At 40.0% G+C, this 107,562-nt stretch overlaps 5 protein-coding genes across 7 annotated transcripts in view; 1 reads left to right on the plus strand and 4 right to left on the minus strand.

Annotated features, from left to right (window-relative positions):
* Nucleotides 1-8,891, minus strand: part of LOC112054859 (putative Ras-related protein Rab-33) — an 18,159-nt gene extending 9,268 nt beyond the window's left edge. Inside the window, exons 1-3 of the mRNA XM_024094783.2 lie at nucleotides 8,560-8,891; nucleotides 7,271-7,390; nucleotides 6,320-6,469 (exon numbers count right to left, since the gene is read on the minus strand). Coding sequence (XP_023950551.1) covers nucleotides 6,320-6,469; nucleotides 7,271-7,390; nucleotides 8,560-8,757 — 468 coding nt within the window. The 5' untranslated portion in view covers nucleotides 8,758-8,891. The remainder of the gene's footprint in view (nucleotides 1-6,319; nucleotides 6,470-7,270; nucleotides 7,391-8,559) is intronic.
* Nucleotides 8,892-10,359: 1,468 nt separating this feature from the next.
* Nucleotides 10,360-106,575, plus strand: LOC112055881 (myotubularin-related protein 5). 3 transcript variants are annotated; one of them, XM_052888647.1, is made up of 40 exons: nucleotides 10,361-10,842; nucleotides 21,414-21,499; nucleotides 22,364-22,519; nucleotides 53,985-54,101; nucleotides 54,798-55,017; nucleotides 55,496-55,737; nucleotides 56,522-56,772; nucleotides 57,357-57,548; nucleotides 58,109-58,217; nucleotides 58,894-59,030; nucleotides 59,843-59,954; nucleotides 61,326-61,510; nucleotides 74,741-74,876; nucleotides 75,413-75,534; nucleotides 75,708-75,805; nucleotides 76,476-76,641; nucleotides 77,595-77,700; nucleotides 78,598-78,732; nucleotides 79,354-79,531; nucleotides 79,976-80,115; nucleotides 80,463-80,620; nucleotides 81,003-81,157; nucleotides 81,991-82,177; nucleotides 83,095-83,226; nucleotides 83,944-84,052; nucleotides 84,414-84,568; nucleotides 84,993-85,141; nucleotides 85,729-85,942; nucleotides 86,674-86,809; nucleotides 87,265-87,447; nucleotides 87,877-88,047; nucleotides 88,623-88,778; nucleotides 89,343-89,488; nucleotides 90,910-91,057; nucleotides 91,866-92,066; nucleotides 92,585-92,714; nucleotides 93,126-93,252; nucleotides 93,911-93,990; nucleotides 95,608-95,690; nucleotides 96,469-106,575. In XM_052888647.1, exons 1-40 carry the CDS (start codon nucleotides 10,788-10,790, stop codon nucleotides 96,559-96,561), a joined length of 5,856 nt encoding a protein of 1,951 aa, XP_052744607.1. In that variant the 5' UTR covers nucleotides 10,361-10,787; the 3' UTR covers nucleotides 96,562-106,575. The 3 variants fall into 3 exon arrangements, with proteins under 3 accessions (XP_052744605.1, XP_052744606.1, XP_052744607.1); XM_052888645.1 differs by lacking the exons at nucleotides 90,910-91,057; nucleotides 91,866-92,066; nucleotides 92,585-92,714; ... (2 more) ...; nucleotides 95,608-95,690; nucleotides 96,469-106,575 and having other exon boundaries at nucleotides 10,360-10,842; nucleotides 58,879-59,030; nucleotides 87,877-88,217; nucleotides 89,343-89,486; XM_052888646.1 differs by lacking the exons at nucleotides 90,910-91,057; nucleotides 91,866-92,066; nucleotides 92,585-92,714; ... (2 more) ...; nucleotides 95,608-95,690; nucleotides 96,469-106,575 and having other exon boundaries at nucleotides 10,360-10,842; nucleotides 87,877-88,217; nucleotides 89,343-89,486.
* LOC112054856 (uncharacterized) lies at nucleotides 61,517-65,005 on the minus strand. Its single transcript, XM_024094777.2, has 4 exons — nucleotides 64,784-65,005; nucleotides 64,273-64,431; nucleotides 62,998-63,156; nucleotides 61,517-62,342 (listed from the first exon to the last, which is right to left on the minus strand). The coding sequence occupies exons 1-4, from the start codon at nucleotides 64,844-64,846 to the stop codon at nucleotides 62,169-62,171; spliced, it is 555 nt and encodes a 184-aa protein (XP_023950545.2). The 5' UTR covers nucleotides 64,847-65,005; the 3' UTR covers nucleotides 61,517-62,168.
* LOC112055882 (uncharacterized) lies at nucleotides 70,889-72,833 on the minus strand. Its single transcript, XM_024096170.2, has 3 exons — nucleotides 72,556-72,833; nucleotides 72,113-72,274; nucleotides 70,889-71,122 (listed from the first exon to the last, which is right to left on the minus strand). The coding sequence occupies exons 1-3, from the start codon at nucleotides 72,703-72,705 to the stop codon at nucleotides 70,946-70,948; spliced, it is 489 nt and encodes a 162-aa protein (XP_023951938.2). The 5' UTR covers nucleotides 72,706-72,833; the 3' UTR covers nucleotides 70,889-70,945.
* LOC128199368 (nuclear pore complex-interacting protein family member B4-like) lies at nucleotides 98,162-99,324 on the minus strand. Its single transcript, XM_052888567.1, has 2 exons — nucleotides 99,255-99,324; nucleotides 98,162-99,111 (listed from the first exon to the last, which is right to left on the minus strand). The coding sequence occupies exons 1-2, from the start codon at nucleotides 99,322-99,324 to the stop codon at nucleotides 98,162-98,164; spliced, it is 1,020 nt and encodes a 339-aa protein (XP_052744527.1).
* Nucleotides 106,576-107,562: the final 987 nt, after the last annotated feature.

Genomic DNA, 107,562 nt, shown 5'->3' on the forward strand with positions numbered 1-107,562 from the left:
ACATCTTTCCCTTAAAGAAAAATAACAAAAATATTTAAATTAACATTAACACTATTTTTTCTTAAAATATAAAGCTAACTGCTCACGAGCCCTATTAGCAGCTGGCCTACGTTTCGCTTTCTCCGACGACTCACTATCAGTTTCTTGGTCAACCCCAAGCTCCTCTCTGGGATACTCTTCAGCATCAGCGAATACATTTAAATGATAAGCACTATCATCACTATCTTCCTTCTCCCCCAAAGAAGGAGGAGGATGTGAATTGCTAGCCACCGAACTAATCTCAGCGCGAAGGAGATGACGCCGATTCCGTCTGTATTTTCGACCGGACTCGTCAACAACAAAATAAGAGCGCGGCTGTGGTGCTGGCGCCTGTACGGTCATGCGACGCCGAGTGTCGCCGGCGTCCACCAGCACCCGCTCGCCTGCAGCCAACTCAGGCAGTGCACGCGATCGCCTATCATAATATTCCTTAGCACGTTCGCGATTATTACATATCTTTACAAAATCATAATCGTTGTTCCTCTCTGGCTGCAATTTTATTATGTTCATCGGAAGTTTTGTATTTAACCGTCTTCCCATCAATAATTGAGCCGGTGAGCTAACCCCATCACGCGGTGTCGCCCTAAAGTTAAGTAATCCAAGATAAAAATCAGACCCGGTCAATATTGATTTTTTTATAATATTTTTTACTGTCTGAACCGCCCTTTCACTGAGTCCATTAGACTGTGCGTAATTAGGAGACGAGGTTGTATGTTTGAAATACCAATCTAAACTAAATTGTCTAAATTCTTTGGACACATACGCTGGCCCATTATCAGTCACGAGCTCCTCAACTATTCCGTACCTCGCGAACTGATCTTTCATGGCCAATATTACCGCTCGTGAACCCGCGTTAGCTAAAGGACTAACTTCGATGAAATTAGAAAAGTAATCAACAAGTATTAGAAAATATTTTTTACGAAACACAAATATATCCGAGCCAACCTTTCTCCACGGTAGACTAGGAACATGATGAGGAACCATAGGTTCTCTCTGTGGGCGGGCAGCGTGCTCGGCGCACGCGGCGCACGCACGCACCGTCCGCTCCACGTCGCGCGACATGCCGCTCCAGAACATGGCGTCGCGCGCGCGCCGCTTGCAGCGGTCGATGCCGAGGTGCCCTTCGTGTACGCGCTCCAGCATTTCCCTACGCAGCTCACGCGGAATAAACACCAAGTTATCCTTAAACAGGACACCTCCTATATACTCGAATGACGTTCTATACGACCAGTGCACGCGGACCGAGGGATCTGTATCGACTCTATAACGCGGCCACCCATACAAAATATAATTTATTAAAATTTTACACTCGGGATCCATGTCCGTCGCTTCCCTGACGCGTTGTATTTTATTGTCACTGAAAGGTGCATTATTTATAACAAAACACGCTTGAGCATTAATTTCGTCCGTTAGCTTGTCGTGCATCGGCTCCGGGAGGGCCGCCCTAGACAACGTATCGGCCAGATACATGTACTTCCCGGGTTTGTAAACAACGTTAAAGTCGTAACACTGAATACGCAACATCATACGCTGTAAGCGTGCCGGTACTGCATCTAAAGATTTTTTAAAAATAGATTCGAGCGGCTTGTGATCCGTTTCGATCGTCACGTCCGCCCTCCCGTACACGTACTGATGAAATCTTTCTAATGCAAACACTATCGCTAGCATTTCTTTCTCGATTTGCGCGTAACGAGTCTGAGTGTCTGTAAGCGTAGCCGACGCGAACTCCACAGGGCGGCCGGCCTGTAGCAGGGCGGCGCCCAGAGCGCACGAGCTCGCGTCTACAGTCAGCAGCACGGGCTCGGCGCCGGAATACAGCGCCAGCACGGGCGCGCTGCACAGCGCAGCTTTCAGCGCCGATACCGCCGCCGAGTGATTGCTCTCCCAGCACCACTCACTACCCATGTAGTAAAAGACCATTGCGTGATATAAGACTGTTTATTTAATCCTTTGTTTTCTTCAATTCCATTTGACAGATGTCGAAATACAAACTAATAAAAAATAAACTTAGTATAGAAACTTATTCTATAACATCTAGTGTTAATGTTAATTTAAATATTTTTGTTATTTTTCTTTAAGGGAAAGATGTTATAGAATAAGTTTCTATACTAAGTTTATGTAGTGAGTGGTGCTGGGAGAGCAATCACTCGGCGGCGGTATCGGCGCTGAAAGCTGCGCTGTGCAGCGCGCCCGTGCTGGCGCTGTATTCCAGCGCCGAGCCCGTGCTGCTGCCACCATGTAGTAAAAGACCATTGCGTGATATAAGACTGTTTATTTAATCCTTTGTTTTCTTCAATTCCATTTGACAGATGTCGAAATACAAACTAATAAAAAATAAACTTAGTATAGAAACTTATTCTATAACATCTTTCCCTTAAAGAAAAATAACAAAAATATTTAAATTAACATTAACACTATTTTTTCTTAAAATATATAGCTAACTGCTCACGAGCCCTATTAGCAGCTGGCCTACGTTTCGCTTTCTCCGACGACTCACTATCAGTTTCTTGGTCAACCCCAAGCTCCTCTCTGGGATACTCTTCAGCATCAGCGAATACATTTAAATGATAAGCACTATCATCACTATCTTCCTTCTCCCCCAAAGAAGGAGGAGGATGTGAATTGCTAGCCACCGAACTAATCTCAGCGCGAAGGAGATGACGCCGATTCCGTCTGTATTTTCGACCGGACTCGTCAACAACAAAATAAGAGCGCGGCTGTGGTGCTGGCGCCTGTACGGTCATGCGACGCCGAGTGTCGCCGGCGTCCACCAGCACCCGCTCGCCTGCAGCCAACTCAGGCAGTGCACGCGATCGCCTATCATAATATTCCTTAGCACGTTCGCGATTATTACATATCTTTACAAAATCATAATCGTTGTTCCTCTCTGGCTGCAATTTTATTATGTTCATCGGAAGTTTTGTATTTAACCGTCTTCCCATCAATAATTGAGCCGGTGAGCTAACCCCATCACGCGGTGTCGCCCTAAAGTTAAGTAATCCAAGATAAAAATCAGACCCGGTCAATATTGATTTTTTTATAATATTTTTTACTGTCTGAACCGCCCTTTCACTGAGTCCATTAGACTGTGCGTAATTAGGAGACGAGGTTGTATGTTTGAAATACCAATCTAAACTAAATTGTCTAAATTCTTTGGACACATACGCTGGCCCATTATCAGTCACGAGCTCCTCAACTATTCCGTACCTCGCGAACTGATCTTTCATGGCCAATATTACCGCTCGTGAACCCGCGTTAGCTAAAGGACTAACTTCGATGAAATTAGAAAAGTAATCAACAAGTATTAGAAAATATTTTTTACGAAACACAAATATATCCGAGCCAACCTTTCTCCACGGTAGACTAGGAACATGATGAGGAACCATAGGTTCTCTCTGTGGGCGGGCAGCGTGCTCGGCGCACGCGGCGCACGCACGCACCGTCCGCTCCACGTCGCGCGACATGCCGCTCCAGAACATGGCGTCGCGCGCGCGCCGCTTGCAGCGGTCGATGCCGAGGTGCCCTTCGTGTACGCGCTCCAGCATTTCCCTACGCAGCTCACGCGGAATAAACACCAAGTTATCCTTAAACAGGACACCTCCTATATACTCGAATGACGTTCTATACGACCAGTGCACGCGGACCGAGGGATCTGTATCGACTCTATAACGCGGCCACCCATACAAAATATAATTTATTAAAATTTTACACTCGGGATCCATGTCCGTCGCTTCCCTGACGCGTTGTATTTTATTGTCACTGAAAGGTGCATTATTTATAACAAAACACGCTTGAGCATTAATTTCGTCCGTTAGCTTGTCGTGCATCGGCTCCGGGAGGGCCGCCCTAGACAACGTATCGGCCAGATACATGTACTTCCCGGGTTTGTAAACAACGTTAAAGTCGTAACACTGAATACGCAACATCATACGCTGTAAGCGTGCCGGTACTGCATCTAAAGATTTTTTAAAAATAGATTCGAGCGGCTTGTGATCCGTTTCGATCGTCACGTCCGCCCTCCCGTACACGTACTGATGAAATCTTTCTAATGCAAACACTATCGCTAGCATTTCTTTCTCGATTTGCGCGTAACGAGTCTGAGTGTCTGTAAGCGTAGCCGACGCGAACTCCACAGGGCGGCCGGCCTGTAGCAGGGCGGCGCCCAGAGCGCACGAGCTCGCGTCTACAGTCAGCAGCACGGGCTCGGCGCCGGAATAATGTAGTAAAAGACCATTGCGTGATATAAGACTGTTTATTTAATCCTTTGTTTTCTTACAATTCCATTTGACAGATGTCGAAATACAAACTAATAAAAAATAAACTTAGTATAGAAACTTATTCTATAACATCTTTCCCTTAAAGAAAAATAACAAAAATATTTAAATTAACATTAACACTATTTTTTCTTAAAATATAAAGCTAACTGCTCACGAGCCCTATTAGCAGCTGGCCTACGTTTCGCTTTCTCCGACGACTCACTATCAGTTTCTTGGTCAACCCCAAGCTCCTCTCTGGGATACTCTTCAGCATCAGCGAATACATTTAAATGATAAGCACTATCATCACTATCTTCCTTCTCCCCCAAAGAAGGAGGAGGATGTGAATTGCTAGCCACCGAACTAATCTCAGCGCGAAGGAGATGACGCCGATTCCGTCTGTATTTTCGACCGGACTCGTCAACAACAAAATAAATGGTTCATGCGGGATTTGTGAAAACTGAATTCCATGTGGACGAAGTCGCGGGCGTCCGCTAGTAAATAAATAAGCCCAACGTCGGACTCATCACCGAGAGTTTGTGGTTCGATCTCCGCCCCGTTGGTCTATTGTCGTACCCACTCTAAATACAGTCTTTCATATATTAATATATATTAGTCATATTTAAAAAAGATATGGCAAATATCCTTAAAAAAAAGTAAACACAAAATTGTACATGTGTGCGTTCAATGGAGTAGCTAAATTTGGAATCACTTTTTGTAGTGATAACATAATAGGCGATCTATTGAAATATTTATTGAATTACCCGCGAACCCGGTCAAGCTTTGCTTTGACTTATGCGGGCTTCTTCCGTACACTTACCCCTAACCCTACACTTCCCTATTCCCTCCCTACCCCTAAACTAAAAAAAAAAATCTCCGTTTAAACCATCGTCGTACTTCAAGGAATATTCTAAAAAAGAATTAGGCAAATCGGATCAGCTGTTCTCGAGTTTTGCGCTTAGCAACTTTAGCGATTCATTTTTATATTATAGATATTTTTTCATCTCAATAACTCAGACGATTTTTCGTTTTTTGACAATCAAAATTAGTAATCTTTTGAAAAATAAAACACCAAGGATCAACGTATTCTCTGTTGCACGGGCTTCTTGAGGAACAGACTAACATAATATGTGATTACTTTAGAGTTTAGGGAACTAATAAATTATCATGCTTGTAATATGTTCACATTTGTGAGTGTACAATCTAATCTTATCTGGTGGATTAAATTCGTAGCTGACTTTTTCATAAACAAATTTACCAACAAGTTTTGGTTTAAATTTATTTAAATATAAATTATTTATATTTTATTATATGTGGTCGGTTTCTATTGCAATGTTAACACAATATCTACAAGGTCATACAGAAAGAAGAAATAGCTTGTTACTTTGTGGGAAAGCAGGTGCAAGTCTACCCCACTACACCCTACTTTTGGCGCCCATAAAACGGTATGTGTCAACCAGCATGCCGATATCTAATGAGTTATAGTCAGGAATCACAGAAACAGAATCAAATATACGATAGAACAGCTAGAATAAATACAGACAGTCGAAATGTCCACATTGTGGTGAGGAAGAGAGCTATCACTTTATAGATGAGTCTCCCATGTTTGCACTGGTAAGATGGGAATTACTAAAGTGTTTTTCAGATAGCATAGGTACGGTGACAATCGCCTGTATGACGTTTATAATACGTACTATTATTGTGAATCGCGGCAAACTTTCAAGAGTAAAACAAACTGTCTCTTGCACCATCATACATAAAACTAACTGTAGGGATACATAAAATGAAGCAGACCTGACAAATCTCACCGTAGGATATATTGTTAGGTTTACAAAGGTATAGCCTTTGTAAACCTAACAATGAAATGGAATGGAAGCTTTGAGGAGGAAGGTCTCACTGTCGAGACACCAGTGAACCTGTCCTATACCACGGGAATTGCGTGGAATGGTAGTTAGGACTGAAGATCCCCTGTCTGGCCTCGTCAGACGTCCCCTCTATAAATATATCTGAGGTGGTATAGTCACCGGCATGCCGTATTTGTCAGCGAGGCGCTGCGCGTAGGAGGTGGCGAGGCGCGACTCGGGCGTGCCGCAGTCGCACTTGTTGCCGACCAGCACGCGTGGTGAGCCCAGCAGCCCGTGCGACTCCACCTCCTGCATCCAGCTCGCTATGGACTGAAACGTATGGCTAAATAAGAATATAAAGACATGTGTCAAAATAAGTATATATTGGACATAGCTGACGCCGCGCGATTTCACCCGCGTGGTTCCCGTTCCCGTAAGAATGCGGGGCTAATATATTTATTAGCCCCGCAGGGCTATTTAACACTAAAAGAATTTTTTAAATCAGACCAGTAGTTCCCGAGATTAGTGTGTTCAATCAAAACAAACCTTTTCAATCAAAAAAAAACAAACATCTCCTGAGGATAATAAAATCCTCAGGAGATGTTGACTCTACAACCTAGAGTGATTTTAGACGTTGTAGAGTCAACATCTCCTGAGGATGCTCCGGTTTCAGGGTGAAATGTACGTAAAGAGTATTTTGTTGGACCTGTGTGCCGTTGTCGCATGGGTTTGTCGGCTTTTCGCGGATGTTAGCAAAATAAATAAATCATTATATAAACTTTTGAAGGAGTTCATTGGTCAAGAACAACCAGCAGACAATGGAAAAGATAAATAAGGCCTTTGCCGAACAGTGGGATGAATTTTAAGCATTATTTACTTAATTTTTTATTTTGTTTGTGTAAGGTACTTTATGTATTTTAGTTGTACAAATAAATAAAGAAATTTAAATGTAATAGCTTCACTTACAATTCAAATCAATCATTTTATAAGCTATGTGGTTTAGCTTAATATGATTAATTTGTATTGAATTTGAATTGACTTGTCTATCAATAACTTTTTACATAATGGCTTTTCTTTGACCCTGATACATAGTAATACAAAACAGTAATCAATACTCCATGGAAGGCTTACATGGAATGTCTCAGGTTTGGTGACGTCATACACAATGACAACAGCATGCACGTTTCTGTAGTAGTGCTGCACCATGGACTTGCGGAACCTCTCCTGTCCCGCAGTGTCCCATAGTTGTAACTGAAATTACAATTATCATTGTCTTAAACAGGGCCATCCCTCCCTTACAGGAATATGGAGTTTAGACCCACAATGCTGCAATGGCTTAGGGTGATGTTTGACTCTTTAACACATTTGCTGCGGTACAAGGTCACTCCTAACATATTTATTTATAGTCTTAGGAATGACTGCAGATGGGACGTACAAGAAAAAAAAGACACGTGTAACAAAACATTGAGCATCTGCCGTTTTTTATTTGTCAAATTGAACAATGAGCCAAGCATACAGCCAAATATTGCTATAAACATGTTGAGATTTCTAGCAAATGCACTATTCGAAGATATTCTTCATGAAAATGTCAGATAGAAAAGCTCCAAGCATTGAAACAAGCAAGAATACAAATCTGCTCACTAGAATGCTTGCCAGATCACTCACTAAAATGTTCTCATATTTGTCTGTGATGTTACAGCTAGTTCTATATTAGAACGAGTATCCAAAGCTGCTCTAATAGGATCTTACCAAATTTGGCTAGACAGGGAGAACAACACGAGCAGAGACCGGGGAGTGTTGATCGATCTTCAAGGAATTCCTTAACCCTACATCCTGTAGTCACAAGTTCAGGACATTGCTCTGAGTTTTGTACCGCATGGTGAATCCATGGAATGCTAAGATATTCGTCTCAGTCAATAGTAGTATTCATTTATTTCAATTAGGCTTAGTTACATTTTCAGGAATGCTCATTACAAGTGAATGCTCAATGCTAATATCAGGTGACAGTGCAGTCAAGCATAAACATTGTCATCAATCAAGCATAAATGGAATAAAAGAATTTATAAACACTTACAATGTAGTTTTATTTGTTTTGTTATCTTCAATTGTACCTACAGGGATATTATAGTTGCTGCTGCCTGACAATAATTATGATATTTAATATTGTAATGGACAATGATACAGGAACAGATGGTGATACTAATGTTTAGCTGAGTTTATTATTTAAACTGATAACTTTTTATGGGAGGGTAAACTGCTTCGTAACGTTACGCATTACGGCGTCTCTCTGACTTCCCTTTCTCTCACTCGAATTATCTATCTCGAGAAATAGATTATTTTTGAACATTAGGTATTATTTATGTATCTACACTTTTAATATCATCTGTAAGGTTAGTGCCTTCAAATAATGAAATGTATACCTTGATATCTTCATTGCTTATCCTTATGGTCCGTTCTCTGAAGTCCACGCCGATAGTTGCTTCGGATTTATCAAGGAACTGTCCCTCGCAGAACCGAAAAGTGAGGCATGTTTTGCCAACTCCAGAATCACCCAAAACGATAATTTTAAACACTTTTCTCTGTTTTAAACCGGGAACAGGTTCACTGGGATCTGACATGTCTTTGATTTTTTGAACAATAAATAAGACAACACACTTTAAAAAATATCAGTATTTTGATTTTGTGTTGATTTTAAAGACGAAAACACAAAAACCATGAACATGAAAACGACTGTCCAAAAATGGAATGACATTGACGTCTGACATACGAACAAAATTGACAGTGACACTGACAATTTTGTGATCTATGCTTTTTGGTTTCTATAATTAGAGTTGCTATTATCAAAATTTATTTTACTTGGTAGAAAAACGAATTTGTTAGGTATTAATACAAATATTTCTAATTTATTTATATATATATGGGCGGTGTGGAGCAAACTATACGTCTTAATATTATAAAGCTGAAAAATTTGTTTGTTTGGTTGAAAGCGCTAATCTCAGGAACTACTGGTCCGATTTGAAAAATTCTTTCAGTGTTAGATAGCCCATCTAACGAGGAAGGCTATTTTATCGAGTCATAAATCCCAAATAAAATATATACATTGTATAGTTTAACTCCTAGTGAATATAAAAAATACAACACTTGATCGTGTTACGAAAGCCATTGAGATATGGGAAACAATTTCAAGAGTGCACGACGAGCCCTTCTAAGTACAGAAAACTCCGGGGGCACTTCAAGGGTGAGTACAACCGGTACAATATCTACACGCTATTTACCTATATAGAGCGGGGCATTTAGAAGTGTTTGTAAAATCGGTTGGGATAGTTGAGCGGGCAAAAACGAGAACCACGCTGGTAAAAAAACTCTCGATATACAGTTTACTTTGAAAAAAAATTTTATCAGTCCCATCTACGAGTACATTTTGTAAAATTAGCTGTGGATTGATTTGTGGGTTGTGTATTTAAACCATTTTTTAAATTATTTACTTTATGTTTTGAAAGTCATAATTGTACACAACTGTTTTCGATCCCAAATAAATGAAATGAAAATTAAAAAAAAAAGTGTGTGTCAGCTCCGTTGCGCGAATGGAGTTTACTCTTTCAGACCGACTGTTTAAATAGGTGTATGTTGCCCCGCAGCATACACTATGTACGTCTCAATACCTACGCCTCAAAAGTGAAACGTGCGCAACCGAGAAGCAGCAGGCCGCAGCGCGCGCCCGCCAATAGCGCGCACATGCGTGGAGATGCGCTAGGCGCCGTGAAGGGTGCGCAACCGAGTAGCAGCAGAACGCAAGCACGGTGAAACGTGCGCAGAATAGGTTGCGCACGAAACACGTAACGATATCATAGTTTTTATTTTAATTGATTTGGAAAAATGTCTATGTTAATAAATAAATGTGAGCAGGCAGGTGGTCTAACCAGTGCTGTTAGATCATTCATTAATAGACTACCTGATTTTACATTTTGCTTTTTTCTGACTCGTTATTAGTATTATTTTTAACAACGTCCAAAACACTCCTTAATCCATTCGTTTGTGTTTGTAACGCTTTGTAAGACTCGCAAGCATGTGAAACTTACAAAATTGTGGACGTGTGCGTGATCGTTGTGATCGCTTAGTGGAACGTAGTCTATAAAATTCATCTCAGTGGTTTGGTAGAAAATATAGATTTTAATGTGTTATCCCGTAACAACTTTTAGATTTTAGATATTTTGTCTATGGAACCAGTTTTTTGGTAATGTCGGATGACGAGAGACGGTCCCAATGATTTGTGGCGTTAATTAACTAAAATTTTTGCAAAACCTTGCAAAGTTTGTTTTATATTTAATATATTTTAGATTATTAGTCCCACAAGCTTTCGGGACAATACTTTTTACGCGGCGAAACGGTAAATTTTGCGAGTTTATAACCTATTTTTGTGGGTTATCGTAATTGCTGTAATTTGTGAAGAGGAATTATTCAGTTCTGTGTTAATGCGTGCGCTGTTTATATTTATTTAAAGTTCATGGTTTGTTACGCGTCGTGCGCGTGTTTTGTTGCGAAAGTGGCTGTTTAATATGTGATACATCGGAGAAAATGTATTTGGTTGTGGTCAGGCCAGATACTGTGTGTTTTTGTGGTGCTATTCGGATGCTCCCGTAGGATTGCGATGTCCAGGCTCGTGGACTACTTCGTCATAGTGGGCTTCGACCACGAGAAAGAAAGTAAGTTGGCTTAAACACCTTCAAACATTTTAACTAACTATTTCCAACAGTAAAAGAGTTCTCATAGAATAATCTATGATAATTGATAACTATCGCCCTGGACCCCTGGTTACATGAAGCTATGATTCAAAGTACTCTAGTTTAAATCACAGATTCATGTCATTATTCACTGTTGTTATTCTTGAGTTTTTCAGACATCTGTTCTATTTGTTGTATTTCTATTCCTGGTGTAAGTGTTTTTGGTGTTGGTGTAAATATTTTAATGACTTAAGCTGTACACTGCTCAATTACAGAGCTGTGCAGTGGACCTTAATTCTATAATCTCATGTATCACAGGAGTGATGTGACAAAAATAAATTTAACTTAATGCTACTGCTCTAAATGCTAAAATTAGTAATAGAGTAGCATGCTAATTAATTAGTCTCATTTCTCATAATTAATTGCTTTATTATGATTGTAAGAATATATAAATAAGTAATAGGTATATAATTTATTATTACTTAAGTAATGTAGGAACAGAAGTGTCTAGACCAATTCTATGTGATTTATGCATAGTGTATTGAGATCTGATATAATAAAAAAGGTTTATAAAAACCATGTATCACAGAGTCGTAAGCATGTACTATATTTTCTTCTATAAATACTTTGGACTGAACTTGCAACAAGTTCTATATTGGAACAGGTATCCAAAGCTGCTTTAGTAGGATCCTTTCAATGGCTGCCACCCAGCCATAAGCATAACTAGAGCAGTAAAGGTGTCTGACATGTCTTAAAGGGGGAACTTCACAAACCTCTGGAGTGTCTACCTGCTGCATGGTGGACTTGCTCCTGTCTGATCACGTGACCTGTCAACAGCAAATATCAATCTCATACATTTTTCTAGTTTTCCAAGCGATTGCGATCGTAGAAAGAGAATTGTCGTACCACTTGGCTACAGGGGCTGGCACCGATAAATCTGGTTAATCCATGTAATGCTAAAGTTAAAGCTTCCTAATAATCAAACATGTTTGACAAATTTTCTTTTAAAACTTTTCCAACTGTTCAAACAAAACCGTTGATGACCAAATTGTTTGACAAATTCATTTTTTTTTTATTCTTTACAAGTTAGCCTTTGACTACAATCTCACCTGATAGTAAGTGATGATGCAGTCTAAGATGAGAACGGGCTAACTTGTTAGGAGGAGGATGAAAATCCACACTCCTTTCGGTTTCTACACTGCATCATACCGGAATGCAAAATCGCTTGGCGGTATGTCTTTGCCAGTAGGGTGGTAACTTGCCACGGCTGAAGCCTCCCACCGGCCAGACCTGGACAAATTAAGAAAATCTCAATCTGTCCAGCCGGGGATCGAACCCTCCTCCTTCTTGTAAATCCACCACACATACCACTGCGCCACGGAGGCCGTCAAAAATTATTTAATTTGATGAAAAGTTTAAATGTTCAAGGGGTCCTTATCTTACAATTTATGACTATTAACTGTTATAACAGTGATATTCATATTTTATAGTTCATAAATTGATGTTTATTGCATACAAATTAATTCCAGAGAATCCAACAATATTAGTCAGTGTGTCTAAATTGGTTCCTAATTCATCCAGCCTTGAGTGTAGTACATTTAAATGTTAACAGGTTGTCAGGCATGATCCATTTCAATTAATTCTAGGAAATTTCTTATTCATTGGAGACATGTTGATAAAAAACAAATGGTTTTTAAGAAAAATTGCAGGGGAATAAGAATTAAAAAAAAAATAAAGAGATAAATATCTTAGCAATTCATGGATTCACTGTGCAGATTCCGGGTCCTTCGCGTAGCAGAGAACAAAGCTTCCAGCATTCCATTCCATTCCATTCCATGGATTTGTAACCAATGGGTGTAGGGTTAAGCAATTCCTTGAAAATTGATTAACACTCTCCTTCTGCGCTTGTGTATTTCTCCCTGTCTAGCCAAATTTGGTAAGATCCTATTAGAGCAGCTTTGGATATCCATTCTAATTTCTAAAGGACTTGCTGCAGTTCTAGAGGGGCCAAGGTCTTGAAGTAAGTTATGGAGAGATTTTGCTGGTAATCCTCTCGCACCTAATTTTACGGTGTACATACTAACCACATACAGAAGTACGCCTTTCACATACATATCCATTAATATAGTCCAATCAGGTACAGAACATAGGATTGTATAGGGCTTACTAGACTAGTTTGAAATTGAGCCAATTTGTCTTATATTAAATTATGTAGTCAATCCTTTTAGAGCTTTAGCTACTGTAAGACTTATAGCTTCACATATAATTTGAAGTACTCTATCGTGACAACGAATAAAGACCCCTATTAAAGAGCACCTTGCATCCCTATTGGCTCGCCACAAGCAAGATATTTCAGTGTCTTTCCCTCCCATGTATACTAACAGTGGAATTCATAGACGATGTAAGGGCACCCCCAGGCGATCATTCACCCGCTGAGTGTCAAATTGTCAAACAAATAGAGGTTAAATTCGACACTCAACGGCTGAATGATCGCCTGGGGGTGCCCCTACAAAGTCTATGAATTCCACTGTAAGTTACTCTGATCTGGGAGAGTCATTTGAAAGGCAAGTTTAAAAACCTATGAAAAGGGGTATAAGAAGGATGAAACAAGAAAATAATCGAAATATAATAATAGGCACAGTAGAGACATGATCACACCTACTTACATTTGTATTTATACTAATATTATAAAGCTGAAGAGTTTGTTTGTTTGTTTGATTGAACGCGCTAATCTCAGGAACTATTGGACCGATTTGAAAATTTCTTTCAGTGTTAGATAGCCCAATTATCAAGGAAGGCTATAGGCTATATTTTATCCCCGTATTCCTACGGGAACGGGAACCACGCGGGTGAAACCGCGCGGCGTCTGCTAGTTTATAATATTACATTTGACAGACATTCATATTCATAATATCAGTATATAATATAATATATAATAGGGGTCCTGAGCTGGTTTTATACATGTAATTGTAATGGGGTCCTAGATGGATCACGAAAATTCGAGTGGGCGATGCACTAGGCTGACGTTAGTGTATCCGTAATTAGGTATTGCGCCTGCACGTTTTTGCCTACCTACCTGAAATCACTCTATCATTTGTATTTTTAAGTAAATGACATCATGAATAGCAATTCATTACGTTACGTCAACGATCTTGCATACGCGCATTGTTCCTACAACACAGCATCACTCCCTCATGGTAATATCCTTACCTAGCGTCGCTTATTTCTTGACTCCGACGAATTAAGGTCCGTTTATAACTTAACTAGCGGACGCCCGCGACTTCGTCCGCGTGGAATTTAGTTACTCACAAATCCCTTAAGGAACCATGGATTTTTCCGGTATAAAAAGTAGCCTATGTGTTAATCCATGCTATAATATATCTCAATATCAAACTGCTAATTTAGTTCAGTTGTTCAGCGTGAAAGGGTAACAAAAATTAATATCATCAAAATCATAAGTTTTCGCATATCTCGGGAAACCATGGATTTTTTCGAGATAAAAACTATGTGTTGATCCAGAGTAAAATCTATTTCCATTCCAAATTTCAACCAAATAGCTATACTAGTAGCAGCACAGCGGCGTTAAAGAGTAACAAATATCCAAACAAACATCCATACAAACTTTCGCGTTTATAATATTAGTAGGATATCTACAGATATTTAGCGTGACAGACACGTGTCATGGCAGACACAAAATAGTATTCTTCTATACAGTGTTTATTGTTTATATCTACCGTAACGCGGCCCAGACGTTGACAGACTGTAGATATAAAAACGTTAATAAACAATGTATAGAAGAATATTTTGTCTGCCACGGCACGTGTCTGGCACGCTAAATGTCTGTTGATATAAACGGAACTTTAATAGTTACGCTCGCAACTTTCTCGTAAAGTTCAGTTTTTTACAAACCATGACAGATGACCATGGGTTCGAATCCGGCCCGGGGCATGCACATCCAACTTTTCATCAGTTGTGTAATGCACACAAGAATTAATTGTTAAGAAATTAAATATCACGTGTTTCAAACGGTTTAGGGAAAATCGTGAGGAAACCTGCTTACCAGAGAATTTTTCTTAATTCTGTGCGTGTGTGAAGTCCGCCAATCCGCATTGGGCCAGCGTGGTGGACTATTAGCCTAACCCCTCCCATTCTGCGAGACTCGAGCTCAGCAGTGAGCCGAATATGGGTTGATAATGATGAACAAATCCTACTGCCTACCAATATTATAAACGCGAAAGTTTGTATGGATGTTTGTTACTCGTTAACGCTGCAACTATTGAACCGATTTGGCTGAAATTTGGAATGGAAATAGATTTTCACTCTAGATTAACACATAGGCTACTTTTTATCTCGAAAACATCCACGGTTAACGAGAAATTTGTGAAAAACTCCACGCGTCCTTCAGTAACGTTTAAATTTAGTAAATGTTTGTTTAATAACTTTAAATAGTTAAAAAAACTAATAAACACGCTTCTAGCCCGCACTAAAAATTAAAAATATTGAATTTAAGTCACGTGACTATTTTTTTCGTATTCCTGACAACAAACTCTTTCATTTGATATCCATATCATGGGGGTGGATTTCAAACAGCCAGTCCGCGATCTTGGGGATGCCGCCATATTGTATTTGTAATGACGTTTCTTAGCTAGTCATGTATTGTCATCAGAACTCAGAGCGTGTGCAAAATTTCATCCTACACGAAGACCGGGAAGTGGGTCAAATTGAGATTCCAAGATTTGTCTTTCCTACATAGTTAAAGTATTTGGGGAAGCCACCATATTGGATTTGTAGTAACGCTAGTCATGTATTGTCATCAGAACTCAGAGCGTGTGCAAAATTTCATCCCAATCGAAGACCAGGAAGTGGGTCAAATTAAGTAAGATTCCAAGGTTTTCTTACATACATAGTTACAAGTGAAGCTAATATAAAGCATGTTAAGGGTTTGTAATTATAAAGAACCTTTTGAAGCTTCCGGGAATCGACCCCATGGCCACCCAGCTTAACACAAACGCGCAGGAATCATCAAAAACCGTTTACTTATTTGTTTACAAACAATACAGGTGGATAGATTTAGAAGTGTACCACAGTAACCTGTCGCTCGGCCTCTAGCTCGATTTCGATAGTTCACTTGCTGGCCTTCCTTTTTAGAAGGGTGTGCCACAATATTGGCGTTTATTGGTTCACTACCAACCTCCCGCGACTTTGTCTGCGTTAGATTGAATTTCAAAAACAGAATAGTTTGCTTGTACGTCTGTTAATGGTAATCTCTGGAACTACCAGCTTACTTTTGGCTGGTGGGAAACTTTGGCCGTGGCTAGTTACCACCTGACCGTTCCGTCAACCGATTTAGCGTTCCGGTACGATGTCGTGTAGAAACCGAAAGTGGTGTGGATTTTCATCCTCCCCAATGATAATTTTATTCTATAGACTAGCGGACGCCCGCGACTTCGTCCGCGTGGAATTTAGTTTTTCACAAATCCCTCGGGAACCATGGATTTTTCCGGGATAAATAGTAGCCTATGTGTTGATCCATGCTATAATATATCTCAATACCAAATTTCAGCTAATTCGGTTAAGTAGTCGAGGCGTGAAAGAGTAACAAACCTTCATATCATTAAAATCATCAGTTTTCGCAAATCTCGGGAAACCATGGATTTTTTCGGGATAAAAAGTAGCGTATGTGTTAATCCAGAGTAAAATCCATTTCCATTCTAAGTTTTAGCCAAATCGCTTCAGTACTACGGCGTTAAAGAGTAACAAACATCCAAACACGCGTTTATAATATTAGTAGGATTGGTTACGTATATACAAAATCACAGTAGCTACACCACTAAACGCACACAAGGACAATTTTTTCTTTAATTCCATTAAATATTTATGTATATATAGATTTTACACTTCCTGAACACACAACTCGACATTGTAGACGATATTTAGGCATTGTTTTTTTTTTTTTTTTTTCTCTTTTTCTTTTTTTTTTCTTTTTTTTTTAAAGAATATTTGCCATATATTTTATAATATGGTTAATATTCCCATTCCCCTCCAACTAGTCGGGAAAGACTGCTGGGAGTGGGTACGACAATAGACCAACGGGGCGAGGATCGAACCACCATTCTTCGGTGATAAGTCCGACCGCTCTTACCGTTGAGCTATTGAGGCTATTATATTATTTGTTTAAATAACGTTCGTTGTTCTACGACTAAATGAAATGAAGTCAATTTTCCACATTTGTTCGCTTCAGTTTTGATGCGCTAGTACCACATCTATAGTATAAAATATCATTGGTCCTCCCAACATGTTAGCCAGCTTCCATTTTAGATTGCTTCACTTGCCATCAGGTGAGATTTTAGACAAGACTAACTTGTAAAGAATAAAAAAATACCAGTTAGATTTTAAAAATTATGGAGTGGAGAACTTTGTATGAACTAAGTATGTTTGTTGTTCTTTAAAATTCGACGGGTAAGCTAAGGGTTTGCGGAGAAAGTTGCGGTCTAGACTAGCTTGTTCTGCTAGTATGTGGAAATATAAATATAGGAAAAGCTAGTAGAATTTCAGTAAGGAGATAGCACTATAGCTTGGCAACTACGTTCGTAACACTCCCGATGCTGCGCGCGGGCCGGGGGGCGTGTAGCGATGAATGAAAAACCCACGACTGATGCACGTCGCTTCCTTTCTTCCCCGCACGCCTGAATTCACACCCGCGCAGTCTTTTCCCCTGTCACGGGAGTGTTATGAACTACTCGTTCTACTAGACTATAATTCGAAATTCAAAATGTCTGCCCTTTTTGTTGTTGATTGATGCCCTCTATATCAACAAATTAACAAGATTTTGTCAACTATCTACATTCCACACATAATGTTTGACTCGTTAACTAATTAGCGGTTGATAACGATGTTAACCGCGTGTTAACCGCATGCGTTTATTATGCTAATTTACTCCTTTTAAATAATGACGTATAATTATGACTTATACGGGTGTCCTGCAGGTCAATCCACTGACGTATTTATTCATTTGTTTATTATTATTTATGATGGCAGTTTTAAATAATAAATTAAAAGTGTGCTAATTGTAAATCAATTTTGTAGAAGAAACAGGATATCTGCGATCATTACTTTCGGAGCTACATCTATTCAAATAAAGGGTCATATTTGCGGTATTGCCACGGATCCCTGAAAAACGCCCCATACAAAATGGCACAAATTAGTGACGTCGTTGATCATAATGATTTTTAAATGACGTACGCTGGGAATCTAACCACGGCACTACCAAAGCTGCGCTAAAAAGTAATTACTTTTTAAGCGAGTAATTACTTAATAACAATTTCTAATCATAAAGTAGAGTAAGCGAAAGTAGTTAGGTGTGGAAAGTTTGAAGCCAACATATTCGTGTCAGGTCAAGGCCGCGCCCGGGAATAAGGTCACCTCTGTCGCTAGCAAGGAATAAAGCGTTCTACACACTGGTGCCTAATTTACCAGCAGGCTAAGTGGGTTGGAGCCTAGGGTGACACATTTAGGGGCGGCAAACTAAGCCCAAAAAGTTTCATTTTATATACTTACCCTAGTAGACGCCGCGCGGTTTCACTAGCATGGTTCCCGTTCCCGTAGGAATACGGGGACAAAATATAGCTATAGCCTTCCTCGATAAATGGTCGGTCTAACACTGAAATAATTTTTCAAATCGGACCAGTAGTTCCGGAGATTAGCGCGTTCAAACAAACAAACTCTTCAGCTTTATAATATTAGTATTAGTATAGGTAATGAATATTTATTTCACGAAATATTTAATATTTTAATTTTATTAAGTAAGCCCTCATTCGCACGAGAGTTTTTTTAACGGACGTTAAAAAAATACAACAAATGCAATGATGCAATTTTATTAACCCAAAATATTGTAAGTAATAATACGAACTAGGGTATTGAATTTCAGAGCTCAGGTTGCTCTAAGTGCGCCTTTTTAAGTCCGCCACTTTATACCTCGCTAAACTGTCTTGTTGGTCCATTGGCTAAGTTACTTTGTATCATGAGGTCCTGCTTTCGAATCATCGAGGTCATGAAAAACCGAATTTTCTTTATTCCGAGATTCTGCTTGGGAAGTTCTTGGTGTTGCGACTTCGGCGTGCCTAATGTGTATTTATGGTAAACCCATCTTCGTCCGCGTGGAACTCAGTTTTTTACAATTCCCGCGGGAACCATGGATATTTCCGGGATAAAAAATTGGTCTATGTGTTAATCTATTAAAATCTATTTTCATTCCAAATTATACAGTCATATCGCTTCAGTAGCCGCAATGTAATGGAGTAACAAACAAACAAAACACACACACAAACTTTCGCCTTTATAATATTAGTGTGCTTTCTAATACTAATAGTCTCTGAGCTAAACTGCGGACAGATGTACAGAGGGACTTGGCGAAACTACAAGGCTTCATTGTTGACTACGGAACCCTAAAATAAGAGGAAGTAAAAATCATTAACCGTTAAGATACTGGGGCTTACACACACACAAACTTTCGCCTTTATAATATTAGTGTGATTACAGCTTTCTAATATTAATAGTCTCTAAGCTAAACCGCGGACAGACGGACAGAGGGACATGGCGAAACTACAAGGGTTCATTGTTGACTACGGAACCCTAAAACGGCCTCCGTGGCGCAGTGGTATGCGCGGTGGATTTACAAGACTGAGGTCCTGGGTTCGATCCCCGGCTGGGCTGACTGAGATTTTCTTAATTGGTCCAGGTCTGGCTGGAGGCTTTGGCCGTGGCTAGTTACCACCCTACCGGCAAAGACGTACCGCCAAGCGATTTAGCGTTCCGGTACGATGCCGTGTAGAAACCGAAAGGAGTGTGGATTTTCATCCTCCTCCTAACAAGTTAGCCCGCTTCCATCTTAGATTGCATCATCACTTACCATCAGGTGAGATTGTACCTAGTCAAGGGCTAACTTGTAAAGAATAAAAAAAAATAAAAATAAGAGGCAGTAAAAATCATTAACCGTTAAGATACTGAGGCTTAATCGTTGCTAAAGAAACCTATTATACTCGTAAGTTAAATGCGTACTTTTTGCCAACAGTACAATAAATCATTGCTATAGCACATTCCGAGTTCCGACGTTGATGTTAAATACTGCTAAAAGCTATTAAAATTCACGACAGACGGACAAATTGTCGGAATTCACGTGCTCAACATGCGAATCACGTTTGTAACAAAATTTTCAACTTAGACACAAATTCAAATTATATGTATGTATAAAAACTAGCGGACGCCCGCGGCTTTGTATGCGTGGAAATCAATGTAAACTTTTTTAACACCTATTTACTTTAGGGGTTGAATTTTAAACATTCGTGAATTACATTGTATTTCGTATTTTTGTTTACGATTTGTGAACAAGTTTTTAAAACTGTACTTAACTCTAAAAATGTAGGACTTTCCATACAAATTTTCAAGCCCTATTTCACCCTAAAAAAGGTACCATATGTTTTGCTCCAAGGTTACATTTACCATTATACCAAAATTCATCTTGACCTGATCAGCCGTTTAGCCGTGTAAAGGTAACAGACAGACAGACTTACTTACTTTTGCATTTATAATATTAGTATAGATGTTTGTAAGTACCTACTTAAAGTAATCAGGATGAGGAATTTTATTAATTTAACTTACGAACGCCGGATTTGACACGTGAAATTCTTTTTTCACAAAGCCAGGATCCATGTATTTTTCTGGGATACAAAGTACTTTATATGTTGTTCTATAACCTCCTCTAACTACCAGTGAAAGTCTTGTTGAAATCGGTTCAGCCGTTCCAGACATTAGCCCAGACAAACAGGCCGACAAACACAAATGAAATAAAAAAACTAGATTGTTTTTTTAGTATCATGTAAATATGTAACAATAAGCACTTTAGAAAACACAGTTATCTTGAAGTAACAAACGCTTCTGTAAATGTGTACACTTCTGTAATTATGTACACTTCTGTTTATGTGTACAAGTATACTTCTGTGAATGTGTAGAAGTTAAGTGATTGATAAGCAAAACTGTTTTAAGTGATTAATTCGAATTTCTCGCAAGACTCTATTAAAAGTTTTGGTAAGGTTGCATTCGCCTTACTTAAAGCATTACGACATGACATGACTTAGGGGCGGCTGACGGAGAGAATGATGACGATGCACCGAGATGGGGCACTAACGCATCAAAACTGAGGCGGACTAATGTGGAAAATTTACTTCATTTTATTTAGTCGCTTATTAAACAACGAACGTTATTTAAACAAATAATACCTAAATATCATCTATAACGTCAAGTTGTGTGTTCAGGAAGTGTAAAAACTATATATACATAAATATATAATGGAATTAAAGACAAAATTGTGCATGTGTGCGCTCAGTGGTGTAGGTAAATACGGACCACTTTTTGCGGTGATTTTGTAGGGACCCTATCTTTATTATAAAATTATCATTGCGATGGACTATGTGATGTGAAGCCATAAATGAAACAAATAAAAAAAAATAAAGACATGCGCATGCTTTTACGTTTCATAGATGCTTCTTTTGTCACAGGAGGAGGACTGAGCAACGGCGTAATACTACAGAGGTTCCCGGAGACCAACTGGGAGGACACACCCTTTCACGACGGCATAGAATGGGTGAGACAAACTAATTTTCTTCGAGAAAAATCTCTTCAAGGCACGGGGTTTTACCAACACCGTCAACTCACCCAACTCCAGGCTGCTCTTAAGATTTTTGTTGTAAGAAAAATCCCAATAACTTATTATTTTTGTTAGCCGAACCCTGGACTTCATTGTCCATAGCTGAACCAGCTAACCACGAGATCAATCAGGCACTTATTGGCATGGGTTATAGCTTGGCAAGTTCGTTTAAGACACTCCCATGATAAGCGGTTTTGACGACCTCCGTGGCGCAGTGGTATGCGCAGTGGACTTACAAGACGGAGGTCCTGGGTTCGATCCCCGGCTGGGCTGATTGAGGTTTCTTAATTGGTCCAGGTCTGGCTGGTGGGAGGCTTCGACCGTGGCTAGTTACCACCCTACCGACAAAGACGTATCGCCAAGCGATTTAGCGTTCCGATATCATGTCGTGTAGAAACCGAAAGGAGGGGTGTGGATTTTCATCCTCCTCCTACCAAGTTAGCCCGCTTCCATCTTAGACTGCATCATCACTTACCATCAGGTGAGATTGTAGTCAAGGGCTAACTTGTAAAGAATAAATTAAAAAAAATCTGCCAAATTCCAAACTTTAGATTTTTCTTGTAAAAAAAAAAAATGTTGGCCAAACCTTGCACCTCATTGTCCATAGCTGAACCAGCTAACCACGGGATCAATCAGGCACTTGTTGGCATGGGTTGTTATAACTTAGCAAGTTCGTTGATAATAAGATGATAAGCGGGCGACAGGGGGAAAGGACTGTGCGGGTATGAAGTCAAGCGCGCGGGGCATCGCTACTCCCCAACCAAGTGTTACCAAGCTATAATGACGATGTTGTGGGCGCAGTTCTGCCAGCCGCAAGGATGGGCGCTGTCGACGGAGCGCTCGGAGCCGCGCTTCTACGTGTCGGTGCTGACGGACGTGGACGCCAACCGGCACTACTGCGCGTGCCTGTGCTTCAACGAGACCGTCGCCATCACGCCCACCAAGCCCGCCGACGAGGTGAGTGCTTACACTTAGAGCGAGAGACCTGGAGCGCCAGACCTTTGGTGTCCAAATATAGAAGCCACGACTCACCCTTGCGTCGTATTCCTCATTACTGGTCGTGACCCCTAACCTCAGAGCTCACGAACCTGAGACTAATTACATAAAGACTTGTATCGCACTCAAATTCTTGTCGTATTTTGAGGGAGACGAGGTAAACTTGAACATCAATATTTAACACCGATAAAGATCCTACACTACACACAACTATAATTTTTTAATCGTAATACCCACAAGTGTAATTTTAACACAATGAAACATCCAGGGTTTCTCAAAGTGAGCTACGCGAACCCCTAGGGGTTCGCCATTTGACAGCAGGGGGTTCGCGACAAGGTTTACGTAATGGTGGCTTAATAACTGATACCGAGTCAGAATTTTATTAAGGTTCAAATTGTTCAAAATTACTCCTAACATTGAATCCATTTGCGACAAGAAACAAACCCATCACATTAATATTACTAAGACATATCTTTTGGTACTTTATGTGTTGCCTTTTAATCAAATAAAAACCTTATTTTCATCAACAGTCACATTTATTAATTTTTTTTACGGGGGGGGGAGGTTATTAGTTAGTAAGGGGTTCGCTGTCACTTGGAAATTTTAACGGGGTTAGAAGGTAATTAGTCTGAGCAGACCACTCATATTCGAACTTCTTAAATAGGTAAACATTTCAGAATAAAGTATCATAAAAATGTACGATAATATTTTCGCTTGGCGTAACATAGAGCTAACGTGCGCACATATAGCAAAAAATTAACCCATTTATTCTCGTGCGTCTCAATAAATTATATGAATGTTCGCATACCGCTTCCGGCCAGCTCCCTGCAGTCGTGTGTAGTGAGTAGTGGAACCTTTACGTTCCACTCTGATAGATCGGCTCAATTTAACCGTAAAATTGATACCTTATAGTTATAACAGACAAGGTTACGAGCGGATTTTATTACCTATGTCGTAACTTATTTGCTATATCACCCACTTTAGTTTGATTAGTGGACGCGATCTAATTAGGTTTGTAATTTTTTTTATCACTATCACATCTTGAAGTATCTATTTATTTTATACTTATAATAAAACTAACAAGTCAAATTCTGTACATTGAAGATATTTTGAAAAGGAGAATGCCAGATCCTGACCCAGTCCTAACTCAGAATTTTGCGGAAAATGTCAATTGTTAAATAATTGTTTTTTAATAAATCATTTTTACTGTTAAACTCCGAAATAAAATTCTGCCAAAAAGTAGTTAAATCCATTACGTTATTTCCTAGTAGCAGACATTGTTTACTTATTTTTTTAAAACCTTATTCGACCTTGGGTTCGAGCCCTTTAAAGCGTTTTTAATCCATTCTGATCACTTTAGGATCAAAATTTCTAGAATCCAGAGCTGCGAATTCTGATCAAAATGTAAAAATAAACTGTCAAAATACTTAATAAACATAATCCTAAAACTTCATGATTTAAACGGCGTAAGTTAATGCATCACTGTGTTGGCAACTGCTTCAAAGTGATCAGAAGGTAGCACATGCTATGTTATGTTTTTTTTTGGATTTTGAAGTTTAACACAAAATTAAGTACTGAACCGATTTCCATAAAAATTAAATGGGATATAAATCTGGAAGTATACTCGTTCAAACAAAAAAAAAAAACAAACGCGTCGAATTGAGACCTCCTCCTTTTTTTGAAGTTGGTTAATAAATATTCCATCAGGCTTTAATTAGTAGTCATCTGGAGAAATGAAGTAATTCGACTACTCGTTTATAATTCAAGTATTTGTAATTGAGGGATGAGGGGTGTAACAGAGATGAACCACTCGGGAGATGGTAGTGTCTTTGCCCGCATCTAATTTTGTTTATAATTGGATATGAATTATAATTGGATATTAATTTAAATGTTATTTAACACCGTTTAATTATATTGCCTATTTGCTTTAATAACGTGATCTCTCGAAAAACACAATTTTACGTAAGGCTATTTTTTAACTTTTTTTTTCCTATTTAAACCTTTTTTTTCAGTGAGTATATCACGTTATTGAAGCAAAAATCATAAACTTCACGCACACGATGCTTGAATCCTAATTTATTCATTGATTACCCGACGTGGTTACCTGCATTCCCGTTCCCGTGAGAATACTTACGAGGAAAATTGACTCAGTAGATTCAGAAATTAGAAGAATATACTCGTACCTACCAGCGGCGAAAAGTCCATACAGGACGATTCCCGCCAGGTTACCTTTTAAAAATCCATGTATACATGATAGATGTATCCATACATGGGTATATGAGAAACCGGAGTTTGTATCAAACAATATGAATTTCCTTTTCTACCACCAAAGAACCAGTTTTTTTACCAGAGTGTTGACGAAAGTAAGCCTTGAGACAGATTAATTTCGTCAAAACCCCAACCTTCGGGTACCTATTATTCTTTATTTTCCCATTAAATTTTCACTTAAATCAGAAATTCTTTGCAAATAAGTCTCCATTACTACAAACAGTTATCAATGAAATGAAGGGCGTCTAAAATCTGTGTCGACATTGACAAGTTCCCGTTAATTTTTATCACAATACTCTGGCGCTCCGAATGTTTGACGCGTGGATAACAGTGTTTTGATTTGATGACTGGCACAGTAGAACTATCACTGCTTAATATGATTAGCGCTTATCAGTTGATAACGTGCCAATTAATATCAACCTAGACGAAGTTTCTTGGCGGATTTCATTGATAACGAAAAATCCCAGCGAATCGTACTATAATATACGAAATTTTGTATGAATTGTTGTCTGAAATTTGTCACCTTTCACACAAAAACTGCTGAAATAATTTGGCTGAATTTAGAGTGCACATAGATTGTATCCTGATTAACACATAAATGCTACTTTTATCCCAGACTAATAGACGTCTTCGCGGTTTCACCGGCGTGGTTCCAGTTCTCGTATGAATATGGGGTTAATATAGCCTATAGCCTTCCTCGATAAATGGGCTATCTAACACTGAAAGAATTTTTCAAATCGGACCAGTAGTTCATGAGATTAGCGCGTTCAATCAAACAAACAAACTCTTTAGCTTTATAATATTAGTACAGAAAACACAAGGTATTAAGTAAGTGTTCGATTCACCCGATCGAAAATCAGCCACACCGGTCATTCATGTTCAACTGGATATTTTAGCGTACTATAGTATGCGCATTATCATCTGAGTCGTCCGGTCATAAAAGTCAAAAAAGATAGGAATGTGCAGCGCGCCTACCTGCGCACCCTAATTATCGATAAACGGCTACCTGCGCACGTGCTAATGATGAGTCAATAATGATTTGGACGATTCTGATTGGTCGGTTTCTAATGTAATTGCATTGCGTATTTTTTTTGCTATAAATGTGTTTACTGCAATTAAATAAATACATTCATGTGTTACTCGTTGCGCACTATGGATACTAATATATAATAAATTTGGCAGAAGACGAAGATTCTGATGATGAAGACTCAGATGAAGATTAATTTTATTTAGTTAATAATTATATAATATGAAATATGTATTATATTAAATCAAATATTGTTAATTTTTTTAATTTTGTGAACAAGATACGATAATAAACTTTACTTATCGATAATATGTCTTTCATTGTTACACCCTTCACTAGACGGCTCCATAAGACCCATAAGTGCAAGCGAGATAGATATAGAGAAATGATTTATGGCCCTAAGACTCAGTTGTTAATGCTATTAGTATAGCAGACGCCTCGCCTTCACCATTGTAGTTCCCGTTCCTGTGGGAATACGTAAGTGTAAAACATAGCCTATTACACTTCCTAATAACGTGGCTTTCTATTGGTAAAAGAATTTTTAAAAAGTACTGTAGATGTAGACAAACTTTACCCTTTTTAATATTAGTATAGACAAGTGTGTACATAATATACTATATAGATCTCACTCTCGTCTTATAGAACGAAATATCGATACGATCAGTGTGAGATCAGGAGTGGGATTGACAGCTTTGTAAGATCGCTGAGGCGCGAAGGCGTATTAACACCGTCGATATGCCAACACCTGGCTTCTATTAAGGTGTTCCACAAAAGAAATATCCTTGTCCTAATATCTTATTTCATGTTGCCCCGGGTCTCAAAATCTGTACCTCAATATCTCGAAGCAGCTAACCACGGCACCTATGAGGCAGTTCAGTTCAACATAACGAAAAACTACGTAATACGTCAAATCAACCGTTATCGAAGCTTGTGTTGAACATACATAATCCTATCAGGATTACATATTTTACAAGATTACCTTCCTTAGACTTGTGGTGTGGACGAAAATGGCACGTTAGATCGTTATCATCACTAAGTATAGCACAGAATACTTAATAGTGGCCATAGAGTAAGCTTGTTATAAACTGACTCGTCGGACCATAAATGTAATTAAAGATGGAGATGTACAGCGCACTGAAACATCTTGATAAACGGCTAACTGCTTAAGTAAAAAAACCGATAGATGTGAATGTTTAATGAAAACAGCAAATATTTATTGTGCCTTAATGGACTGTTATTGGAACCTAGAAAGAAGCAAAAACCCGTATAGATTATTAGGGGGTCGACGAACACTGCGCTTTCTAGTGCAGGGTCGCCATTCCAGCACCTTGGTTGGTCCCCAACGTCCAACGTCTCTTCGAACCATGTGCCCCGCCCATTGCCACTTCAGCTTCGCGACTCGTTGAGCAGTAGCAGTAGATTCCCGCAAATGCGCGAGAATGCTCATTCATGTATATATACCATTGATTTGTAGTAGAAACTACAGGCCATGCGGGCGTATATGCGGGCAAAGTCTAGTATATTAAATAATATTATACAGAACAGATATCGAGCCAACAATAGTAATTCCAAACAATGCTTTTGTTTGACTTTGTGTGAAATGGTGCGACGGCTGCAAAAGCGATGGCTCACTATGCTCGCCGCGACGCTTCCGGCGCGACAAAAGGCTCTGTCAGACCATCTTTCTCAAGGCCAGTCGACATTATAGAAAGAGCCTGTGATAGCCTGATCTTCGTAATAGTTTCAATTCGATGTGGTTTCAAACATGACAGTGTGGTGTTTGATGCTTTTACTACTTAAGTTTTGGTCTTGCCTTCACAATTTTAAAATAAACGTTTTTTCCTTCTTTCTTTTCTAATAGCATAGCGTAGAGGTCTCTAACGTAACGCAGTTATCTATGACTAGCTGACACCCTGTCGTTTCACACGCGTAGTTCCCGTTGCCGTGAGAATTCGGGGATAAAATATAGTCTGTGACACTCCCAAGCATCGTGGCTTTCTAGTGGTAAAAGAAATTTCTAAAATCGCTTCAGTAAATCCTGAGATTACCGCCTACATAACGACAAACTTTACCTCTTTGTACTCGTAATATTTGCAACATTTCCGCAATGCATTGTCTATATTCTAAGTAATATTTTTACTGTAAAACCTCTTATTGTAATGACTGTTTTTTGCCAGAATAAAAAAAAAAAATAAAAAAATATTAGTATAGATGGCTAAGCTCTCATAGGAGGCCTACCGTGTAAATGAACCCTAAGCCTAATTGAAATAAATGAATTTTGAGTTTGACTCATACTCAAAATTCATTTATTTCAATTAGGCTTAGGGTTCATTTATACTAATATTTTACTCTGGATTTACATTAATATTCCAAATTTCGCGAGTAGTCGCGCGCGTTAAAAAGTATTAAATATTGATATAAACTTTCGCGATTATATATTAGTAGAATATTATCAGTGTTAGACTGGTTTAATTTCAGTTATTATTGACAGTTGCATGTAATGTGGATTAGCCTCTAAAATGGTTAGTCGGCAATACAAACAAACAACGGATGTTAGTTATATGTATGTATAATATAAACAGTGTACTTTGTAGCTAAACAAACAATCCACGCACTGAAATAGATAAACGGTTCCACTCACACCGAACAGATTGGTTTATGCCATGTTGCAAGAACAAGCTCATGATTAAGAAGTCTACGGATTCGAAAATAGTCAGGCGTAATTCGAGCGCTATATTCTCGTGACTGCCGTGACTTTTTTGGTTGGTTATTATTTTTCTTTACGATCGATAATAACGCCCTAAACTTAGCTAATCAATGTGTGAAAACCCGTTTTTAAACAGACAAATACAAATAGCAATAAAAATATGAGACACTTGTTTGTATCAAGCAGTATGAATTTCCTTTTCTTGGGGACGGCTTACCTTCGTCAAAATTCCATCCTTCGCCACTGGTGTGAACAGCATAATATAGCATCCTTATTTTATTATATAAGTAGATGTAATTTACGTGTCTGAGATGTTAAGGAGGGTTATTATTCGGTTAAATTTAACAAAAAGGGCCTACACTAGTCATAGATCTATTAGATTACAATCGCGATAGGCTAAAAAAAGCTGGAACCCAAAGCCGTAACGCTATACTAATAGCATTAACAACTGAGTCTTAGGGCCATAAATCATTTCTCTATATCTATCTCGCTTGCACTTATGGGTCTTATGGAGCCGTCTAGTGAAGGGTGTAACAATGAAAGACATATTATCGATAAGTAAAGTTTATTATCGTATCTTGTTCACAAAATTAAAAAAATTAACAATATTTGATTTAATATAATACATATTTCATATTATATAATTATTAACTAAATAAAATTAATCTTCATCTGAGTCTTCATCATCAGAATCTTCGTCTTCTGCCAAATTTATTATATATTAGTATCCATAGTGCGCAACGAGTAACACATGAATGTATTTATTTAATTGCAGTAAACACATTTATAGCAAAAAAAATACGCAATGCAATTACATTAGAAACCGACCAATCAGAATCGTCCAAATCATTATTGACTCATCATTAGCACGTGCGCAGGTAGCCGTTTATCGATAATTAGGGTGCGCAGGTAGGCGCGCTGCACATTCCTATCTTTTTTGACTTTTATGACCGGACGACTCAGATGATAATGCGCATACTTTAGTTAATAAAAAAAACTGGACAAGTGTCGTGTCGAGTCGGACTCGCCTATCTGGGGTTCCGTACGTGGGGTCAATAGGGTAGTTGACTCATATCAAATTTAATATAATATTAATTTCGTGTAGTACACGGAAATATATCGATATCATTTAATAAAAGTTAAGTATTTCTTATGAACGATAATGAACTATTTAAGACCATTTGAAAAAAGTGTCAACTAGCCTATTGCTCAATTTTTGCCGAGCTTTACCCCAATTTCAGACGCCTTGTTTTTCAAGATATATACAAATGATTTTAAGTTTCCTAAATTCATAGTTCTAGGTCAACGGAAAGTAACTTATGAGTTATCCTTGAAAGTGTCGAAATATTATTTTTTGCGGAATAAAATCAAACTGCCAAGTTTGATTTTATTTTTTCACAATTTTTTCACAACTTCATCGGACCGTAGACCTAAGTATTCGATTTAAATTTCAATTTGATACTTCTACGCATTTCCAAAATAAATGCTCCTGACAGACGGACAACAAAGTAATCTTATAAGGGTTCCATTTTTCGTTTTGAGCCACGGAACCATAAAAATAATAATGGTCGCGCGGTCGATCATCGCAACAATGTGACATCACTGCCCGTTTTGTTTCGAACTCGGAACGAGTATATAATCTTTGTTTACGTTTTTTTATGCCGCCCGGTGGGAACGCGCCACTTATGCGTAGCTTTTTGTTTATTGTACGAGAATCATGACTAAGTACAAGGTTACTCGTCTGTATAGCTTGACAACTTCGTTCGTAACACTCCCGGTGTTCCGCGCGGGCCGTGGGGGGGAAGGTAGCGATGAATGAAAAATCCATGACTTATGCACGTCACTTCCTGCGCAGTCTTTCCCCCTGTCGCCCGCATATTACGGGAGTGTTATTAACGAACTTACCAGACTGTAGTAGCGTACAAACTTGCTAGTGAAAGATCCGAATGAAAAGCGTATTTCACCTATCTGTTATCGCACGCTCTTGATCCAATATGCTGACTTGACGCTTTGAAGTTTACACTTAGTTATATTATCGTTTCAATAACAAAAAGTTACCCAACGGCGAGGTTCTATCGGAGTTCGGGGTACTGCGGTTGTAAATGTAAACAAATATTGTTAATTTATTACCTACCTTAATATCTCCTAAGATATTCATTCATGATGTAAATGGCAGTTTTGTATTAAATTAAATACTTGTGATTTATTTGTTTAAGGGTTAAAATGATGTTTATAAAAACACCTTCGCAAATAATGCATTATTTTAGAACAAACTTGGTTAGCATAAAAAAAGTTGAGAAAAAAAAAGGTATGAGCTAACCTTAAAAGATAGATATCTTCTAATCTTAATATATCTGAAATAAAGACAACCTTAATATACTGTCGCGAAATTTTGTGTGCGAAACTTTAACTAATCCTAATAATGAAAAAAATCCTTCTTTTGTATTAGCGTGATAATATATAGCCTTTAAATATAAAGCCTATAAATGGGCTATTAACACATATTTTTGTAAATTGGACCAGTAGTTCATCAGATTAGCGCGTTCAACCAAACAAACAAATTCTTCAGCTTTATATATTAGTATAGATTGAGCACGACCCGAAAATATCGCTGGCTAGGTCTAGTAGAACATGAAATCGGACCATTTAAATATTTATGCATGACATGCCATGCATGCAAGCGCGGGGCGGAAGGGACCGATGGCACCGACAGGTGCATGTTGTAAAACATCCCCTGGGTCACGAATTGTATGAAGTACCTACCAATTTTTTTTTATATTACAGAATAGGAGCCATTTATTTTAAACGCATCTCATATTACTTTATATCAGATAAGCAAAAAATCCTCTGTTTGGAGTGAGTGAATAGTCCAACGATAATAGATTAAAATAATAATATAGTTTATTTCAAATTTAAAGTATCTCCTTTATCAGAATAGACTCATAATGAATTAGCCGTAATTCGCACATGAGTAGTTTTAACGGACATCTAAAAAGCGTTCAAATATAGCATGAAAGAAAGAAAGAAAATAAATTTATTCATATCTAAAAGTTACAGACAGTCAATAAATACCCTATCCTTATGACAGCATGTTCGTCTGTAACCTTAAAAAGAAAGGGTGTACAGCTCAGCATCTGCCGTGCACTACATACACGGCGCTGATTTTCAACTGAGACCCGTGTGACGTCACAGCTAATATGAATTCATTCATATTAGCATTCTTAAAAAATGCAAAGCTGCATTTCTTAAGAATCTTGAACTGATTCACATACTGGATTTTATGGAATTCCGCTGAACAAATTATTAATTTTATGAAGCCTGATATTAGTTGTTACTAGTTTATTTCTACATCTAAATTTTAAAATGCTTAAAATGATCTATAAAAGGAGATGGTCTATTTCCAGTCCACTCTTGTACCCCGAATCATTAAAATTAAAAAAATATAAGGTATTTGTTAAAATCTAAATAAGTGAATAAAAAAAACAAAAAACATTTTTTGGGTTTTAATTTAACAAAAACAAGTTTTTGAGTTATATCAAGATGGTGCCCATATAGCAACAAAATAGTATGACATGACATTTGACAGCAAACATCAAAACGACTATTGCGTTGAAAACGTCATCAATCCGCCATTATTATCCATATTAGTGTGCATTTCTTGGAGAAGGAATATTGTTTCGAAAGAATTAAAGTAAATTTGTAGATTTGTTTAATCGAAAATAGTTAAAAATTTAATTTTCTTTTATTTATGCCAGGGTATTCTGATTCTGGGCTCTATACAATTTTGGACTGTCTCCTTTAGAAGTGCCGGAAGTCAAACACCTGATATCAAAAATAAAGTCTCAACACCTATAGGCTATCACCACTTTGCAATAGAGTAGATAAATTCCAATAGAATGTACTTATCAGCAGTACAAAGTCGTGGCTCACAGATGTACCGCAAGGGCGTAGATAAGGGCATGCCGTGACTGTGACTCATGAATAGGCAACGGGAACCATTAGGGAGGGCTGCCTTACAGATTGTATGCAGATTCGCTAACGGCCCTCGGAAAAGCATGTCTTGTATCGGTTCTTGTCATCAAACTATCTTTTTTTTTTGCTTTTTATTTATAGTCATATAGCAAGACACGATTCACTTGGGCTATTTATTATTATTTACTAGCGGACGCTAGAGGAGGAGGAGAGCCGTGATAGCCCAGTGGATATGACCTCTGCTTCCGATTCCGGAGGGTGTAGGTTCGAGTCCGGTCCGGGGCATGCACCTCCAACTTTAAATTTCTGTGCATTTTAAGAAATTAAATATCACGTGTCTCAAACGGTGAAGGAAAACATCGTGAGGAAACCTGCATATCAGAGAATTTTCTTAATGTGTAAAAAATGTAAAAAAATGTTCTGATAGTTATTTTGAAAATATATTTCATATACAGAATTGACCTTTCTACAGATTTATTATAACCACTTGAACGTCAAGGACCGTCCAGGGCTTAAAAGTAAACTGCTCCACAAAAATAGACGTTATAGTGGATAAGTATAGATTTATTCGTTCATTGCGCACATCCTTAAGCTTCCTGCAGAGTTTACGGTAAATTTGATCGTTTGTGGCTGGCGATAGGGAGGACTCCGATTGTAGGTATGCAGCTTCGCTAACGGCCCTGGTAAAAATATGAATTCTATCGTTTATTGTCATCGAATTATCACAATGCAGAGCATTTTATCTTAAGTCCTAAGGAACAATACAAGATTCATTCTGATTATAATCGTATCCAGATGATATAATGTTATTTATTATCTCTCTGAAATGACTATCTTGATTGATAATCACCATTTGATAAAGTGATTTATTAGAGGTTTAGATATTATAAGTCAAGGTTTTAAGTATATTCCGGTCTATGAAGATTATTAAACAGTATTTTAGTAAAACGAACGTTTTCTTTTGAAAAAATGCAACCATTCCATCAGTATTTTCTTATGACGTTGTCACGTTCAACTATCGTCAAACCGACTTTACAGACATCCGATTTTTTTTATTAAGGGGGAGGGGGGTTTGATAGTGGGAAAGAATGACCGAATGTCTAGCATCTAAAATGAAAGAGCACTGACAGAGAATATTGATGACTTGATCGAGAGTGTAGTTAATAATTTTATGACCTTCTCGGCGATTTTTCAAATATTTTAATTTTATGTTATTGATTTAGTTTCTAATCCATATCCGTGATAGCCCAGTGGATATGACCTCTGCCTCCGATTCCGGAGGGTGTGGGTTCGGGGCATGCACCTCCAACTTTTCAGTTGTGTGCATTTTACTAATATAATTAAATATCACGTGTCTTATACGGTGAAGGAAAACATCGTGAGGAAACCTGCATACCAGAGAATTTTCTTAATTCTCTGCGTAACTAACCTAACCCCTAACCTAACCCCTCTCATTCAGAGAGGAGACTCGAGCTCAGCAGTGAGCCGAATATAGGTTGATAATGACGATTTAGTTTCTAAATATGGATTTGAATGTACTAGTTTTATGGCCCGCCTCGTCGCGGATTATGTGGACGTCCGTGAAATATGTGGCCACGCGTTTGTGATTTATAAGCGGATATCTGTTTGTTCGTCCATTTATAAATAGATTTCATGATAGACCTAAATAGAGCAGTGTTTGGATTTTGTTCATAATCCTCTCTCTCTTATTCCACGCTAAGTGGTGTTGGCGGTGGCGTGCATAAGCGTCTATGAGGGTATGCACTTGGATCTAGTACATAACCTGAGAACCTTATGACTAAAAGACAGATTTACTATTTTCATTGTTGCTATATTTTGCAATAAAGTATATAAATAGTAATACTTAACCGAACTCGCAAAAATTATGAACATAATATTGTGTATATAAATGACAAAATCATTAATTATGAAAGGCAATATGCCTTTCATAATTAAATGCATTGTTTTGTTTTAGCTTTCATTACATACATAATCACAACATTACTTTCTTTATTATCAAACCGTTTAAATTAATAATTTTATTTACTCTTTATTTACAAGCTTTAGACACAGAGAGAAATAGAGATAGACAGAATATTAAAATCATTTCGACTAATTATTCAGATTATTTATTAATAATATTTTATAATTAATTGTACTAATTTTCATTTCATTATTATTTTTAACCAACTAACCCTCGATTTATTTTTATCGTTTTATTAATAACTAGCGGACGCCCGCGACTTCGCCCGCGTGGATTTCAGCTACAAATACAAATCCCGCGGGAACCATGGATGTTATTATACATATAAACATTCCGCTTCAATCACTCTATCTATTAAAAAACCGAATCAAAATCCGTTGCTTGGTTTTAAAGGTTTAAGCATACATAGAGTCAGCCATCGACGGTCAATTATTCTCACGTTTCTGCAGCGCAAACGAGCAAACGACAGCGAAGACGTTTTATAAGTCGAGCCGTCATGCACGCAGTGACCAATACAGGATTAGTTATAGTCGTGGGTGCTGCAGAAACGTGAGAATAATTGATCGTCAAAGGCGTGCATTAAGCATACATAGGGTCAGAGAAAGCGACTTTGTAGTGATATTGTAGATCCCTTATGGAGTAGGTATTGGTTATTTGAATTTGTAATAACTGCTCGTAGTAACACGATACCCAGTCGGTTTGACCGCAGGATGAGCGTGTGTGTAATGCAAAACCTGCGATAACGATGTGACATTTTTCTATTGCAAAGAGGAAATTGCATAGAATAATGTGATATCTAAACTAATATTATAAAGAGGCAAGATTTCTTTGTCTGTTTGTGTTCGCGTTGGGACGCTTGTATACAGGGTGTTCCGTAATTTATGGATAAAATGAAAATGGTAGAATATACTCCACCTAATTATCAATAACTAATTTGAATAGTTTTGAAAAAATCCTTAGGGTGACTAAGTTTCAAGTTAAGGTCCGTTTATATCTACAGACACAGTGCGTCACAGACAAGTAGCGTGGCAGACACCCACAGACACCGTCTATTCACACTCCCCAGCTGGTGGCTAAAGACACTTAAAGTCCTTTTCATGAAAGAAGTCCCCCAGACGCGGCGCTAATGTCTTAATGGCGCTCATTGTCATTTGGTAATGGCGGTCTTATTGTCATTTGTGTAAGGCGCTGTTAATTTTAGTCCGCACAGACAAAATGTTCTTTCCGCGAATACTGGCCGGGCGCGACCTTAACATCTGCGCAGCCGCGTTACTATAGATATAAATACGTTATGAGCGCGTAGCACGTCGGTACGATATGGATAAAATTCGAAGCGCAAGCGAGACGCCGAATTACGAGTTTCACGTGAGTGAAAAGCACGGAGCGATTGACGCGCGACGCAAATTTTATGACGTGAGCGCCAAAACCATTTTTACCTAATTGCAAGTAAATTAAACAACATAACGAAAAACAAAATGGCCATGTTCAAGATATATACCTAATTTTCTATACAAAACAAAAATTCAAGAAAATAAGTTAGCTTTTCCTGAGATTGAAAGCAAAATGTGAGCAAAACATGTATTTTTCAAAAAAATAAACTATCCAGAAAAGTTTTACAAATTGTGTATTTTGTATAGTCATAACGAAGCTAACACTTTGAAATATCATTTACCCAAATATCAGGCTCCTAACTTTTCCAGAATCTGAGATCCAGAACCATTTGTAACCACCAAATTACATATTGCACACTCTTAATAAACAATAACTAAATGTCTGTAGATATAAACGGACCTTTACGCTAGCCACAAACGGTCAATTATTCTCACGATTCTGTAGCACCCACGACTACAATTGATCGTGTGTTGGTCACTGCGTACTTGACTTCTACAGTATGCCGCGTGGGTGCTGCCGTTTGCTTATCAGAAACGTGAGAATAATTGACCATCAATGGCGACCTTTACACTTACGCCTATCATCTTTTACCTACCACATATTGAGTACAATAAATCCTTTTTGATTAAGTATTATTATTACAGAAGCCTGAGTAAGTAAAGCATCCCTAGTATAATATGACTCCTAATATCAACCCCAACCCCATGCATAATATCTATGTAAAGGTATGTTTATCGTTCTTATCAATTTATCATTTGCCAAAGTGAAATCCTACAAATAAAATTTCCGTATTGCGATGTCCCCGGAGGGACATTTTAAGCCGATTCGGCTTGTTACCAAAAAAATATAAATATAGCTATAGGAATAAAATACGGTACCGCGCCTTGGGGGATGAATTCACAACTGATAAAATGTAGTCTTTTTTTATAACATCTGATGGAATCCCTGTTGCCATGGTGTACCTACCCTTTAGACCCGGTTGGGTTTTCCGCTTCAGGGTATTTTTTTTTATTCTTTACAAGTTAGCCCTTGATTACAATCTCACCTGATGGAAAGTGATGATACAGTCTAAGATGGAAGCGGGCTAACTTGTTAGGAGGAGGATGAAAATCCACACCCGTTAGCGTTCCGGTACGTCTTTACCGGTAGGGTGGTAAAGACGTACTAGCCACGGCCGAAGCCTCGCACCAGCCAGACCTGGACCAATTAAGAAAATCTCAATCGACCAGTCGGGGATCGAACCCAGGATCTCCGTTTTGTAAATCCACCGCGCATACCACTGCGCTACGGAGGCCGTCAGAAGTTTAATTGAAATGATCTCAGTGGGGCCCTATTTATTCGGAGTAAGATGTGAGCAATCGTGATGTATAAGTAGCTCAGATCAATTACCAAAGAACCTGCCTCGTTAGCGTTCTGTCAAGCATATATGATCACGATCTAACGTGTCTATAGAACAATAAACACACAATACATACTTATTATAAATGCGAAAGTAAGTCTGTCTGTCTGTCCGTTACATTTTCACGGCTAAACGGCTGAACCGATCATAATGAATTGTGGTATTCTAATAAATGGGACTCACGAGCAGAGCATAGGCTGCTTTTTGCCCCTAAAATAAAAAGAAGAGGTTGAAAGATTGTATTAAAGGTTCTTAATTTTTAGAGTTATAATAAAAATCTTCTACTATATAAAAATAAGTCGGGTTTTCCTTCCTGACTCTTTAACTCCAGAACCCACCAACCGATTTCCACGGTTTTGCATTCGTTGGAAAGGTCTCGGGCTCCGTGAGGTACAGGTAGTTAAAGTTTAAATCGAGTTTCACGCGGTCGAAGTCGCAGGCGTCCGCTAGTTGTGTATAAATCATGAAAGAAATACGAAATGTTATGTGATTTTTAAATTTCACCCCATGAAAGGGGTTGATGAAATCTTACATTAATTCTTCGCAGACGAAGTCGCGGGCGTCCGCTAGTATACGATATAGTATAATAATCTGCGTGTATAGAATCGATGTTCCATTGCGTTAAAATTACACGTGTGTGTATTACGATTTTATTTTATAGTTGTGTGTAGTGTAAGGACACAGAATATATTTAATGGTGTTAAATATTTTCAATGTGTGAGTTTACCTCGTTCCCCTCAAAAAACGACCGACAATTTTGTTAGTGAATTTGAGTGCGATACTAGTCTTTTTTTTTTATTGTTTACAAGTTAGCCCTTGACTACAATCTCACCTGATGGTAAGTGATAATGTAGTCATAGATGGAAGCGGGCTAACTTGTAAGGAGGAGGATGAAAATCCACAACCCTTTCGGTTTCTACACGGCATCGAACCGGAACGCTAAATCGCTTGGCGATACGTCTCTGCCGGTAGCCGGACCAATTAAGGAAATCTCAATCTGCCCAGCCGGGTATCGAACCCAGGACCTCCGTTTTGTAAATCCACCGCGCATACCACTGCGCCACGGAGGCCGTCAAAACTAGTCCAGAGGTAATTGGTCCGAGATAAGTAGGTAGCTATGTAATATGTACTGTAGCCACTTTGTTAACGGGTTCCATAGCTCTATTTATAGAGTTATAGAGATGGATCTCATTAAAGACTCGCTCTTATAGTAGCGGTGTAGATAAAAAATGCTATTAATTCTTGAGATTTATTTAAAGCGAAGATTTTGATAGAGATTTTTATCTTAGCACCAGCTGACGCCGCGCGGTTTCACTCGCGTGGTTCCCGTTCCCGTAGGAATACGGAGCTAATATATAGCCTATAACCTTCATCGATAAATGGGCTTTCGAACACTGAAATAATTTTTCAAATCGGACCAGTAGTTCCTGAGATTAACGCGTTCAATCAAACAAACAAGCAAACTCTTCAGCTTTATTATATTAGAATAGATTCCATGGATTCAGCATGCGCATCTATCGTGTGGCAGAGAGATGAACTTTAAGCAGAACCCTAATTTGTGATTCGGGTATAGGGTTAAGGAATTCTTTAATGTAAACACTCACTATTCTCGCGTTATGCTGTCCCCGCCCCACCTAATTAATAGGTATTTAAGGGTCAAACTTTATGTTTACGTTCAAACTTTCTATGCTCTACTTTTCTTTCGTATGCTCGGCTGGGCCGATTGAGGTTTGATTGGTGGGAGGCTTCAGCCGTGGCTAGTTACCACCATACCTTAAGACGTACCGCCAAGCGATTTAGCGTTCCGGTACGATGTCGTGCACGATAGGATTGCCATCCTACTCCTAACAAGTTAGCCCGCTTCTATCTTAAATTGCATCATTACTTACCATCGGGTGAGATTGTAGTCAAGGGCTAACTTTTAAAAGAATAGGAATTAAATGAACTGATAATGATAATGTTCGAAAATCTTGCAATCGTGTATGAAGTTATTTTTGTAGAGAAATAGTATCTACTTATACTAAAATCCTCCAATATTTCGATACTTTTACGACTTACGAAATAGCATAGCTCGGTCGCCATTATACAAGAAATCCAAATTCTTTAGCGCAGTGCAAGTTCAATTCCGAGGGTGCGGGTATTCTCGTTAAGATAAAACGGCTCCCGAGTACCGTCGTAAACAGAAGCGGAAGTAGTCGTAAACGGATACATTGCACGTTTACGGCTGAGCTGAGCGGTACACTTGCGAACAAAAGTCGACCAAAATAGCAGTGTAGTGATTTATAATTTATATATTATGTAGTTAACAGTACTTTGCTTGTCTCTCTTTAAAACTCTTAATCCGTGGCTGGCTTGTTCGTTTTGGCTTTGAATTGTCAGTATTAGTTGTCAGCGCCGGTGCGGGGGTGATGCGGCGCCGGTGTGATTTTCGGCTGTGTTCACGAATTTGCGGTGCGAGCGGCGTCATGTACACGGAACCTTAGGCCTCATTCGCACGAGATTCGGAATGCATTTGTTGTATTTGAACGCTTTTTAATGCGCGTTAAAAAATCTCTTGTGCGAATGAAGGCTTATTGTGTGTGTGCGGAGAATCTAACAGACGTTTTGACGAACTTTTCCTAGCTTAGTCTTGGCTTAGAACAGTGTGACTCTGGGTTTGTTTCCAGTCGCAAATCAATATAGGGCTTTATATTTTTTTTAATTTTCTGTTTGTTGGTAGGCTTCGGCCGTGGCTTGTTACAATTACCGGCAAAGATGTTGCGCTATTTGACGTAGAGTTCCGGTACGCTGCCATGTATAATTAAATGTTTTTGTTTGTGTACATATATTCTTTTATCACTTTAGGATGCAACGACGCAGTTCTTACGCTATAACCCAAAGTTCCATAGTTCCCAGTAGCGAAGTTATTGGCCCATCAAAATCAGCATTTCCACATCCTACCCACATCAAACGCTGTATATTTATAGTACTCTGTACGGATGCGGTGTGCGTGCGAGTTTAAGTTATGTTCTTACATTGTTTGTTATTTGATGGAAGTTAGGTTAAAAATAAAATATTAAAAAATACCCTGTATGTAAAAGACAAACATCGCAGAAAAGTATATACAAACGGGAAGCTGAATAATGTTTTTAATTGAATGGTGTAAGCATTAGGGATACGGAAATATGAATGCCACGGACTTATTAGCACTTTCTAATAAAAATGTCTTAACTCTGAATATCCATACTAATACTAATATTATAAATGTGAAAGTGTGTGTGTCTATCTATCTGTTTGTTTGTCCGTCTTTCATGGCAAAACGGAGCGACGAAATGAAGTGATTTTTTTAAGTGGAGATAGTTCCAAGGATGAAGAGTGACACAGGCTAATTTTTGTCTATTTCTAAACCCCCATTTCCCTAAAATGGGGGGTAGAAGTTTGTATGGAACATTTGTAGGGTAGGAGTAGAGTAGGTAGGAAAGAAGCGCACATAAGTTAAAGCGAAGCTTGACCGGCACCGGTTCACTAGAAAGTCACGTTATTTGTGAGTGTAATAGGCTATATTTATCCCCGTATTCTCACGGGATCGGGAACTATTTGGGTGAAACTGCGGGGCGGATAGCTAGTTAATAAAGTTTCTATTTTTAATTAGTATCCCACCAATCCTATTGGTAAATAGCGTGCGTTATTTCTATCAAAGAATTAATAATATTTTTTTTTTTTACAAGTTAGCCCTTGACTACAACCTCACCTGATGGTAAGTGATGATGCAGTCTAAGATGGAAACGGGCTAACTTGTTAGGAGGAGGATGAAAATCCACACTCCTACAACAGACTTCAACTGATAATGTTTTTACTAAACTAAAAAGCGAAAAATAACATCGTATGTGTTAAGTACCTCTTCAGTTTGCTCAGTGCGATCAGTTTGAAGGCCAAGGTACCAAGGTAGGTAGTGCCGCGGATTCTGAAAGAACTGTCTGAAAATCCTAAATCTTTACCATTTAAACAGCTTGAATTATATATAAATACTTCACCAATCCTATAAAAATGCGCGACTTATTTCTATCAAAGAATTAATAAAAACAGATCATGTAATAGGTAGTAAGTGTCAGAGCATGGAAAACTTGTTTTATATGAGGGAATGATTTCAAAACTGCATCCACTAAGTACAGTACAGTCGACATTTTAAACCTGTTGCAACATACGAGTACTAACTGCCCGTATATCACTTTCTTTTACCACTTTGCTTGTAATGGTGTGCCTCGCAAGTGTCGATGATTAATTTAATTGAAATTCCTGGTCTATTTTCGGATCGACTGTTTATTACAGTTTGAACTGAGATACGAATTTGTAGTTAGAATATAACACTGGGCCAGTTTAGAAAATCATGAAAGCTTTTTACCCGACTTTTAAAAGCGAAGGGTTTTGTTTACAGTGGCGTGTGTAAGTCACGGCCTTTAACGTTAGTGGCACAATTATATGCGCGGTAGATATACAAAACGGAGGTCTTGAGTTCGATCCCCGGCTGGGCCGATTGAGGTTTTCTTAATTGGTCCTGGTCTGGTGGGAGACTTCGGCCGTGGCTAGTTACCCCCCTACCGGCAAAGACGTACCGTAAAGCGATTTATCGTTCTGGTATGATGGTGTGTAGAAACCAAAAGGAGTGTGGATTTCATCCTCCTCCTAACAAGTTAATTGTAGATTGTAGTCAAGAGCTAACATGTAAAAAAACAAAAAAAAAGTTTTTTGAATCCATTTTTGTAGATCTACAAAAGAGAATGAGTCCATGACTGAGATATTCGATCGTTAGTTACCTCTTGGCTATGCTATACTTTTGAACACCCCTCGTATAATATCAGTATAGATATGGATAGAAAGAACTAAAATGATGTAGAAAATATCAAAGATATAAATATAGGAAATGTATAATATTATCTGTGGATGAAAATTACATTTGAAAATCTCGATCCGCAAGTGTTAGCAAATGTGACACTAGATGTCTCGCCGAGATGGAGTTTCGACATTCAATTTGTGTGTTGATTGCCTTCCGGCGGCGGTTCTGCTCGATTTTCATATTCCTTGACAATTTGCGCCACTGGCTCCGGAAAATGAGAAAATAATCTGGATAATGGGAAAGGAAATATGAGTTTTTCAGCTTATTCATAGCACAGATATATGGCTTGAGCGCTTAGAACTTAAAATGTACATTAACGCTCAAGATTTCAATTGGTTAGTTTTTACCAGTAAATAAATTCCTTAAAACAGTACGTGCATTCAAAAACATCGGTTGTCTGTAAAGTCGGTTTACTGACGATAGTTGAACGTGACAACGTCATAAAAAAATACTGATGGAATGGTTGCATTTTTCAAAAGAAAATGTTCGTTTTTCTTACTGTTTAATAATCTTCATAAAATAAAATAAATAAATAAATAAATATACTTAAACAATACACATCACTATCTAGCCCCAAAGTAAGCATACTACAGAGTAGCTTGTGTTATGGGTGCTAAGATAGTTGATATTATAATATTAATATACAATTATATACTACATATAAATACTTATATAATGTATAAATACACACAGACACTGGAAAACACTCATGCTCATCACACAAATATTTTCCGGTTGTGGGAATCGAACCCACGGCCGTGGATGCAGAAAGCAGGGTCACTACCCACTGCGCCACGCGGCCGTCAAAGAGCGGCCGTCATAGAGCAGAATATATTTATTTCTTGCAAAAAAAGTTGGCAAATGGTAAACGCAACCGGCTCCATCGAATTATAAGACGTTGTCACGTCAAAAAGAATTTGAAAACGATATAATTATTAATAAAGTTACTTTTATGCAAAAATAATAAGCCAAGTCATATCTTGAACTTTAGTGTTCTAAGTTCTGTAATCTACTTGAATTTTGCACCCACTTAGATATCATTTCTTTTGTTGGCAAAATTGATCTGTGACTCACATCTGTGGTTTTAAATTTGGCTCCCATCTTCTTACTTATGTTTCGATAGGATTTCTTTTTAAGAGAGCAACTACTGAGTTTTTTTCCCTGCTCCTCTTAGCAGAACCTGCCTTCCGAACCGGTGGTAGTCTTTACAAATAATCAAACAGTGCTTGTAAACTAAGCCTACTTGCAATAAATGAGTTTAGATTTGATTTTTAACTACGCGCGTTTGAACTGAAGGTTCGTTTCGTTAAACAAAATATTAATATTTATGAATGGAAATTGTAGCTGGCTTTCGTTTCCTTAATAAATTCTATTGGCTAAGTTTTATAACACGTTTGTATTGCCAGCAATTACGCGTAACGCCTTATATAGATAGCGGTGCACCTGCTGTATTTACTTGAAATTCATTTTGCAATCTGTCAACTAAGAAAACGTATATGATTGACATTTATTTAGCGTATAAGACTGGCTGAAATAAACCAGGGTTTCTCAAACTTTCGGCTCCACGAACCCCTGTTAACAATTCCATGTGACAGCGAACCCCTTACTAAGTAATGGAGACACACCCCCCCCCCAAAAAAAAAAAATCAACTTTTGAAGAAAATAAGGTTTTTATTTGAATAAAAGTTAACACATAAAGTACCAAAAGAAATCTATACTAATATTATAAAGCTGAAGAGTTTGTTTGTTTGATTGAACGCGCTAATCTCAAGAACTACTGGTCCGATTTGAAAAAATATTTCTGTGTTTATCGAGGAAGGCTATAGGCTTTATATATGTACTGCATATATAAAGCCTATAGCCTCTACCCTAAGAGTTGTCTTCTTAGTGCTTATTAAATACAGATTTTTCCCGTTTGTTTAATTTTATTACTAGTGCACACCCTGATCGACAACCTTATTCACGCCACTGATGGTACCACAGACAGACAGACACGTTGTTTCTGTAATTGTACGTAGTTTCTGTACTTTAAACTCGCCAATAGCGTGCTAAGTTGGTACTGTTTTATCGATGCGAATACCATTCAATTGAGTTACAATAGGAATACATTACCAATTCAGAACATTTATGACGTTCAATTCAATGCTATGTGCGCTTATTCTTAACGCTTCACTTATGTTACGAACTGCGTAATGGTCGAGTGGTTAGTACAGCTGTTTGAGTCAAGAGGTCCTGGGTGCGAGTCCTGTGCTGGCGTGCAAAAGATTTTTAATTAGGGTAGGCACTAGTTATACTAATTATTAATTATTTATTATAGAAACCGAACCACACCGACCACATTTTCCTTTGAAATGGGCTTGACACGAGTTCGGAGAATAAGAACTGCATTTTTGCATATATAAAGTTTCTTTATTTTAAGAAATGTCCAGTAAAAATTCTCAGCTCGGAGTTGGGAAGTTGGTAGTTTGCAGTTAGTCGAACGCGTCAGATGAACATAAGGGAATATACCCTGCACGTTGTTGAGTACCTCCACCAAGTGTGAGCCCTTAATATTGGTGGGTACGTTTAAGGCAACCAAAAATAAACTAACTTCAGAAATACTCAACCAGCACATCAGATTTAGATAAGGTAGGTGAGTTGATAGCTAAAAGGTGTGCATTTCGAAAATCTAATGGACGTAATGGAATGGGAGGGTCCCAAAGTTATAAAATAATACCCTTATATTTCTGTTATCCATCACGAGCGCGGTAAACTTTTTACTATTTTTGAATGAAATAATCTCCTGAATAATCGCTCATGTCTTCTGATGATTTCAGTAAGCCAAAGTAATAAAAATTGTCTTTGAAGTCAGTAGTTTTTTTCCCCACCGCTGAGAGTGAAAATAGTATTTAACCAACTATGTAACTAGGTAACTAGCCACGGCCGAAGCCTCTGACCAGCAAGACCTGGACCAATTAAGAAAACCTCAATCGGCCCCATCGGGGATTGAACCCAGGACCTCCGTCTTGTAAATTCACCGCGCATACCACTGCGCTACGGAGTCCGTCAAAACTATGAAAACGGCTACTGAAAACTTTTCCCGATCCAGGCATTGAATCCAAGACCTCATGGTTAGAAATCACATAGGCTAACCATTGGAACAACGAAGCAGTTAAGTATTATAACATGTGGCAAGACGGTCATTAGAGTCATGAGACTTGTGGGAGTGGCATAGCGGATATCCCGGATTTTACATTACTTTTTACACAGTTGTAGAATATCCCATAAAACGTAATATCCCATAGAATATCCCATAGTAAAAGCACATGTAGGTAGGAAATATAAGCTACTTCCCTTCCGGGCAACTGAGAATTTATCGGCAAAAACCTTAACAACTTTTTTGTCCGTCCCTAAAAACTTAATATCTGCTATTCAATTAAAATAAGCTGGTGCGATATTTTGGCTTATATAAAAATTGTTTGTTATTATTCATATGATTATTTAAATAAAAATAACAAAATATAGTCCTATAAGGTAGATTTTTCTGTGCTATTAAAAAATACGTTCGTTCGTACGTTAGTTCTACGTTCTGAAACCTTCCTTTTAAGTGAATTTTATTAACAGAAGGCACCCAAATCTCGTCAGTAGGTTTTAGTCACAGAAAAAAAAACATAAATATATACTTAGATATAGGTCAAATAAATAAATACTACTTTTAGTGAAGTCAATTAAAAACTACTTTTGATTTTCGTAATTTAGATTCGTCAGTTTTTCGCGAAGATTAACAAAATAAAGCAATTATTCACTATTCATAATTAACTTTTACAAAATAACGCCTGTTTCTATAACTACAACACTACTTTTGATATTTTTGCAATGCACGAATCGAATCCACGTTATCTATAGCCAAATAATCTACGTTGACCAAGAAGGCAGTAAAGCTAGCCTCCCACGATCCGATATACCCACATGCCTGCAGTGCTGCCGGCATGACGTACGGTAAAACTCATCGTGTGTTGGTAGCCATTATTGCGTCTCACAACTCACGACTTCTTTATGATCCTGATGACATAACGACCGGAAAAGCTTTCCAGCCAACACAAACACGAAGACGGGGCGAAGACGAGGTCCCCGATGTCTGACGTAACCCGGACGTGGGTTTTTTAATCCACGATCTCCCGGACTGATACACTCAGGCCATAACACCCTTCCCGAACGGCCCTCTAAGCCGAGGTCAGAGTCTCAGGCGAGACGCCCTTAGAGAGTCGTTCCGCTTTTGCCTTCGGGACCCATCAGGCGATGCTTCTACGCTCGCCCAAAACCCCGGTGACGCCGCTGAGGTCCCATTGAGGATCCTACGGCGCTTACACAACCAAACAAAAAAACACGATGTGTTTTACCGGACGTCATGCCGAAAGAGTTGCAGGCATGTGGTTATAACGGACCGTGGGTGGCTAGCATTAATTGGTCGCAGTGCAAATACCTAATTGGGTTGCATTATACAGGATGTTTACAAACGCAGGTTAATGAACCGTTAAAGAATTCGTAATGGGTATATTGAAATAGGCCTCCATCCGCGAACAACCCGCAAATATATCTATCATCAAACATAATTATTTACTCGATTATCACCTGTATATGAAAAGTATAGAGTTGAAATTCGCATGTACGGAATGTGATAGTAGTTGTTTACGGGCGATCGATATTTTAATTGGGTGAGTTTATTTTTTGCATTATTCATTACAGACTGGTGAAGAGATTCTATAATAAGAGAACTTTGAGGGTAGAGTGGCTAATTTGTTTCAAATATCGAATTGGGTTACTTTGTTATTAGTGGACTGTGTTGAGATTATTTGCTTTTCAGCTAAAAAGTGTGCTTTCGAAATTTTATGCTAAAATGCAAAGGTTTAGGGGGCGCAGACTCCATACTGAAAGATCAAGGATTGAGTCTCGTCTGTTGGGTTATTGTCGAAAGGTCTAATCTTAACACGGTCTTTAGGTATGACTAGTTTGAGGAAAGAAGAAATCCTACTAATATTATAAATGCGAAAGTTTGTATGTTTGGATATTTGTTACTCTTCGCCGCCTTCGCCGTCTTGTTATAACGCCGCAACTACTGAAACGATTTGATTGAAATTTGGAATGGAAATAGATTTTACTCTGGATATACACATAGGCTACTTTTTTCTGGTGATTTTGATGGTATGAATGTTTGTTACTTTTCACGCCGCGACTACTGAACCGAATTAACTCAAATTTGAAATAGATATTCATAGTTCCCGCGGGATTTGTGAAAAACTGAATTCCACGCAGACGAAGTCGCGGGCGTTTGCTAGTTCATCATATGTAAACAAATAAGGCAAATACTTTCATTTTTGAAACAAAAAAAATATAACATACGCAATTATGCGGATCTTATACAGAATCCTCCTTTTATTTTCCCAGAGGTTGATAAAAAAAATAACTAAACATGTAGTGTAGTGTATTTTAAGAATTTTGTTTCTAGTCAGCTTAAAATATTTTTTAACATTCCGAAAGTTGGCTCGAGAGTGCTCCTCTTGATCCGCAACCCTTTAATGAACTTGTAAATGAAGGGCTTATTCAAATCAACTGGAACGTTGCGGCTAGACTGGCTCGTCGGGTTAGCCGTCTAGACTGCGATGATAAATCATTTTTAACCGGCCGACCTCGAAGCTTATTATGAAATCGACGTAATTTTATATTACTACTAGCTGACGCCACGCGGTTTCACCCGTGTGGTTCCCGTTCCCGTGGGAATACGGAGATAATATATAGCCTATAGCCTTCCTCGATAAATGGGCTATCTAACACTAAAAAGAATTATTCACATCGAACCAGTAGTTCCTGAGATTAGCGCGTTCAATCAAACTCTTCAGCTTTATAATATTAGTATAGATAACGGAACATTCTGTATAACTAGCTGACGCCGCGAGGTTTTACCTGCGTGGTTCCCGTTTCTGTAATAATACGAGGATATATAGAAGGTCTATAGCCTTCCTCGATAAATGGGCTATCTATACTACAGCCTTATACTGTTTACCAACAAAGAAATTGAAAATGAAGGTAGAAAATGCATGTAATTTCATAACTTATTTATTTTAAATTATGTATGGTTTGTTTATAAAATGTTATTCAAAAATTATTAACCATATCTAATTGTTCTAAGCTTATTAATCAAATTTATTTTCATTAATTTTAGAACAAGTTTTTTATAATTATTATTAGGTGTGAAATGACTAGTAATTTGTACCCTCATTTTTAACTTGTTTGTTGGTAAACAGTATTCCTCAAGAACGGCTGTAGTTTATTATGAAATCGACGTAATTTTATATTACTACTAGCTGACGCCGCGTGGTTTCCGTTCTCGTAAGAGTACGAAGATAATATATAGCCTATAGCCTTCCTCGATAAATAGTCTATCTAACACTGAAAGAATTTTCAAATCGGACCAGCAGTTCCAAATATAAGCGCGATCAAACAAACAAACTCTTCAGTTTTATAATATTAGTATAGATTACGGAACATCCTGTATATAAGATTGAATTTTACAGGTATTTTCAAAGATATAAACACGTAGCAGTATATTCATCGTGTTTTCTTTACACGTTTTAGTTATCAACGCTAAGCACACAGGAGCGTACTTCGCTGTACGGAGCTTGTTTGAGGGAGGTCCCATGGGAGCCTATCGCTCTGGTTGCTATTCAGACGTGGCAAAGCCCCATCCGGTTGCTAGCTCGCCTCTAATACCTACTGCTGACTCTGTAGTCCTTTTTTAAACAGTGGCGTGCATGAGGCTTTTAACTGGGGCAGGTATCCTACTAATATCATAAAAGCGAAAGTTTGTATGGATGTTTGTTTGGATTTTTTTTTTAATTTATTTTATTGATAACACTTAACAATTATTGAACATATCTATACTCTCGGCAAACTGTACAGGCAGTTTGTTGGCGACTTGACGCTCATTATTCTAATGATTATGTAAAAGTAATTGCTAAATCTAATTTTAATAAAATACTTAAAACTAAGGTAACCTAAGAATTTTATATTATGATGTTTCTTTGGATGTCTTTTTGGATGTTTGTTACTCCTCAACGCCGCAAGTATTCAACTGATTTGGCTGAAATTTACAACAACGATTGATAATACACTGGATTAACACATAGCCTACTTTTCATCCCGGAAAAATCCATGGTTCCCGAGGGATTTGTGAAAAACTGAATTCCACGCGGACGAAGTCGCGTTCGTCCGCTTGTTATTATGTATAAATTGTACAGAATGGAATAGTCCTTCTCTAATCCAGGTTCGTAATTAGTCCTCAGATTTACCAAAGTCTGTAGCCATTTGACACGTCTTCTCCTCCTACAATCGCAAACGCTTCGAGAATTAAAAAAATGTATGGGTATGACATGTGTCATCGACAGGTCACGTGATCGTGATCGATCGAATCTATCGTTCCCACACTTTTGTTTAATTTCGAAGCGTTAGCGTTTGTAGAAAGAGAATCGACGTGCCACGTGACTCCATGCTCTGGGCATTTTTGCTTCTACGAAGCATTAATTTTTGACCGACTTAAAAAAATCATCTGTTTTCGACCCGTCTTTATGTATGTTTGTGTGTCTGGTTTTCTTATTCATCATTAGCAATCCATTTTCGGCTCACCGTTGAGCACGAGTCTCCTCTCAGAATGAGAGGGGTTAGGCCAATAGTCCACCACGCTTGCCCAATGCTGATTGGCAGAATTCACACACATAGAGAATTACGAAAATTCTCAGGTTTCCTCACGATGTTCTTCCTTAACCGTTAGAGATGATATTTAATTTCTTAAAATGCACATAACTGATTGGTTAAAGATGCATGCCCCGGACTGGATTCGAACTTACGCCTTCCGAATCGAAGACAGAGGTCATATCCACTGGGCTATCACGGCTCACGGATATGTGACGGTATGCAGGTTTCTTTACGATGTTTCACCGTTTGAGACAGGTGATATTTAATTTCTTAAAATGCACAGAACTGATTAGTTGGAGATGCATGCCCCGGACTGGATTCGAACTTACGCCTTCCGAATGGAAGGTAGAGGTCATATCCACTGGGCTATCACGGCTCACGGATATGTGACGGCTCATGTTAGATGGGAAATAAAATATGTATGCAGGCACGGCTCGAGGGGTTATTACGTAAGGTCTCACGTAACAATAGATCTCACGGGGCGTACATAACACTGCCTGTATCAATGTCAACGTGTTACAAAATAGTTGCATCTCTTAGCTCTGATTCGCACGAGAGTTTTTTTAACGGACGTTAAAAAAGCACTCGAATACATCGCATTTCAAAGTTTTCTCACGAGAGCGTTTTTAAAACGCGACGCTTTTTTTCGAGCAGTGTTGCATTTTTAATTTTGGGCGTTGAAAATAATAATAATAAATGATCACCTCAAGGCCTACTGCATTTTGTAAAAGTTTTAATTTCGTCAAAACTATGAACGTAAATAAAGTCACCAGTGCAATTATCGAGGGATTAATAATATAAAGAGGTAAAGTTTGTGGGAATGTAGGGGATGTAATGTAATGCAATGTTTGTATGTATTAAACCGATTTAAAAAATTCTTTTACCAATAGAAAGCCACGTTATTTGTGAATATCATAGGCTTCTTATCGTAACTACGCGTGTGAAACCGCGAGGCGTCTGCTAGTAATAGACAAATGAATTGGTTTTATCTAGTGCATCGTACCTGTGGGCGAGGACCCCTGGGGGTCCGTGAGTACGTGTACGGGGGTCCGCGGTGTCATCTCTGGACCATACATAAATGCTAATGTCTCGTTTTTTTTTTTTTATATATTCTTTACAAATTAGCCCTTGACTACAATCTCACCTGATGGTAAGTGATAATGTAATCTAAGATGAAAGCGGGCTAACTTGTTAGGAGGAGGATGAAAATCCACACTCCTTTCGGTTTCTACACGACATCGTACCGGAACGCTAAATCGCTTGGCGGTACGTCTTTGTCGGTAGTTGCAAAATTATTATTATAGTATCGAGTTAGAATAAATTTTAAACTCCCACTTGCGATTTATACAGTTACAGAATAGCCCCACTAAATAGACTAGGTCATTTGCATGTCTCGCACTGCGCTCGCGGTAACTGATGTGCATCTTATTGCTTCTATTTACCATACACATTAGCCGATATTACTGTGAAACCAACATTTTATTTTAGTACTATAGCTTGGAAACTTTAGTAACACTCCCTATGGTCCGCGCGGGCCGGGGGCGTGTAGCGATGAATGATAACCCCACGACTGATGCACCTTATTTTCCCACATGCACAATTTTGCACTTTACTTTACCACACGCACGATTTTACATCCGCGCAGTCTTTCCCCCCGTCGCCCGCATGTGTCATCAACGAACTTGCCAGACTATAGCAAATACTTGCTATTTCACTAGCGTAGATCCCGTTCCTCTTATTATTATTTTTTTTTTATTCTTTAAAAGTAGCCTTTGAGTACAATTTCACCTGATGGTAAGTGATAATGCAATCTAAGATGGAAGCGGACTACCTTAGTAAGAGGAGGATGAAAATCCTCCTCCCCTTTCGGATTCTACACGACATAGGAACGCTAACCTCTTTGCCGGTATGGTGGTAACTAGCCACGGCCGAATCCTACCATCAGCTAGATCTGGACCAATTAAGAAAACCTCAATCGGCGCAGACGGGGATCGAACCCAGGACCTCTGTCTTGTAAATACACCGCGCATACCACTGCGTCACGGAGGTCCTGTGCGGATGGATACGCAGATAAAATATAGCCTACGACGCTCACAAAGAAAGTGGCTTTATATTGGTGTAAGAATTTTCAAAACCGGTTTAGTAGTTCCAGAGATAATCTCCTACAACCTCACAAACTCACTAAACTTTACCTCTTTATAATACCTACTAGTCGTCGCCCCGCGGTTTCACACGCGTAGATCCCATTTCCCGTGGGAATACGGGGATAAAATATAGCCTATGACACTTACAAATAACGTGGTTTTCTATTGGTAAAAAATAATTTAAACCCCCACAACCTGACACCAACGAGTCAGTTTCGTTCGTATTGTTATATAAAAAAAACATACATACAGCCGAACGTAGAACCTCCTCCTTTTTGGAAGTCGGTTAAAAACTTGTTAAGTAAAAATATTTTTATTTAATTTTGACTTATTATGTACTAGCAGTAACCCGCGACTTTGTTCGCGTGAAATTCTGTTTTGTTTTACAAATCCCGAGGGAACGTAGCCTCTGTTCTGCTCCAAGGTCCAATTTATCTCTATACCCCATCCAAATCGGTTTAGTGGTTAAGCCGTATAAAGGTAACAGACAGACAGACCAACTTTAGCATTTATAATATTAGTGTAACGTCCCTTGTCCTTACCGTAATAGCAGTATGTCACCGTCTCACCAATACACAATAATGGCCAGCTGCACATTGGCCAGCTGTCCGCCTCCTCTCGATGCCAGCGATAGACTGCCCGCTCTCTGCGACTACCGGTGTATATATACCCAAACACTACAATTAGCATAGATTCTATGCTTTGACTTCAAAGCTTTTGACTTTATGGAAGGAGAATTCTCGAAACTAATATCGAGTAATGCAAGGTACGCGACGGCTGCAAAACGCACGTCTGTCGACAATATCGGAATAACTTCCGTCCCGGGCCGACGGTCCTTTTAGGCGAACCTCCCCCCATTGTGTTCCGGTGAAAAGTTCCGAATTGTCGACGAGGTTATTTGAATTTTCTACCTAATATCGCTTTATTGATCCTTTGCAAAGGGCCTTTTAGATTGGCATGTAGTGAGGGAACTGAAGTATTTTGATACCTACTAAATAGTAGTTTCATGGGTTTCAAGTCATATTAGCAGAATAATTTTTAACTTGAACACTATTCTGGTTTTAGGTCCAATTAATCTTAAAAGATTATCTTAGTAGTAAGTACGACAATAGTCGTAAACGGGCATCGAACTAAGGACAGGTTTATTTTAGGATTTGAACAATTTTTATATTTTTTTTGAATATTTTAAGAGCCGTGATAACCCAGTGAACATATGACGATTCCGGAGGGTCGTTTTTTCAGTTGTGTGCTTTTAAGAAATTAAATTTCACATTTCTCAAACAGTGAAGGACAAACATTGTGGGGAAACCTGCATACTTGAGAATTTTATGGGTTGATAATGATGATGACGAGACATACTTAAAACTTTAAAATTGCTTGCATAGTGAAAGTCAATTTGAATGATAACAAAGTTGGAAATATAGTTTTGTGTTGCAGCTATTGTCTTTAAGTGTATTATATTTTATAACACAATTGTTCGTAAACTATCTCTTATTTTGACAACCATTATCAGAAACACAAAAATATTAATTTACTTTATGAATAACACTGGCTGTTTTTGGTGCATTTGTTAAAAAAAAACGCTAGTGTGCCAAATTTGCTATCTGTGCCAAAATGACAAGCGTATCAAAATGTCATCATATGGAAAACAGGTAAAGAAGCAAATTCATTTTCAGAAAGTGTGTTCAAAGTGTGTTTCCTCGCAAAGGGTTATAAAACGTCGTACGACATACTTTGATAATTACAGCCTCTGCTTTCTTACTAAAGCTCTCGCCTTTGGCTCGAGCTTGCAATATCGTAATCGGCTGTAATTTTCAACTTACCGCACTTATATCATAATGTACTATTAAAAATCTTATCAAAGATAACATTATGCCCAGTTGTGTAGCTGCTGATTGTAGTTAATCTAACGATAACCCTTCATGTTTTCAGGACGAAGAATCCCTGGACGGCAGCCGACCGGTTACCAACATCACGCACCACAGCATCATGTACGCACCAAAATGCCTCGTCATCGTCTCAAGACAAGACTACATCGACACATTCCGGGTGAGTGGTATCAACATTAACATGAAAAATGACAAACTATTAACCAGGATCTGCTCTGAATGCTCTGCGATATAACACCACCTTCTTCTGAATTTCGGGCTATCACTAAAAATTTTTGGCACGAAAGCAGTGGTGTAGCGTATCTCAATTAAGATTAATTGGGGTCCCAGAGTCAAGACTTTTAAATTAAATATGACAGTAACTTAACCATATGTAGGATGTTTGTTTTTTGGCTGCACGCTTAAGCCGGGAAAAAAGACTGCTATTAAATAAAGTGAAATATATTGCATAGCCCTGTCTTGGACTCGATGCTGGGTCCGCATGTGTGGTTGTTGCATAAATCCATCTAAATACTCAAACAGGCATTTGAAGCTATATTGCATGTATTCTGGGAGGTAGGGAGGTATTGGGAGCTCAGCAAATTGTCAGTGCAGAGTTGCGCAGTTAGGGGAGCGTGTAAGGAGTAAGGAACTGGTGGCAGGTGCATTCTTCATTCATTCATTGATAGATACGCCACGAGATATTTTGTTCATTTTGATATTTGCAACCTCTGAAATGTGCGACGCTCTGTGACCTTTCTCGTCCTTTGTTCCCTTTTGCAGCTTCTAGGCAAGTGTGCTCCAACCTAGAACTGATCATTACTTTTCACCAGGCATTTTAAATAGACTAATGAAGTTGACGATTGTGTCCTTGCAGAACTGCCTCGGCATAATCTACACGGTGTGGGTTGAGAACCTTGGCGTACCGCTGGAGACGTTGGTCGGCAACCTGCTGGGCTGCGTGCTGGTGCCGCCGGCGGGCGGGCCGCAGGTGCGGTTCAGCATCGGCGCGGGCGACCGGCAGGCGCTGCAGCCGCCCGCCGCGCCGCCCATGCCCGTCACGCACACCGCCGTGCACATGCTGTTGCGGTTACTGGGTAATGTTCTAGCTGGTGACCGAATCCCAGTGATGACCTATGATTCGGAGACTTTGTCGCTTACCAGGATTCGTGGAGGAGAGTCACGGACTATGCTCGGTGTATCTCTGTGTGATCGAAACAGAAATGAGGAATCCGCAGAAGAACCAAACTCCTGCGGGTTGCGGCTACTGAGTACGAGTATAAGCTAGCGAGCGTGTGCCAGTGATGACTTGTGGTTTCGAGACTTTGTCGATAACTATGGGCCTCATAAGAAGGCTCACTACACTAGAAAACGCAGTGTTGGTCGTCCCCTCGTTTATCGCGTCGCATCGTGAAACGGTTTGTTATTTTAAAGTTTTAAACTACCAGTAGATGGCGTTCTTAGAGAACTTTGAAACAATCCATTTTAATACACTTCAAAACCTGTTGAAACGCCTGAGAGATTTTTGAAAGAAGTTTTACTACTTTATAGCACACTATTTTTTAATGTGGGCAGGTATCCACAACGCGGTGACGCTGTGGTGCGCGGTGATGAGCGAGCACAAGGTGCTGCTTCTGTCACTAGCGGCGGCACGGTTAGCGGCGGCTTGTCGAGCTCTGGCCGCGCTCATGTTCCCGTTCCGCTACGCCCATGTCTACATCCCGCTTCTGCCCGCCGGGCTGGCCGAGGTCCTGGCCACGCCCACGCCCTTCCTCATCGGCGTGCACTCCAGCTTGAAGGAGGAAGTCTCCGAGTTGGTGAGTGGCGAAACATTGGTTGTTTATATCATTCAGATCAGAGCTGCTTTTAGAAGTACTTTTTACGAACGCTTGACTTGAGGAGTATGTTGGTGTAAGCGGTATGAAAAGTGTAATCGGGTGAGGCTTTTACTCGTAAGATGCGTGCTGCCATCTACAGGCATAGTAAAGCAGTGTTTCTTATTTTAAACTACCATTAGATGGCGTTCTTAGAGAATTTTGAAACAAACCTGCCTGCCTGAGGCTCATAGATGGCGCTTTTTTATTTTCGAAAGAAGTTTTACTTCTCTACAGTCACAGCACAGTCGTTTTCTTATAAAAACCAAGTTTTAATATACTGAGGAGCTACAACCGTTTACTGAGTTAGTTCACGCACGCTGGATATTATCCGGATACATCTACTGATTGAGTATTATGTTAAGTACTAAGATGGTAAAGGGGTCTGCATAAATCCACCTTGAAATTAATGATGTTTGACATAGTTTATGAGACACAAATTATAATTAAAAGAGTTTATGTCTATGTGTGATATCCCAGTGCCTCCACCAACTGGGGACTAAACAAAATCCTCTAGTTCACCAGGATATCTTGTGTGGCACAATCTACATTCTGAGATCTTTACCTAGCTTGTGCAAATGTGCATATTACTTTTATGTGTGAGCGCTAATTTTCACCTGGGACCCCAGTAATAGAGTTTCATATACAATGAGGTTTTACGTATAAATATAGCAATTTTTACATGAGAGTATATAAAAATACTTACAGATAAACACCTCATTTACAGCTAGACGTTATAGTAGCTGACTTGGACGTGGGCTCCCTCCACATACCGGCAGGCGTGAACATCCCCCAACCGGAGGGCAAGCTGCTGTCCTCCCTCCAAGAGGCCCTGGCGCTGGTGCTGCAGCCGGAGCTCAAGTCCGCGGATTCGGCCTTCGCCCCTCCCGCTCCTTCCTCTTCCCCACCTCATATGCTCGATAAGGAGATCCGAGCGGTTTTTATGAGGACTCTAGCCAAATTATTACAGGGTTATAGGTGAGTGTTCTGTTTTACAAGTTTTTATTTAACTCGCCTTGACTTTTTTAAAAGTTCAGTAGTCAACACGGAACCCTTATAATTTCGCTGTCCCTCTATCTTTCTGTCAGTCGCCGGTTTAGCTCACAGCTAAGTAGGGATTAAAATTGAAAGAGTTGTAGTCGACCAACCAAATAACTATTGGCGTTAGTGACCATGGAACCCTAATATTGCACGTGGGCTGACACGCATTTGGCGGGTTTTTTAATAAATAGTAGGGTGCAATTATGCATTATACATGATAAATGTTATAGTGAATGGATTTCAATGATAATAAGTAAATAAGTAACAACATTGTGGTGCCCAAGGGATGCAAAAAGAAAAAGAGGCAGACCGATTAGTAGATGGAAAGACAATCTGATTGCCTTTGAAGGTACATACTGGACCCGATCAGCTATGGAAAGGACACAATGGAAGAGGAAGGGGGAGGCCTTTGCCCAGTTGTGGGACGAAATTTAACTATGTAGCATGTAATAAATATTATGTAATTTAGATTGTAAAAGGCTTAAATAAATAAATAAATAAATGATGTATTAATGTTACAGGCACTGCCTGACGATAATCCGGATCCACCCCGCGCCGGTGCTCACGTTCCACAAGGCGGGGTTCCTGGGGGCGCGTGGGCTGGCGCAGTGCCCCTTCGCCGTGCGTCTGCTGGACTCCATGTTCTTCAACGGGCTGGTGGCGGAGCGCGGCCCGCCCTGGCGCCCCACCGACATATGGGACGAATTAGTACAGTAAGAGCTTGTTTGACTTTAATCTATTCTAATATTATAGAGAGGTGAGATTTGCTTGATTGTTTATTGTTAAAATTTAAATAAAAACTATTCGAACGCTATTAAAACTTCTTCCGCTGTTAGAAAGATTGGCACAGATTGGCATAGACTATATTCTATCCTCGGATTTCCTGTGTTTGCCAGTCTATACTAATTTATTAAAAATCATGGTTTGTAATAAAAAACTGAAAGGCTAAAACTAGTTCACAAAACTTGCTTGACTCAATGTCAAAGAAAGCATATAGACTATCATGGCAAACAGTTTTGGGATGTTTAATCAAAAGTTCAATTTAAAACCGAATCACCAAGGCCAAGGTCAAATTGGCCGCCTTTTTATGTCACTGTGTCTAAATCTAGTAACTTCTTCAAACGTAAACAATAGGAATATTCCAAAAACGACTACTAATAAGGAATTCTTAGAAATAATCGTAAACAAAACTTGGCCTACATGTTTTGTTACCTAGCTATTGTGAACTTTATTTGCCTAGTAATAAGGTTCATTGTGCTATTATATGTTACAGAAATCTCCCCGAACAACAAAGGCTAGAGTCCCTGAACCCAGAGCTAGAGCTGCAGCATTTGCAGGAGTTGGCCATGCAGTTGCACCTAAACGAGAACCCCAACCCACAGGTAGGCGTATTTTATGGTCATATTTTACGGAACAAACAAATTAAATGTCGAGTACATTATGAGGTCCTCTGGTGCAGTTGATAGTGCTATAGATCTCTACAGAAAAGTCTGTAGCCAAGTGGGAAGTCGATTTTCTTTCTACAAATGTGATGATGATAATTTTAGTGTTAGTAGTATCGGAAAAAGACAATTTCTTTTACTTCCTGTGTGAAGGTGGAAGCTGATCTAATAACGTCCAATCATATTTATCTGACGATATATTGTGAACTGAACATAACACGTTAAGTTGTAATCAGTATGTTTTGTTCACAATATATCGACAGATTACATCGCGAGTGAGATTATAAACCTTATATGTAATGTACTTTACAATTTAACGGTAACATTCAATAATTCTATTGGTTTAAATTGCATAAATATCTGTTCAGCACTCATAAACATGCAGTGAGTTTCAAACCGCGATTTTCTTTAAAGTAAAATGTACCTAATCACCACTGTTTAAAGTTCACTGTACTTTGAAGAAATTCGAATTTTACATCCTAATATTTTTTTATAAATAAGGTCGTTTGGGTATATCGCATACAGACAGACACTGCAGAGTATGTTTGTATTATAATACGCATACATGTACGCATAGTGACGTGAGCGAGTGTTGTGACAGGGCGTGTCTGCGCAGGCGTACTCGCAGCGCGTGCTGCGGCCGCCGGAGGGCGCGTCGGCGCGCATCCACCAGCCGCCGCTGCCGCGCCTCGACGCCGCGCGCGTGCACGACGTCATCGAGGAGGTCACCGCCAGGAACGCCAACAACCCCAAGTGAGTCGACCGACGAACGAATGAGTGACTGATTTAACTATATTTAACTCTTGCGCGTGCACAACATTGCGAGTATCGTGAACAGCCCCAAGTGCGTCAACGATCGAACGGACGAATGAGTGACTGATTGATTATACTTATTACTCTTGTGTGTGCACCATGACATAGACACAGCACAGATAAAGCACATGTAAGTCATGTTAAGGAACGAACAACGGAATGAGTGTTTGAATTACATATTACTCTTGCGAGTGCACCATGACGTAGAGATCACAACACATAATGCGAACAAACACAAGTGAGTGTCGTCAATGAGCGAACAAAGGCATGTGTATATATGTCACTCACTTGCACGAGTTTTCGTGTAGCAGAGCGTACACGCGTACGTCGCGAGCGCATGACGTCATGACGTGAGTGAATGAGTTACATATTACTCTTGCGTGTGCACGATGACGTCAAGGTCACATAACGCGTAGAAACACTAGTAAGTCAATTCAACGAACGAACGAATGAGTAAAGTGAATGAATGAAATACATTGATGTCTCCGAGGTGGTCCTGTTCAGTAACTTTTTATCCAATCATCATTTTATCATTAGTTAAAGATAAGATCCCGTGTGTACCTGCTTCTTTTTTTCTTTTTGCCATTTTAAGTAACCAATTAAAGTTAGAAATGTACACTTCATCATAATTCTTGCCGTTCTTGCCTTTTCATTATCCTAATGAAATGCAAAAATGTGTCATTCTCTTCTATTCGCTTCTATCATAAACCTCAAGTCTGCATTGCTAATTTATATGAAAATAATTGTTTTAGACTATCTGCAATACGGTTACCGGCGCCTAGGATCATCCCCCCAGGCGCGCCGCCCACAGGCGCGGCCGAACACACGCAGCTGTTGCTTACAAATTCGGCGAGGCGATTGGAGGTAAGAGAGATATATATATCTATAGTATGTTTAACAAGGCGATATAAAAACTAAGGTTCCGCTTCCCAGAATATACCTACGTGGTTTAGAGGTTGCAGCTGCTCATAATATTTAAATATTTAGGGCGATATGTTACTTCAGATTTGGAACACTTACAAGAAATAAAATGTAGAATCGGAGAAGGAAAAACTGCTTTTAGTAAAATGTCCAAAGTACTATGCGATCCCGAAATTTCATTTCCGACAAGATATCGCGTTTTAAAATGTTACGTTTGATCCACCCTTTTATATGGCTGTGAAACGTGGGTCCTGAAAAAGGACTGTTGTCGACGTTTGCAAGCATTTGAGATGTGGGGATTAAGGAAAATGATGAAAATCTCATGGAATCACTTTGTCTCAAATGCTATTGCTGGAGAGAGCAAACTGCAAACGCGAGCTTATGACAACTGTAATGAGGCGGAAGGTTGCATTTTTCGGACATCTGTAAGAAGGACCCCTCTACGAGTAACCTAGATTGATCCTAGAAGGCAAGATAGTCGGGAAAAGGGCACGAGGACGACAGCGACGTAAATGGGTGGACGATATTAAGGAGTGGACCAAGAGTAATTACAGCCAGCTGAAAAATATTTCAAGTGATCGGAAAAGCTTTTTCCATCTGACCTTCAAACTTCGGTTTGAAGAGGGCACCTGATGATGATGATGATATAAAATACGTAAACAATCCAATGAATAAAGTAGCTGATTGGAGATGGTGAAATTACCGGGCAAGGGCGCCGCAGCGACCGTTCGGGCATAGCATTCGTTAGTTACAATTAAACACACTTCAAATATTAGATTACCTGTGAAGCGAGCGACTATTATTTTTGTTATCAATCATGTTTTCAATTGAATGTAAACACATTCTATATCTCGGTTTGTTGAACGCGCTATAAATTATTTTTACCCAACATGTAGGATGTCTTGCAGCACCTTACTTATGGTCGATATTTTTGGATAGGTTGAATACTTGACCTGTACTGGAGACAGAACTGGAGATCTGACTGGGAAGTGGTGGAGGTAAAGCCACCCAGTATCTACAAAGTGAGGATTTCTAATCGCGCTAATCTCAAAAATTACTGGTTCGAAGTATTTTTTTTTTAAATATAATGTTGAATAGCGTGCACGCATTCACGCTACTCGCCGGTTAGTAATTTTGTGCGATAGTGTTTTGTTTTGCATTCTGAAAGGATCTTTTAAATCTACACTCCTGGTCACAAGTCCTGGGACCTGCTCCAGATGTTTCCTCTACCACAAGATGATGGTACAATCCTTATCACTACTAACCGCTGCATTATAGTATGGAATGCTAAGATATTCGTCGTATGTTTACCAGGTGCTCCGGTCGTGCATAGCCGCCATATTCGAGTGCCGGTACGCAGACGCGCGCAAGTCGTTCCCGGGCGTGCTGCGCGCGCTGCGGGCGCCGTCCGCGCGCTCGGCGCTCGTGCGCGACCTGGCCGCGCGCCTGCCCACCAACAAGCATCTGCTGCAGCACCACCAGTTCGAGCTCGTCGTGCGGTGAGCAGTGTTCACTAGTAGCAAGTCGTTCCCGGGCGTGCTGCGCGCGCTGCGGGCGCCGTCCGCGCGCTCGGCGCTCGTGCGCGACCTGGCCGCGCGCCTGCCCACCAACAAGCATCTGCTGCAGCACCACCAGTTCGTCGTGCGGTGAGCAGTGTTCACTAGTAGCAAGTATCATCTGCGAAAAGCCGTTCCCGGGCGTGCGGCGCCCGCAGCAGTCGAATTTTCTTTTTCAAAAAAGAAAATACGACTAAAATCGGTGTAGTGACTCATTGTTTGAATGGTACACTAAGATACATAATAAGGCCGCAGGTGATATCGCAGTCAAGGACTGAGTTTTCATTGAATTGAAATAAATAAAAGAAAAACATATCAGTTTATAGTTAAAGGTAGCAAGGTTTCCTGTTTTATAACCGTTTAAAACTTTGTCAAGAGTTGTGTTTTAAATTACATTTTCATACAGTACAACATAATTATAATAGGCAAAGTTGTGCTGTTGAATCCTTTGCTACTAACAAGATTCTATTTTAGAATTAAATTCAAAATCATCTTGTTGTAATTGTATTCTACTAAATACAATCTTTGCAAATAATAATCTTACATTATTTCTAAATAATATACATTTCTTTCGTATATTCTTTTGGGGATGTTAATGTTGTTATTCGCATATCCCCTCCTCCTCTGGCTGCTGATACTCGAGCACCACCTTCAGACAGCCGACTTTTTCTTCATCCTTCATAAAGAACGCCTCCGCCTCGTACTTCCCATAAATGCAGCCCATAGTAGGCAGCTCGCAATAGTCCATAACGAAGTTTTCGATTACTCGGTTTCCCTGAAAAATGTAAAGGACGAAATGTAGAGTTTCTTATGGCGCGCCATAGTGCTGCTGCCTTTTTTTTTAAATTCAAAATGTAGTTATTTCAAATGGGCTTAGTTTTCAAGCACTTAAGAAACGTCAAGGTTGACTATTTGTAAAGACTCTACCACCGGTTCTGAAGGCAGATTCTGCTCAGAAAAGCCATCAAGAAACTCAACAGTTGTTTGAAAAATCATACAGGTAGGAAATAGTAGCTTAAGACGGGTATGACGTCTCTGGATCTCGTGTTAGCTCATGCGGACGACTTGTTTCCGTAAATAGTAGGGATTTAGATAGGGGTACCGATCGGTTGGCGGGAACGACTTGCGATATAAAGCGCTCGTCGTACGGTCGGTTTCTGCTCGTGGCTTGTGGCGTTCGAGCCGTCCACATTTTCTTGTTGTGTAATTCTTTATGGGTACTTATATAATTCTTGGGATAGGCGGGGAGAGTAACTGGAGTGGAAAAGGAGAGTGTTAGTCAACTGTCAAGGGATCCCTAAACTTTTTTAAAATGCACTTTTGAAGTTTCTACTAAAAGAATTATGATTTAAAATTGACGTTTCGAAAGTACTAAAGCCAATTGAAATAAATGAATCTTGATTTTGACTTTGCCGATGACGTAAACTTACTTGAGGTACAGGGAATTCCGGAGGGTCGATGCCGGCGGACAACAGTAAGTTCCTCAAGTTTTTCTCTGTGAGCTTCTTGAGCAACTTCTCCATGCCGTCTTTGATGTCGACGTAATGCTTGCATCCGCCGTCCATGTGTTTGCACACAATTATCAACATCTGTATAGTGTACAGAAGACAGAGTTAAAGTGTGCATAGGAACTTTACTAGTCTATGGGGAAGGAGGAACTTCCTTCCCCATTCTATCACAGAACTGCGAGACGCCGTGAAAAATGGTATCCTTTTGTTATCGACGTCCAGTCGACCCGCACGAAACGTTTTTATCAATGTTTCTAATAAGAACTGCTAAGATTTAGAATGTCCTTCGAGCATCTGTTTTTCCTGACACAGTACAGTTTGAGCACCTTCAAGGCAAATGTGCGTCATCTAAGACCTCACCAATGCTTTCCATTGTGTCAAGCGCAAGTCTATAAAACTCTAAAAAATATATATTACGCATTATGGAGGATAGGTCGGTAAAGGGTACGTACGATCTCTATATTAGAGTCCATAAAAGGGCTCTAGTAATAAAAACACAACACTGTATGCTCTTTTTTAGATATAGTATATTGTTTTCTAGGTTATGCTACACATCGCAGGGCATTATTCTAGCGCTGAATAGATATTAAAGATGTGTTATTTATTTTTTCTTTCCGTCGAAATACGTTAAATTACTGGGTGTCAAAGGCAGTGAGGGGGTAAATTATAAACGAGTAACCTGTCTGTACGAGAGAGAAATGCAGACATACTGGATTATTACAATTATGCTAATATATTCTTTTTAAATTATCTAACATTTGTATTACTACCATTATGTCCTTATGCCACTTAAGTGGAGTCTACAAAATATGTCATTCTCTTTCTTTCACTTCTTCTTCTTTTACCATCACTTCTTCAGACTTACTTTTCACATGGACCACATACTTATAGTGATATGAGTTCCCCCAACCTATCTGTTGCTGGAGCCACTTTTAAACTTCCCAAATTATATATTCATTCTAAATTAGTTTTTTTCCTGGGAAGATTAAAAAAATATCCCCTATAGAGGTAATTACTCATACGTTTGATGTTGTGAATAGAGATTTCAAACAAACATATTTTGTACCAGACCCCCACCCCCAACCCCCCGGTGCTGCCCCTAGCGATTTTTTTAATCTTCCAAAATAAAGAACTCATTGTATTCTTGCACTATTTCAATCAATTTAAAAGATCTATGTCTATACATATACTACTAACCTCGAACGTGTCGTCAATGTCCATGGTGGCGTCTATCTCACCTCGGAAGCCGACGTGTGTGTAATTCACCTTATACATTTCCAATGGGACATCCAGAATGACATTGTCCACCACCGTGTCGCACTTGCTCACGTCGATCAGTGACCATATACCAGAGCCCTTGAACATAATTGTCTTATTTTACATAGTACTAGGAGACGTCCTGTTTCACATATGTCAACTGTATCGTAACACTCAATATTCGGCTCACTGTTGAGCACTGTCTCTTAGAATGAGACTAGCGGATGCCTCGCGGTATCTCCCGCACTGTGTCTACGTTACTGTCCACTGTTTGTTTGTGGTTTTCCATTGGTGAGAGTATTTATCTTTTTTTATCAATTGATACTTTTTAAAAAGTAAAGACTAGAATGGGAGAATTAAAACTATTCTAATGTTATGTTCAGATGAATATTAAATTTTAAGATTTATTTATATATTTCTACTAGAAAATAAAAATACGTTGCCGACTTACTATTAGGAAAGCTTGTATGGATATAAACAAATTTAAAAATGTACATATAATTAATATCAACATTATGAAACTACTCGTAGTTTATCATAAGTACAAATAAAAGCTTTTCCATCGCTACTCTTTATATAAACAGCTATAATTACACCTTTTGGAATGTACAATGTAAATACCGATTGTATCTTTACCTATACAAATGGACATTGGAATTTTATCGTCTAATAAAAGGTGTTTCTATTTTGAATGTATCATGGAATATGCACGATACACAATATGTGATTGGTTGCATGACTAAATACAATTATCTTAGTGGTGTTTTGTATAATTTACAACTGACTATACCCTCTGTTTAACCGGTCTGTAGATAGGTAGGTCATTTATTTATTTATTTACTAGCGGACGCCCGCGACTTCGTCCGCGTAACCTCGTGAAACTCGATGTAGAGTTTTAACCCCTATTTCACCCCTTCTGTTAATATTTTTGCATGTTTTATATACAGGGTATCCCAAAAATGAATGTCAAGCCGGAAACATGCAAAAGGACAAGTGTCATGACTTGTCCTTTTGCTATTAGAAAAATATGAAAAAAAGTCGTGTACTTTTGAAGTTATAAGGATTCAAAAATAAATCTTAAAAATAAACACCCTATGATGATCTTTCAAGTCCTGTAGCTGCAAATATTAACTTTTCTTCAGTTTTGTTTTCTGTAATATGACCGTGAATAACCATTCTGTAAATTTCAGTTAATAGTCAAAACATAACTGCCTCAGTTTAAGTAAGATTTGTGCCGAACCAACTGTACTGTAAAAAAAATGTTCTACACTCAAATTAAAAGATGGTGCATTTAGATGGATTCCAGATTCAAAAATGGTATGAAAAAACACCTCAAGCGAAAAGAGTCTTTGAATATGGTTTAGCATTAACGCAAAGACTGACGTTATTTTGACTAATGCAAGCCAGAAAAATGGTGACGCTATACTTACTAAGTGTGAGCGAGATAGCTAGTGACGCCACCTAAACCAAAGGGATTTAAAACACTACCGATTAAAAAAGTAATTTGAAATAAAATTCATTTGCTTAAAGTTATGATTTTTACTAAATCAATAAAAAAAAACAAATTCATTGAAAGCAATAACAAAACTATATAAATTGAACACCTAAAAAATACAAGTACTCTACTTTAACAACAATTTCTAATCTTAATATTAATTTTATGCTTCACAAAGCCCCTCCTCCTCCGGTTCCAAGTACTCGAGGACCACCATTAGACAGCCGACTTTCTCCTCATCCTTCACAAAGAACACCTCCGCTTCGTATTTGCCATAAGCGCAGCCAATCGTAGGCAGCTCGCAAAAGTCCAGAATGAAGTCCTCCACACTGTAGTAGCCCTAAAATTTTTTTTTGCTTGAAAACTGGTTGTAAAACATACATAAAGCTGAACGTTCCATCTAGGCTTACGTACTATAATATATAGTCATCATTGTCAACCCACGGCTAACTGTTGAGCTCGAAACCCCTCTCCAAACTCTCACAATGAGAGGGGTTAGGCCAATAGTCCACCACGCTGGCCCAATGCGGATTGGCAATATATAGTATTGTACTATATTTCGGGTCTGCGTACTATATACTGTTGAAAAGATATACACTTAAGTTAATAAGTTTTACTTTAGCAAAAACATTATATTTTCCACACTGATATGTAACAAACAAAATATTCGTTTTAAATCTTTATGAACTTTAGTTTTCTATAGACGCAATAGCGTCTAGCCTACCCGGACTTCTCGGTCTTACTGAGCTCCAAACATTAATAAAAAAATAGAAAAAAATAGCATTTGGTTTTCAAATTTTTAAAAATCAGATGTGAAAAAGCACATCACACTCATAATTCAGACAAACAAAATTTAAAAAAATGCAACAAGAGTAAATAAATATTGTTTTTAAAAATAAATGTAGATTGTTTGCTTATTCCATATGCACACGATTGCAATACCTTTAGCTCACCTCACAACGCCCGATTACCAGTACCGGATTAAGGCACCTTAAGGGGAAATTTGCTCTCTCTCTCTCTCACACACACTCCCCCCTCCCCCCCCTCTCCCCCCTCCCTCCCTCTCCCCCCTCTACCCCTCTCCCCCCTCTCCCCCCTCTTTCCCCCTCCCCTTGAGTAAACTGCATATCATAACTACTTAATTGTGGATTATTCCACAATTAGACTAGTTCGAGACGAGACGGGATTTCGTAAACCATTAATAATAGAATAAAATAAGCATAAATAGCATATAGGCTAATCCAGTAATGCCGATTACACTTTTCTTTATGCATTCAGCATTACTTACAGAGCGTGCGTATAGAAGTTTTGGCGATGTCTAATCACCACGTAATCTTACTTGAGGTACAGGGAATGCCGGAGGGTCGATACCAGCAGAGTTCAGTAACCTCTCAATGTTGTTCTTGGAGTGCTTGTAGAGCAGCTCCTCCATGCCGCCCACTATGGTCGCGTAGTGCTTGCATCCACCGTCTACGTGCTTGCACACGTTTATTAATAACTGTACAGAGAAATTTTTGAATTTAAACTATCGTGAGTATTATTTATATTCATATCAGTTTAGACCAGTGATTACCAAAGTGGTCTATATCGTTTCCTAGGGGTCTATCACAAATTGCAAGGGGTCTATGTCAGCGAAAAAAAATTTGGGGGTCCATTAAATGAAAATGGTTTCCACGATAGTGGATTATAACACATACGCTGATAGTACCTATTTTATAGATCATATTATTTTATAATATCAAAACATATACATTATTTTAAAAGTAACTATGAAGTAAACAAAATATTATATATGTTTATAAAATTGTGTAAGTTGTAGGATACAGAAAATCAGTATCAAATAAGTAGGGGGTCTACCCAACACGGAAAAACATGGCAAGGGGTCTACGACACAAAAAAGTTTGGGAAGCTCTGGCTTAGACTGTACCGCGTTGCAAGAACCGGATACATGGCCCCGTATGGGTTCGGAACTGAGGGCCTAGTGGCAGTTTGATACTGTAACGATCGCGTTGACGTAAACGCGAATTTCTAAGGAATTGAAACAGCACCATCTATTGGCACTACTGCACAAAAAATTACACAGTATAAAAAAATAACAGTATGAAAATATTGAAAACTCCCACTAGGCACACTAGGCCATACTATGACGTCGTATCACGTGAGTTTTAGCCGTGTTTCATAATAAATATATACACGGAGAATTACGTATAAAATTTTAATAAAAAAAATTCAACCGACTTCCGACTCAAAAATTAACCTAAACTAAAAAGGAAGAAATAACTTCTTACCTATGCGCTACCTTCTGATCAGTTTAAAGGCGGTGCCAAGCTAGTGATGTTTTAATTCAAGCCGTTTAAATTGAAATAAAATTGATATTCACTTCGGTGGTGGACTAAGGCCTAACCTCATTCTCAGAGGAGACTCGTGCTTAACAATGAGCCGAATATGGGTTGTTGATGACGATGGTGTTGCTCTAGTGCGGGTTAGCGAGTTCAGTGTATAACTAACCTCAAACGTGTCGTCGATGTCATTGGTCGCGTTGAACTGGCCCCGGTAGGCTATGTGTGTGTGATTCGCCTTGTACATTTCCACTCTGAGGCCCAAAATGACATTTTCCACCTCTGTGTCGCACTGGCCAACGTCGATCACTGACCACATACCAGAACCCTTAAACCAAAATTGAATTATTTTTACACATTATGAAACTGCCTTTGTATTTGTCTGTTAATCGCAAATGTAAGTCACAGACTCTTTCTGGACTAAATTGTTGAATTTGAAGTCTTTCATTTCATTTCATTAAAATTATTGTTTATGTAAATACAGACAATATTATGAAATTCCCGAAAAAATCAACTTCCTTAATCATAATTCCTAAAGATATATCAGCGGTGGGATATCTCTATTTCCAGATAAACGTAGAACCTTCATTTTCACGCCGTTTAAAAACATCGTACGATATTTACTACGTTACTTTCATTATAGGCCGAATCAGTATTAGTATCTAAATGAATCTAAACATGTTAGTAACCTTAAGTAACGTATATTAAATTTATAATTATATTATACTCTGTATATAAATATAAATTTTGTTTTCTTAACACATTAATTTCTAAGTTATCATTAAATAAACATATACTCATAACTATTATGGGTATGAAACATTGTCAAACGCTTATCTTAAATCTAATATAAAAAGTATTTTTAAACTCTTACTCGCGTTTGTAACGCTTGGCTCAACATAAGCAAGTTTAGAAAACTACATATTATTGACATCAGCATGATGGATATATTTTAACAGAAGTGCAAATGAAAGTTTTGCTCACGTTTCTATATATATAAACCATTAGCTTGTTTCAGGAAATGTAAAATATAAATAGCGATTTGTATCGTTCTGTTTCCCATAGAAATGGACATTGTAATTAATGGTTTGGTAAAAATCTAGGAAGTGTTGCTGTTTGTAGTGGGTATTTAGTAAATTATTCTCGATTCACGATAATATGTTGTTGTATTGCATGACACGAAATAATTGTCCTAGCATGTTGTTTAATTTTATTCGTTTAATGAGATGTACATGTGCGTACAATCAAAATTTAAAAGTTACGATTTAATTTTGTTGTTGTTATCAACCCATATACTGCTCACTGGTGAGCTCTCTCCTCTCAGAATGAGAGGGGTTAGGCCAATAGTCCACCATGCTGGCCCAATGCGGGTTAGCAGACTTCACACACGCAGAGAATTAAGAAATTCTCTGGCGTGTAGGTTTCCTCACGATGTTTTCCTTCACCGTTTGAGACACGTGATATTTAATTTCTTAAAATGCACACAAGTGAAAAGTTGGAGGTGCATGCCCCGGACCGGATTCGAACCGGAAACTCCGGAATTGGCGGCAGAGGTCATATCCACTGGGCTATCTCATCTCTCATCACGTCTCTCATTCTAATTTTATTCAGGAACTATGTAGGTGAAACTGCGAGGTGTCTTTTAGCGGCACTTTTGCGTCTTTTAGAAATTTTGTGTTATCTTCGAATGACTAATTAACATACTGTAAAAAGCAAAGCTTATCTCTATAATATCCTCTTGATTATTAAGTAATTCATTTGAATAAGGATTTAAGTTTAGTTGTGTAAATAATGACGTAAACCTTAGTATATGCTTTAAATAATTTATTAAAGTACAAAAGGTACTATATCTGCTAAAATATAGAAGATAGATATATGCTGTTGCGGCACTTTTTGTTGAAAATCATGTGTTTTTCAAAGTTGTAGTACATTATTTTATTCTAACGTCAATAGTTTTGCAGTGCACGCCGTGTAAACAATATTTTTTGGGTTAACAATAACCTTGGGTTATATTATTGGAGTTTCAGAAAGGATCCCCTATTTTTTTTGAAAATATAATATAGCCTATAGCCTTCCTCGATAAATAGGCTATCTATCACTGAAGGTATTTTTCAAATCGGACCAGTAGTTCCTGAGATTAGCGCGTTCAATCATGTCGGATAAATCGCCTGTGTTAAAGCGTTTAAAAATAGGGGAACCTTGATAAGCTTAACTTCAAGTCAGCAAAGATTTCCTATGTGCATTTTCCGCCATCTTGAAAAGATGTTGAATTCTAATTTTTTTATAATAACTGTTCACTGTTGACTTTTTTGTTACTCTTTATAAACTCTATAATTAAGGTTTATTTACCAACAAATAAATTAAAAATGAGGGTATAAATAAATAGTGATTTCACACCTAATAACAATTATAATTAACTTGTCGTTAAATTAATGAAAATAATTGATTAATAAGCTTAGGACAATTAGATATAGTTAATATATTTTATAAAACGTTTTATAAACAAATAAGTTATGAACATAATTTAAAATAAATAAGTTATGAAATGGCATGCGTTTTCTACCTTCATTTATATAATTTATTTGTAAACAGTACTCATCAAGAAAGGCTGTAGTTCAATTCCTGTCCGATGGACTTATATCGTACTCACTCCTATCACAGTATTTTCCGACTTGTTAAAGGGGAATAGGAATATTGGTCATATTAGAAAAGGTGTGGATAATTGGAAAATATTAAAAAAAAGATTCATTTTTTATTTTGAGGATTTTTTTAATAATGGCTACTCGCAAACGTTTTCGTCGTCCTCTGGCGCGTTGAACTCGATGACCACCTTCAGACAGGCGACCCTGACACTTTCACTGCTCACCAGGAACACTTGGGCTTCAAATTTACCGAACACACAGTTGGTCGGCAACTCGCAGTAGTCCATTATGAAGTCTTCTATGGCGTAGTTGCCCTGAAATGTTGTTAAGAACGTGACCGAATATGATAAATTGCGCCGCCGCGCGGTTTCACCCGCGTGGTTTCCGTTCTCGTAGGAATACGGGGATAATATATAGCCTATAGCCTTCCTCGATAAATGGGCTATCTAACACTGAAAGAATTTTTTTAATCGGACCAGTAGTTACTAAGATTATCGTGTTCAATCAAACAAACAAACTCTTCAGCTTTATAATATTAGTATAGATATTATCATCTAGGTATACATTTTTCAGACATTTAAGTACTTTTCAGTTGTGTTCATTTTAAGAATTTAAATATCACGTGTCTCAAACGGTGAAGGAACATCGTGAGGAAACCTGCATGCCAGAGAATTTTCTTAATAATCCTCTGCTTGTGTGAAGTTTGCCAATCCGCATTGGGCCAGCGTGGTGGACTATTGGCCTAGCCCCTCTCATTCTGAGAGGAAACTCGAGCTCATCAGTGAGCCGAATATGGGTTGATAATGATGATGATGATGACATTATGAACATGTAATAGAGCAGATAGTTCCCATTATGCACAATTTTTATTGATAGTGCACGCCTCGCTCACAGGAGACGCCCTTAAAAAGTCGTTCCACCCAAATCTTCCGTTGTTGCCTCCAATAGGCAACTGTACTCTGCTTCTGTGCTTCTGTGCTCGCCCAAAACTCCCGGTTACGCCACTGCGGGCCCATTGAAGAGTCTGCGGTAATTCATCATCATCGTCGATGGACTACTGGACGTACTTAGGCCTCTTGCATGGAATTTCAAACAACGGCCTCGAGCGGCCAGCATCCAGCAGCTCTGCAACCCTCTTGATGTCCTCAGTTCACGGCTCTTTTGCGGTGCAGGGTCGTCATTCCAGCACCTTGGGACCCAAACGTCCATCCGCTCTTCGTAATATGTGCCTGCCCATTACCACTTCAGCTTCGCGACTTGCTGAGCTATGTCAATTACTCAATAACAAAAGGAAATCTCCTTACTTCATATACAGGGAACTCCGGTGGGTCGATTTTGGCCAGTTCAAACGCTCTTATGACGTTTTCCTTTGCGTATTTGTCTATCAAATTTATGATACTGTCGTCGGATATGATCTGATACTGTTTACAACCACCGTCCACGAATTTGCATACATCTATGAGGATCTGCAAAGAAACACTTCATAAGTCTTGTGTACTCGCAAATAGGTACCACAAGATAATCTTTGATTGATTACGTGACCTAATCTATAGCAAATTCTCATACATTTTTTAATTTTCGAAGCGTTAACGTTTGTAGAGAGAGTATCGTCGTACCACATGGCTACAGACCCAGGTATCTATCATGAAATATCCAGAGAGTTTAAAGTTAGTAGACTTCCGTTAATAACAGATTTTATAACAGGGTCGGGCGTTCGCTAGTAATGAAAAAGTCTATAGGAGCTTACCCCGTAAGAATCGTCGATTATCAAGGAGACGTCTAATTTGGCGGTGATGCCGTCGTGGGTGCGGTTTATCCTGTTCCGGCTGATCTCCACCAGTATGGCCTCAGTCTCCAAGTCCAGGTCGCACTTCGCTATGTTGATCAGAGACCACATACCTTTGCCCTGGGGAATTTAATTAAAGATTAAGGGAAATATTCTCGAGCAATCTGTATAGCAATACAGGGTGCTCGGAGGTATTCCCATAACTTCAAGGTGTTGACGAGTCCTCTTATAAGAGCCGAACTGCTAAACTTATACTTTTAACTGTAAAATAAAAACATTTTATGTTTTCATACAAAGTAATTCAAATAATACCGACTATCCATGTAACCTTTATCAATCCTTGCATAAAAATAAACTTGGCTACGTCATAATTATAAAGATGCGTATACACATTTAAAGATCTATTTACAAAATAAATATTTTAACTCCGAAAATATTAATTTTAGAACACAACGTCCTTGAACATTTTTAATTAATTTTCGGTAAAAAATATAACCCTAGAGTTATGACAAAAAATACTCCCGAGGAACCTGTAGACATGATTATGAAGGGTAGAAATTTGCCAGGTTTGATATTTGTCCCAGAAATGCAATCTCTTAGCGACCGGACTTTAATGTTTAAGATTCTTCCCTTGGAAGATGGCTTTATCGAACTCACCATATTCGTAGATTGCGACATCACCGCAACAATAAGGCTCCCAAGAACACATAATGATTTCATAGTGACTTCGTACCAGCGAAAATTAAAATAAAGATCTCTATACACGCTCTCTTTATAAATATAGCACGAGATGTCATGTCAATGGTATATATTGATCATTATCGGGTCCTATTTATAGTGTAGTTTATGTGATATTTTAATCATTTAGTTAAGGGAGAGTTTTGTAATGATATATTTAGTTTGTTTAAGTAGTAAGGGGGCGTCCAATAGTTGTCAGCTGTTTAGGAGACTGGTGCTGAGGGTTATAACTTATAACAAACAACCCTGGGTTACTTTTTGTCCACTGTTTAACTATACGGCTCGTATTCAGAACGGACTCGTAAGTTTGGCGCGTACTTTTATTCACCTTGCCCAAATTATTAATATAACTTAATTTATATGTATAATATCTTTTATGAAACTTTGATATCATTCTTTTCTATGTGTTAAAATAATTATATTCTCGTATATATGTATTTTGGTATATTTGACTGATTAACATATTAACGCAGAACCAAAATTACGTTAGTCAGTTAGTAAGAGCTACGGACAGCAGTTACCTTTTCCTCGACACATAGATCCACTAAGAAATTATTTTGAAGAAAAAAATTTAGGTTTGGCATGGGTTAGGGAACTGTAATTATAAGTATTTTCCTTGAAATTAGACGCGTTATAAATAAGAACTGTGAATGTTTTTATGCTTTTTTTTACAAATAGAAAAAAAAATCTCTTACGTATGTTTATTTTAAATAGTATTTACCCAAGCAGAAATCTGCGAATATCTATCAGTAAAATTAATAGACATTGCGGCGGCGCCTCCAGGGGATCGTTCACCCACTGAGTGTCGAATTAATACTCTATGCGTTTGAGAATTCGACACTGATCGTGTGAACGATCCCCTGGGGGCGACCCCGCAACGTCTAGGAGTCCCACTGTATGACTCTTAACCATATACTTAGGTATTGCATGATACAATTTATTATCACGTATCTATCTGTAATAGTTGGTTGACAATGACCTTGATTACTTCTGCTTTACGCCCAGTTATTGTGGTTTTAATGTATAGTTTTATACAATTATGTTCTTGAGTTCTATATTATTTAGGGCTTGTTAATACAAAACCATGTATTCTGGAAAATACTGACTTTCCTAAGAATTTTATAATTACTATTGGAAAATTGTTTTACCAAAGATGTAAGCCACTTAGAAATTGTATGGTAAACGTACCCAATTCCTAAGTAGCTTAAGGTAAGAATCTTGGATTATGTATAGGCTCCTTCGAAGCAGTGCTATTCTGTAACTTATTTATAATTCAGAAGTATGCTCTTGAAAGGTGCCAGATCTGTCATTGGCGTCCTCTTGGCGTAAGATACCCTTAGATACTTTAAGATACATAAAGGACAGGTCCGGTTGAACTACGTCACTGAAAAGTTTTTTTTTGTTGTAGGTTGCTGAACTGCGCGTTGCAGTCAGCCAGCGCGCTGGACGAGCACTCGATAGCGGCGGCCATCTTGCCGCTGGCCACCGCCTACTGCCGCAAGCTGTGCACCGGCGTCATCCAGTACGCCTTCATGTGCATACAGGTGTGTTGTGGTGATGTATGTACGTATGGATATGGATACAAACACCACAACCTTAAGCCGTCATCATTAACAGCCGATGGACGTCCACTGCTGGACATAGACCTCTTGCATGGACTTCCACACACAACGGTCTCGAGCCGCCAGCATCCAGAAGTTCCCTGCAATCCGCTTGATATCCTCGGTCCACTTAGTGGGGGGTCAACCAACACTGTAATTATCGGTGCGGTCGATCGCCATTCTAGCGCCTTGGGATCCCATTGACCGTCGGCTGTTCGAACTATGTGTCCCGCCCATTGCCACTTCAGCTTTGTGACTAGCTGAATTATGTCACTAATTTTGGTTCTTCTGCGGATGTCCCCATTTCTGATTCGATCGCGCAAAGAAACTTCAAGCATTCGCCCGCTGAGTGACTTTGAGCCTTATTATGAGGTCCACAGTTAGCGACCAAGTCTCGGTAAGGTAATCCGTAAGTCATCACTGGCACCACAAAAGTGCATAAAAAAAATTTGACTTTTGACTTTGACTTGTGTCGGCAGGAGCACCAAGTGTGGACGTCGCAGCAGTTCTGGGAGGCGGCCTTCTACCAGGACGTGCAGCGCGATATCAAGGCGCTCTACATTCCCAGCCCCACGCACCACCATCGGATACCCAGTCCGAGGTAATCAATTTATCCTAAAGCCCTTGTCAAACACAGGGTGAACAATCTACAATTGTTAACATTATTTAAATTAATTTTATTTTTACTTACAGTGAGAAGGTAGAGAAGCTGATCCAATAGCCGTCATGAATTCTTGCTTTATTTTGTAATGTTTGTATGTAATTTTGTTTCAGGGAGGACGACGAATACATATCATTGTTGAAGGCACAAGAGCCGAGCGCGTTGGAAATAGCCGCCGAGCAGATGAGACTGTGGCCGACTTTACCTCAAGGTAACTTTTAGTGTGTTGACGTAGGTTCAAGGTGTACTTATAACTGTAAACATTGTTTTCTTCACGAGATATTTATAGACGCATGTCAGGCCTATATGTGGCTTGATCATCATCATCATCGTCATCATCATTATATCAGCCGATAGACGTCCACTGCAGGACATAGGCCTTTTGTAGGGACTTCCAAACATCACGATCCTGAGCTGCCTGCATCCAGCAAATCCCTGCGACTCGCTTGATGTCTTCAGTCCAGCTGGCAGGGAGTTGACCAAGACTGCGTTTTTTAGTGCGGGGTCGCCATTTCAGCACTTTGGGAGCCCAACGTCCATCGATTCTTCGAACTATGTGCCTCGCCATTTGTCACTTCAGCTTCGCGGCTCGTTGAGCTGTGTCGGTGACTTTGGTTCTTTTGCGGATCTCCTCATTTCTGATTCGATCACGCAGAGATACTCCGAGCATAGCTGGTTCCACCGCCCGCTGTGTGACTCTGAGCCTTCTTCTGAGGCCCATAGCTAGAGACCAAGTCTCGGAACCATATGTCACCACTGGCAACACGCACTGTTCGAAGACTTGTCTTCAGCTTCGCGGCTCGTTGAGCTGTTGGTGATTTTTTGGTTCTTCTGCGGATTTGAATGCTAAGTATAAAACGGAATAATTTCATCCCCCACAGAGAAACAACGCGAGCTAATAGCCAGCGAGGAGTCAACGCTGTACAGCCAGGCGATCCACTACGCGAACCGCATGGTGTACCTGCTGCTGCCGCTGGAGGGCGCGGGGCGGCGGGCGGACGCGCGGGGGGACGACGCCGACCGCGCCAGCAATAGTATTACCAACAGGTAAGGTAAAGGTATAGTACGCTCGTCATCAACTCAGCTCATCGGACCGTAAAGTATCCATCTCGCTTGCACACCGTATGTGTTCGCGCAAAGCTAACGCTTCCTATCTCTCTCCTGTACACCAACGCATCCTATAAGTACCTCTCCGTCTCGCATGAATTCCTGTTACTCCTTCACACCGCTGGACACTTAACTAATTACTAATTAGTCGCACGCACGCACTACATACGTTTTGCGTGCGCGCCGCAATCATTTGGTAATTAGTATATGAGTTACCAAAATCTCTAAAACTTGGCTGTGATGGTGAAAAGCGAAGATACGAAGCAGTTTACAGTAAGTCCCTTCACTCCTTTTCCTAGCCAAGCCAAACGCGAACAGTATGTGCGAGCGAGATATACATATGGAAATAGGCCTTATGGAATTAAGGCCTTAAGTGAAGGGAGTAGCAATAAAAAATGTATCGAAAAGTAACTTTTATAATAATCAGTCGCCAACGACGTTAGTAACTGGCACCTGTTTTGAATTGGTGCCACGTACTCGGACGTAAACTTCAACAACCATCACGCCTAGATTGATCTTTCTGTCGGGTCAAATTTTCTGATGGCCGGACAGCTGATAATGAGAAATCTATACTAATATTATAAAGCTGAAGAGTTTGTTTGTTTGTTTGATTTATTGAACGCGCTAATATCAGGAACTACTGGTCCGATTTGAAAAATTCTTTCAGTGTTCCATTTATCAAGGAAGGCTATAGAGATAAATATTATCCCTGTATTCTTACGGGAACGGAAACCACGCGGGTGAAACGGCGTGGCATCAGCTAGTGTTGAATATTTTGAGATATATGAATCACAAATATTCTGCGGTACACTTTTAACCGAGATAAGATGAAGATATATGTATGAATAAAGCTATTATTTTGAAAGTATAAGTATAAATTCTTTTGGTTCCAGCGTCGCAGAATCTGACAGCGCAGACGCGGAGTCGGGCTTCGAAGAAGCGGACCCTGGTGAAGCGGGCAACAACGTTATAAAGATGGTGTCTAGATTCGTTGACAAGGTACATTTTTATTACATTTTAGTCACCTAAAAGTTCTCGGCCCAAATAATTTTTAATGGGTGATTTTTACCAAAAGAGCCCGGTAGTGCACAAAGCTTAACTTAAAAACTGATAGAAATCTTGACATAGACAGCCTAGAAAGAGGAAGGTAAGATGCCTATAAAATGAAATTGTGGCCTGACCAGAAACCAAAAAAACCAGGTTGTGAAATGACTGAAATTTATGGATGATGATGATGATGACACCTGGTTTACATGATGGAGATAATTTAGAAAACTAATAAATTTAATAAAATCAATTATGAATGTACGGTATCACACCGCCAACTGATCATATGTTATGTAATGTAGGAATGTACGGTAACATACCCAACTACTCACTCGTATGTAGCGTTTATATATGCGGACCAGTACCGATAAGCGCTGGTTTAACGGCGCAGGCAACTTGCTTCCTACGTAAATACGCCCTAAGGCATTACGCACATAAAATGAACTAATATTATTTACTGTAAACAATAGCAGAGTAATTAAATTTAAATTAAAATTGCGCGCGTCGCAAAGTTAGTTCTAGTTTTGGGCACTGAGTCAGGAAAGTTAGTGGCACTATATGGTCTACAGAAGGTGTTAAATTCAATCCTGTCGGCTAGTGCTAACGTGCGATCAATGACATAATTTCGTTACGAAAATTGGGAAATTTTAACCAATGCCGGTGCAATTGTAAATATCGCTAACTCTTTAATTGCTTTGGGACGAAAGAGATGGTACTGGGTCACACCCACCGCCATTGGGCGTCATTTTGTCAATTTCTGCGCACTTCGTCGTATTCTAGCTTCCATTGACGCATGTCAGGTGTACAGAAGGTGGTGAGTCAGGTCCTCAGTGGTGTAACTGTCGGCAGGTGTGCACGGAGGGCGGGGTGACGGCGGAGCACGTGCGCTGCCTGCACCAGATGATCCCGGGCGTGGTGCATATGCACCTGGAGACGCTGGACGCGGTGGCGCGCGAGAGCAGGCGCCTGCCGCCCGTGCAGAAGGTAACGGGCTCAATACTCTTCGGCTGGATCGTAAAGGACTTTTAAGGTCATCTATCTTTGATCTCCGTGTCTCAAACGGTGAAGGAAAACATCGTGAGGAAACCTCCATACCTGAGAATTAAGATTTCTTTATTCTCTACGTGTATCCCCATTGGGCCAGCGTGGTGGAATTAAATAAAATTAGCCAAGTGCGTGTTGCCAGTGATGACCGAGACTTAGTCGTTCTTTATGGGCTTCATTAGAAGTCTAACACAGCGGGCGATGGAACGAACTATGCTCGAAGTATCTCTGCGTGATCGAATCAGAAATGAGGAGATCCGCAGAAGAACCAAAGTCACCGACATAACTCAACGAGTCGCGAAGCTGAAGTGGCAATGGCAACGCCAAATGGACGTTGGGTCTCAGGGTTATAGAATGGTGACCCCGCACACGCATAGTTGGTCGACCCCTTCACCAGGTGGATTGAAGACATCAAGCGAGTCACTCGAATCGCTGAATGCAGGCGGCTCAGGATCGTGATGTTTGGAAGTTCCTACAAAGGGCCTATCTACAGTATCGTCAATAGGCTGATATGCTGAACCATTTGATTGTTTTGTCAATATAAAGTGTATGTTTGCGCAGCCGCGGATAGCGTGGCCGGCGCTGGTGAGCGGCGAGGCGGGCGCGGGCACGGCTCTGCGCGCGCTGCTGCTGGCGGACGGGCGCGGCGCGGCGCTGTCGCAGCTGCTGCCGGCCGAGGGCGCGCTGTTCCTCACCAACTACCGCCTGCTGTTCAAAGGCGTGCCCCTGGACCCGTACGGTACGTGCGACCAACTCCATATTAAAAGTTGTTCTGAACGCGTATGGGGACTTCGACGGTAAGTGTTGCCGCGCGTCCTAAAAGGGGACCCTAAACCCTATATCCGGGCTACAAATCTCGAAATCTGCTTGGAGATTTTTTCTCTGCCACACAATGGACCCGGCAATAGCACGGTGAATCTATGGAATGCTTTGATATTGATCGTGTACTAACTGAACTTGGCGGGGCACATAGTTCGAAGAGCCGATGGACGTTGGGGTTCCAAAGTGCCTCACCCCCCCACCAGGAGGACTGACGACATCAAGCGAGTCGCAGGGGTTCGCTGGATGCAGGTGGCTCAGTATCGTGATGTTTGGAAGTCCCTACAAAAGGCCTATGTTCTGCAGTGGACGTTCATCGGCTGATATGATGATGATGATGGCTAACTGAGCGGTGTGATCCCAGCGTGCGAGGCGACGGTGGTGCGCAGCTTCCCGCTGAGCGCGCTGACGCGGGAGAAGGGCGTGCGGGCGGCGCACGCGCACCTCGAGCACGCACTGCACGACGGACTGCAACTGCGCGCCGCCACATTCCAGCTTATTAAGGTAAACAATCCGATTTACAAAATCATCCTCTTTAAATTTTTTCAAACTCATAATTTATTGAGATTTAAGATATGACTATTCTGTAATACACTACTGTATTGGTTATATTACTGTACTGTATTGTATAATACGATAGTATAGAAAGAAACTTCGCTTCTCCTCGCTCAAATTCTGATAATTTATGCGTACGAGCCAAAGACTCCGATCAGAGGTTCGGACACAACGAGCCTCGTTACAGAACTTTACTTACTTCAGGTCTTCATCGAAACGAGTAGTGTATTTGAGGCTCAATCATCATGATTCACCAATCCAAGCAGGAAAGTCATACTATGTGTGACGGTTCGCAGGTAGCACTAGACGAGGAGGTGAGCAGCGAGCAAGCGGAGGCGTTCCGCAAGGCGGTGGCGCGGCTGAGGCACCCGCCGCACCCGCTGCTGCACTTCGCGCTGGCGCCGCGCGCGCCGCCGCCCGCAGACCTCGCGCAGCCCAAGCACCACACCCTTAAGTGCGTACACGCTACTGGTAGCGCCATCTAGAGAACATGTTGAGTACGTGCACGCTACTAGTAGCGCCATCTAGCGAACAAGTCAAGTGCATACACGCTACTACTAACGAAGCACCACACCCTCAAGTGCGTACACGCTACTACTAACGCCATCTAGTAAACAAGTCAAGTGCGTACACGCTACTTCTAACGCCATCTAGTGAACTAGTCTTTAATTACGTGCACTGCAACTATTGCAAGGGGAGGCGTTTCGCCTATAAAATGAATTATTTGGCAGACCAGGCTAAAACTACATCAACCCGAGCAAGGATGCTAACTCCCGAGTTAACATTTCTAACTCGCTATCAAAATAACCCACATTGGGAAACTGTTTGTTTCATAGAGGCTTCGCCAAGAAGACGCTGCTGAAGACGGCGCGGCGCGCGGGGCTCAAGCCCAAGCCGTCCAAGCGCCAGAAGTACGTGCTGCCGTCCGCGGACGCGCGCTCGCTGACGTCACCGCCACTCATGTCCTCTCTATCCGCTGACACGTTGTCACGTGAGTGCATTTTAAGTGCTGTCTTATGGGACGGTAAACCGCTTCGTAACGTAACGCGATACGGCGCCACTCTGTCTTACGTTTATCTCACACATGCAGCAGTTTTAAGTTATCTCTTCTGTTGAGCGTCCTGTCATTTTTATAATTTTGCTAAATGGCTCTAAAAAGCACCAGTTTGCTGCATTGGGTGATTTTTTTTTGTAGAAATATCTATCACGCATAGGCGAATGCTACGTATTTTTTTAAATGGTCGCTAAAGTCATTGGTTCATATGACTATATGACATCCCCCAACGTAGAATAGCAATACAATTGCACTTCGCCCGGGTCACTCACTACACTGGATACACTACACGGATTAACTCTTAAACCAAAATGCCTCAACCCCAAAAAGTTTTGGGAAAACATAAACTGAGAGAGAAAGATACCTCGTCAAAGATGTCAAGTCAAAATTCATTTATTTCAATTAGGTTTACTTTACAAGCACTTTTGAAACGTCTGGTAAAATTACTACTCTGGCTGATGCCAATCTGTTTCACCCGCATGGTTCCTGTTCTCGTAGGAATATGGGGATAAAATATACCCTATAGCACTCTGGGATAGTGTAGCTTCCCAACAGTTTGGAAATAGGCTCTGAAACTACTGAACCAATTTTTCAAATTATTTTAGTAGTTTCAGAGCCTATTTAATGCAAACAACAATCAAATCTTTTCTTTAAGATATTTTATAATATTAGTATAATGGTGATAATATTAGTCGAAAACCAAAAATAAAATTTATGAGGGTATGCCCAGTCCTTCTGAGAGGAGATGACGTATTATTTGTTTACCGCAGTGGAGGAGCTAGAGTTAGCGGGCGCGTGCGGCGCGGGCGTGGGCGCGGCGGAGGGGCTGGACACGCACGCGCGCTCGCTGGAGCGGGTGCGCGAGCGCGTGTACGCGCGCGACTGGGCGCGCGTCGGGCTCGCGGCGCCGCCCTTCCGTCTCGCGCACGCCAACGCGCTCTACACCCTGTGTCGCAGGTGAGGATTACAAACTAACGGACATATAAACTCAGTTACCGCCTGTAAGGACCCTGGACCTTACTGTGATAGAAGCAAATCACTGGCTCATTAGGCTGTGATAGCCCTGTGGATATGACCTTGGTCTTTCAGTTGTGTGCATTTTAAAAAATTAAATATCACGTGTCTCAAACGGTGAGAGAAAACATCGTGAGGAAACCTGCATACCAGAAAATTTTCTTAATTCTCTGCGTGTGTGAAGTCTGCCAATCCGCATTGGGCCAGCGTGGTGTGCCCCTCTCATTCTTAGAGGAGACTCAAGCTTAGCAGTGAGCCGAATATGGGTTGAACTGGCTCATTACTGCATTTGTATGGCCGGCAGCGCACGTCCACCATCGCCCACGGACACTGACAGGCTGCCCCTTTTCTCCCACCACAAGTGTATATTATATTTAGTTGACACAAACACTACAGAGTCGCTTCTCGCGAGCTCCTGTAGTGTGTCAGTTCTACAGGAGCAAATCGGTGTACAATGCAACTAACGGATGTGACAGAGACTCAGCGCAGAACAGTGATATTAAGTCACCGATCTTTAGGATTGAGGATTCTTGTCTCCCTGTATTATGTTATTTACTCGTCGTCCTTGTCCCATTGAGTACTCTCTTTCCTTTCTGGGGCTAAATTGACCCATAAGCTTCAACGTGAAAAGGACTACATGCCAAGTTCCCCAAAACATGGATAACTCAACCTTCACCCGCGCCGTACAGAGCTGCAAGATAAATCAAAGAGGAAGCGAGATAAATGCGGACGGCAATTAATAAAAACTGTAATGCCCACTCTTCTCTCATTACCCTCTAGCTTCTCTCTCCGACAAATTCACGTGAGTTTTAGCTATTTCAATATTACTATGATTAATTTGTTATCTGTCGTCCATGTAGCTATCCTGCAGTGGTTGCCGTGCCGGAGAGCATATCGGACGAGTCTCTGCGCAGGGCCACGCGCTGCTACCGACAGAGCAGAGTGCCGCTGCTGACATGGCGACATCCGCGGACCGGGGCGCTGCTGGCGAGGTAATATACTTCTTTTACCATTTATTTTGCGTCAAAGAAGCTTCGAGATGCATCGAAGTCACGTCAACGAGGTGGTGGAATTCGCTTTAGGTCTTGCACATGCTTACAAGTTACCGACCGAAGACATTCATAACATCGCACCACCCACTGAACGAGCGTCTTCCACCTCGCAAACTTCTTTAGTCATCGGACTTTGGAGGCGCATCTTTACGCCGAGTGCAAAGGTTTAGGCGTCGCATCTACCAGATATGACACCGCCGTAGCTAAGGACAGTAATGTCACTTATGATGATATGACTCCCAGAAGTTAACCTTTAACTGTAAATCTCGTAAGAGCGTACACAAACCCAGAAAAGTAAAATTCCCCAAAAATCTTGCCTGGGTAAAGAGCAACTTATCGAGGCTGGTATCCCTACACAACCCAAAACGGGAAATATATCCCTTACATCACTTGTTTTATAAACCTAATCTTCTTCTGTTAACATGATTAATATTTCACTGCCTGTTGCTTTGATATTTTTCGTAAGATCTCGTGGTGGTTAAGACAAGTTCGATGGACGGAACAAACCAAACCGATAATTGTTTAAATGCGGCACTTGATAATTAACGCCTTTTTTCTGCTGACAAAAGGCTTACTACTAAAATTTGGCGGACAAGTCCAATGTATGTTTATCGGGTGGTTTGCTTTATCGTGGTATAAACAATCGCTATTGTCTAGATCAGCCGCGTCACATCACAAGGGCGTGATGGGCATGCTCAAGTCTTCCAGCCACCAGACGCCGGGCCCGGCGCAGGGCGGCACAGAGACCACCTCCAGTTTAGAACAAGTAAGTCTATACTAATGTTGTAAAGGGATAAAGTACCAATTGCTACGTAAGTTGTGTCATAGATTTTATCCCCGTATTCCTGAGGAATACCTCGGAATAAAAACTACGTGGGTGAAACCGGACGTCTGCTAGTTATTTATAATGCTGGAACACCAATTCTATATATAGTGTTTAACTTTGTTTACGTAGGTTTGTAATCATTAAAAGATTTTGTCTCAAATCAAAGGAATTTGCCGCAAGTGTTTGCGACGCGTTTAATAGTTTGTGCCTTTGCGCCGAAGGGACGTATTCTTGTGTAAAATAGAAAAAATCTTTGTTGGTTTATTTTATATTTTTTAAGAAATCAACGTGATTATTTCAGGAAAGATACCTCGCTACCCTGGTAGCCCTGACGCCGGCCTCGCGAGGCGAGCTAGAGGACTCTAGCCTCAGCCTGGACTCGTTACTGCTGTGCTGTGAGGATCAGCAACAGCACAATCACACGCCGCTGCTGAGTAAAGCTGCCGGCACTCTTGGGTGAGGATGAAGAGTCACATTGAATGGTTAAATTTAGCTTGCCCTATTTGTTGGGTAAAGTCATTAAATGAAGGTAAACCGTGCTCCTGACAATTAATTAAATTTTTGTTAGATATTTCAAGGTCCCAAACTATAAAAAAGCTTAAACCTCATACACCGTTTAGGTAAATGACAGTGTTGCTTACTGTTGCCTCGGGGAACGCGATAAGCTGTAGATCCTAGACATTATCATTTATATATTATAGTGAATTAGTGATAGTTACAGAGTCTTATATTATCACACTTAGCTCACCAATCTGAATTGGAACAATTGTTACAAATCTCCTATAAGAAAGGCCTGATCTCGCAACAACTGGCTACATTTAAATGTGGCGATTGATGGTGATGACCCTATTCCTGAGGTTGACATATCGGTTTGGTGCAGGGTGCTGGGTCGCGGCAGCGGCGGCAAGGGCGGCACGAGCGCGGCGCGGCACTTCGGGCGCTGGGGCTCGCTCAAGGACCGCCGCCAGCCCTCGCACCTCGACCTCTACGTGCCGCGCCAGCGACTGTCCACCGCTGATCTTGACTCTGGTAACTATCGCATTTGGTTGTCCCCATTGATTATTTACTTCAGGCTGCTTGTGCTATCAATTTGACTCTTACTTTCTTGTTTAATTTAGTTGTCCTTAAACTAGCAACCACGAAAGTTTCGCAGACTTTTCCGAAAAAATTGAGTGTAGGTATTGATGTGTTTCAATTCGTAATAAATATGGTACGTAGAGTGGTGGTAAAAAGCCTGTAGCCTTTCAAAAATGGGAGTCAAGTAGTAGTTGAAGTCAAGGAGGACATCGCGGGGCCCGGGAAACAAGTGCAGTAGCTGCAAGAAATCCGATGATTAGATGAAGAAAAGAGGGGTAAAAGATACTCGAATAGTTTATCCTGTGAGACTCTTACCTTGACGTAGAGAGATGTACCAATGGGGCTTGTGGACTGTAGTTATGTCTTAAAGTTTCACCACTGACCTAGACTGATAACATGCACATTTATTTACACAAGGAGTATTCACTCTTGTTTCTTTAAGAGGTCCGCAAGTTTTGGACCTACGCCACAGATCGGCTCTTTGCAGGATGTGTTCCTTGCATAACCCAATACCCTTAAGCCAGTAGCCATTTCCGCAGTGTCGGGCGACGGCGGCGGCGGCGGCAGCACGCGGCGCGCGGCGCTGTACGTGCTGTCGGAGAAGGGTGCGGGCGCGGGCTGCACGCTGGCGGGCGCGGAGCCGGTGCCCGTGGAGTACCCCGACGCGCGCGCCACCAAGCACTCGTTCAAGAAGCTGCTGCGAGCGGCCGCGCCGTCCGCGCCGCAGAGCCCCGACGAGCCCGGCTTTTATAGGTACACTCTTTATATTTGTCATCGTCACTGTAAACAGTTAACGTCGACTGAGGACTAAGTAGGTTATTGAGCGACATATTATAGACGACTTTTATCCCTAATATGTGCATGATTTGTTAAAACTGAATTTGCGGGCGTCCGCTAGTTATCGAATATACGTCGATGTATGTCGTGCGTCTGCTGACCATAGGCTTCTTGTAAGAACTTTAGAACGACACGGCCTTGAGGTGGTGCACCTCCAACTTTTCAGTTGTGTGCATTTTAAGAAATTAAATATCACGTGTCTCAAACGGTGAAGGAAAACATCGTGAGGAAACCTGCACACCAGAAAATTTCTTAATTCTCTGCGTGTGTGAAGTCTGCCAATCCGCATTGGGCCAGCGTGGTGGACTATTGGCCTAAACCCTCTCATTCTGAAAGGAGACTCGAGCTCAGCAGTGAGCTGTATATGGGTTGATAACGACGACGACGACGACTTGAGGTGATGTCGTCAGTACAGTGGGGAATACCAACGGTGCACTTTTCGGTACGGCGTTGCAATATGAGTAACTCTGCTTCTTATGCCGATCTCCTGATTTCTGATTACATCTTACTTACTCAGAGCTGAGCTGGGTGACTCTGAGCTTTTCTGGAGGCACATTCTTCTTGTCGCGATTATTTCTTGTTTATCGTCAACATAAATATATTAATGATATACTATTAAATTTTTTTTTATTTTTCGGCGATTTCAGACTAGTGGAAGAGTCCGGATGGCTGTGGCAGCTGCGCCAGCTGTTCCAGCTGTCGGGCGCGGTGGTGGACCTGCTGGACGTGCAGGGCTCCTCCGTGCTGCTGTCGCTCGAGGACGGCTGGGACGTCTCTGCGCAGGTACAGTTAGTGTCAGACTAGTGGAAGAGTCCGGGTGGCTGTGGCAGCTGCGCCAGCTGTTCCAGCTGTCAGGCGCGGTGGTGGACCTGCTGGACGTGCAGGGCTCCTCCATGCTGCTGTCGCTCGAGGACGGCTGGGACGTCTCTGCGCAGGTTCAGGCAGTTTCAGACTAGTGCAAGAATTGTACGGTTCTCTCTGACTCTTATAGTATAATGATACACAAATCAACACTACTAGTGGAAAAAGGCTCAGGAGCGACGGCTTTCGATGAGCTCATTGAGGTACAAGGTTGGTGGAGGAAAGACAAGAACCTAACAAGTAGATATCTAAGAATCAAGCGGTTATTATTAAAATGGTACGTTCAAAATATCAGCGAATTGAGTTCCTGAATAAGGAAAAACAATAACCTTATGGGAGTCGAGAGAAAATAGTTTAAACACTGAATTGTTTTACAGATATCATCCTTAGCACAAATCTGCCTCGACCCCTACTACCGAACGCTGGAAGGGTTCCGGATAATGGTGGAAAAGGAGTGGCTCGCTCTGGGCCACAAGTTCCAGCAGAGGTCGAACCTGGCCGCGACGCCGCAGCAGGGGTTCACGCCCACCTTCCTGATGTTCCTTGATGCCGTACATCAGGTACTATTTAAAGCTTTATTTCTCTAACTGATTAGGTATCACACAACGCAATCTTGTTCTTTAGGTTTGAAAAATGATGTAAACTGAAAAATGCTTTCATTTAAGTTGTCCCGAAGGGAAAACCAAACGCGTCACGAAAAAATACGACTAACAGCTCGAACATGCCAAAGATTTGCGTAATTTCGTTCGGGTGATTAATTTACTTTAAGAAAGAAGCACCCAGTTTAGCTGACATGCGGTTCACGACATCATCGACCAATAACGCCGGACCAGACATATAACTTTCGTTGCGATAGGACAAAGGACAAAGTGTGCCATAGTCCGGTTCGCCCGCTCTTTCGTCATTTTGTCTTCGCATATTTCGCATGTTAGACCTACCTTGACCAGCCTTACATTACGTCTAATAATACTAATTGTTTGTTGCTACAGCTGCAAAAGCAGTTCCCTCTGGCGTTCGAGTTCAACGACTACTACCTGCGCTTCGTGGCGTACCACAGCGTGTCGTGCCGCTTCCGCACCTTCCTGTTCGACAGCGAGGCGCAGAGGGCCGAGCTGGGGCTGGCTCCGGCCGACGAGCGCAGGGTGGACGCTTCCCGGCTGGTGAGTGCTCTCGGTCGAGTGACGTTCAGTTCGACGACTGCTGCCTGCGCTTCGTGGCGTACCACAGCGTGTCGTGCCGCTTCCGCACCTTCCTGTTCGACAGCGAGGCGCAGAGGGCCGAGCTGGGGCTGGCTCCGGCCGACGAGCGCAGGGTGGACGCTTCCCGGCTGGTGAGTGCTCTCGGTCGAGTGACGTTCAGTTCGACGACTGCTGCCTGCGCTTCGTGGCGTACCACAGCGTGTCGTGATATATTAGGTATAGGCTTGTTTTACTACAAACAAGCGTGATGGAAAGCAGTAATCAAGTCTAGATTGAAGCGCGCATGACCAGAAGATACTCTTACCTTGAAGAAGTTCAAATAAAACGCACCTCTTTTGCCATAGAGATTTTGTTGTAAAACTTAATTGAATGGGTTGTTAATGCTTTAATTTTTCTGTTTCATTTTGTTTTGAAGAAGTTCAAATAAAACGCTTCTCTTTTGCCTTAGAGATTTTGTTGTAAAACTTAACTGAATGGGTAACAGAAGTTTGTTAATGCTTTAATTGTTCTTTTTCATTTTGTTTTAATAATTTCAGGGTGTGGAAACGGGTGGTTCAGGCGGAGCGGGTGGTGCGGGTGGCGAGGGGGAGGACGGTCGAGCCTCCCTCGGACTGTTCGAATACATCGAGAGGTTACACCAGCGCTCTCCGCTGTTCTACAACCTTCTATACACGCCCGACCTTGACAATCCAGTACGTATTAGGGCACTTCTCATAATAATCATCATGTTCCTCAGTGGCTGATCCAGGGTTGTTCCAAATGACAACCCTTGTTCAGCAGGTTATATATTGTTTAACATTATACGAGTATATCGCTTTTTGCAAATGTCTCAATGTTTTTGGTAGGTTGAAGACAGGTTTCACATCGAAACTGGAGTATCCTCAAGTGTTTACAAATATTGTAGAACCAACATCTCCTGAGAACGTCCCGGTTTCGTAAAGAATCTTACTCGAAGGACTTTTATCGAATCTGAGTCCGTCCACGAATAATGGTGTCAATAAACAATTTTTTGTCATAACTGTAACTGCATCTATTCAGATACTTGCTGGAGTTTTTGCTTGCGTCAACCTTTAGTTTTTCACGAAAGAACTCTGATGTTTTATGGGGGGTTGAGGTTTGTGTTTGTTAATAAGCTATCCGCTTAGCTAACAATGCTTACGTTTAGACTGTCCGTCATTTATCAGATGGTTAGTGTAATCTGCCGTAAGCCTTTACTCGAGTATTGCTAAACGATGTTCAATGATCATGTATTGTAGGTGCTTCGGCCAGTGAGCGCTGTGAGCAGCCTGGAAGTGTGGGAGTACTACGTGAGCGAGGAGTTGTCGCACGGAGCGCCGTACGAGCCCGACCTGTGGCCGGACGAGCGCGCCGCGCCCGCGCAGCGGAGGCTCGTCGTGGCGGGGTAGCTCTTGCACTATTTTTTTTTTATTATTATTCTGTATAAGTTAGCCCTTGACTACAATCTCACCTGATGGTAAGTGATGATGCAGTCTAAGATGGAAGCGGGCTAACTTGTTAGGAGGAGGATGAAAATCCACACCCCTTTCGGTTTCTACACGGCATCGTACCGGAACGCTAAATCGCTTGGCGGTACGTCTTTGCCGGTAGGGTGGTAACTAGCCACGACCAAAGCCTCCCACCAGCCAGACCTGGACAAATTAAGAAAATCTCAACTTGCCCAGCCGGGGATCGAACCCAGGACCTCCGTCTTGTAAATCCACCGCGCATACCACTGCGCCACGGAGGCCGTCAAAACCTAACTATACCTTAAAACTATACCTTTACTCTATAGTCTATATCATAGGTTCTCAATGTGGGTATTAACGTCTTCTAATACTACGACTTTAAGGGGAAGGTTTGTAGGTTACATGAAATTCCATAAAATTATAAAAAAAAAGTACAAACGAAAGATATTTTGGCGCTGAGTTTGGATATGAGAAATGTTCTTAAAGGGTCGAAAGGTATAGGTCGAATAAGGTTCTATATTGTTTTAAACTAATATAAAAGGAGATTTAGTGACTAAAATCGTGAAAAGTATGCTTAGATGGTTGGGTCACGTAGACAGGATGGGTGAAAGGATATTAATAAAACCGATTTAAAAGATTTCCGTTCCAGACCAAGGACTTGGTGAGGAGAACCCTAAACCTAAACTTGTATGAAAAGTTGGGAAGGAGTTTTTCATTCTGTTTTATTTGTATGTTTATTTTAAGTATCTACCGTAGTTAAAAATCTTGTATGTGCCATACAAGTGATTAATAAGAGCGAAAGAGGCAAATAGATGTTTACAGATGTAGTCTTCTGTTCCTTTACGAATGAGTCGTACCAATTGTTACGTGCTTAGAGTTCGAGGATTTGGAATGAGAACACCTGACTCTTCGGTATAAGTTTTAAAATCATCATTGTGGATTTGACTGGTAGCGATGTGAATTCATAACTTCTAGTGCGTTGTTCGACGGACCCACTTTAAATACCTAGCCGTGGCAGTGGTTTGGTCAACAAAAATCCAAACGCTATATCGACACCATCAAATCCCCAAGGATTGGTATAATAAAACAAATATTTGAGATAACCACTGTTTATTTACAAAGTATGTACAAAGTAACTTAACATTTAGGAATCCTGTATCGTACCGGAACGCTAAATCGCTTGACGGTACGTCTTTGCCGGTAGGGTGGTAACTAGCCACGGCCGAAGCCTCCCACCAGCGGGACCTGGACAAATTAAGAAAATCTTAATCTGCCCAGCCGGGGATCGAACCCCATCGAACGCATACCACTGCGCCACGGAGGCTGTCAAATTAGTAACTAATGATGTATGTTGCAGGTATGACAGCATATCGCGGTGTATGCCGGACGCGTTCACCGGGCTGCTGGAGCGGCTGCGCCAGCTGGAGCTGGAGCTGGGCCACCTGCCGCAGAAGTGGCGCGTGCGCTGGGACCAGCTGGAGCTGCCTAACACCTTGGAGCTGCAGGTACTGTACCAGCACACCAGCTGCGGGGTATGACGACGGAGAGGAACTAGTGAGGAGTGGCCTGTGTTCTTTGTTCTATTGCCAGTGGACGTCTAAAACTGCGCAGGAAATTCTGTCTCTTCTGTCGCGGAAACCATTTTTCCAGGATTAAAAGGTATTAAGTATTCTATGGTTTAATCTATACTAATGTTATAAAGAGTTTGTTTGTTTGATTGAACGCGCTAATCTCAGGAACTACTGGTCCGATTTGAAAAATTCATTCAGTGTTGGATAGCCCATTTATCGAGGAAGGCTGTATGCTATATTTTATCCCCGTATTCCTATGGGAACAGGAATCACGCGGGTGGAAACGGCGCGGCGTCAGCCAGTATATGATACAATCCAAATTTCAGCCAAATCGGGTCAAGAAATAACAAACATACGCATCCAGCAACGAAAGAACGGGTATATTTACTCAATATACCCGTTCGACGTTTTTGATCGACCGTCTTTTCTCTTCACGAAATATGACATGACGCGCATATAAGGATTTAAAATGTTCGAAACGTTTGGTCTACAAATTTTGTTTCCAACATCGACCTTTGGGCCTCATCAAGCGATGCTACTGCGGCCGCCTAAAACTTCTGGTGACGTCACAGCGATCTTACTCAGGAGCTTCCGGCTTCTATGTATTCAGATTTTTTTTTTTTTTTTAATTTTTTTTATATTTTTTTTCATGTTTATTGGTCTACCGGAGATCAGTCTCTGGACCATAATCCGATCAAATGACTATTCAGAAAAATAAATAACAAAGTGTTGTGTTGTCCAGCGCAACGCATCAATGTGCAGCGGCGTGGTGCGGCGCGCGACGGCGGCGGCGCACCGGCGGAGCACCCTGGAGGTGCTGGCGCGCGCACGCCTGGCCGCCGCGCCCGCGCCGCCCGCGCCCGCGCACCGCTGGGCGCCCGCGCCCGCCGCCGCGCCCGCGCGCTGCGACCACTGCGCGGACCTGCTGTGGGGGCCGCTTGAGGTACAAAGCTCGACAGTACTAACGTAGTGATTACGATTGCACTCTTCACTATATGAAGAGTGCAATCGTAATGAGTAATCGCAAATCGTAAATATTCACGTTATCAGTTATAATAGTCTGGGATATTAACATTAAATAATATAGGATAAAAACAACTACATTAATTAATGTAGTTGTTTTTATCCTTAGCTATAGTTTTTGAGTGGTACTAGCTCTTTTTGGTCCTTCGAGCCGGATTCATAACTTATTCACTATCAATAAAGAGGACAACACACTGTCTTGTTATATTATGGACGTAATTACGTACATCAAGTTTAACAAAAAATGCAATATTCCATGGATGCCGTTTTTTTGCAATAGTGATTGTTTAGTATCGTATATAAAAAAATAAGGCGATTATAACACCTTACCAGAATTGGGCCAGCGTGGTGGACTATTAGCCTAACCCCTCTATTGTGTTATTGTGAGACTCAACAGTGAGCCGAATATGGGTTATTAATGATGACTCGATGTGGCAGACCGGCGTGCGGTGTGTGGACTGCGGCGCCGCGTGCCACGAGCGCTGCGCCGAAGCGCTGGCTTTGCCGTGTACGCGGTACAAGGCGCCCCCGCCCGCTGACCGCGACCGTGACCGAGCTGTTTCCTCAGGTATATCTATACTAATATTATAAAGAGATAGAGTTTGTAGCGTTGTAATGGGTAATTAGAAAGCCACGTTATTTGGCACTACGTGTTCGTTTGAGAACTACGCGAGTGAAACAAAAAAGGAACTAAGGTTGAACCCTGTGGGACACCCATTGAAGTAATTGATGATACTAATTTTACATTGTTTTGTGTACCTTTTAATGAAGGTAAGGCAATGCTATTAAGTGCAATGTCTTTTAAAACATGCAACAAGCAGTAGGGCTAACCTTAGATAGAAAAGTGTCGTGATTAACGCAATCAAATGCTTTAGATAGATCACAAAAATGACAATGGCATTCCGTGATCGTTTCCAAGCATCAGAGTGACTTCGGTGTTTAACACTATGTCATAATTGCGTTCTGTTCCATTTCGCAGGAGTGGCGACGCTGCAGTCGTCGTCGCAGCAGTACTACGAGCAGTTCTCGTCCAACGTGGCCGAGAACCGCACGCACGAGGGCCACCTGTACAAGCGGGGCGCGCTGCTCAAGGGCTGGAAACAGAGGTCAGTGCATATTGCAGGAAATTGAAATCAAAAGGGAAAGTGACGCTGCCTGACGTAGTGTGCCAGCTTGCTCCACTTTTTTGACGTTACTTTTAGTGGTTAAAAATTCATTGAAATATGAAATAAGCTAAAATAATTGTGTACACCTATCTAACGTTTCTGCTTACTGTTTTACTTTACTTTTCTTTTTTGTAATGTTTTTCTTTTTGTAATGTAGTCCTATTTATTGTAATTTTTGTAATTAGTCCTAGTCCAACGGAAAGCATTAGAAAATCCTACCTGGTCTCCACGATACAGATCAATCTAGTGTGGAGACCACAGGCAATGTTATGGTTTCTTGTATATATTTTTGGTCAATAAAGATTTTATTTATTTATTTATTTATTTATTTATTGATCAGAGTGCCTAGTGGCAGTTTTCAATGTTTTCATACTGTGACGATCGCTTAAACGTAAACGCGAATTTATATGGAATTGAAACAGTTGTGCAGTAGTATCAAAATGTCACTAGGCACCCTGCTATCGAGCTCACTGAATAAATCTCAACTGTTTTCTCCACGTGACCGAGATGCAAAAGAATAGTTGAGTCGAATTTTTTTAGGCAATGTAACTTTCTATGTCCTTTCTACTTCTTTCAGTATTCTTTTTTTCATTTTCAGGTGGTTCGTCCTCGACTCAATAAAGCATCAGCTGCGATATTACGACGCGATGGAAGATTCCCATTGTAAAGGATTCATTGGTGAGATGAATTACTATAGTATTAATTGTATTTTTTGCAAACTGCATTTTAAAATCCCTTGCTTCGTTTAGATTTTCGCTTTGAATGCGGTAAAAGACATTTTTCACAATCTCGCATTACAAATAAATGTCTCGTTGGTGGTCTATTTGGCGTTGGGGTTAGGTTGATAAATAAATAATTAAATATATTGAGCGTTTTTTTATTTCAAGACAAAAAAGCGGGGACACAAAATTCAAAACATTGAAGACAATACAGACAAAAAATTCAAAAACAAAAACAATTCTTCGTAAAAATAGTACTCTTAGCTTAGAGTTGCGAAATTGGCTTTTTAAGCCATCGCTCTCGGTTGTCAATCAAACATAAATAGTGAGCGTTACAAAATAAAACATCACGTTAAACGAAAGGGGTCCAGGTATAAAAATCCGTTTGGTACGCATCGCATCAAACGGATATTTAATTTTAAGGTAGATGAAGTCCGTACGATGCGGATCAGTAGACGCACTTGTATGACTTTCTGTACAAAGGATACTACAATCCACTTGATGCGATGCGTTCGATATGTACGATGCGGATCTGTGGACGCCTACCATAAATCCACCAAAGCGCGTTGCAACTTGACGTGCTCATTCTTCATCACAGTGTCATCACTATCAACATTTTTTTCCTTTTGTTTTGTATTTTGTTCACAAAACTGGTTACAATCATGTTACAATATTAAATAACGTACATAAAACGTATTAAGTACGATTGCAGCTTCTTGGTATACCACATATATGGCACCTCGGTATACGATACCACAGCATTGTTATAATAAATTATAATGAACAGTAACGACAACACTACACGAGACAACAACATAAATGCAAAAATCACTAAACTAATCCTTAATCATTAAATAAACTTGACGAGTTTTTAAAAGAGGTCAGAGAACTACAAGTAAAAACAGCATTGCTACTGTGAGCATTTACGAGTAAGAGCCGCATTATCAGCCGATAAAAGCACATTGCTGGACAGATGTTGTAAGGGTATTCAACATCATAGTCATATGGACCACAAGTATCCAAAGCCTTCCCTATTATCTGCTCAATGTAGTCGGACTTCCTAATGGAGGGTCGAGCAGCAATGTGCTTTGGCCTTCGGTGCGGGGTCGCCTTCCAACACTTTGTGACCTCAACATTCATCAGCATTCAACGATATGTCACTCATTGCCTTTTCTTGGCTCTCTAACTCTTTATTTTTGATTCGAACACGCGGAAATACTACAAACAAAAAAGAAACAAATAACTATATCAATCGACGTATGTGGATATGACTGCTGCCTTCGATACGGAGGGTATCGAATGGTCGAATGGTTCGAATGGTCAGGGGCAAACACCTCCAACTTTTCAGTTGTGTGCATTTTAAGAAAGTAAATATCACGTGTTTCAAACGGTGAAGGAAAAACATCGTGAGGAAACCTGCATACCTGATAATTTTCTTTATTCTCTACGTGTGTGAAGTCGCCCATCCGCATTGGACCAGCGTGGACCCACCCTCTCATTCTGAGAGGTGACTCGTGCTCATTAGTGAGCCGAATGTAGGTTGTTATTGATGATGATATCTATCGATGTCCCGCAGACCTAGCGGAAGTGCTGACGGTGACGCAGGCGGCGCCCGCGCCCGGCCCGCCTAAGAAATGCGACGAGCGCTCCTTCTTTGATGTGAGTTTCCACTTTTATTACCTTTATTATTTATTTATTTTTCTATAACAAAACGTTAAAATTAAGCCTAGTAATCATAGTGCAACGTAAACCACACTTGGTTTTCCTTTCTAAATTACGTCATTTACTGTTTTGATTTCATCTATCTGGTATACCCGCACCAAATTCACGTGCGCATCGCGCGCTAAGCCGTGAACACGCCACTAATGTAAGCGTGGAACAGTTTCACGTATGCTCGCGCCAGTTCGCGCTTCGTACCACGAATTTAATTTTTTTTTTTGGCGAGAATTCGCGTGTGAATTCACGGCACTAATGTGGAGCTGGCATTTAGCAGACGGAGCTGTTTTGTCGCCTTTCACGCCGGAATTCGAGGTGTGATTCGCTTCGTGAATTCGAATAGAAATGGAGCAGACAGGCGAAAGGTCCTCTCTGCGTACGAATAGCCTATGCCTTTCCAAGCAAAAGGCATGTGAAGGAAACCTCAATAACAATTTTGCTTTAATAGTACACTATGAAACGGTTTCTAATAGAGTTTATTAAACACGAGTGTATTTTGCGGCACAGTTTTAGGCTGGTTTTAAAGTCATGCTGACTGGATGCTGACCGTCTGCGATGACAGACGAAATGTATGAACTCCTAGAGAGCGTTTCAGAAACTCTGCAAACGTTTCATAATCTTCCATAATGTATCGATTGGATCCAAACATAATTGTGTTATACAATCTGTTTGGATTTAAACCTTTGACAATTTTAAAATTATAAATCTCATTTTCCTACAGTTACGAACGAGCAGACGAACGTACAACTTCTGCGCGAGCGACGCGAACGCTGCGCAGGAGTGGACGGAGAAGTTGCAGGCGTGTCTGCAGTGAACGCGACACGACTCACGACACGACTCGCGACACGACACGTCGTGCGACACCAAATGGACTATATTATTACGTGTATGTTAACGAAATGTGTCTCAAGCTTTAGATATTTACTGTGTATTTATGTTTTTATTTGTCAATTATATATCGAAAGTTAATATAAATAAATGAAAATGCTACCCGTTTGAATTGGTTTCGATTCGTTTTAAGCATGATATAGGCATGGACGCTACCTAATTAGCCATCTTTTTTTTGAAGCTTAGTTTTTCTATCTTAAGTAAGATTAACCGTATGTACGATTATTAATTCCAGTCAGTAAAGTGACATTTTGACTTGAATTAATAATCATACTATACTTTACCTAAAATTACGATAACTATTTCATTTCGTTGAAACTAAAAAAAACGATGTAGTGACTCATTATTTGAATGGTACACCCAGATACATAATAGGCATGCAGATTTGTACACAAAATATACTTAGAGGCACAATTATCCGCCCTCTTTAATATGACGCGAGTACATTAAAGTGGGCGGATAATTGTGCCTCTGATTACATGTATTTACAAAATTCTCATTTTACAGTTAGTGTGCAAAGGCGGTCTTATCGCTAAAAATATCTCCCAGACAACCTTTGGTGAGAAGAATTAATTAAATTAAACTAGGTATTGAATAGTTACAAACACTGTACTGAGTTTTTCGAATTTAATGCTAATTTTTTTGTAGCTTAAATCTCTTGACATATCAAACAGAGGAAAGATTAACTATTTAACTTATATTTAATGTAGCAAATTCCTCGTGGTTTTACCTACGTAGTTCCCGTCCCCTCGGGAATACGATGTAAAAATATAACCGGTTACTCGCTGATGATATAGCTTTTATCGGTGTAATTATTTTTAAAATCGGCCTTGTAGTTTCGGAGACTATTCGCTACTAATAAACAAAAAAGTCTTTCTTCTTTATAATATTAGTGTAGATTAAAGGCATGAGGCATATTATCTTGTCTCGGCATGAAGAGGGCAGGGGAAGCGAATTCTTTTTCCCTTCCCTTGACTGCAATCTCACCTGATGGTAAGTGATGATGCAATCTAAGATGGAAGTGGGCTGACTTGTTAGGAGGAAAATGAAAATCCACACCCCTTTCGGTGTACGTACCGTAAATCGCATCGCATAATGCAATATTTATGACTTTTCCGAACCTCGTCCGTTAAGGTGCGCGTTATAAGATTTCAGGTATCGTAGGGTCTTGATGTGTGGGTCTTCTCCCTTAAAATGGGCGGGGGTAGGGGCCTTAAGGCTTCGCCTCCTGGTCGAGGGGGAATCTAGCTCCCCCGGTAAACTCTTCCAAGCGATTTGAGCACAACGGATAGCAATTGCTAGCTATCCTGCGCAGGGGCGGTGTTAGATCCGGTAGGCGGCGCGACTGCGATGTCGTGACTATCCAGCGTCAGGGCAGTGTCAGATCCGGTAGGTGGCGCGACTGCGATGTCTTGACTATCCTGCGTCAGGGCGGTGTCAGGTCCGGTAGGTGGCGCGACTGCGATGTGTTGACTATCCTGCGTCAGGGCGGTGTCAGATCCGGTAGGTGGCGCGACTGCGATGTGTTAACTATCCTGCGTCAGGGCGGTGTCAGATCCGGTAGGTGGCGCGACTGCGATGTCTTGACTATCCTGCGTCAGGGCGGTGTCAGATCCGGTAGGTGGCGCGACTGCGATGTGTTGACTATCCTGCGTCAGGGCGGTGTCAGATCCGGTAGGTGGCGCGACTGCGATGTGTTGACTATCCTGCGTCAGGGCGGTGTCAGATCCGGTAGGTGGCGCGACTGCGATGTCTTGACTATCCTGCGTCAGGGCGGTGTCAGATCCGGTAGGTGGCCCGACTGCGATGTCTTGACAATCCTGCGTCAGGGCGGTGTCAGATCCGGTAGGTGGCGCGACTGCGATGTGTTGACTATCCTGCGTCAGGGCGGTGTCAGATCCGGTAGGTGGCGCGACTGCGATGTCTTGACTATCCAGCGTCAGGGCGGTGTCAGATCCGGTAGGTGGCGCGACTGCGATGTCTTGACTATCCAGCGTCAGGGCGGTGTCAGATCCGGTAGGTGGCGCGACTGCGATGTCTTGACTATCCTGCGTAGGGGCGGTGTCAGATCCGTTAGGTGGCGCGACTGCAATGTCTTGACTATCCTGCGTCAGGGCGGTGTCAGATCCGGTAGGTGGCTCCGCGGCGACTGCGATGTCATGACTATCCTGCGTCAGGGTATTGTCAGATCCGGTAGGTGGCGCGACTGCGATGTCATGACTACCCTGCGTCAGGGCGGTGTCAGATCCGGTAGGTGGCGCGACTGCGATGTCTTGACTATCCTGCGTCAGGGCGGTGTCAGATCCGGTAGGTGGCTCCGCGGCGACTGCGATGTCATGACTATCCTGCGTCAGGGTATTGTCAGATACGGTAGGTGGCGCGACTGCGATGTCTTGACTATCCTGCGTCAGGGCGGTGTCAGTACCGGTATTTGCGTCGTCACTTTCGTCGCCATCGTCGCCGTATGTGCCTGCGACTGCAGGTTTTGCCACTTGGAGGAGCTCCTGATATAGAGAACGCCCCCTATCCTATAGTAAGAGATGCCTCACTAGTGTGGCATCACCCCGCGCGCGCCTTCACCTATAGTGAGGCATCACCCCGCGCGCGCCTTCACCTCACCCGCTGTCGCCATACGCGTCGACTTTATGTATGACTTGTCCGTTGTGATAGCTAAATTCCGAGACGTCATATAGATTGCGTCCGACTATATGCCTTGTGAACTATTTCTCTTGTTACAATGGTTTACCACTTACCATCCGGTAACTAAATATTACTTAAATAAACCCAAATGAAACCTAGCAATGTAATTATTTTTTTTCTTTTTGACCAGTCAAATTGGGTAACAATATTTTCGAGCCGACGTAAGAGTTAACAATATTTATACAACTTTTAGCGGACTCAGAAGTGATTACTAAAATAAGAAAACTAATGTCGAACAAAGGTTATTGATTCACAACATTTGTCAGGACAACTTAATTAACAAACTGTAACCAAAATAAGACAATATGAACCTATGACCCTAGAATGGCAGAGAATGACCTTGAGTGAAGTCACGCACTTGTGAGCTGTGTGTAGGGTTTAAGGTACCTTTGACTGTTGACAAACACTCCCCTTTTCCACTCAAGTCACTTTCTCCGTCTATCCCAAGTAGCCCATAAAGAATTACACAACAAGAGATGTGGACGGCTCGAACGCCACGAGCACACTGAAGCCGTCCATACCGCAAGTCGTTGCAACGCGGCGATAACACAACAAATTAAATTATCAGGATGTTACTTGGCGCGCGTCTTATAAATACAGGTCGTGAAAGGAATTAGACTCAATATCGAAAGGGCAAAAAATCGTAAACAAACTAAGCATTCACTATTTTTTGGCTAACTTGTTTGTTTGGACTAATTATAGGTATCTGAATGCAAATCATTGTCAATATTAGTAAAGGCACTATTAACGCCCCTTTGGCGCCTCGTTAAGTAAGGCGCTAAGTTTCCTCAACGGATTTTCTATTTTCATAACAGCTTTCCGTTATCCGTCCCTGGTGTACTAGTAAGTTAGGCTACGGATTCATTATAACGATGTTTCAATGTTGTAATGGAGTTTCGTCGTTGGTATCATTAGTCTATTGCTTGGCCTTTTTTGATATAACTAAATGTTAAAAGGATATATCGGATTTTATATTAAAATTAAATGTTGTGACTATGGTCACAGCTCATTAGAACAACATAGCACCCAACACGCACCGGTGATCCGGCGAGGCTCCAGTGCTATGTTATGCGTTGACAAGCGCTGTTTGTCAAATGTCAAGCCTATTTGTAGACTCTACTACGAGTTGCTAAGCTATTCTGTATAACTTTGTCGACGGTGTAAGTCTCTAGTTCGTCACAATCTATTTTTATCTAACACATTATAGATAGGGAGAGATAGAGACGAATTCGTTACTCACACTGTCTAGTTATATGAACATTGATACAGAATTACTTATTGGGAGCTCTAATGAGCTATGAACCTTGTAAACTCAATAAAAAGTACCTACACTCAACTCAATGATAATGAATAATGTTACATACAGTCTGTGCAGTAAAATATCATTGAGCAAAGTTGGTAAAGGGTATGCGGTTATTTTATATTGCATAATTCATGGACTTAAGATAAGTCTCGCTGCCGCTCGATAGCGAAACTCGAAAGAAATGTATTACGAGTATATGGCATACTCCATTGTAATTATTAACGCACATGTATTGGAAAAATACTATGGAACATGTTTCTTCGTAGACAGTGAAGTCAATAGACAACTAATTGATGAACAAGAGAGTAAGTAAAAAAAATATGATTTTTTATATAAGTGCCAAAATACTACACTGAAACACGCGGTTTAACCCGCGTAAGTTTCTTTCCCGTTGGAATAAGTGAAAGAATATAGCATGAATACGTGCTATATTCTTTCACTCAGGGATAATGTAGGATTGTAATGGTAAAAGAATTTTCAAATCTGTCCAGTAGTTCAGAGCCCATTCAATGCAAACAAAGAAACAATCAAATCCTTTCCCTTCATAATATTAGTATAGGCAAAGTGGTAACTTGTAATAAGGAAAAAGTTGAAGCTGTAACTTCGTGCTCTTATTAAATTTATTTTTGTTTGGACCTTAATTTTGCCTGAAATACTTGTTCTCTTGTGATTGAATACGATGGATATTTTCGATTTGTCTATTAACTTCTCTGTCTACGGTTTTCCTCTTATTGCTTAATCTTTAATCGAGAAATTACGGCGACGCGAAATATTTTAATTGTTAGTACAAGAGTCCATGCAGTAAACTGTTAGAGGTTTTTTTATAATGATGGTTTTGTATTTAGGTTGATGCTTTGATAAACTTCAATCTTTTTTATTTTTCTCTAGTCTTTATTTATCTTTTTATGAGATATTTCTGAGATTATATGAATTATTTTTTCTATGGGCTATGATATAATTGATTAGGAAACATTTTAGGATGGTGTTGAATCATAATCATCATCATTCATTTGCATGGACTTCCAAACACAACGCTCTTAAGTCGCCAGCATCCAACGGCTCCCTACAACCCGCTTGATGTGCTCGATCCACCTAGTGTTAGATTACCTTAGTAAAATGCTGTTGGGTTTAAATTTTCTTGTAACCTTTGTTGATTTGGTGGTTTGCATATATTTATTCATAAATGTTGCTGAAATTTGCTTCATTTACTGAAATTTGTGGTGGATACAGTGATCGAGCGGCTACATAAAGTCTTCAAATCTCTAAATATGTATTTACGAACGCCTAAACAGACTTGGTAAAATATAAGACTGCACCGAGATAGATCATACGCTCAATCATATAAAAGGGCACAAAACTTTTACAGGAGAAACGAAACGTTTTACGACGACGAAATTAATTAAAGTATCATGAAACTATAATACTCATCTAGACTCATCTATTTGAATACAAATTATTTGACAGTGTAATCTGCAAAGACTCGTCAATGTTTATAAAGTTTATGAAACACCTCTCACAGTTTACTCGTTGGGTTCTTGGACTATATTATGTATTTCTTAGTAGTTAGACAAATAGTCTAAAATATAATATTGTTACGTTGAATATTTGTACATATTTTATATTAATTAATTAATTATTATTAATAATAATTATTGTTATGAAAGACTTCTGTTCCATTATATTATTAAAATATTTCCGTTTTTAATATAATTTTATATTATTCTTAAATATAAGTTGTACCTAATTCGTGTACATTTTCTATATTCAGATTGCAACCCATATAAAAATATATTAGATTTTAAACGATTAAAACTGGAATTGTAAATTGCAATTAATGCTCAATTAACAAGAGAACCACTTATCAGCACGTTCTAATGCTATTAAAACTACGCAATGTATTCCATTGCGTTTTATAGAATCTTCACGAGGGAACTATATCTATAATATGGGTGGTAGAGAGATATAGACACAAACTCGAGGTTCACATTATCGATTTATACTCGTAATAACATGTTACAGACATAGACGTAATAAATAGGCAGACGGTGTCTAGCTGTGAGACAACTGAATCACCATAATGGCGCTGATTACTCGTGTGTAATAACTTAACACTTGGCTACCAAGCATAATCAATCAAACACATTACAAAAAATATTCGAGCCAAGTGTCAAGTTATTCCGCACTAGCTGTATATGTGAGCGCGCAATGTTGATATTAATAGCACTCGGTCGGGCCGAATATGGTTTGAATGTTTGCGTGCTCGGCTTGTGCGTACATACGAACGGAGCCGAATATGAGTGCCTCACTTTTTAGTTCAGTGGCACTAACATTAGACCATGTGACGGGAAATAAAGCAAATATAAAGAAAATAAAATATCGGAGTAGACCCAATCGCATATCTTTCTTCCCAACGCAATGAAAGAGATAGCGGTATTATTTCACGAATGTCTCTTCAAAATTATCTCGTCGGTCGCATATTAGCGCCATAGAAAACGGTGTCTGCCTGTTTATTGTGTCTATGGTTACAGCATAACGCTAGTGAACCAATTCATGTTGATGCGACTTTGTTACTCATTTTATTAGTATTGGCTAGAGTAGTTTTTTTTTGCAAAGGTAAAAGTAGAATGAAAAATTAACAACAAATTATATTTACTGTGAATAAGTGACTGATCTACGTATGGTGGTACATCTATACAAATACTAACATATTTTTTTTTTGTTATTAATAATATGTTAAAGAATTAAAAATTAGGCGAGTTTCACGCAGTTCTTATGAAAGGTAGTGATCACCACATTACCACTTCCTTCCCGAACGGTTATCTAAGCCTAGGTCCGAGTCTCAGAGGAGACGCTCTTAGAGAGTCGTTCCGCCCATCTACTCTGCTTCTGCCTTCGGGCTTCATCAGGCGATGCTTCTGCGCTCGCCCAAACCCCCCGGTGACGCCGCTGAGGTCCCATAAGGAGCCTACGACACTTACACAATCAGAAAAAAAAAATATTACCATGCAAAGTTTACATCATACACAGAATCATGGTTTCATTTTATGTTGTTCCAAAAAAACTCATTATTTAAAAATAATCATTTATTTTCGTTTAATTAATCTGTGTGTCCCTGCTACACGGAATATTCAATTTTTCACAAAAAATAACATATATTTGTTGTTAATTTGTACATTATATTGATTGTTTTGTAAATACTTGTCTGTATGTACCTATACTGTATATTGTATTCTATGTTATCTATGTATGTTACGATACTGTTGTTGGTATGTAAAGGTGTATAAAGGTCTATTGTAAGAGTCATATAAAGGTTAGAACGCGCACAAAAAGATATTTGAGAGTGCTATAACTAGCATATACAGTTTTCATGCGTTTAAACTCTGTAATGACAACCAGGGGAACTATTTAAAAGAGACAGAGACATCTCCTTTATATACCTTTATTTATTTTATTTTCAGTGTATTAAGTTTTTTTTAGATAAGCCAAAACAATTATAAATAAATTATTAAAATCTATCGATCAATACAAATCTTTCCCTTGAAAATACTAATTTGAGAACTATAATAAATAAGACATAGATAACACAAATATCGAATAATAGTAATCATTATTTAGCTAATTCAGTGACTATGTTATCCATTCAAATTGCAAATAATGCAACTCGCAAGCGGTAATAGTTTTAATTTTACTCAGGAGACTCATTTCTTGACTAGACTATTAATTATTATTATTTTAATTACAAAATACAGATAAAGATAGTCATTAGTCATGTTTTATTGACATCACCAATATTTATTTCTTTCATCATCATCATCATCATCATCATCATTATCAACCCATATTCGGCTGCTGATCTCGAGTCTCCTCTGAGAATGGGAGAAGTTAGGCCAACGGATTGCCAGACTTCACACACGCAGAGAATAAAATAAATTCTCTGGTATGCAGGTTTCCAATTTTAATTAAAATTAAAATGGTAATTTCACATGTTTCCTTGATTCTGATATTTAAAGTGTGACACAAACTCGATTTCATAAACGAGGCTTTACGGCATTTAATTATTAAGGTCGCAGCTCATTAGAGCCACCCGCACCTTATCGTAGCAAGCAATAATCGACCATAGACAAGAAAATATTTTTTCATCAATTAAAATAGGAATAACTGTACAATAAATACAAGATGTAATCTGAATTATGACAGTAGTGTCACAAATAATATTACCGTATATTGAAACTAAAAATACTAAAGAAAAACCGCGTAAGTAGGTAAGTCTTCATCCGCGTGGACAACAGAGAGGAGCGATGATAACATGTCGATCAACTTAAGAACCTCCTTTTGAAGTCTGTTAAAAAACAAAACGTCTGCCGCCCGTATTACACTTCCTCCTCTCTGACGTCACTCTGTGTATGACGACTTTATGACGAGACTCTGACGTCACATCTCCGTAGGTATCTCGAAACGAGGACTTATTTATGTCGTTTGTCTTTAAATGTCCGTGTATCATAAGATGTATTTTAATAGCATAAAAAAGACTACCAGGATAGATTGATTATACCACGTTAAGTATCGGTGTATTTATCTTTGACGTAAATTTTGACATGTTCTCAAAGTTAACTTTGACGTCAGGAAAAAGGAGTGAAAATATTTACAATGGCATATAGAATCACCATGTATACGTTTTACTAATTATGTACATTATTTTAACATATCGCATTAACTGTGTTTGAATCGATTATGTTAGAAGAAAAAAGAGGTAGATAGGTTATATGCGGACTGCAAGTGGCACGGTAAAACTATGCTAATTAGCAAACCTGAGCTCAGTCGTCGCACTGTCAATATTCTTCTGTCTATCTTTTCTTTCTTTCATTCGCTAAAAAAAATTTCGTGTGCCATAAACATCGAATGTAGTTTAAGTAACCTGTCTACATTTATTTTCTCTTTTGACATCATTGATTTGAATAGTGTTTATGAGGCGAAGACTTGACGCTCATTCATAGACAGTACAAGTACAATTTCTGAACTATTAAACTACACGTCAGGTTAAAAAAATTACACTTTATATAGATTTGCTTGAACCCTGACCGCCATGTAATCTATGTATGTATATGAATTAAGCGAAGCGGTTTTAAGAAGGTGCTTTGGGTCTTATTGGAATTTTTCTAATCCAGCCAATATTTATTGCTGTCGCAAAATTCTTTAAGTTTTGTTTTTACTGGTCATTAAAGTTCCGAAGCGTTAAGCTATGATTTTTGACTGGTTTAGAAGGTACCTAGATATTCGTAAACTACTGAATATTCTTGTTTTTTCGAAGCACCTGTTACAACTGCATACTCAGCTGGTTTTAGGTAATGGACTGGCCACGGGAACTCGCGACGTAAATAGCAAAGCCACTTGCTGTTGAAATATCCTCTCCGATCATTTTTATACCAGTTTAAACGAGCAGATAGCTCGGTATACGCATATAATATCAATTTTACGCGCAAAAAATACTCCATTTTTAATTATTAACTTAACAACGATTTTGGTATCACTTTAAAAGTATTGCCAAAATCGTTGTACTATACACATTATGTCTACCTATAGGTTCTTCTTCTTATTCTCTACCTATAGGTTATAGGAGTCGGTTGTTTTAGTTTGACAAGCCATTCGAGATCATTTGCTATTTCATACTATCGACTATAGGTATATTACGAAATTCCTGTGACCAGTACGTACTTGATTTAAATTATGACCAAATTAAGTTCAAAATTGTAGTAACGAACATATGTGTAACCGAGCCCGACGCTGTACGACGTGATATTCAACACATGTACCTACAGCTCGATAAGTTATTATTTTATTAATTATAATTAATGATATAGTGAAGCTTGTACCGCGTCGGGCTGAGACCGTGTATCAGTGCACTGCATACAATCGAAATAAAGAGATTTTTAAAAGGAATACGTTTTTTTTTTCATTTTATTAACTTCAGTTCCTATTAAACAAGTTTTCCACATAGACGTATGTTTGCCACTCTTCATAGTCAAAATTAAAGTTCAGCCATGAATAACGTATTAACGAATTTAGTATTATTTTATGATTTTTTTGTTTTAGTTTGTTGAAATAGAATACTACTACACCGATTTAATAAATTCTTTCACCTATCCTACAATATAATCCCTGATGAATGCTACACGGGAAACTACACGGGTGGAACTGCGTGGCATCTGCTAGTATATTATAATTGTGATAGATAGGTCGGCCTGTAACGTCCCACTGACAGGCTTTATTGCACTTCGAGCAACTTCGAGTTTTAGCAAAATTCCTCCCTACAATCAAAATAACGTATAAGTAAATACTTTTTGTATCTGTTAATATAGCGCATAGTTAACCGTTAGGCGCCTCGAGACCGTTGTGCTTGGAGGTCCATGCATGCAAGAGGCCTATGTCCAGCTTGGACGTCTATCGGCTGATAATAATGATGATGATGATGAATATGATCTGTTTATAATGATAGGCAAACTTACATACAGTTAAATAAAACACAGCGTAATCATAAGTAACAATTTTATTTTACCAATATTAATAATATATTAACATATGTGGTCCGCGACCACCCTCTCTGATATAATAATAATATAATACAAAGAATTTCACAAAAGGTCTATCGAAACCCATAACAAGTAAAACAAAAATAGCGCTACGACTAACAAACTACCCTCGAGAGTCGAAAGTTTAAACTCCAGCCTCCCCCCGACTCCGCTCTACTAGATACAACGTTGAAAACGAGGTAAAAAATGAAAAATAATCAAATAATAGTTAAATATCTTCATAATATATTAATGTTATTATTTAACCTAAAGCGACGGGATATTAAAAACTATCAAGTTAAAAAAAAAATTACCACCTTTCATCATTCCATAGACTATTAAAATGTGACGTCATCAT

Source organism: Bicyclus anynana, chromosome 23 (genome assembly GCF_947172395.1).
Source record: "Bicyclus anynana chromosome 23, ilBicAnyn1.1, whole genome shotgun sequence".
Lineage (NCBI taxonomy): Eukaryota > Metazoa > Arthropoda > Insecta > Lepidoptera > Nymphalidae > Bicyclus > Bicyclus anynana.

What these genes read in the sequence shown, in the direction of transcription:
- LOC112055881 (XM_052888647.1), top strand. Translation starts at nt 10,788, where the DNA reads ATGTCCAGGCTCGTGGACTACTTCGTCATAGTGGGCTTCGACCACGAG. An exon ending in CTTCGACCACGAGAAAGAAA is followed by an intron (nt 10,843 to 21,413) that starts GTAAGTTGGCTT and finishes CTTTTGTCACAG; the next exon opens with GAGGAGGACTGAGCAACGGC. An exon ending in GCTGGGACGTCTCTGCGCAG is followed by an intron (nt 86,810 to 87,264) that starts GTACAGTTAGTG and finishes ATTGTTTTACAG; the next exon opens with ATATCATCCTTAGCACAAAT.
- LOC112054856 (XM_024094777.2), bottom strand. Translation starts at nt 64,846, where the DNA reads ATGTTGATATTAATTATATGTACATTTTTAAATTTGTTTATATCCATA. An exon ending in CCATACAAGCTTTCCTAATA is followed by an intron (nt 64,432 to 64,783) that starts GTAAGTCGGCAA and finishes ATTATGTTCAAG; the next exon opens with GGCTCTGGTATATGGTCACT. An exon ending in ACATTGACGACACGTTCGAG is followed by an intron (nt 63,157 to 64,272) that starts GTTAGTAGTATA and finishes TACACTATACAG; the next exon opens with ATGTTGATAATTGTGTGCAA.
- LOC112055882 (XM_024096170.2), bottom strand. Translation starts at nt 72,705, where the DNA reads ATGTGGTCTCTGATCAACATAGCGAAGTGCGACCTGGACTTGGAGACT. An exon ending in TAATCGACGATTCTTACGGG is followed by an intron (nt 72,275 to 72,555) that starts GTAAGCTCCTAT and finishes GTTTCTTTGCAG; the next exon opens with ATCCTCATAGATGTATGCAA. An exon ending in CGGAGTTCCCTGTATATGAA is followed by an intron (nt 71,123 to 72,112) that starts GTAAGGAGATTT and finishes ACAACATTTCAG; the next exon opens with GGCAACTACGCCATAGAAGA.
- LOC128199368 (XM_052888567.1), bottom strand. Translation starts at nt 99,324, where the DNA reads ATGACGTCTCGGAATTTAGCTATCACAACGGACAAGTCATACATAAAG. An exon ending in GACGCGTATGGCGACAGCGG is followed by an intron (nt 99,112 to 99,254) that starts GTGAGGTGAAGG and finishes CAAAACCTGCAG; the next exon opens with TCGCAGGCACATACGGCGAC.